This window comes from Bos taurus, chromosome Y (genome assembly GCF_002263795.3).
Source record: "Bos taurus isolate L1 Dominette 01449 registration number 42190680 breed Hereford chromosome Y, ARS-UCD2.0, whole genome shotgun sequence".
Taxonomy (NCBI): Eukaryota; Metazoa; Chordata; class Mammalia; order Artiodactyla; family Bovidae; genus Bos; species Bos taurus.
This window is the reverse complement of record NC_082638.1, coordinates 15,504,124-15,645,489: the sequence shown is the minus strand read 5'-3', so window position 1 is coordinate 15,645,489 and position 141,366 is coordinate 15,504,124.

Sequence of the window (141,366 nt, the reverse complement as noted above, 5' to 3'; positions counted from 1 at the left end):
ACAGGCCCTCCTGAGCGTGCCTCGCGGCCACGGCACGCACCTAGGCTGGGGCCTCCCTTGCTGCACAGCGCCACCCAACGCCCCTGTGCCAACATCTCCTTCCCTGCCCCGGCCAGGGCTCCGGCAAGCAATTGCCGAAGCCACCGGCAAATGCGCCTGTGCCCGCCCCTCGGGCGCTGCACTGAACCAGTCGAGGTTCTGCCCTTGGGAGCTACCTCAACACGTCCTCCTGAGGCCTCCTCTCGCACTCTGCCCTGAAGCCGTGCGCGTCCTGCCCACGATCAGACCTCGAGAAACCCTCCTGAGGGAGCATCTCGGTCCCCGCACAGAGACAGGGTGGGCCGTGCCCTCGTTCAGTCACCCGGGAAACGCTGCTGAGCCCGCATCTTGATCCCCGCGCTAAACCTGGCCGGGGTCCTACCCCCAGGAAATACTCCTGAAGCAGCATCTCTGTCCCTGCCCTGAACCGGTCTAGGTCTGGCCCTTGTTCGATTCACTCAGCACAGACTCCTGAGCCCCCATCTCTGTGTCTGCCCTGAAGGAGGCTGGGTCCTGCCCATGCCCGGCGCCGACAGACACTCCTGAGACCACCGCCCGGGGCCTGCCCTGAACCAGGCTGGTCCCTGCCCTCGGGCAATACCCTGACAAACACTCCTGAGCCCACCGCCCGGTGCCTGCTCTAAACCAGGCTGGCTCCTGCCCTCGGGCAATACCATGACAAACACTCCTGGGCCCCCCGCCCGGTGTCTGCACTGATCCAGGCTGGCTCCTGCCCTCGGTCAAGACCCTGGCAAACACTCCAGAGCCCACTCCGGATCCCTGCACCGAAGCAGGCTGGCTCCTGCCTTCGTTCAAGCACCTGGCAAAGTAACCACCGGGAGACTCCAGCTCGCTCCCTGCCCGTCCACTTCGCTGTGTCCTGCATTTGGTCCCTCTCCGGGACAAAGCTGTGATCCCGCAGCTCACTCCCGGCACTGAAGCCACCTCTGGGGCTTGGCCTGCTTCAAGACCCCGAGAAATACATCTCGGTCGGCGCACTGAAGAAGCAGTCTAGGGCCTGCCTTCTTCGATTCCCGCGACACACACTCCTGAGCCCACAGCTGCGTGCCCGCCCGGAACTCGGATGGATGCTGCCCTTGCGCACACCCCCCCACACACCCCCCCACCCCCCCCACACACACACTAAACACGCCTGAGCGTTCATCTTGGTCCCTGAGCTCAACCACGGTGGTTTCTGCCTCTGGCCAAGGCCCCCGACAAACAGTCCTGAGCCCAAACTTGGCCCCCTGGCCCCGAACGACGGTGAGTCCTCTCCTTGTTTAAACCCCCCGGAATCATTGCTGCACCCTCATCTCACGTGCTGCACCAAACCAGGCAGGGTCGTGCCCTTCCAGAAGTGCCCTTCTAAACTCCTGAGCCCCGTCTCGGTCACTGATCTGAAACAGTCGAGGTCCTGCCCTTGTGCGAGCGCCTAGTACAGACTCCCGACCCCACCTCTTGGTCCCTGCAGTCCAGAACGTGTTCGTTGGATTTTCCATGTTCAAGTCCCTGGAACATAATCCTGAGAGCGCATCTGAGTCCATGCCCCGAAGCAGGCTGTGTCCTTCCCATGTTCAAACCCCGTGAAGCACTCCTGAGCCCACATCGGGTTCCCTGCCTTCAATCAGGCTAGGTCCTGCCCTTGGCCCGACCCCCGGCAAACACTCCTGAGCCTGCATCGGTCGCTGCCCTCAACAGGGCGATGCACGGCGCTTCTTCCGAACCCTGACAAACACTCCGGAGCCAACACCTGGGTCCCTGCACTGGACGAGGCTGGGTCCCGCCCGGCGACAGTCCGCCGACAGACCCTCCTGAGCCTGCCTCGCAGCCATGGCTTGCACCGAGGCTGGGGCCTCCCTTTGTGCACGGCTCCCTGCAACGCCCCCGAGCCCACATCTCCTTCCCTGCACCGGCCGCGGCTACTGCAAGCACTTGCTGAAGACACCGGCAGATGCGCCTGTGCCCACCCCTCGGGCGCTGCGCTGAACCAGTCGAGATCCTGCCCTTGGGAGCTACCTCAACACGTCCTCCTGAGGTCACATCTAGCTCTCTAACCTGAAGCCGAGCGCGTCCTGCCCACTTTTCGACCTCGAGAAACCCTTCAGAGGGCGCATCTCGGTCCCTGCACAGAGACAGGGTGGGCCGTGCCCTCGTTCAATTAGCCGGGAAACACTGCTGAGCCCGCATCTCGGTCCCTGCGCTGAACCTGGCCGGGCTCCTACCGCCTGGAAATCCTCCTGAAGCTGCATCTCGGTCCCTGCGCTCAACCGGTTTAGGTCTGGCCCTTGTTCGATTCGCCCAGCACAGACTCCTGAGCCCCCATCTCTGTGCCTGCCCTGAAGGAGGCTGGGTCCCGCCCATGGCCCGGCCCCGACAAACACAACTGAGCCCACCGCCCGGTGCCTGCACTGAACCAGGCTGGCTCCAGCCCTCGGGCAAGACCCTGACAAACACTCCTGAGCCAACCGCCCGGTGCCTGCTCTGAACCAGGCTGGCTCCTGCCCTCGGGCAAGACCCTGACAAACACTCCTGAGCCAGCCGCCCGGTGCCTGCACTGGCCCAGGCTGGCTCCTGCCCTCAGGCAAGACCCTGACAAACACTCCTGAGCCAACCGCCCGGTGCCTGCTCTGAACCAGGCTGGCTCCTGCCCTCGGGCAAGACCCTGACAAACACTCCTGAGACCACCCCGGGTCCCTGCACTGAAGTAGGCTGGCTCCTGCCTTCCTTCAAGCACCTGGCAAAGAAACCACGGGAGACTTCAGATCGCTCCCTTCCGTCCACTTCGCTGTGTCCTGCCCTTGGTCCCTCGCCGGGACAAAGCCCTGATCCCGCAACTCACTCCCGGCACTGAACCCGCCTCGGGGGCTTGGACTGCTTCAAGACCCCGAGAAATACATCTCGGTCGGCGCACTGAAGAAGCAGTTTAGGGCCTGCCCTTCTTCGATTCTCGTGACACACACTCCTGAGCCCACAGCTGCGTGCCCGCCCTGAACTCGGATGGATGCTGCCCTTGAGCAACACCCCCTCCCCGCACACACACACACAAAACACTCCTGAGCGTTCATCTCGGTCCCTGAGCTCAACCACGGAGGTTTCTGCGTCTGGCCAAGGCCCCCGACAAACAATCCTGAGCCCAAACCTGGCCCCCTGGCCCCGAACGACGGTGAGGCCTCCCCTTGTTCAAACCCCTCAGAATCACTGCTGCGCCCTCATCTCACGCGCTGCACCAAACCAGGCTGGGTTCCGCCCTTCCTGAAGTGCACGTCTAATCTCCCGAGCCCCGTCTCTGTCACTGAACTGAACCAGTCGAGGTCCTGCCCTTGTGCGGGACCTTAGCACAGACTCCCGACCCCACCTCTCGGTCCCTGCAGTCAAGCAGGCGTTTGTTGGACTTTGCATATTCGTGTCCCGGACACATAATCCTGAGCGCGCATCTCAGTCCCTGCCCCGAAGCAGGCTGGGTCCTTCCCATGTTCAAGCCCCGAGAAGCATTCCTGAGCCCACATCGGGTAGCCTGCCCTCAATCAGGCTAGGTCCTGCCCTTGGCCCGACCCCCGGCAAACACTCCTGAGCTTGCATCGGTCGCTGCCCTCAACTGGGCGGTGCCCGGCACTTCTTCCCGACCCTGACAAACACTCCTGACCCAACACCTCGGTCCCTGCTCGGGACGAGGCTGGGTCCCGCCCAGTGTCAGTCCCCCGACAGGCCCTCCTGAGCGTGCCTCGCGGCCACGGCACGCACCTAGGCTGGGGCCTCCCTTGCTGCACAGCGCCACCCAACGCCCCTGTGCCAACATCTCCTTCCCTGCCCCGGCCAGGGCTCCGGCAAGCAATTGCCGAAGCCACCGGCAAATGCGCCTGTGCCCGCCCCTCGGGCGCTGCACTGAACCAGTCGAGGTTCTGCCCTTGGGAGCTACCTCAACACGTCCTCCTGAGGCCTCCTCTCGCACTCTGCCCTGAAGCCGTGCGCGTCCTGCCCACGATCAGACCTCGAGAAACCCTCCTGAGGGAGCATCTCGGTCCCCGCACAGAGACAGGGTGGGCCGTGCCCTCGTTCAGTCACCCGGGAAACGCTGCTGAGCCCGCATCTTGATCCCCGCGCTAAACCTGGCCGGGGTCCTACCCCCAGGAAATACTCCTGAAGCAGCATCTCTGTCCCTGCCCTGAACCGGTCTAGGTCTGGCCCTTGTTCGATTCACTCAGCACAGACTCCTGAGCCCCCATCTCTGTGTCTGCCCTGAAGGAGGCTGGGTCCTGCCCATGCCCGGCGCCGACAGACACTCCTGAGACCACCGCCCGGGGCCTGCCCTGAACCAGGCTGGTCCCTGCCCTCGGGCAATACCCTGACAAACACTCCTGAGCCCACCGCCCGGTGCCTGCTCTAAACCAGGCTGGCTCCTGCCCTCGGGCAATACCATGACAAACACTCCTGGGCCCCCCGCCCGGTGTCTGCACTGATCCAGGCTGGCTCCTGCCCTCGGTCAAGACCCTGGCAAACACTCCAGAGCCCACTCCGGATCCCTGCACCGAAGCAGGCTGGCTCCTGCCTTCGTTCAAGCACCTGGCAAAGTAACCACCGGGAGACTCCAGCTCGCTCCCTGCCCGTCCACTTCGCTGTGTCCTGCATTTGGTCCCTCTCCGGGACAAAGCTGTGATCCCGCAGCTCACTCCCGGCACTGAAGCCACCTCTGGGGCTTGGCCTGCTTCAAGACCCCGAGAAATACATCTCGGTCGGCGCACTGAAGAAGCAGTCTAGGGCCTGCCTTCTTCGATTCCCGCGACACACACTCCTGAGCCCACAGCTGCGTGCCCGCCCGGAACTCGGATGGATGCTGCCCTTGCGCACACCCCCCCACACACCCCCCCACCCCCCACACACACACACTAAACACGCCTGAGCGTTCATCTTGGTCCCTGAGCTCAACCACGGTGGTTTCTGCCTCTGGCCAAGGCCCCCGACAAACAGTCCTGAGCCCAAACTTGGCCCCCTGGCCCCGAACGACGGTGAGTCCTCTCCTTGTTTAAACCCCCCGGAATCATTGCTGCACCCTCATCTCACGTGCTGCACCAAACCAGGCAGGGTCGTGCCCTTCCAGAAGTGCCCTTCTAAACTCCTGAGCCCCGTCTCGGTCACTGATCTGAAACAGTCGAGGTCCTGCCCTTGTGCGAGCGCCTAGTACAGACTCCCGACCCCACCTCTTGGTCCCTGCAGTCCAGAACGTGTTCGTTGGATTTTCCATGTTCAAGTCCCTGGAACATAATCCTGAGAGCGCATCTGAGTCCATGCCCCGAAGCAGGCTGTGTCCTTCCCATGTTCAAACCCCGTGAAGCACTCCTGAGCCCACATCGGGTTCCCTGCCTTCAATCAGGCTAGGTCCTGCCCTTGGCCCGACCCCCGGCAAACACTCCTGAGCCTGCATCGGTCGCTGCCCTCAACAGGGCGATGCACGGCGCTTCTTCCGAACCCTGACAAACACTCCGGAGCCAACACCTGGGTCCCTGCACTGGACGAGGCTGGGTCCCGCCCGGCGACAGTCCGCCGACAGACCCTCCTGAGCCTGCCTCGCAGCCATGGCTTGCACCGAGGCTGGGGCCTCCCTTTGTGCACGGCTCCCTGCAACGCCCCCGAGCCCACATCTCCTTCCCTGCACCGGCCGCGGCTACTGCAAGCACTTGCTGAAGACACCGGCAGATGCGCCTGTGCCCACCCCTCGGGCGCTGCGCTGAACCAGTCGAGATCCTGCCCTTGGGAGCTACCTCAACACGTCCTCCTGAGGTCACATCTAGCTCTCTAACCTGAAGCCGAGCGCGTCCTGCCCACTTTTCGACCTCGAGAAACCCTTCAGAGGGCGCATCTCGGTCCCTGCACAGAGACAGGGTGGGCCGTGCCCTCGTTCAATTAGCCGGGAAACACTGCTGAGCCCGCATCTCGGTCCCTGCGCTGAACCTGGCCGGGCTCCTACCGCCTGGAAATCCTCCTGAAGCTGCATCTCGGTCCCTGCGCTCAACCGGTTTAGGTCTGGCCCTTGTTCGATTCGCCCAGCACAGACTCCTGAGCCCCCATCTCTGTGCCTGCCCTGAAGGAGGCTGGGTCCCGCCCATGGCCCGGCCCCGACAAACACAACTGAGCCCACCGCCCGGTGCCTGCACTGAACCAGGCTGGCTCCAGCCCTCGGGCAAGACCCTGACAAACACTCCTGAGCCAACCGCCCGGTGCCTGCTCTGAACCAGGCTGGCTCCTGCCCTCGGGCAAGACCCTGACAAACACTCCTGAGCCAGCCGCCCGGTGCCTGCACTGGCCCAGGCTGGCTCCTGCCCTCAGGCAAGACCCTGACAAACACTCCTGAGCCAACCGCCCGGTGCCTGCTCTGAACCAGGCTGGCTCCTGCCCTCGGGCAAGACCCTGACAAACACTCCTGAGACCACCCCGGGTCCCTGCACTGAAGTAGGCTGGCTCCTGCCTTCCTTCAAGCACCTGGCAAAGAAACCACGGGAGACTTCAGATCGCTCCCTTCCGTCCACTTCGCTGTGTCCTGCCCTTGGTCCCTCGCCGGGACAAAGCCCTGATCCCGCAACTCACTCCCGGCACTGAACCCGCCTCGGGGGCTTGGACTGCTTCAAGACCCCGAGAAATACATCTCGGTCGGCGCACTGAAGAAGCAGTTTAGGGCCTGCCCTTCTTCGATTCTCGTGACACACACTCCTGAGCCCACAGCTGCGTGCCCGCCCTGAACTCGGATGGATGCTGCCCTTGAGCAACACCCCCTCCCCGCACACACACACACAAAACACTCCTGAGCGTTCATCTCGGTCCCTGAGCTCAACCACGGAGGTTTCTGCGTCTGGCCAAGGCCCCCGACAAACAATCCTGAGCCCAAACCTGGCCCCCTGGCCCCGAACGACGGTGAGGCCTCCCCTTGTTCAAACCCCTCAGAATCACTGCTGCGCCCTCATCTCACGCGCTGCACCAAACCAGGCTGGGTTCCGCCCTTCCTGAAGTGCACGTCTAATCTCCCGAGCCCCGTCTCTGTCACTGAACTGAACCAGTCGAGGTCCTGCCCTTGTGCGGGACCTTAGCACAGACTCCCGACCCCACCTCTCGGTCCCTGCAGTCAAGCAGGCGTTTGTTGGACTTTGCATATTCGTGTCCCGGACACATAATCCTGAGCGCGCATCTCAGTCCCTGCCCCGAAGCAGGCTGGGTCCTTCCCATGTTCAAGCCCCGAGAAGCATTCCTGAGCCCACATCGGGTAGCCTGCCCTCAATCAGGCTAGGTCCTGCCCTTGGCCCGACCCCCGGCAAACACTCCTGAGCTTGCATCGGTCGCTGCCCTCAACGGGGCGGTGCCCGGCACTTCTTCCCGACCCTGACAAACACTCCTGACCCAACACCTCGGTCCCTGCTCGGGACGAGGCTGGGTCCCGCCCAGTGTCAGTCCCCCGACAGGCCCTCCTGAGCGTGCCTCGCGGCCACGGCACGCACCTAGGCTGGGGCCTCCCTTGCTGCACAGCGCCACCCAACGCCCCTGTGCCAACATCTCCTTCCCTGCCCCGGCCAGGGCTCCGGCAAGCAATTGCCGAAGCCACCGGCAAATGCGCCTGTGCCCGCCCCTCGGGCGCTGCACTGAACCAGTCGAGGTTCTGCCCTTGGGAGCTACCTCAACACGTCCTCCTGAGGCCTCCTCTCGCACTCTGCCCTGAAGCCGTGCGCGTCCTGCCCACGATCAGACCTCGAGAAACCCTCCTGAGGGAGCATCTCGGTCCCCGCACAGAGACAGGGTGGGCCGTGCCCTCGTTCAGTCACCCGGGAAACGCTGCTGAGCCCGCATCTTGATCCCCGCGCTAAACCTGGCCGGGGTCCTACCCCCAGGAAATACTCCTGAAGCAGCATCTCTGTCCCTGCCCTGAACCGGTCTAGGTCTGGCCCTTGTTCGATTCACTCAGCACAGACTCCTGAGCCCCCATCTCTGTGTCTGCCCTGAAGGAGGCTGGGTCCTGCCCATGCCCGGCGCCGACAGACACTCCTGAGACCACCGCCCGGGGCCTGCCCTGAACCAGGCTGGTCCCTGCCCTCGGGCAATACCCTGACAAACACTCCTGAGCCCACCGCCCGGTGCCTGCTCTAAACCAGGCTGGCTCCTGCCCTCGGGCAATACCATGACAAACACTCCTGGGCCCCCCGCCCGGTGTCTGCACTGATCCAGGCTGGCTCCTGCCCTCGGTCAAGACCCTGGCAAACACTCCAGAGCCCACTCCGGATCCCTGCACCGAAGCAGGCTGGCTCCTGCCTTCGTTCAAGCACCTGGCAAAGTAACCACCGGGAGACTCCAGCTCGCTCCCTGCCCGTCCACTTCGCTGTGTCCTGCATTTGGTCCCTCTCCGGGACAAAGCTGTGATCCCGCAGCTCACTCCCGGCACTGAAGCCACCTCTGGGGCTTGGCCTGCTTCAAGACCCCGAGAAATACATCTCGGTCGGCGCACTGAAGAAGCAGTCTAGGGCCTGCCTTCTTCGATTCCCGCGACACACACTCCTGAGCCCACAGCTGCGTGCCCGCCCGGAACTCGGATGGATGCTGCCCTTGCGCACACCCCCCCACACACCCCCCCACCCCCCACACACACACACTAAACACGCCTGAGCGTTCATCTTGGTCCCTGAGCTCAACCACGGTGGTTTCTGCCTCTGGCCAAGGCCCCCGACAAACAGTCCTGAGCCCAAACTTGGCCCCCTGGCCCCGAACGACGGTGAGTCCTCTCCTTGTTTAAACCCCCCGGAATCATTGCTGCACCCTCATCTCACGTGCTGCACCAAACCAGGCAGGGTCGTGCCCTTCCAGAAGTGCCCTTCTAAACTCCTGAGCCCCGTCTCGGTCACTGATCTGAAACAGTCGAGGTCCTGCCCTTGTGCGAGCGCCTAGTACAGACTCCCGACCCCACCTCTTGGTCCCTGCAGTCCAGAACGTGTTCGTTGGATTTTCCATGTTCAAGTCCCTGGAACATAATCCTGAGAGCGCATCTGAGTCCATGCCCCGAAGCAGGCTGTGTCCTTCCCATGTTCAAACCCCGTGAAGCACTCCTGAGCCCACATCGGGTTCCCTGCCTTCAATCAGGCTAGGTCCTGCCCTTGGCCCGACCCCCGGCAAACACTCCTGAGCCTGCATCGGTCGCTGCCCTCAACAGGGCGATGCACGGCGCTTCTTCCGAACCCTGACAAACACTCCGGAGCCAACACCTGGGTCCCTGCACTGGACGAGGCTGGGTCCCGCCCGGCGACAGTCCGCCGACAGACCCTCCTGAGCCTGCCTCGCAGCCATGGCTTGCACCGAGGCTGGGGCCTCCCTTTGTGCACGGCTCCCTGCAACGCCCCCGAGCCCACATCTCCTTCCCTGCACCGGCCGCGGCTACTGCAAGCACTTGCTGAAGACACCGGCAGATGCGCCTGTGCCCACCCCTCGGGCGCTGCGCTGAACCAGTCGAGATCCTGCCCTTGGGAGCTACCTCAACACGTCCTCCTGAGGTCACATCTAGCTCTCTAACCTGAAGCCGAGCGCGTCCTGCCCACTTTTCGACCTCGAGAAACCCTTCAGAGGGCGCATCTCGGTCCCTGCACAGAGACAGGGTGGGCCGTGCCCTCGTTCAATTAGCCGGGAAACACTGCTGAGCCCGCATCTCGGTCCCTGCGCTGAACCTGGCCGGGCTCCTACCGCCTGGAAATCCTCCTGAAGCTGCATCTCGGTCCCTGCGCTCAACCGGTTTAGGTCTGGCCCTTGTTCGATTCGCCCAGCACAGACTCCTGAGCCCCCATCTCTGTGCCTGCCCTGAAGGAGGCTGGGTCCCGCCCATGGCCCGGCCCCGACAAACACAACTGAGCCCACCGCCCGGTGCCTGCACTGAACCAGGCTGGCTCCAGCCCTCGGGCAAGACCCTGACAAACACTCCTGAGCCAACCGCCCGGTGCCTGCTCTGAACCAGGCTGGCTCCTGCCCTCGGGCAAGACCCTGACAAACACTCCTGAGCCAGCCGCCCGGTGCCTGCACTGGCCCAGGCTGGCTCCTGCCCTCAGGCAAGACCCTGACAAACACTCCTGAGCCAACCGCCCGGTGCCTGCTCTGAACCAGGCTGGCTCCTGCCCTCGGGCAAGACCCTGACAAACACTCCTGAGACCACCCCGGGTCCCTGCACTGAAGTAGGCTGGCTCCTGCCTTCCTTCAAGCACCTGGCAAAGAAACCACGGGAGACTCCAGCTCGCTCCCTTCCGTCCACTTCGCTGTGTCCTGCCCTTGGTCCCTCGCCGGGACAAAGCCCTGATCCCGCAACTCACTCCCGGCACTGAACCCGCCTCGGGGGCTTGGACTGCTTCAAGACCCCGAGAAATACATCTCGGTCGGCGCACTGAAGAAGCAGTTTAGGGCCTGCCCTTCTTCGATTCCCGTGACACACACTCCTGAGCCCACAGCTGCGTGCCCGCCCTGAATTCGGATGGATGCTGCCCTTGGGCAACACCCCCACCGCCCGCAAACTCACACAAAACACTCCTGAGCGTTCATCTCGGTCCCTGAGCTCAACCACGGTGGTTTCTGCCTCTGGCCAAGGCCCTCGACAATCAATCCTGAGCCCAAACCTGGCCCCCTGGCCCTGAACGACGGTGAGTCCTCCCCTTGTTCAAACGCCCGGAATCATTGCTGCGCCCTCATCTCACGCGCTGCACTAAACCACGCAGAGTTCCGCCCTTCCTGAAGTGCCCGTCTAAAGTCCTGGGCCCCGTCTCGGTCACTGAACTGAACCAGTCGAGGTCCTGCCCTTTGTGCGGGCCCCTAGCACAGACTCCCGACCCAAACCTCTCGGTCCCTGCAGTCAAGCAGGCGTTCTTTGGACTTTCCATGTTCGAGTCCCGGGAACATAATCCTGAGCGCGCGTCTCAGTGCCTGCCCCGAAGCAGGCTGGGTCCTTCCCATGTTCAAGCCCCGAGAAGCACTCTCGAGCCCACATCGGGTTCCCTGCCCTCAATCAGGCTAGGTCCTACCCTTGGACCGACCCCCGGCAAGCACTCCTGAGCCTGCCTCGGTCGCTCCCTCAATTGGGCGGTGCACGGCACTTCTTCCCGACCCTGACAACACTCCTGAGCCAACACCTCGGTCCCTGCACGGGACGAGGCTGGGTCCCACCCGGCGTCAGTCCCCCGACAGACCCGCCTGAGCCTGCCTCGCGGCCACGGCACGCACCTAGGCTGGGGCCTCCCGTTGGGCACTGTGCCGTGCAACGCCCCTGAGTCAACATCTCCTTCCCTGCACCGGCCGCGGCTCCAGCAAGCACTTGCTGAAGCCATTGGCAAATGCGCCTTTACCCGCCCCTCGGGCGCTGCTCTGAACCAGTCGAGGTCCTGCCCTTGGGCGCTACCTCAACACGTCCTCCTGAGGTGACCTCTCGCTCTCTGCCCTGAAGGCGTGCGCGTCCTGCCCACGGTCCGACCTCGAGAAACCCTCCTGAGGGCGCATCTCGGTCCCTGCACAGAGACAGGGTGGGCCGTGCCGTCGTTCAATCACCCGAAAAACACGGTAGAGCCCGCATCTTGGTCCCCGCGGTGAACCTGGCCGGGTTCTTACCCCCAGGAAATACTCCTGAAGCTGCATCTCGGTCCCTGCCCTGAACCGGTCTAGGTCTAGCCCTTGTTCGGGACGCACATCACAGGCTCCTGAGCCCCCATCTCTGTGCCTGCCCTGAAGGAGGCTTGGTCCCGCCCACGGCCCGGCGCCGACAAACACCCCTGAGCCCACCGCCCGGTGCCTGCATTGAACCAGGCTGGCTCCTGCCCTCAGGCAAGACCCGGACAAACACTCCTGAGCCCACCGCCCCGTGCCTGCACTGAACCAGGCTGGCCCCCTCCCTAGGGCAAGACCCTGACAAACACTCCTGTGACCTCCCCGGGTCTCTGCACTGAAGCAGGCTGGCTCCTGCCTTCGTGCAAGCACCTTGCAAAGTAACCACCGGGAGACTCCAGCTCGCTCCGTGCCCGTCCACGTCGCTGTGTCCTGCCTTTGGTCCCTCGCCGGGACAAAGCCCTGACCCCGCAACTCACTCCCGGCACTGAACCCGCAACGGGGGCTTGGCCTGCTTCAACACCCCGAGAAATACATCTCGGTCGGCGCACTGAAGAAGCAGTTTAGGGCCTGCCCTTCTTCGATTCTCGTGACACACACTCCTGAGCCCACAGCTGCGTGCCCGCCCTGAACTCGGATGGATGCTGCCCTTGAGCAACACCCCCTCCCCGCACACACACACACAAAACACTCCTGAGCGTTCATCTCGGTCTCTGAGCTCAACCACGGAGGTTTCTGCGTCTGGCCAAGGCCCCCGACAAACAATCCTGAGCCCAAACCTGGCCCCCTGGCCCCGAACGACGGTGAGGCCTCCCCTTGTTCAAACCCCTCAGAATCACTGCTGCGCCCTCATCTCACGCGCTGCACCAAACCAGGCTGGGTTCCGCCCTTCCTGAAGTGCACGTCTAATCTCCCGAGCCCCGTCTCTGTCACTGAACTGAACCAGTCGAGGTCCTGCCCTTGTGCGGGACCTTAGCACAGACTCCCGACCCCACCTCTCGGTCCCTGCAGTCAAGCAGGCGTTTGTTGGACTTTGCATATTCGTGTCCCGGACACATAATCCTGAGCGCGCATCTCAGTCCCTGCCCCGAAGCAGGCTGGGTCCTTCCCACGTTCAAGCCCCGAGAAGCATTCCTGAGCCCACATCGGGTAGCCTGCCCTCAATCAGGCTAGGTCCTGCCCTTGGCCCGACCCCCGGCAAACACTCCTGAGCTTGCATCGGTCGCTGCCCTCAACTGGGCGGTGCCCGGCACTTCTTCCCGACCCTGACAAACACTCCTGACCCAACACCTCGGTCCCTGCTCGGGACGAGGCTGGGTCCCGCCCAGTGTCAGACCCCCGACAGGCCCTCCTGAGCCTGCCTCGCGGCCACGGCACGCACCTAGGCTGGGGCCTCCCCTGCTGCACAGCGCCACCCAACGCCCCTGGGCCAACATCTCCTTCCCTGCCCCGGCCAGGGCTCCGGCAAGCAATTGCCGAAGCCACCGGCAAATGCGCCTGTGCCCGCCCCTCGGGCGCTGCACTGAACCAGTCGAGGTTCTGCCCTTGGGAGCTACCTCAACACGTCCTCCTGAGGCCTCCTCTCGCACTCTGCCCTGAAGCCGTGCGCGTCCTGCCCACGATCAGACCTCGAGAAACCCTCCTGAGGGAGCATCTCGGTCCCCGCACAGAGACAGGGTGGGCCGTGCCCTCGTTCAGTCACCCGGGATACACTGCTGAGCCCGCATCTTGATCCCCGCGCTAAACCTGGCCGGGGTCCTACCCCCAGGAAATACTCCTGAAGCAGCATCTCTGTCCCTGCCCTGAACCGGTCTAGGTCTGGCCCTTGTTCGATTCACTCAGCACAGACTCCTGAGCCCCCATCTCTGTGTCTGCCCTGAAGGAGGCTGGGTCCTGCCCATGCCCGGCGCCGACAGACACTCCTGAGACCACCGCCCGGGGCCTGCCCTGAACCAGGCTGGTCCCTGCCCTCGGGCAATACCCTGACAAACACTCCTGAGCCCACCGCCCGGTGCCTGCTCTAAACCAGGCTGGCTCCTGCCCTCGGGCAATACCATGACAAACACTCCTGGGCCCCCCGCCCGGTGTCTGCACTGATCCAGGCTGGCTCCTGCCCTCGGTCAAGACCCTGGCAAACACTCCAGAGCCCACTCCGGATCCCTGCACCGAAGCAGGCTGGCTCCTGCCTTCGTTCAAGCACCTGGCAAAGTAACCACCGGGAGACTCCAGCTCGCTCCCTGCCCGTCCACTTCGCTGTGTCCTGCATTTGGTCCCTCTCCGGGACAAAGCTGTGATCCCGCAGCTCACTCCCGGCACTGAAGCCACCTCTGGGGCTTGGCCTGCTTCAAGACCCCGAGAAATACATCTCGGTCGGCGCACTGAAGAAGCAGTCTAGGGCCTGCCTTCTTCGATTCCCGCGACACACACTCCTGAGCCCACAGCTGCGTGCCCGCCCGGAACTCGGATGGATGCTGCCCTTGCGCACACCGCCCCCCCACACCCCCCCACCCCCCACACACACACACTAAACACGCCTGAGCGTTCATCTTGGTCCCTGAGCTCAACCACGGTGGTTTCTGCCTCTGGCCAAGGCCCCCGACAAACAATCCTGAGCCCAAACTTGGCCCCCTGGCCCCGAACGACGGTGAGTCCTCTCCTTGTTTAAACCCCCCGGAATCATTGCTGCACCCTCATCTCACGCGCTGCACCAAACCAGGCAGGGTCGTGCCCTTCCAGAAGTGCCCTTCTAAACTCCTGAGCCCCGTCTCGGTCACTGATCTGAAACAGTCGAGGTCCTGCCCTTGTGCGAGCGCCTAGTACAGACTCCCGACCCCACCTCTTGGTCCCTGCAGTCCAGAACGTGTTCGTTGGATTTTCCATGTTCAAGTCCCTGGAACATAATCCTGAGAGCGCATCTGAGTCCATGCCCCGAAGCAGGCTGTGTCCTTCCCATGTTCAAACCCCGTGAAGCACTCCTGAGCCCACATCGGGTTCCCTGCCTTCAATCAGGCTAGGTCCTGCCCTTGGCCCGACCCCCGGCAAACACTCCTGAGCCTGCATCGGTCGCTGCCCTCAACAGGGCGATGCACGGCGCTTCTTCCGAACCCTGACAAACACTCCGGAGCCAACACCTGGGTCCCTGCACTGGACGAGGCTGGGTCCCGCCCGGCGACAGTCCGCCGACAGACCCTCCTGAGCCTGCCTCGCAGCCATGGCTTGCACCGAGGCTGGGGCCTCCCTTTGTGCACGGCTCCCTGCAACGCCCCCGAGCCCACATCTCCTTCCCTGCACCGGCCGCGGCTACTGCAAGCACTTGCTGAAGACACCGGCAGATGCGCCTGTGCCCACCCCTCGGGCGCTGCGCTGAACCAGTCGAGGTCCGGCCCTTGGGAGCTACCTCAACACGTCCTCCTGAGGTCACATCTAGCTCTCTAACCTGAAGCCGAGCGCGTCCTGCCCACTTTTCGACCTCGAGAAACCCTTCAGAGGGCGCATCTCGGTCCCTGCACAGAGACAGGGTGGGCCGTGCCCTCGTTCAATTAGCCGGGAAACACTGCTGAGCCCGCATCTCGGTCCCTGCGCTGAACCTGGCCGGGCTCCTACCGCCTGGACATCCTCCTGAAGCTGCATCTCGGTCCCTGCGCTCAACCGGTTTAGGTCTGGCCCTTGTTCGATTCGCCCAGCACAGACTCCTGAGCCCCCATCTCTGTGCCTGCCCTGAAGGAGGCTGGGTCCCGCCCATGGCCCGGCCCCGACAAACACAACTGAGCCCACCGCCCGGTGCCTGCACTGAACCAGGCTGGCTCCAGCCCTCGGGCAAGACCCTGACAAACACTCCTGAGCCAACCGCCCGGTGCCTGCTCTGAACCAGGCTGGCTCCTGCCCTCGGGCAAGACCCTGACAAACACTCCTGAGCCAGCCGCCCGGTGCCTGCACTGGCCCAGGCTGGCTCCTGCCCTCAGGCAAGACCCTGACAAACACTCCTGAGCCAACCGCCCGGTGCCTGCTCTGAACCAGGCTGGCTCCTGCCCTCGGGCAAGACCCTGACAAACACTCCTGAGACCACCCCGGGTCCCTGCACTGAAGTAGGCTGGCTCCTGCCTTCCTTCAAGCACCTGGCAAAGAAACCACGGGAGACTCCAGCTCGCTCCCTTCCGTCCACTTCGCTGTGTCCTGCCCTTGGTCCCTCGCCGGGACAAAGCCCTGATCCCGCAACTCACTCCCGGCACTGAACCCGCCTCGGGGGCTTGGACTGCTTCAAGACCCCGAGAAATACATCTCGGTCGGCGCACTGAAGAAGCAGTTTAGGGCCTGCCCTTCTTCGATTCCCGTGACACACACTCCTGAGCCCACAGCTGCGTGCCCGCCCTGAATTCGGATGGATGCTGCCCTTGGGCAACACCCCCACCGCCCGCAAACTCACACAAAACACTCCTGAGCGTTCATCTCGGTCCCTGAGCTCAACCACGGTGGTTTCTGCCTCTGGCCAAGGCCCTCGACAATCAATCCTGAGCCCAAACCTGGCCCCCTGGCCCTGAACGACGGTGAGTCCTCCCCTTGTTCAAACGCCCGGAATCATTGCTGCGCCCTCATCTCACGCGCTGCACTAAACCACGCAGAGTTCCGCCCTTCCTGAAGTGCCCGTCTAAAGTCCTGGGCCCCGTCTCGGTCACTGAACTGAACCAGTCGAGGTCCTGCCCTTTGTGCGGGCCCCTAGCACAGACTCCCGACCCAAACCTCTCGGTCCCTGCAGTCAAGCAGGCGTTCTTTGGACTTTCCATGTTCGAGTCCCGGGAACATAATCCTGAGCGCGCGTCTCAGTGCCTGCCCCGAAGCAGGCTGGGTCCTTCCCATGTTCAAGCCCCGAGAAGCACTCTCGAGCCCACATCGGGTTCCCTGCCCTCAATCAGGCTAGGTCCTACCCTTGGACCGACCCCCGGCAAGCACTCCTGAGCCTGCCTCGGTCGCTCCCTCAATTGGGCGGTGCACGGCACTTCTTCCCGACCCTGACAACACTCCTGAGCCAACACCTCGGTCCCTGCACGGGACGAGGCTGGGTCCCACCCGGCGTCAGTCCCCCGACAGACCCGCCTGAGCCTGCCTCGCGGCCACGGCACGCACCTAGGCTGGGGCCTCCCGTTGGGCACTGTGCCGTGCAACGCCCCTGAGTCAACATCTCCTTCCCTGCACCGGCCGCGGCTCCAGCAAGCACTTGCTGAAGCCATTGGCAAATGCGCCTTTACCCGCCCCTCGGGCGCTGCTCTGAACCAGTCGAGGTCCTGCCCTTGGGCGCTACCTCAACACGTCCTCCTGAGGTGACCTCTCGCTCTCTGCCCTGAAGGCGTGCGCGTCCTGCCCACGGTCCGACCTCGAGAAACCCTCCTGAGGGCGCATCTCGGTCCCTGCACAGAGACAGGGTGGGCCGTGCCGTCGTTCAATCACCCGAAAAACACGGTAGAGCCCGCATCTTGGTCCCCGCGGTGAACCTGGCCGGGTTCTTACCCCCAGGAAATACTCCTGAAGCTGCATCTCGGTCCCTGCCCTGAACCGGTCTAGGTCTAGCCCTTGTTCGGGACGCACATCACAGGCTCCTGAGCCCCCATCTCTGTGCCTGCCCTGAAGGAGGCTTGGTCCCGCCCACGGCCCGGCGCCGACAAACACCCCTGAGCCCACCGCCCGGTGCCTGCATTGAACCAGGCTGGCTCCTGCCCTCAGGCAAGACCCGGACAAACACTCCTGAGCCCACCGCCCCGTGCCTGCACTGAACCAGGCTGGCCCCCTCCCTAGGGCAAGACCCTGACAAACACTCCTGTGACCTCCCCGGGTCTCTGCACTGAAGCAGGCTGGCTCCTGCCTTCGTGCAAGCACCTTGCAAAGTAACCACCGGGAGACTCCAGCTCGCTCCGTGCCCGTCCACGTCGCTGTGTCCTGCCTTTGGTCCCTCGCCGGGACAAAGCCCTGACCCCGCAACTCACTCCCGGCACTGAACCCGCAACGGGGGCTTGGCCTGCTTCAACACCCCGAGAAATACATCTCGGTCGGCGCACTGAAGAAGCAGTTTAGGGCCTGCCCTTCTTCGATTCTCGTGACACACACTCCTGAGCCCACAGCTGCGTGCCCGCCCTGAACTCGGATGGATGCTGCCCTTGAGCAACACCCCCTCCCCGCACACACACACACAAAACACTCCTGAGCGTTCATCTCGGTCCCTGAGCTCAACCACGGAGGTTTCTGCGTCTGGCCAAGGCCCCCGACAAACAATCCTGAGCCCAAACCTGGCCCCCTGGCCCCGAACGACGGTGAGGCCTCCCCTTGTTCAAACCCCTCAGAATCACTGCTGCGCCCTCATCTCACGCGCTGCACCAAACCAGGCTGGGTTCCGCCCTTCCTGAAGTGCACGTCTAATCTCCCGAGCCCCGTCTCTGTCACTGAACTGAACCAGTCGAGGTCCTGCCCTTGTGCGGGACCTTAGCACAGACTCCCGACCCCACCTCTCGGTCCCTGCAGTCAAGCAGGCGTTTGTTGGACTTTGCATATTCGTGTCCCGGACACATAATCCTGAGCGCGCATCTCAGTCCCTGCCCCGAAGCAGGCTGGGTCCTTCCCACGTTCAAGCCCCGAGAAGCATTCCTGAGCCCACATCGGGTAGCCTGCCCTCAATCAGGCTAGGTCCTGCCCTTGGCCCGACCCCCGGCAAACACTCCTGAGCTTGCATCGGTCGCTGCCCTCAACTGGGCGGTGCCCGGCACTTCTTCCCGACCCTGACAAACACTCCTGACCCAACACCTCGGTCCCTGCTCGGGACGAGGCTGGGTCCCGCCCAGTGTCAGACCCCCGACAGGCCCTCCTGAGCCTGCCTCGCGGCCACGGCACGCACCTAGGCTGGGGCCTCCCCTGCTGCACAGCGCCACCCAACGCCCCTGGGCCAACATCTCCTTCCCTGCCCCGGCCAGGGCTCCGGCAAGCAATTGCCGAAGCCACCGGCAAATGCGCCTGTGCCCGCCCCTCGGGCGCTGCACTGAACCAGTCGAGGTTCTGCCCTTGGGAGCTACCTCAACACGTCCTCCTGAGGCCTCCTCTCGCACTCTGCCCTGAAGCCGTGCGCGTCCTGCCCACGATCAGACCTCGAGAAACCCTCCTGAGGGAGCATCTCGGTCCCCGCACAGAGACAGGGTGGGCCGTGCCCTCGTTCAGTCACCCGGGATACACTGCTGAGCCCGCATCTTGATCCCCGCGCTAAACCTGGCCGGGGTCCTACCCCCAGGAAATACTCCTGAAGCAGCATCTCTGTCCCTGCCCTGAACCGGTCTAGGTCTGGCCCTTGTTCGATTCACTCAGCACAGACTCCTGAGCCCCCATCTCTGTGTCTGCCCTGAAGGAGGCTGGGTCCTGCCCATGCCCGGCGCCGACAGACACTCCTGAGACCACCGCCCGGGGCCTGCCCTGAACCAGGCTGGTCCCTGCCCTCGGGCAATACCCTGACAAACACTCCTGAGCCCACCGCCCGGTGCCTGCTCTAAACCAGGCTGGCTCCTGCCCTCGGGCAATACCATGACAAACACTCCTGGGCCCCCCGCCCGGTGTCTGCACTGATCCAGGCTGGCTCCTGCCCTCGGTCAAGACCCTGGCAAACACTCCAGAGCCCACTCCGGATCCCTGCACCGAAGCAGGCTGGCTCCTGCCTTCGTTCAAGCACCTGGCAAAGTAACCACCGGGAGACTCCAGCTCGCTCCCTGCCCGTCCACTTCGCTGTGTCCTGCATTTGGTCCCTCTCCGGGACAAAGCTGTGATCCCGCAGCTCACTCCCGGCACTGAAGCCACCTCTGGGGCTTGGCCTGCTTCAAGACCCCGAGAAATACATCTCGGTCGGCGCACTGAAGAAGCAGTCTAGGGCCTGCCTTCTTCGATTCCCGCGACACACACTCCTGAGCCCACAGCTGCGTGCCCGCCCGGAACTCGGATGGATGCTGCCCTTGCGCACACCGCCCCCCCACACCCCCCCACCCCCCACACACACACACTAAACACGCCTGAGCGTTCATCTTGGTCCCTGAGCTCAACCACGGTGGTTTCTGCCTCTGGCCAAGGCCCCCGACAAACAATCCTGAGCCCAAACTTGGCCCCCTGGCCCCGAACGACGGTGAGTCCTCTCCTTGTTTAAACCCCCCGGAATCATTGCTGCACCCTCATCTCACGCGCTGCACCAAACCAGGCAGGGTCGTGCCCTTCCAGAAGTGCCCTTCTAAACTCCTGAGCCCCGTCTCGGTCACTGATCTGAAACAGTCGAGGTCCTGCCCTTGTGCGAGCGCCTAGTACAGACTCCCGACCCCACCTCTTGGTCCCTGCAGTCCAGAACGTGTTCGTTGGATTTTCCATGTTCAAGTCCCTGGAACATAATCCTGAGAGCGCATCTGAGTCCATGCCCCGAAGCAGGCTGTGTCCTTCCCATGTTCAAACCCCGTGAAGCACTCCTGAGCCCACATCGGGTTCCCTGCCTTCAATCAGGCTAGGTCCTGCCCTTGGCCCGACCCCCGGCAAACACTCCTGAGCCTGCATCGGTCGCTGCCCTCAACAGGGCGATGCACGGCGCTTCTTCCGAACCCTGACAAACACTCCGGAGCCAACACCTGGGTCCCTGCACTGGACGAGGCTGGGTCCCGCCCGGCGACAGTCCGCCGACAGACCCTCCTGAGCCTGCCTCGCAGCCATGGCTTGCACCGAGGCTGGGGCCTCCCTTTGTGCACGGCTCCCTGCAACGCCCCCGAGCCCACATCTCCTTCCCTGCACCGGCCGCGGCTACTGCAAGCACTTGCTGAAGACACCGGCAGATGCGCCTGTGCCCACCCCTCGGGCGCTGCGCTGAACCAGTCGAGGTCCGGCCCTTGGGAGCTACCTCAACACGTCCTCCTGAGGTCACATCTAGCTCTCTAACCTGAAGCCGAGCGCGTCCTGCCCACTTTTCGACCTCGAGAAACCCTTCAGAGGGCGCATCTCGGTCCCTGCACAGAGACAGGGTGGGCCGTGCCCTCGTTCAATTAGCCGGGAAACACTGCTGAGCCCGCATCTCGGTCCCTGCGCTGAACCTGGCCGGGCTCCTACCGCCTGGAAATCCTCCTGAAGCTGCATCTCGGTCCCTGCGCTCAACCGGTTTAGGTCTGGCCCTTGTTCGATTCGCCCAGCACAGACTCCTGAGCCCCCATCTCTGTGCCTGCCCTGAAGGAGGCTGGGTCCCGCCCATGGCCCGGCCCCGACAAACACAACTGAGCCCACCGCCCGGTGCCTGCACTGAACCAGGCTGGCTCCAGCCCTCGGGCAAGACCCTGACAAACACTCCTGAGCCAACCGCCCGGTGCCTGCTCTGAACCAGGCTGGCTCCTGCCCTCGGGCAAGACCCTGACAAACACTCCTGAGCCAGCCGCCCGGTGCCTGCACTGGCCCAGGCTGGCTCCTGCCCTCAGGCAAGACCCTGACAAACACTCCTGAGCCAACCGCCCGGTGCCTGCTCTGAACCAGGCTGGCTCCTGCCCTCGGGCAAGACCCTGACAAACACTCCTGAGACCACCCCGGGTCCCTGCACTGAAGTAGGCTGGCTCCTGCCTTCCTTCAAGCACCTGGCAAAGAAACCACGGGAGACTCCAGCTCGCTCCCTTCCGTCCACTTCGCTGTGTCCTGCCCTTGGTCCCTCGCCGGGACAAAGCCCTGATCCCGCAACTCACTCCCGGCACTGAACCCGCCTCGGGGGCTTGGACTGCTTCAAGACCCCGAGAAATACATCTCGGTCGGCGCACTGAAGAAGCAGTTTAGGGCCTGCCCTTCTTCGATTCCCGTGACACACACTCCTGAGCCCACAGCTGCGTGCCCGCCCTGAATTCGGATGGATGCTGCCCTTGGGCAACACCCCCACCGCCCGCAAACTCACACAAAACACTCCTGAGCGTTCATCTCGGTCCCTGAGCTCAACCACGGTGGTTTCTGCCTCTGGCCAAGGCCCTCGACAATCAATCCTGAGCCCAAACCTGGCCCCCTGGCCCTGAACGACGGTGAGTCCTCCCCTTGTTCAAACGCCCGGAATCATTGCTGCGCCCTCATCTCACGCGCTGCACTAAACCACGCAGAGTTGCGCCCTTCCTGAAGTGCCCGTCTAAAGTCCTGGGCCCCGTCTCGGTCACTGAACTGAACCAGTCGAGGTCCTGCCCTTTGTGCGGGCCCCTAGCACAGACTCCCGACCCAAACCTCTCGGTCCCTGCAGTCAAGCAGGCGTTCTTTGGACTTTCCATGTTCGAGTCCCGGGAACATAATCCTGAGCGCGCGTCTCAGTGCCTGCCCCGAAGCAGGCTGGGTCCTTCCCATGTTCAAGCCCCGAGAAGCACTCTCGAGCCCACATCGGGTTCCCTGCCCTCAATCAGGCTAGGTCCTACCCTTGGACCGACCCCCGGCAAGCACTCCTGAGCCTGCCTCGGTCGCTCCCTCAATTGGGCGGTGCACGGCACTTCTTCCCGACCCTGACAACACTCCTGAGCCAACACCTCGGTCCCTGCACGGGACGAGGCTGGGTCCCACCCGGCGTCAGTCCCCCGACAGACCCGCCTGAGCCTGCCTCGCGGCCACGGCACGCACCTAGGCTGGGGCCTCCCGTTGGGCACTGTGCCGTGCAACGCCCCTGAGTCAACATCTCCTTCCCTGCACCGGCCGCGGCTCCAGCAAGCACTTGCTGAAGCCATTGGCAAATGCGCCTTTACCCGCCCCTCGGGCGCTGCTCTGAACCAGTCGAGGTCCTGCCCTTGGGCGCTACCTCAACACGTCCTCCTGAGGTGACCTCTCGCTCTCTGCCCTGAAGGCGTGCGCGTCCTGCCCACGGTCCGACCTCGAGAAACCCTCCTGAGGGCGCATCTCGGTCCCTGCACAGAGACAGGGTGGGCCGTGCCGTCGTTCAATCACCCGAAAAACACGGTAGAGCCCGCATCTTGGTCCCCGCGGTGAACCTGGCCGGGTTCTTACCCCCAGGAAATACTCCTGAAGCTGCATCTCGGTCCCTGCCCTGAACCGGTCTAGGTCTAGCCCTTGTTCGGGACGCACATCACAGGCTCCTGAGCCCCCATCTCTGTGCCTGCCCTGAAGGAGGCTTGGTCCCGCCCACGGCCCGGCGCCGACAAACACCCCTGAGCCCACCGCCCGGTGCCTGCATTGAACCAGGCTGGCTCCTGCCCTCAGGCAAGACCCGGACAAACACTCCTGAGCCCACCGCCCCGTGCCTGCACTGAACCAGGCTGGCCCCCTCCCTAGGGCAAGACCCTGACAAACACTCCTGTGACCTCCCCGGGTCTCTGCACTGAAGCAGGCTGGCTCCTGCCTTCGTGCAAGCACCTTGCAAAGTAACCACCGGGAGACTCCAGCTCGCTCCGTGCCCGTCCACGTCGCTGTGTCCTGCCTTTGGTCCCTCGCCGGGACAAAGCCCTGACCCCGCAACTCACTCCCGGCACTGAACCCGCAACGGGGGCTTGGCCTGCTTCAACACCCCGAGAAATACATCTCGGTCGGCGCACTGAAGAAGCAGTTTAGGGCCTGCCCTTCTTCGATTCTCGTGACACACACTCCTGAGCCCACAGCTGCGTGCCCGCCCTGAACTCGGATGGATGCTGCCCTTGAGCAACACCCCCTCCCCGCACACACACACACAAAACACTCCTGAGCGTTCATCTCGGTCCCTGAGCTCAACCACGGAGGTTTCTGCGTCTGGCCAAGGCCCCCGACAAACAATCCTGAGCCCAAACCTGGCCCCCTGGCCCCGAACGACGGTGAGGCCTCCCCTTGTTCAAACCCCTCAGAATCACTGCTGCGCCCTCATCTCACGCGCTGCACCAAACCAGGCTGGGTTCCGCCCTTCCTGAAGTGCACGTCTAATCTCCCGAGCCCCGTCTCTGTCACTGAACTGAACCAGTCGAGGTCCTGCCCTTGTGCGGGACCTTAGCACAGACTCCCGACCCCACCTCTCGGTCCCTGCAGTCAAGCAGGCGTTTGTTGGACTTTGCATATTCGTGTCCCGGACACATAATCCTGAGCGCGCATCTCAGTCCCTGCCCCGAAGCAGGCTGGGTCCTTCCCATGTTCAAGCCCCGAGAAGCATTCCTGAGCCCACATCGGGTAGCCTGCCCTCAATCAGGCTAGGTCCTGCCCTTGGCCCGACCCCCGGCAAACACTCCTGAGCTTGCATCGGTCGCTGCCCTCAACGGGGCGGTGCCCGGCACTTCTTCCCGACCCTGACAAACACTCCTGACCCAACACCTCGGTCCCTGCTCGGGACGAGGCTGGGTCCCGCCCAGTGTCAGTCCCCCGACAGGCCCTCCTGAGCGTGCCTCGCGGCCACGGCACGCACCTAGGCTGGGGCCTCCCTTGCTGCACAGCGCCACCCAACGCCCCTGTGCCAACATCTCCTTCCCTGCCCCGGCCAGGGCTCCGGCAAGCAATTGCCGAAGCCACCGGCAAATGCGCCTGTGCCCGCCCCTCGGGCGCTGCACTGAACCAGTCGAGGTTCTGCCCTTGGGAGCTACCTCAACACGTCCTCCTGAGGCCTCCTCTCGCACTCTGCCCTGAAGCCGTGCGCGTCCTGCCCACGATCAGACCTCGAGAAACCCTCCTGAGGGAGCATCTCGGTCCCCGCACAGAGACAGGGTGGGCCGTGCCCTCGTTCAGTCACCCGGGAAACGCTGCTGAGCCCGCATCTTGATCCCCGCGCTAAACCTGGCCGGGGTCCTACCCCCAGGAAATACTCCTGAAGCAGCATCTCTGTCCCTGCCCTGAACCGGTCTAGGTCTGGCCCTTGTTCGATTCACTCAGCACAGACTCCTGAGCCCCCATCTCTGTGTCTGCCCTGAAGGAGGCTGGGTCCTGCCCATGCCCGGCGCCGACAGACACTCCTGAGACCACCGCCCGGGGCCTGCCCTGAACCAGGCTGGTCCCTGCCCTCGGGCAATACCCTGACAAACACTCCTGAGCCCACCGCCCGGTGCCTGCTCTAAACCAGGCTGGCTCCTGCCCTCGGGCAATACCATGACAAACACTCCTGGGCCCCCCGCCCGGTGTCTGCACTGATCCAGGCTGGCTCCTGCCCTCGGTCAAGACCCTGGCAAACACTCCAGAGCCCACTCCGGATCCCTGCACCGAAGCAGGCTGGCTCCTGCCTTCGTTCAAGCACCTGGCAAAGTAACCACCGGGAGACTCCAGCTCGCTCCCTGCCCGTCCACTTCGCTGTGTCCTGCATTTGGTCCCTCTCCGGGACAAAGCTGTGATCCCGCAGCTCACTCCCGGCACTGAAGCCACCTCTGGGGCTTGGCCTGCTTCAAGACCCCGAGAAATACATCTCGGTCGGCGCACTGAAGAAGCAGTCTAGGGCCTGCCTTCTTCGATTCCCGCGACACACACTCCTGAGCCCACAGCTGCGTGCCCGCCCGGAACTCGGATGGATGCTGCCCTTGCGCACACCCCCCCACACACCCCCCCACCCCCCACACACACACACTAAACACGCCTGAGCGTTCATCTTGGTCCCTGAGCTCAACCACGGTGGTTTCTGCCTCTGGCCAAGGCCCCCGACAAACAGTCCTGAGCCCAAACTTGGCCCCCTGGCCCCGAACGACGGTGAGTCCTCTCCTTGTTTAAACCCCCCGGAATCATTGCTGCACCCTCATCTCACGTGCTGCACCAAACCAGGCAGGGTCGTGCCCTTCCAGAAGTGCCCTTCTAAACTCCTGAGCCCCGTCTCGGTCACTGATCTGAAACAGTCGAGGTCCTGCCCTTGTGCGAGCGCCTAGTACAGACTCCCGACCCCACCTCTTGGTCCCTGCAGTCCAGAACGTGTTCGTTGGATTTTCCATGTTCAAGTCCCTGGAACATAATCCTGAGAGCGCATCTGAGTCCATGCCCCGAAGCAGGCTGTGTCCTTCCCATGTTCAAACCCCGTGAAGCACTCCTGAGCCCACATCGGGTTCCCTGCCTTCAATCAGGCTAGGTCCTGCCCTTGGCCCGACCCCCGGCAAACACTCCTGAGCCTGCATCGGTCGCTGCCCTCAACAGGGCGATGCACGGCGCTTCTTCCGAACCCTGACAAACACTCCGGAGCCAACACCTGGGTCCCTGCACTGGACGAGGCTGGGTCCCGCCCGGCGACAGTCCGCCGACAGACCCTCCTGAGCCTGCCTCGCAGCCATGGCTTGCACCGAGGCTGGGGCCTCCCTTTGTGCACGGCTCCCTGCAACGCCCCCGAGCCCACATCTCCTTCCCTGCACCGGCCGCGGCTACTGCAAGCACTTGCTGAAGACACCGGCAGATGCGCCTGTGCCCACCCCTCGGGCGCTGCGCTGAACCAGTCGAGATCCTGCCCTTGGGAGCTACCTCAACACGTCCTCCTGAGGTCACATCTAGCTCTCTAACCTGAAGCCGAGCGCGTCCTGCCCACTTTTCGACCTCGAGAAACCCTTCAGAGGGCGCATCTCGGTCCCTGCACAGAGACAGGGTGGGCCGTGCCCTCGTTCAATTAGCCGGGAAACACTGCTGAGCCCGCATCTCGGTCCCTGCGCTGAACCTGGCCGGGCTCCTACCGCCTGGAAATCCTCCTGAAGCTGCATCTCGGTCCCTGCGCTCAACCGGTTTAGGTCTGGCCCTTGTTCGATTCGCCCAGCACAGACTCCTGAGCCCCCATCTCTGTGCCTGCCCTGAAGGAGGCTGGGTCCCGCCCATGGCCCGGCCCCGACAAACACAACTGAGCCCACCGCCCGGTGCCTGCACTGAACCAGGCTGGCTCCAGCCCTCGGGCAAGACCCTGACAAACACTCCTGAGCCAACCGCCCGGTGCCTGCTCTGAACCAGGCTGGCTCCTGCCCTCGGGCAAGACCCTGACAAACACTCCTGAGCCAGCCGCCCGGTGCCTGCACTGGCCCAGGCTGGCTCCTGCCCTCAGGCAAGACCCTGACAAACACTCCTGAGCCAACCGCCCGGTGCCTGCTCTGAACCAGGCTGGCTCCTGCCCTCGGGCAAGACCCTGACAAACACTCCTGAGACCACCCCGGGTCCCTGCACTGAAGTAGGCTGGCTCCTGCCTTCCTTCAAGCACCTGGCAAAGAAACCACGGGAGACTTCAGATCGCTCCCTTCCGTCCACTTCGCTGTGTCCTGCCCTTGGTCCCTCGCCGGGACAAAGCCCTGATCCCGCAACTCACTCCCGGCACTGAACCCGCCTCGGGGGCTTGGACTGCTTCAAGACCCCGAGAAATACATCTCGGTCGGCGCACTGAAGAAGCAGTTTAGGGCCTGCCCTTCTTCGATTCCCGTGACACACACTCCTGAGCCCACAGCTGCGTGCCCGCCCTGAATTCGGATGGATGCTGCCCTTGGGCAACACCCCCACCGCCCGCAAACTCACACAAAACACTCCTGAGCGTTCATCTCGGTCCCTGAGCTCAACCACGGTGGTTTCTGCCTCTGGCCAAGGCCCTCGACAATCAATCCTGAGCCCAAACCTGGCCCCCTGGCCCTGAACGACGGTGAGTCCTCCCCTTGTTCAAACGCCCGGAATCATTGCTGCGCCCTCATCTCACGCGCTGCACTAAACCACGCAGAGTTCCGCCCTTCCTGAAGTGCCCGTCTAAAGTCCTGGGCCCCGTCTCGGTCACTGAACTGAACCAGTCGAGGTCCTGCCCTTTGTGCGGGCCCCTAGCACAGACTCCCGACCCAAACCTCTCGGTCCCTGCAGTCAAGCAGGCGTTCTTTGGACTTTCCATGTTCGAGTCCCGGGAACATAATCCTGAGCGCGCGTCTCAGTGCCTGCCCCGAAGCAGGCTGGGTCCTTCCCATGTTCAAGCCCCGAGAAGCACTCTCGAGCCCACATCGGGTTCCCTGCCCTCAATCAGGCTAGGTCCTACCCTTGGACCGACCCCCGGCAAGCACTCCTGAGCCTGCCTCGGTCGCTCCCTCAATTGGGCGGTGCACGGCACTTCTTCCCGACCCTGACAACACTCCTGAGCCAACACCTCGGTCCCTGCACGGGACGAGGCTGGGTCCCACCCGGCGTCAGTCCCCCGACAGACCCGCCTGAGCCTGCCTCGCGGCCACGGCACGCACCTAGGCTGGGGCCTCCCGTTGGGCACTGTGCCGTGCAACGCCCCTGAGTCAACATCTCCTTCCCTGCACCGGCCGCGGCTCCAGCAAGCACTTGCTGAAGCCATTGGCAAATGCGCCTTTACCCGCCCCTCGGGCGCTGCTCTGAACCAGTCGAGGTCCTGCCCTTGGGCGCTACCTCAACACGTCCTCCTGAGGTGACCTCTCGCTCTCTGCCCTGAAGGCGTGCGCGTCCTGCCCACGGTCCGACCTCGAGAAACCCTCCTGAGGGCGCATCTCGGTCCCTGCACAGAGACAGGGTGGGCCGTGCCGTCGTTCAATCACCCGAAAAACACGGTAGAGCCCGCATCTTGGTCCCCGCGGTGAACCTGGCCGGGTTCTTACCCCCAGGAAATACTCCTGAAGCTGCATCTCGGTCCCTGCCCTGAACCGGTCTAGGTCTAGCCCTTGTTCGGGACGCACATCACAGGCTCCTGAGCCCCCATCTCTGTGCCTGCCCTGAAGGAGGCTTGGTCCCGCCCACGGCCCGGCGCCGACAAACACCCCTGAGCCCACCGCCCGGTGCCTGCATTGAACCAGGCTGGCTCCTGCCCTCAGGCAAGACCCGGACAAACACTCCTGAGCCCACCGCCCCGTGCCTGCACTGAACCAGGCTGGCCCCCTCCCTAGGGCAAGACCCTGACAAACACTCCTGTGACCTCCCCGGGTCTCTGCACTGAAGCAGGCTGGCTCCTGCCTTCGTGCAAGCACCTTGCAAAGTAACCACCGGGAGACTCCAGCTCGCTCCGTGCCCGTCCACGTCGCTGTGTCCTGCCTTTGGTCCCTCGCCGGGACAAAGCCCTGATCCCGCAACTCACTCCCGGCACTGAACCCGCAACGGGGGCTTGGCCTGCTTCAACACCCCGAGAAATACATCTCGGTCGGCGCACTGAAGAAGCAGTTTAGGGCCTGCCCTTCTTCGATTCTCGTGACACACACTCCTGAGCCCACAGCTGCGTGCCCGCCCTGAACTCGGATGGATGCTGCCCTTGAGCAACACCCCCTCCCCGCACACACACACACAAAACACTCCTGAGCGTTCATCTCGGTCTCTGAGCTCAACCACGGAGGTTTCTGCGTCTGGCCAAGGCCCCCGACAAACAATCCTGAGCCCAAACCTGGCCCCCTGGCCCCGAACGACGGTGAGGCCTCCCCTTGTTCAAACCCCTCAGAATCACTGCTGCGCCCTCATCTCACGCGCTGCACCAAACCAGGCTGGGTTCCGCCCTTCCTGAAGTGCACGTCTAATCTCCCGAGCCCCGTCTCTGTCACTGAACTGAACCAGTCGAGGTCCTGCCCTTGTGCGGGACCTTAGCACAGACTCCCGACCCCACCTCTCGGTCCCTGCAGTCAAGCAGGCGTTTGTTGGACTTTGCATATTCGTGTCCCGGACACATAATCCTGAGCGCGCATCTCAGTCCCTGCCCCGAAGCAGGCTGGGTCCTTCCCACGTTCAAGCCCCGAGAAGCATTCCTGAGCCCACATCGGGTAGCCTGCCCTCAATCAGGCTAGGTCCTGCCCTTGGCCCGACCCCCGGCAAACACTCCTGAGCTTGCATCGGTCGCTGCCCTCAACTGGGCGGTGCCCGGCACTTCTTCCCGACCCTGACAAACACTCCTGACCCAACACCTCGGTCCCTGCTCGGGACGAGGCTGGGTCCCGCCCAGTGTCAGACCCCCGACAGGCCCTCCTGAGCCTGCCTCGCGGCCACGGCACGCACCTAGGCTGGGGCCTCCCCTGCTGCACAGCGCCACCCAACGCCCCTGGGCCAACATCTCCTTCCCTGCCCCGGCCAGGGCTCCGGCAAGCAATTGCCGAAGCCACCGGCAAATGCGCCTGTGCCCGCCCCTCGGGCGCTGCACTGAACCAGTCGAGGTTCTGCCCTTGGGAGCTACCTCAACACGTCCTCCTGAGGCCTCCTCTCGCACTCTGCCCTGAAGCCGTGCGCGTCCTGCCCACGATCAGACCTCGAGAAACCCTCCTGAGGGAGCATCTCGGTCCCCGCACAGAGACAGGGTGGGCCGTGCCCTCGTTCAGTCACCCGGGATACACTGCTGAGCCCGCATCTTGATCCCCGCGCTAAACCTGGCCGGGGTCCTACCCCCAGGAAATACTCCTGAAGCAGCATCTCTGTCCCTGCCCTGAACCGGTCTAGGTCTGGCCCTTGTTCGATTCACTCAGCACAGACTCCTGAGCCCCCATCTCTGTGTCTGCCCTGAAGGAGGCTGGGTCCTGCCCATGCCCGGCGCCGACAGACACTCCTGAGACCACCGCCCGGGGCCTGCCCTGAACCAGGCTGGTCCCTGCCCTCGGGCAATACCCTGACAAACACTCCTGAGCCCACCGCCCGGTGCCTGCTCTAAACCAGGCTGGCTCCTGCCCTCGGGCAATACCATGACAAACACTCCTGGGCCCCCCGCCCGGTGTCTGCACTGATCCAGGCTGGCTCCTGCCCTCGGTCAAGACCCTGGCAAACACTCCAGAGCCCACTCCGGATCCCTGCACCGAAGCAGGCTGGCTCCTGCCTTCGTTCAAGCACCTGGCAAAGTAACCACCGGGAGACTCCAGCTCGCTCCCTGCCCGTCCACTTCGCTGTGTCCTGCATTTGGTCCCTCTCCGGGACAAAGCTGTGATCCCGCAGCTCACTCCCGGCACTGAAGCCACCTCTGGGGCTTGGCCTGCTTCAAGACCCCGAGAAATACATCTCGGTCGGCGCACTGAAGAAGCAGTCTAGGGCCTGCCTTCTTCGATTCCCGCGACACACACTCCTGAGCCCACAGCTGCGTGCCCGCCCGGAACTCGGATGGATGCTGCCCTTGCGCACACCGCCCCCCCACACCCCCCCACCCCCCACACACACACACTAAACACGCCTGAGCGTTCATCTTGGTCCCTGAGCTCAACCACGGTGGTTTCTGCCTCTGGCCAAGGCCCCCGACAAACAATCCTGAGCCCAAACTTGGCCCCCTGGCCCCGAACGACGGTGAGTCCTCTCCTTGTTTAAACCCCCCGGAATCATTGCTGCACCCTCATCTCACGCGCTGCACCAAACCAGGCAGGGTCGTGCCCTTCCAGAAGTGCCCTTCTAAACTCCTGAGCCCCGTCTCGGTCACTGATCTGAAACAGTCGAGGTCCTGCCCTTGTGCGAGCGCCTAGTACAGACTCCCGACCCCACCTCTTGGTCCCTGCAGTCCAGAACGTGTTCGTTGGATTTTCCATGTTCAAGTCCCTGGAACATAATCCTGAGAGCGCATCTGAGTCCATGCCCCGAAGCAGGCTGTGTCCTTCCCATGTTCAAACCCCGTGAAGCACTCCTGAGCCCACATCGGGTTCCCTGCCTTCAATCAGGCTAGGTCCTGCCCTTGGCCCGACCCCCGGCAAACACTCCTGAGCCTGCATCGGTCGCTGCCCTCAACAGGGCGATGCACGGCGCTTCTTCCGAACCCTGACAAACACTCCGGAGCCAACACCTGGGTCCCTGCACTGGACGAGGCTGGGTCCCGCCCGGCGACAGTCCGCCGACAGACCCTCCTGAGCCTGCCTCGCAGCCATGGCTTGCACCGAGGCTGGGGCCTCCCTTTGTGCACGGCTCCCTGCAACGCCCCCGAGCCCACATCTCCTTCCCTGCACCGGCCGCGGCTACTGCAAGCACTTGCTGAAGACACCGGCAGATGCGCCTGTGCCCACCCCTCGGGCGCTGCGCTGAACCAGTCGAGGTCCGGCCCTTGGGAGCTACCTCAACACGTCCTCCTGAGGTCACATCTAGCTCTCTAACCTGAAGCCGAGCGCGTCCTGCCCACTTTTCGACCTCGAGAAACCCTTCAGAGGGCGCATCTCGGTCCCTGCACAGAGACAGGGTGGGCCGTGCCCTCGTTCAATTAGCCGGGAAACACTGCTGAGCCCGCATCTCGGTCCCTGCGCTGAACCTGGCCGGGCTCCTACCGCCTGGAAATCCTCCTGAAGCTGCATCTCGGTCCCTGCGCTCAACCGGTTTAGGTCTGGCCCTTGTTCGATTCGCCCAGCACAGACTCCTGAGCCCCCATCTCTGTGCCTGCCCTGAAGGAGGCTGGGTCCCGCCCATGGCCCGGCCCCGACAAACACAACTGAGCCCACCGCCCGGTGCCTGCACTGAACCAGGCTGGCTCCAGCCCTCGGGCAAGACCCTGACAAACACTCCTGAGCCAACCGCCCGGTGCCTGCTCTGAACCAGGCTGGCTCCTGCCCTCGGGCAAGACCCTGACAAACACTCCTGAGCCAGCCGCCCGGTGCCTGCACTGGCCCAGGCTGGCTCCTGCCCTCAGGCAAGACCCTGACAAACACTCCTGAGCCAACCGCCCGGTGCCTGCTCTGAACCAGGCTGGCTCCTGCCCTCGGGCAAGACCCTGACAAACACTCCTGAGACCACCCCGGGTCCCTGCACTGAAGTAGGCTGGCTCCTGCCTTCCTTCAAGCACCTGGCAAAGAAACCACGGGAGACTCCAGCTCGCTCCCTTCCGTCCACTTCGCTGTGTCCTGCCCTTGGTCCCTCGCCGGGACAAAGCCCTGATCCCGCAACTCACTCCCGGCACTGAACCCGCCTCGGGGGCTTGGACTGCTTCAAGACCCCGAGAAATACATCTCGGTCGGCGCACTGAAGAAGCAGTTTAGGGCCTGCCCTTCTTCGATTCCCGTGACACACACTCCTGAGCCCACAGCTGCGTGCCCGCCCTGAATTCGGATGGATGCTGCCCTTGGGCAACACCCCCACCGCCCGCAAACTCACACAAAACACTCCTGAGCGTTCATCTCGGTCCCTGAGCTCAACCACGGTGGTTTCTGCCTCTGGCCAAGGCCCTCGACAATCAATCCTGAGCCCAAACCTGGCCCCCTGGCCCTGAACGACGGTGAGTCCTCCCCTTGTTCAAACGCCCGGAATCATTGCTGCGCCCTCATCTCACGCGCTGCACTAAACCACGCAGAGTTCCGCCCTTCCTGAAGTGCCCGTCTAAAGTCCTGGGCCCCGTCTCGGTCACTGAACTGAACCAGTCGAGGTCCTGCCCTTTGTGCGGGCCCCTAGCACAGACTCCCGACCCAAACCTCTCGGTCCCTGCAGTCAAGCAGGCGTTCTTTGGACTTTCCATGTTCGAGTCCCGGGAACATAATCCTGAGCGCGCGTCTCAGTGCCTGCCCCGAAGCAGGCTGGGTCCTTCCCATGTTCAAGCCCCGAGAAGCACTCTCGAGCCCACATCGGGTTCCCTGCCCTCAATCAGGCTAGGTCCTACCCTTGGACCGACCCCCGGCAAGCACTCCTGAGCCTGCCTCGGTCGCTCCCTCAATTGGGCGGTGCACGGCACTTCTTCCCGACCCTGACAACACTCCTGAGCCAACACCTCGGTCCCTGCACGGGACGAGGCTGGGTCCCACCCGGCGTCAGTCCCCCGACAGACCCGCCTGAGCCTGCCTCGCGGCCACGGCACGCACCTAGGCTGGGGCCTCCCGTTGGGCACTGTGCCGTGCAACGCCCCTGAGTCAACATCTCCTTCCCTGCACCGGCCGCGGCTCCAGCAAGCACTTGCTGAAGCCATTGGCAAATGCGCCTTTACCCGCCCCTCGGGCGCTGCTCTGAACCAGTCGAGGTCCTGCCCTTGGGCGCTACCTCAACACGTCCTCCTGAGGTGACCTCTCGCTCTCTGCCCTGAAGGCGTGCGCGTCCTGCCCACGGTCCGACCTCGAGAAACCCTCCTGAGGGCGCATCTCGGTCCCTGCACAGAGACAGGGTGGGCCGTGCCGTCGTTCAATCACCCGAAAAACACGGTAGAGCCCGCATCTTGGTCCCCGCGGTGAACCTGGCCGGGTTCTTACCCCCAGGAAATACTCCTGAAGCTGCATCTCGGTCCCTGCCCTGAACCGGTCTAGGTCTAGCCCTTGTTCGGGACGCACATCACAGGCTCCTGAGCCCCCATCTCTGTGCCTGCCCTGAAGGAGGCTTGGTCCCGCCCACGGCCCGGCGCCGACAAACACCCCTGAGCCCACCGCCCGGTGCCTGCATTGAACCAGGCTGGCTCCTGCCCTCAGGCAAGACCCGGACAAACACTCCTGAGCCCACCGCCCCGTGCCTGCACTGAACCAGGCTGGCCCCCTCCCTAGGGCAAGACCCTGACAAACACTCCTGTGACCTCCCCGGGTCTCTGCACTGAAGCAGGCTGGCTCCTGCCTTCGTGCAAGCACCTTGCAAAGTAACCACCGGGAGACTCCAGCTCGCTCCGTGCCCGTCCACGTCGCTGTGTCCTGCCTTTGGTCCCTCGCCGGGACAAAGCCCTGACCCCGCAACTCACTCCCGGCACTGAACCCGCAACGGGGGCTTGGCCTGCTTCAACACCCCGAGAAATACATCTCGGTCGGCGCACTGAAGAAGCAGTTTAGGGCCTGCCCTTCTTCGATTCTCGTGACACACACTCCTGAGCCCACAGCTGCGTGCCCGCCCTGAACTCGGATGGATGCTGCCCTTGAGCAACACCCCCTCCCCGCACACACACACACAAAACACTCCTGAGCGTTCATCTCGGTCCCTGAGCTCAACCACGGAGGTTTCTGCGTCTGGCCAAGGCCCCCGACAAACAATCCTGAGCCCAAACCTGGCCCCCTGGCCCCGAACGACGGTGAGGCCTCCCCTTGTTCAAACCCCTCAGAATCACTGCTGCGCCCTCATCTCACGCGCTGCACCAAACCAGGCTGGGTTCCGCCCTTCCTGAAGTGCACGTCTAATCTCCCGAGCCCCGTCTCTGTCACTGAACTGAACCAGTCGAGGTCCTGCCCTTGTGCGGGACCTTAGCACAGACTCCCGACCCCACCTCTCGGTCCCTGCAGTCAAGCAGGCGTTTGTTGGACTTTGCATATTCGTGTCCCGGACACATAATCCTGAGCGCGCATCTCAGTCCCTGCCCCGAAGCAGGCTGGGTCCTTCCCATGTTCAAGCCCCGAGAAGCATTCCTGAGCCCACATCGGGTAGCCTGCCCTCAATCAGGCTAGGTCCTGCCCTTGGCCCGACCCCCGGCAAACACTCCTGAGCTTGCATCGGTCGCTGCCCTCAACGGGGCGGTGCCCGGCACTTCTTCCCGACCCTGACAAACACTCCTGACCCAACACCTCGGTCCCTGCTCGGGACGAGGCTGGGTCCCGCCCAGTGTCAGTCCCCCGACAGGCCCTCCTGAGCGTGCCTCGCGGCCACGGCACGCACCTAGGCTGGGGCCTCCCTTGCTGCACAGCGCCACCCAACGCCCCTGTGCCAACATCTCCTTCCCTGCCCCGGCCAGGGCTCCGGCAAGCAATTGCCGAAGCCACCGGCAAATGCGCCTGTGCCCGCCCCTCGGGCGCTGCACTGAACCAGTCGAGGTTCTGCCCTTGGGAGCTACCTCAACACGTCCTCCTGAGGCCTCCTCTCGCACTCTGCCCTGAAGCCGTGCGCGTCCTGCCCACGATCAGACCTCGAGAAACCCTCCTGAGGGAGCATCTCGGTCCCCGCACAGAGACAGGGTGGGCCGTGCCCTCGTTCAGTCACCCGGGAAACGCTGCTGAGCCCGCATCTTGATCCCCGCGCTAAACCTGGCCGGGGTCCTACCCCCAGGAAATACTCCTGAAGCAGCATCTCTGTCCCTGCCCTGAACCGGTCTAGGTCTGGCCCTTGTTCGATTCACTCAGCACAGACTCCTGAGCCCCCATCTCTGTGTCTGCCCTGAAGGAGGCTGGGTCCTGCCCATGCCCGGCGCCGACAGACACTCCTGAGACCACCGCCCGGGGCCTGCCCTGAACCAGGCTGGTCCCTGCCCTCGGGCAATACCCTGACAAACACTCCTGAGCCCACCGCCCGGTGCCTGCTCTAAACCAGGCTGGCTCCTGCCCTCGGGCAATACCATGACAAACACTCCTGGGCCCCCCGCCCGGTGTCTGCACTGATCCAGGCTGGCTCCTGCCCTCGGTCAAGACCCTGGCAAACACTCCAGAGCCCACTCCGGATCCCTGCACCGAAGCAGGCTGGCTCCTGCCTTCGTTCAAGCACCTGGCAAAGTAACCACCGGGAGACTCCAGCTCGCTCCCTGCCCGTCCACTTCGCTGTGTCCTGCATTTGGTCCCTCTCCGGGACAAAGCTGTGATCCCGCAGCTCACTCCCGGCACTGAAGCCACCTCTGGGGCTTGGCCTGCTTCAAGACCCCGAGAAATACATCTCGGTCGGCGCACTGAAGAAGCAGTCTAGGGCCTGCCTTCTTCGATTCCCGCGACACACACTCCTGAGCCCACAGCTGCGTGCCCGCCCGGAACTCGGATGGATGCTGCCCTTGCGCACACCCCCCCACACACCCCCCCACCCCCCCCACACACACACTAAACACGCCTGAGCGTTCATCTTGGTCCCTGAGCTCAACCACGGTGGTTTCTGCCTCTGGCCAAGGCCCCCGACAAACAGTCCTGAGCCCAAACTTGGCCCCCTGGCCCCGAACGACGGTGAGTCCTCTCCTTGTTTAAACCCCCCGGAATCATTGCTGCACCCTCATCTCACGTGCTGCACCAAACCAGGCAGGGTCGTGCCCTTCCAGAAGTGCCCTTCTAAACTCCTGAGCCCCGTCTCGGTCACTGATCTGAAACAGTCGAGGTCCTGCCCTTGTGCGAGCGCCTAGTACAGACTCCCGACCCCACCTCTTGGTCCCTGCAGTCCAGAACGTGTTCGTTGGATTTTCCATGTTCAAGTCCCTGGAACATAATCCTGAGAGCGCATCTGAGTCCATGCCCCGAAGCAGGCTGTGTCCTTCCCATGTTCAAACCCCGTGAAGCACTCCTGAGCCCACATCGGGTTCCCTGCCTTCAATCAGGCTAGGTCCTGCCCTTGGCCCGACCCCCGGCAAACACTCCTGAGCCTGCATCGGTCGCTGCCCTCAACAGGGCGATGCACGGCGCTTCTTCCGAACCCTGACAAACACTCCGGAGCCAACACCTGGGTCCCTGCACTGGACGAGGCTGGGTCCCGCCCGGCGACAGTCCGCCGACAGACCCTCCTGAGCCTGCCTCGCAGCCATGGCTTGCACCGAGGCTGGGGCCTCCCTTTGTGCACGGCTCCCTGCAACGCCCCCGAGCCCACATCTCCTTCCCTGCACCGGCCGCGGCTACTGCAAGCACTTGCTGAAGACACCGGCAGATGCGCCTGTGCCCACCCCTCGGGCGCTGCGCTGAACCAGTCGAGATCCTGCCCTTGGGAGCTACCTCAACACGTCCTCCTGAGGTCACATCTAGCTCTCTAACCTGAAGCCGAGCGCGTCCTGCCCACTTTTCGACCTCGAGAAACCCTTCAGAGGGCGCATCTCGGTCCCTGCACAGAGACAGGGTGGGCCGTGCCCTCGTTCAATTAGCCGGGAAACACTGCTGAGCCCGCATCTCGGTCCCTGCGCTGAACCTGGCCGGGCTCCTACCGCCTGGAAATCCTCCTGAAGCTGCATCTCGGTCCCTGCGCTCAACCGGTTTAGGTCTGGCCCTTGTTCGATTCGCCCAGCACAGACTCCTGAGCCCCCATCTCTGTGCCTGCCCTGAAGGAGGCTGGGTCCCGCCCATGGCCCGGCCCCGACAAACACAACTGAGCCCACCGCCCGGTGCCTGCACTGAACCAGGCTGGCTCCAGCCCTCGGGCAAGACCCTGACAAACACTCCTGAGCCAACCGCCCGGTGCCTGCTCTGAACCAGGCTGGCTCCTGCCCTCGGGCAAGACCCTGACAAACACTCCTGAGCCAGCCGCCCGGTGCCTGCACTGGCCCAGGCTGGCTCCTGCCCTCAGGCAAGACCCTGACAAACACTCCTGAGCCAACCGCCCGGTGCCTGCTCTGAACCAGGCTGGCTCCTGCCCTCGGGCAAGACCCTGACAAACACTCCTGAGACCACCCCGGGTCCCTGCACTGAAGTAGGCTGGCTCCTGCCTTCCTTCAAGCACCTGGCAAAGAAACCACGGGAGACTTCAGATCGCTCCCTTCCGTCCACTTCGCTGTGTCCTGCCCTTGGTCCCTCGCCGGGACAAAGCCCTGATCCCGCAACTCACTCCCGGCACTGAACCCGCCTCGGGGGCTTGGACTGCTTCAAGACCCCGAGAAATACATCTCGGTCGGCGCACTGAAGAAGCAGTTTAGGGCCTGCCCTTCTTCGATTCCCGTGACACACACTCCTGAGCCCACAGCTGCGTGCCCGCCCTGAATTCGGATGGATGCTGCCCTTGGGCAACACCCCCACCGCCCGCAAACTCACACAAAACACTCCTGAGCGTTCATCTCGGTCCCTGAGCTCAACCACGGTGGTTTCTGCCTCTGGCCAAGGCCCTCGACAATCAATCCTGAGCCCAAACCTGGCCCCCTGGCCCTGAACGACGGTGAGTCCTCCCCTTGTTCAAACGCCCGGAATCATTGCTGCGCCCTCATCTCACGCGCTGCACTAAACCACGCAGAGTTCCGCCCTTCCTGAAGTGCCCGTCTAAAGTCCTGGGCCCCGTCTCGGTCACTGAACTGAACCAGTCGAGGTCCTGCCCTTTGTGCGGGCCCCTAGCACAGACTCCCGACCCAAACCTCTCGGTCCCTGCAGTCAAGCAGGCGTTCTTTGGACTTTCCATGTTCGAGTCCCGGGAACATAATCCTGAGCGCGCGTCTCAGTGCCTGCCCCGAAGCAGGCTGGGTCCTTCCCATGTTCAAGCCCCGAGAAGCACTCTCGAGCCCACATCGGGTTCCCTGCCCTCAATCAGGCTAGGTCCTACCCTTGGACCGACCCCCGGCAAGCACTCCTGAGCCTGCCTCGGTCGCTCCCTCAATTGGGCGGTGCACGGCACTTCTTCCCGACCCTGACAACACTCCTGAGCCAACACCTCGGTCCCTGCACGGGACGAGGCTGGGTCCCACCCGGCGTCAGTCCCCCGACAGACCCGCCTGAGCCTGCCTCGCGGCCACGGCACGCACCTAGGCTGGGGCCTCCCGTTGGGCACTGTGCCGTGCAACGCCCCTGAGTCAACATCTCCTTCCCTGCACCGGCCGCGGCTCCAGCAAGCACTTGCTGAAGCCATTGGCAAATGCGCCTTTACCCGCCCCTCGGGCGCTGCTCTGAACCAGTCGAGGTCCTGCCCTTGGGCGCTACCTCAACACGTCCTCCTGAGGTGACCTCTCGCTCTCTGCCCTGAAGGCGTGCGCGTCCTGCCCACGGTCCGACCTCGAGAAACCCTCCTGAGGGCGCATCTCGGTCCCTGCACAGAGACAGGGTGGGCCGTGCCGTCGTTCAATCACCCGAAAAACACGGTAGAGCCCGCATCTTGGTCCCCGCGGTGAACCTGGCCGGGTTCTTACCCCCAGGAAATACTCCTGAAGCTGCATCTCGGTCCCTGCCCTGAACCGGTCTAGGTCTAGCCCTTGTTCGGGACGCACATCACAGGCTCCTGAGCCCCCATCTCTGTGCCTGCCCTGAAGGAGGCTTGGTCCCGCCCACGGCCCGGCGCCGACAAACACCCCTGAGCCCACCGCCCGGTGCCTGCATTGAACCAGGCTGGCTCCTGCCCTCAGGCAAGACCCGGACAAACACTCCTGAGCCCACCGCCCCGTGCCTGCACTGAACCAGGCTGGCCCCCTCCCTAGGGCAAGACCCTGACAAACACTCCTGTGACCTCCCCGGGTCTCTGCACTGAAGCAGGCTGGCTCCTGCCTTCGTGCAAGCACCTTGCAAAGTAACCACCGGGAGACTCCAGCTCGCTCCGTGCCCGTCCACGTCGCTGTGTCCTGCCTTTGGTCCCTCGCCGGGACAAAGCCCTGACCCCGCAACTCACTCCCGGCACTGAACCCGCAACGGGGGCTTGGCCTGCTTCAACACCCCGAGAAATACATCTCGGTCGGCGCACTGAAGAAGCAGTTTAGGGCCTGCCCTTCTTCGATTCTCGTGACACACACTCCTGAGCCCACAGCTGCGTGCCCGCCCTGAACTCGGATGGATGCTGCCCTTGAGCAACACCCCCTCCCCGCACACACACACACAAAACACTCCTGAGCGTTCATCTCGGTCTCTGAGCTCAACCACGGAGGTTTCTGCGTCTGGCCAAGGCCCCCGACAAACAATCCTGAGCCCAAACCTGGCCCCCTGGCCCCGAACGACGGTGAGGCCTCCCCTTGTTCAAACCCCTCAGAATCACTGCTGCGCCCTCATCTCACGCGCTGCACCAAACCAGGCTGGGTTCCGCCCTTCCTGAAGTGCACGTCTAATCTCCCGAGCCCCGTCTCTGTCACTGAACTGAACCAGTCGAGGTCCTGCCCTTGTGCGGGACCTTAGCACAGACTCCCGACCCCACCTCTCGGTCCCTGCAGTCAAGCAGGCGTTTGTTGGACTTTGCATATTCGTGTCCCGGACACATAATCCTGAGCGCGCATCTCAGTCCCTGCCCCGAAGCAGGCTGGGTCCTTCCCACGTTCAAGCCCCGAGAAGCATTCCTGAGCCCACATCGGGTAGCCTGCCCTCAATCAGGCTAGGTCCTGCCCTTGGCCCGACCCCCGGCAAACACTCCTGAGCTTGCATCGGTCGCTGCCCTCAACTGGGCGGTGCCCGGCACTTCTTCCCGACCCTGACAAACACTCCTGACCCAACACCTCGGTCCCTGCTCGGGACGAGGCTGGGTCCCGCCCAGTGTCAGACCCCCGACAGGCCCTCCTGAGCCTGCCTCGCGGCCACGGCACGCACCTAGGCTGGGGCCTCCCCTGCTGCACAGCGCCACCCAACGCCCCTGGGCCAACATCTCCTTCCCTGCCCCGGCCAGGGCTCCGGCAAGCAATTGCCGAAGCCACCGGCAAATGCGCCTGTGCCCGCCCCTCGGGCGCTGCACTGAACCAGTCGAGGTTCTGCCCTTGGGAGCTACCTCAACACGTCCTCCTGAGGCCTCCTCTCGCACTCTGCCCTGAAGCCGTGCGCGTCCTGCCCACGATCAGACCTCGAGAAACCCTCCTGAGGGAGCATCTCGGTCCCCGCACAGAGACAGGGTGGGCCGTGCCCTCGTTCAGTCACCCGGGATACACTGCTGAGCCCGCATCTTGATCCCCGCGCTAAACCTGGCCGGGGTCCTACCCCCAGGAAATACTCCTGAAGCAGCATCTCTGTCCCTGCCCTGAACCGGTCTAGGTCTGGCCCTTGTTCGATTCACTCAGCACAGACTCCTGAGCCCCCATCTCTGTGTCTGCCCTGAAGGAGGCTGGGTCCTGCCCATGCCCGGCGCCGACAGACACTCCTGAGACCACCGCCCGGGGCCTGCCCTGAACCAGGCTGGTCCCTGCCCTCGGGCAATACCCTGACAAACACTCCTGAGCCCACCGCCCGGTGCCTGCTCTAAACCAGGCTGGCTCCTGCCCTCGGGCAATACCATGACAAACACTCCTGGGCCCCCCGCCCGGTGTCTGCACTGATCCAGGCTGGCTCCTGCCCTCGGTCAAGACCCTGGCAAACACTCCAGAGCCCACTCCGGATCCCTGCACCGAAGCAGGCTGGCTCCTGCCTTCGTTCAAGCACCTGGCAAAGTAACCACCGGGAGACTCCAGCTCGCTCCCTGCCCGTCCACTTCGCTGTGTCCTGCATTTGGTCCCTCTCCGGGACAAAGCTGTGATCCCGCAGCTCACTCCCGGCACTGAAGCCACCTCTGGGGCTTGGCCTGCTTCAAGACCCCGAGAAATACATCTCGGTCGGCGCACTGAAGAAGCAGTCTAGGGCCTGCCTTCTTCGATTCCCGCGACACACACTCCTGAGCCCACAGCTGCGTGCCCGCCCGGAACTCGGATGGATGCTGCCCTTGCGCACACCGCCCCCCCACACCCCCCCACCCCCCACACACACACACTAAACACGCCTGAGCGTTCATCTTGGTCCCTGAGCTCAACCACGGTGGTTTCTGCCTCTGGCCAAGGCCCCCGACAAACAATCCTGAGCCCAAACTTGGCCCCCTGGCCCCGAACGACGGTGAGTCCTCTCCTTGTTTAAACCCCCCGGAATCATTGCTGCACCCTCATCTCACGCGCTGCACCAAACCAGGCAGGGTCGTGCCCTTCCAGAAGTGCCCTTCTAAACTCCTGAGCCCCGTCTCGGTCACTGATCTGAAACAGTCGAGGTCCTGCCCTTGTGCGAGCGCCTAGTACAGACTCCCGACCCCACCTCTTGGTCCCTGCAGTCCAGAACGTGTTCGTTGGATTTTCCATGTTCAAGTCCCTGGAACATAATCCTGAGAGCGCATCTGAGTCCATGCCCCGAAGCAGGCTGTGTCCTTCCCATGTTCAAACCCCGTGAAGCACTCCTGAGCCCACATCGGGTTCCCTGCCTTCAATCAGGCTAGGTCCTGCCCTTGGCCCGACCCCCGGCAAACACTCCTGAGCCTGCATCGGTCGCTGCCCTCAACAGGGCGATGCACGGCGCTTCTTCCGAACCCTGACAAACACTCCGGAGCCAACACCTGGGTCCCTGCACTGGACGAGGCTGGGTCCCGCCCGGCGACAGTCCGCCGACAGACCCTCCTGAGCCTGCCTCGCAGCCATGGCTTGCACCGAGGCTGGGGCCTCCCTTTGTGCACGGCTCCCTGCAACGCCCCCGAGCCCACATCTCCTTCCCTGCACCGGCCGCGGCTACTGCAAGCACTTGCTGAAGACACCGGCAGATGCGCCTGTGCCCACCCCTCGGGCGCTGCGCTGAACCAGTCGAGGTCCGGCCCTTGGGAGCTACCTCAACACGTCCTCCTGAGGTCACATCTAGCTCTCTAACCTGAAGCCGAGCGCGTCCTGCCCACTTTTCGACCTCGAGAAACCCTTCAGAGGGCGCATCTCGGTCCCTGCACAGAGACAGGGTGGGCCGTGCCCTCGTTCAATTAGCCGGGAAACACTGCTGAGCCCGCATCTCGGTCCCTGCGCTGAACCTGGCCGGGCTCCTACCGCCTGGAAATCCTCCTGAAGCTGCATCTCGGTCCCTGCGCTCAACCGGTTTAGGTCTGGCCCTTGTTCGATTCGCCCAGCACAGACTCCTGAGCCCCCATCTCTGTGCCTGCCCTGAAGGAGGCTGGGTCCCGCCCATGGCCCGGCCCCGACAAACACAACTGAGCCCACCGCCCGGTGCCTGCACTGAACCAGGCTGGCTCCAGCCCTCGGGCAAGACCCTGACAAACACTCCTGAGCCAACCGCCCGGTGCCTGCTCTGAACCAGGCTGGCTCCTGCCCTCGGGCAAGACCCTGACAAACACTCCTGAGCCAGCCGCCCGGTGCCTGCACTGGCCCAGGCTGGCTCCTGCCCTCAGGCAAGACCCTGACAAACACTCCTGAGCCAACCGCCCGGTGCCTGCTCTGAACCAGGCTGGCTCCTGCCCTCGGGCAAGACCCTGACAAACACTCCTGAGACCACCCCGGGTCCCTGCACTGAAGTAGGCTGGCTCCTGCCTTCCTTCAAGCACCTGGCAAAGAAACCACGGGAGACTCCAGCTCGCTCCCTTCCGTCCACTTCGCTGTGTCCTGCCCTTGGTCCCTCGCCGGGACAAAGCCCTGATCCCGCAACTCACTCCCGGCACTGAACCCGCCTCGGGGGCTTGGACTGCTTCAAGACCCCGAGAAATACATCTCGGTCGGCGCACTGAAGAAGCAGTTTAGGGCCTGCCCTTCTTCGATTCCCGTGACACACACTCCTGAGCCCACAGCTGCGTGCCCGCCCTGAATTCGGATGGATGCTGCCCTTGGGCAACACCCCCACCGCCCGCAAACTCACACAAAACACTCCTGAGCGTTCATCTCGGTCCCTGAGCTCAACCACGGTGGTTTCTGCCTCTGGCCAAGGCCCTCGACAATCAATCCTGAGCCCAAACCTGGCCCCCTGGCCCTGAACGACGGTGAGTCCTCCCCTTGTTCAAACGCCCGGAATCATTGCTGCGCCCTCATCTCACGCGCTGCACTAAACCACGCAGAGTTCCGCCCTTCCTGAAGTGCCCGTCTAAAGTCCTGGGCCCCGTCTCGGTCACTGAACTGAACCAGTCGAGGTCCTGCCCTTTGTGCGGGCCCCTAGCACAGACTCCCGACCCAAACCTCTCGGTCCCTGCAGTCAAGCAGGCGTTCTTTGGACTTTCCATGTTCGAGTCCCGGGAACATAATCCTGAGCGCGCGTCTCAGTGCCTGCCCCGAAGCAGGCTGGGTCCTTCCCATGTTCAAGCCCCGAGAAGCACTCTCGAGCCCACATCGGGTTCCCTGCCCTCAATCAGGCTAGGTCCTACCCTTGGACCGACCCCCGGCAAGCACTCCTGAGCCTGCCTCGGTCGCTCCCTCAATTGGGCGGTGCACGGCACTTCTTCCCGACCCTGACAACACTCCTGAGCCAACACCTCGGTCCCTGCACGGGACGAGGCTGGGTCCCACCCGGCGTCAGTCCCCCGACAGACCCGCCTGAGCCTGCCTCGCGGCCACGGCACGCACCTAGGCTGGGGCCTCCCGTTGGGCACTGTGCCGTGCAACGCCCCTGAGTCAACATCTCCTTCCCTGCACCGGCCGCGGCTCCAGCAAGCACTTGCTGAAGCCATTGGCAAATGCGCCTTTACCCGCCCCTCGGGCGCTGCTCTGAACCAGTCGAGGTCCTGCCCTTGGGCGCTACCTCAACACGTCCTCCTGAGGTGACCTCTCGCTCTCTGCCCTGAAGGCGTGCGCGTCCTGCCCACGGTCCGACCTCGAGAAACCCTCCTGAGGGCGCATCTCGGTCCCTGCACAGAGACAGGGTGGGCCGTGCCGTCGTTCAATCACCCGAAAAACACGGTAGAGCCCGCATCTTGGTCCCCGCGGTGAACCTGGCCGGGTTCTTACCCCCAGGAAATACTCCTGAAGCTGCATCTCGGTCCCTGCCCTGAACCGGTCTAGGTCTAGCCCTTGTTCGGGACGCACATCACAGGCTCCTGAGCCCCCATCTCTGTGCCTGCCCTGAAGGAGGCTTGGTCCCGCCCACGGCCCGGCGCCGACAAACACCCCTGAGCCCACCGCCCGGTGCCTGCATTGAACCAGGCTGGCTCCTGCCCTCAGGCAAGACCCGGACAAACACTCCTGAGCCCACCGCCCCGTGCCTGCACTGAACCAGGCTGGCCCCCTCCCTAGGGCAAGACCCTGACAAACACTCCTGTGACCTCCCCGGGTCTCTGCACTGAAGCAGGCTGGCTCCTGCCTTCGTGCAAGCACCTTGCAAAGTAACCACCGGGAGACTCCAGCTCGCTCCGTGCCCGTCCACGTCGCTGTGTCCTGCCTTTGGTCCCTCGCCGGGACAAAGCCCTGACCCCGCAACTCACTCCCGGCACTGAACCCGCAACGGGGGCTTGGCCTGCTTCAACACCCCGAGAAATACATCTCGGTCGGCGCACTGAAGAAGCAGTTTAGGGCCTGCCCTTCTTCGATTCTCGTGACACACACTCCTGAGCCCACAGCTGCGTGCCCGCCCTGAACTCGGATGGATGCTGCCCTTGAGCAACACCCCCTCCCCGCACACACACACACAAAACACTCCTGAGCGTTCATCTCGGTCCCTGAGCTCAACCACGGAGGTTTCTGCGTCTGGCCAAGGCCCCCGACAAACAATCCTGAGCCCAAACCTGGCCCCCTGGCCCCGAACGACGGTGAGGCCTCCCCTTGTTCAAACCCCTCAGAATCACTGCTGCGCCCTCATCTCACGCGCTGCACCAAACCAGGCTGGGTTCCGCCCTTCCTGAAGTGCACGTCTAATCTCCCGAGCCCCGTCTCTGTCACTGAACTGAACCAGTCGAGGTCCTGCCCTTGTGCGGGACCTTAGCACAGACTCCCGACCCCACCTCTCGGTCCCTGCAGTCAAGCAGGCGTTTGTTGGACTTTGCATATTCGTGTCCCGGACACATAATCCTGAGCGCGCATCTCAGTCCCTGCCCCGAAGCAGGCTGGGTCCTTCCCATGTTCAAGCCCCGAGAAGCATTCCTGAGCCCACATCGGGTAGCCTGCCCTCAATCAGGCTAGGTCCTGCCCTTGGCCCGACCCCCGGCAAACACTCCTGAGCTTGCATCGGTCGCTGCCCTCAACGGGGCGGTGCCCGGCACTTCTTCCCGACCCTGACAAACACTCCTGACCCAACACCTCGGTCCCTGCTCGGGACGAGGCTGGGTCCCGCCCAGTGTCAGTCCCCCGACAGGCCCTCCTGAGCGTGCCTCGCGGCCACGGCACGCACCTAGGCTGGGGCCTCCCTTGCTGCACAGCGCCACCCAACGCCCCTGTGCCAACATCTCCTTCCCTGCCCCGGCCAGGGCTCCGGCAAGCAATTGCCGAAGCCACCGGCAAATGCGCCTGTGCCCGCCCCTCGGGCGCTGCACTGAACCAGTCGAGGTTCTGCCCTTGGGAGCTACCTCAACACGTCCTCCTGAGGCCTCCTCTCGCACTCTGCCCTGAAGCCGTGCGCGTCCTGCCCACGATCAGACCTCGAGAAACCCTCCTGAGGGAGCATCTCGGTCCCCGCACAGAGACAGGGTGGGCCGTGCCCTCGTTCAGTCACCCGGGAAACGCTGCTGAGCCCGCATCTTGATCCCCGCGCTAAACCTGGCCGGGGTCCTACCCCCAGGAAATACTCCTGAAGCAGCATCTCTGTCCCTGCCCTGAACCGGTCTAGGTCTGGCCCTTGTTCGATTCACTCAGCACAGACTCCTGAGCCCCCATCTCTGTGTCTGCCCTGAAGGAGGCTGGGTCCTGCCCATGCCCGGCGCCGACAGACACTCCTGAGACCACCGCCCGGGGCCTGCCCTGAACCAGGCTGGTCCCTGCCCTCGGGCAATACCCTGACAAACACTCCTGAGCCCACCGCCCGGTGCCTGCTCTAAACCAGGCTGGCTCCTGCCCTCGGGCAATACCATGACAAACACTCCTGGGCCCCCCGCCCGGTGTCTGCACTGATCCAGGCTGGCTCCTGCCCTCGGTCAAGACCCTGGCAAACACTCCAGAGCCCACTCCGGATCCCTGCACCGAAGCAGGCTGGCTCCTGCCTTCGTTCAAGCACCTGGCAAAGTAACCACCGGGAGACTCCAGCTCGCTCCCTGCCCGTCCACTTCGCTGTGTCCTGCATTTGGTCCCTCTCCGGGACAAAGCTGTGATCCCGCAGCTCACTCCCGGCACTGAAGCCACCTCTGGGGCTTGGCCTGCTTCAAGACCCCGAGAAATACATCTCGGTCGGCGCACTGAAGAAGCAGTCTAGGGCCTGCCTTCTTCGATTCCCGCGACACACACTCCTGAGCCCACAGCTGCGTGCCCGCCCGGAACTCGGATGGATGCTGCCCTTGCGCACACCCCCCCACACACCCCCCCACCCCCCCCACACACACACTAAACACGCCTGAGCGTTCATCTTGGTCCCTGAGCTCAACCACGGTGGTTTCTGCCTCTGGCCAAGGCCCCCGACAAACAGTCCTGAGCCCAAACTTGGCCCCCTGGCCCCGAACGACGGTGAGTCCTCTCCTTGTTTAAACCCCCCGGAATCATTGCTGCACCCTCATCTCACGTGCTGCACCAAACCAGGCAGGGTCGTGCCCTTCCAGAAGTGCCCTTCTAAACTCCTGAGCCCCGTCTCGGTCACTGATCTGAAACAGTCGAGGTCCTGCCCTTGTGCGAGCGCCTAGTACAGACTCCCGACCCCACCTCTTGGTCCCTGCAGTCCAGAACGTGTTCGTTGGATTTTCCATGTTCAAGTCCCTGGAACATAATCCTGAGAGCGCATCTGAGTCCATGCCCCGAAGCAGGCTGTGTCCTTCCCATGTTCAAACCCCGTGAAGCACTCCTGAGCCCACATCGGGTTCCCTGCCTTCAATCAGGCTAGGTCCTGCCCTTGGCCCGACCCCCGGCAAACACTCCTGAGCCTGCATCGGTCGCTGCCCTCAACAGGGCGATGCACGGCGCTTCTTCCGAACCCTGACAAACACTCCGGAGCCAACACCTGGGTCCCTGCACTGGACGAGGCTGGGTCCCGCCCGGCGACAGTCCGCCGACAGACCCTCCTGAGCCTGCCTCGCAGCCATGGCTTGCACCGAGGCTGGGGCCTCCCTTTGTGCACGGCTCCCTGCAACGCCCCCGAGCCCACATCTCCTTCCCTGCACCGGCCGCGGCTACTGCAAGCACTTGCTGAAGACACCGGCAGATGCGCCTGTGCCCACCCCTCGGGCGCTGCGCTGAACCAGTCGAGATCCTGCCCTTGGGAGCTACCTCAACACGTCCTCCTGAGGTCACATCTAGCTCTCTAACCTGAAGCCGAGCGCGTCCTGCCCACTTTTCGACCTCGAGAAACCCTTCAGAGGGCGCATCTCGGTCCCTGCACAGAGACAGGGTGGGCCGTGCCCTCGTTCAATTAGCCGGGAAACACTGCTGAGCCCGCATCTCGGTCCCTGCGCTGAACCTGGCCGGGCTCCTACCGCCTGGAAATCCTCCTGAAGCTGCATCTCGGTCCCTGCGCTCAACCGGTTTAGGTCTGGCCCTTGTTCGATTCGCCCAGCACAGACTCCTGAGCCCCCATCTCTGTGCCTGCCCTGAAGGAGGCTGGGTCCCGCCCATGGCCCGGCCCCGACAAACACAACTGAGCCCACCGCCCGGTGCCTGCACTGAACCAGGCTGGCTCCAGCCCTCGGGCAAGACCCTGACAAACACTCCTGAGCCAACCGCCCGGTGCCTGCTCTGAACCAGGCTGGCTCCTGCCCTCGGGCAAGACCCTGACAAACACTCCTGAGCCAGCCGCCCGGTGCCTGCACTGGCCCAGGCTGGCTCCTGCCCTCAGGCAAGACCCTGACAAACACTCCTGAGCCAACCGCCCGGTGCCTGCTCTGAACCAGGCTGGCTCCTGCCCTCGGGCAAGACCCTGACAAACACTCCTGAGACCACCCCGGGTCCCTGCACTGAAGTAGGCTGGCTCCTGCCTTCCTTCAAGCACCTGGCAAAGAAACCACGGGAGACTTCAGATCGCTCCCTTCCGTCCACTTCGCTGTGTCCTGCCCTTGGTCCCTCGCCGGGACAAAGCCCTGATCCCGCAACTCACTCCCGGCACTGAACCCGCCTCGGGGGCTTGGACTGCTTCAAGACCCCGAGAAATACATCTCGGTCGGCGCACTGAAGAAGCAGTTTAGGGCCTGCCCTTCTTCGATTCCCGTGACACACACTCCTGAGCCCACAGCTGCGTGCCCGCCCTGAATTCGGATGGATGCTGCCCTTGGGCAACACCCCCACCGCCCGCAAACTCACACAAAACACTCCTGAGCGTTCATCTCGGTCCCTGAGCTCAACCACGGTGGTTTCTGCCTCTGGCCAAGGCCCTCGACAATCAATCCTGAGCCCAAACCTGGCCCCCTGGCCCTGAACGACGGTGAGTCCTCCCCTTGTTCAAACGCCCGGAATCATTGCTGCGCCCTCATCTCACGCGCTGCACTAAACCACGCAGAGTTCCGCCCTTCCTGAAGTGCCCGTCTAAAGTCCTGGGCCCCGTCTCGGTCACTGAACTGAACCAGTCGAGGTCCTGCCCTTTGTGCGGGCCCCTAGCACAGACTCCCGACCCAAACCTCTCGGTCCCTGCAGTCAAGCAGGCGTTCTTTGGACTTTCCATGTTCGAGTCCCGGGAACATAATCCTGAGCGCGCGTCTCAGTGCCTGCCCCGAAGCAGGCTGGGTCCTTCCCATGTTCAAGCCCCGAGAAGCACTCTCGAGCCCACATCGGGTTCCCTGCCCTCAATCAGGCTAGGTCCTACCCTTGGACCGACCCCCGGCAAGCACTCCTGAGCCTGCCTCGGTCGCTCCCTCAATTGGGCGGTGCACGGCACTTCTTCCCGACCCTGACAACACTCCTGAGCCAACACCTCGGTCCCTGCACGGGACGAGGCTGGGTCCCACCCGGCGTCAGTCCCCCGACAGACCCGCCTGAGCCTGCCTCGCGGCCACGGCACGCACCTAGGCTGGGGCCTCCCGTTGGGCACTGTGCCGTGCAACGCCCCTGAGTCAACATCTCCTTCCCTGCACCGGCCGCGGCTCCAGCAAGCACTTGCTGAAGCCATTGGCAAATGCGCCTTTACCCGCCCCTCGGGCGCTGCTCTGAACCAGTCGAGGTCCTGCCCTTGGGCGCTACCTCAACACGTCCTCCTGAGGTGACCTCTCGCTCTCTGCCCTGAAGGCGTGCGCGTCCTGCCCACGGTCCGACCTCGAGAAACCCTCCTGAGGGCGCATCTCGGTCCCTGCACAGAGACAGGGTGGGCCGTGCCGTCGTTCAATCACCCGAAAAACACGGTAGAGCCCGCATCTTGGTCCCCGCGGTGAACCTGGCCGGGTTCTTACCCCCAGGAAATACTCCTGAAGCTGCATCTCGGTCCCTGCCCTGAACCGGTCTAGGTCTAGCCCTTGTTCGGGACGCACATCACAGGCTCCTGAGCCCCCATCTCTGTGCCTGCCCTGAAGGAGGCTTGGTCCCGCCCACGGCCCGGCGCCGACAAACACCCCTGAGCCCACCGCCCGGTGCCTGCATTGAACCAGGCTGGCTCCTGCCCTCAGGCAAGACCCGGACAAACACTCCTGAGCCCACCGCCCCGTGCCTGCACTGAACCAGGCTGGCCCCCTCCCTAGGGCAAGACCCTGACAAACACTCCTGTGACCTCCCCGGGTCTCTGCACTGAAGCAGGCTGGCTCCTGCCTTCGTGCAAGCACCTTGCAAAGTAACCACCGGGAGACTCCAGCTCGCTCCGTGCCCGTCCACGTCGCTGTGTCCTGCCTTTGGTCCCTCGCCGGGACAAAGCCCTGACCCCGCAACTCACTCCCGGCACTGAACCCGCAACGGGGGCTTGGCCTGCTTCAACACCCCGAGAAATACATCTCGGTCGGCGCACTGAAGAAGCAGTTTAGGGCCTGCCCTTCTTCGATTCTCGTGACACACACTCCTGAGCCCACAGCTGCGTGCCCGCCCTGAACTCGGATGGATGCTGCCCTTGAGCAACACCCCCTCCCCGCACACACACACACAAAACACTCCTGAGCGTTCATCTCGGTCTCTGAGCTCAACCACGGAGGTTTCTGCGTCTGGCCAAGGCCCCCGACAAACAATCCTGAGCCCAAACCTGGCCCCCTGGCCCCGAACGACGGTGAGGCCTCCCCTTGTTCAAACCCCTCAGAATCACTGCTGCGCCCTCATCTCACGCGCTGCACCAAACCAGGCTGGGTTCCGCCCTTCCTGAAGTGCACGTCTAATCTCCCGAGCCCCGTCTCTGTCACTGAACTGAACCAGTCGAGGTCCTGCCCTTGTGCGGGACCTTAGCACAGACTCCCGACCCCACCTCTCGGTCCCTGCAGTCAAGCAGGCGTTTGTTGGACTTTGCATATTCGTGTCCCGGACACATAATCCTGAGCGCGCATCTCAGTCCCTGCCCCGAAGCAGGCTGGGTCCTTCCCACGTTCAAGCCCCGAGAAGCATTCCTGAGCCCACATCGGGTAGCCTGCCCTCAATCAGGCTAGGTCCTGCCCTTGGCCCGACCCCCGGCAAACACTCCTGAGCTTGCATCGGTCGCTGCCCTCAACTGGGCGGTGCCCGGCACTTCTTCCCGACCCTGACAAACACTCCTGACCCAACACCTCGGTCCCTGCTCGGGACGAGGCTGGGTCCCGCCCAGTGTCAGACCCCCGACAGGCCCTCCTGAGCCTGCCTCGCGGCCACGGCACGCACCTAGGCTGGGGCCTCCCCTGCTGCACAGCGCCACCCAACGCCCCTGGGCCAACATCTCCTTCCCTGCCCCGGCCAGGGCTCCGGCAAGCAATTGCCGAAGCCACCGGCAAATGCGCCTGTGCCCGCCCCTCGGGCGCTGCACTGAACCAGTCGAGGTTCTGCCCTTGGGAGCTACCTCAACACGTCCTCCTGAGGCCTCCTCTCGCACTCTGCCCTGAAGCCGTGCGCGTCCTGCCCACGATCAGACCTCGAGAAACCCTCCTGAGGGAGCATCTCGGTCCCCGCACAGAGACAGGGTGGGCCGTGCCCTCGTTCAGTCACCCGGGATACACTGCTGAGCCCGCATCTTGATCCCCGCGCTAAACCTGGCCGGGGTCCTACCCCCAGGAAATACTCCTGAAGCAGCATCTCTGTCCCTGCCCTGAACCGGTCTAGGTCTGGCCCTTGTTCGATTCACTCAGCACAGACTCCTGAGCCCCCATCTCTGTGTCTGCCCTGAAGGAGGCTGGGTCCTGCCCATGCCCGGCGCCGACAGACACTCCTGAGACCACCGCCCGGGGCCTGCCCTGAACCAGGCTGGTCCCTGCCCTCGGGCAATACCCTGACAAACACTCCTGAGCCCACCGCCCGGTGCCTGCTCTAAACCAGGCTGGCTCCTGCCCTCGGGCAATACCATGACAAACACTCCTGGGCCCCCCGCCCGGTGTCTGCACTGATCCAGGCTGGCTCCTGCCCTCGGTCAAGACCCTGGCAAACACTCCAGAGCCCACTCCGGATCCCTGCACCGAAGCAGGCTGGCTCCTGCCTTCGTTCAAGCACCTGGCAAAGTAACCACCGGGAGACTCCAGCTCGCTCCCTGCCCGTCCACTTCGCTGTGTCCTGCATTTGGTCCCTCTCCGGGACAAAGCTGTGATCCCGCAGCTCACTCCCGGCACTGAAGCCACCTCTGGGGCTTGGCCTGCTTCAAGACCCCGAGAAATACATCTCGGTCGGCGCACTGAAGAAGCAGTCTAGGGCCTGCCTTCTTCGATTCCCGCGACACACACTCCTGAGCCCACAGCTGCGTGCCCGCCCGGAACTCGGATGGATGCTGCCCTTGCGCACACCGCCCCCCCACACCCCCCCACCCCCCACACACACACACTAAACACGCCTGAGCGTTCATCTTGGTCCCTGAGCTCAACCACGGTGGTTTCTGCCTCTGGCCAAGGCCCCCGACAAACAATCCTGAGCCCAAACTTGGCCCCCTGGCCCCGAACGACGGTGAGTCCTCTCCTTGTTTAAACCCCCCGGAATCATTGCTGCACCCTCATCTCACGCGCTGCACCAAACCAGGCAGGGTCGTGCCCTTCCAGAAGTGCCCTTCTAAACTCCTGAGCCCCGTCTCGGTCACTGATCTGAAACAGTCGAGGTCCTGCCCTTGTGCGAGCGCCTAGTACAGACTCCCGACCCCACCTCTTGGTCCCTGCAGTCCAGAACGTGTTCGTTGGATTTTCCATGTTCAAGTCCCTGGAACATAATCCTGAGAGCGCATCTGAGTCCATGCCCCGAAGCAGGCTGTGTCCTTCCCATGTTCAAACCCCGTGAAGCACTCCTGAGCCCACATCGGGTTCCCTGCCTTCAATCAGGCTAGGTCCTGCCCTTGGCCCGACCCCCGGCAAACACTCCTGAGCCTGCATCGGTCGCTGCCCTCAACAGGGCGATGCACGGCGCTTCTTCCGAACCCTGACAAACACTCCGGAGCCAACACCTGGGTCCCTGCACTGGACGAGGCTGGGTCCCGCCCGGCGACAGTCCGCCGACAGACCCTCCTGAGCCTGCCTCGCAGCCATGGCTTGCACCGAGGCTGGGGCCTCCCTTTGTGCACGGCTCCCTGCAACGCCCCCGAGCCCACATCTCCTTCCCTGCACCGGCCGCGGCTACTGCAAGCACTTGCTGAAGACACCGGCAGATGCGCCTGTGCCCACCCCTCGGGCGCTGCGCTGAACCAGTCGAGGTCCGGCCCTTGGGAGCTACCTCAACACGTCCTCCTGAGGTCACATCTAGCTCTCTAACCTGAAGCCGAGCGCGTCCTGCCCACTTTTCGACCTCGAGAAACCCTTCAGAGGGCGCATCTCGGTCCCTGCACAGAGACAGGGTGGGCCGTGCCCTCGTTCAATTAGCCGGGAAACACTGCTGAGCCCGCATCTCGGTCCCTGCGCTGAACCTGGCCGGGCTCCTACCGCCTGGAAATCCTCCTGAAGCTGCATCTCGGTCCCTGCGCTCAACCGGTTTAGGTCTGGCCCTTGTTCGATTCGCCCAGCACAGACTCCTGAGCCCCCATCTCTGTGCCTGCCCTGAAGGAGGCTGGGTCCCGCCCATGGCCCGGCCCCGACAAACACAACTGAGCCCACCGCCCGGTGCCTGCACTGAACCAGGCTGGCTCCAGCCCTCGGGCAAGACCCTGACAAACACTCCTGAGCCAACCGCCCGGTGCCTGCTCTGAACCAGGCTGGCTCCTGCCCTCGGGCAAGACCCTGACAAACACTCCTGAGCCAGCCGCCCGGTGCCTGCACTGGCCCAGGCTGGCTCCTGCCCTCAGGCAAGACCCTGACAAACACTCCTGAGCCAACCGCCCGGTGCCTGCTCTGAACCAGGCTGGCTCCTGCCCTCGGGCAAGACCCTGACAAACACTCCTGAGACCACCCCGGGTCCCTGCACTGAAGTAGGCTGGCTCCTGCCTTCCTTCAAGCACCTGGCAAAGAAACCACGGGAGACTCCAGCTCGCTCCCTTCCGTCCACTTCGCTGTGTCCTGCCCATGGTCCCTCGCCGGGACAAAGCCCTGATCCCGCAACTCACTCCCGGCACTGAACCCGCCTCGGGGGCTTGGACTGCTTCAAGACCCCGAGAAATACATCTCGGTCGGCGCACTGAAGAAGCAGTTTAGGGCCTGCCCTTCTTCGATTCCCGTGACACACACTCCTGAGCCCACAGCTGCGTGCCCGCCCTGAATTCGGATGGATGCTGCCCTTGGGCAACACCCCCACCGCCCGCAAACTCACACAAAACACTCCTGAGCGTTCATCTCGGTCCCTGAGCTCAACCACGGTGGTTTCTGCCTCTGGCCAAGGCCCTCGACAATCAATCCTGAGCCCAAACCTGGCCCCCTGGCCCTGAACGACGGTGAGTCCTCCCCTTGTTCAAACGCCCGGAATCATTGCTGCGCCCTCATCTCACGCGCTGCACTAAACCACGCAGAGTTCCGCCCTTCCTGAAGTGCCCGTCTAAAGTCCTGGGCCCCGTCTCGGTCACTGAACTGAACCAGTCGAGGTCCTGCCCTTTGTGCGGGCCCCTAGCACAGACTCCCGACCCAAACCTCTCGGTCCCTGCAGTCAAGCAGGCGTTCTTTGGACTTTCCATGTTCGAGTCCCGGGAACATAATCCTGAGCGCGCGTCTCAGTGCCTGCCCCGAAGCAGGCTGGGTCCTTCCCATGTTCAAGCCCCGAGAAGCACTCTCGAGCCCACATCGGGTTCCCTGCCCTCAATCAGGCTAGGTCCTACCCTTGGACCGACCCCCGGCAAGCACTCCTGAGCCTGCCTCGGTCGCTCCCTCAATTGGGCGGTGCACGGCACTTCTTCCCGACCCTGACAACACTCCTGAGCCAACACCTCGGTCCCTGCACGGGACGAGGCTGGGTCCCACCCGGCGTCAGTCCCCCGACAGACCCGCCTGAGCCTGCCTCGCGGCCACGGCACGCACCTAGGCTGGGGCCTCCCGTTGGGCACTGTGCCGTGCAACGCCCCTGAGTCAACATCTCCTTCCCTGCACCGGCCGCGGCTCCAGCAAGCACTTGCTGAAGCCATTGGCAAATGCGCCTTTACCCGCCCCTCGGGCGCTGCTCTGAACCAGTCGAGGTCCTGCCCTTGGGCGCTACCTCAACACGTCCTCCTGAGGTGACCTCTCGCTCTCTGCCCTGAAGGCGTGCGCGTCCTGCCCACGGTCCGACCTCGAGAAACCCTCCTGAGGGCGCATCTCGGTCCCTGCACAGAGACAGGGTGGGCCGTGCCGTCGTTCAATCACCCGAAAAACACGGTAGAGCCCGCATCTTGGTCCCCGCGGTGAACCTGGCCGGGTTCTTACCCCCAGGAAATACTCCTGAAGCTGCATCTCGGTCCCTGCCCTGAACCGGTCTAGGTCTAGCCCTTGTTCGGGACGCACATCACAGGCTCCTGAGCCCCCATCTCTGTGCCTGCCCTGAAGGAGGCTTGGTCCCGCCCACGGCCCGGCGCCGACAAACACCCCTGAGCCCACCGCCCGGTGCCTGCATTGAACCAGGCTGGCTCCTGCCCTCAGGCAAGACCCGGACAAACACTCCTGAGCCCACCGCCCCGTGCCTGCACTGAACCAGGCTGGCCCCCTCCCTAGGGCAAGACCCTGACAAACACTCCTGTGACCTCCCCGGGTCTCTGCACTGAAGCAGGCTGGCTCCTGCCTTCGTGCAAGCACCTTGCAAAGTAACCACCGGGAGACTCCAGCTCGCTCCGTGCCCGTCCACGTCGCTGTGTCCTGCCTTTGGTCCCTCGCCGGGACAAAGCCCTGACCCCGCAACTCACTCCCGGCACTGAACCCGCAACGGGGGCTTGGCCTGCTTCAACACCCCGAGAAATACATCTCGGTCGGCGCACTGAAGAAGCAGTTTAGGGCCTGCCCTTCTTCGATTCTCGTGACACACACTCCTGAGCCCACAGCTGCGTGCCCGCCCTGAACTCGGATGGATGCTGCCCTTGAGCAACACCCCCTCCCCGCACACACACACACAAAACACTCCTGAGCGTTCATCTCGGTCCCTGAGCTCAACCACGGAGGTTTCTGCGTCTGGCCAAGGCCCCCGACAAACAATCCTGAGCCCAAACCTGGCCCCCTGGCCCCGAACGACGGTGAGGCCTCCCCTTGTTCAAACCCCTCAGAATCACTGCTGCGCCCTCATCTCACGCGCTGCACCAAACCAGGCTGGGTTCCGCCCTTCCTGAAGTGCACGTCTAATCTCCCGAGCCCCGTCTCTGTCACTGAACTGAACCAGTCGAGGTCCTGCCCTTGTGCGGGACCTTAGCACAGACTCCCGACCCCACCTCTCGGTCCCTGCAGTCAAGCAGGCGTTTGTTGGACTTTGCATATTCGTGTCCCGGACACATAATCCTGAGCGCGCATCTCAGTCCCTGCCCCGAAGCAGGCTGGGTCCTTCCCACGTTCAAGCCCCGAGAAGCATTCCTGAGCCCACATCGGGTAGCCTGCCCTCAATCAGGCTAGGTCCTGCCCTTGGCCCGACCCCCGGCAAACACTCCTGAGCTTGCATCGGTCGCTGCCCTCAACTGGGCGGTGCCCGGCACTTCTTCCCGACCCTGACAAACACTCCTGACCCAACACCTCGGTCCCTGCTCGGGACGAGGCTGGGTCCCGCCCAGTGTCAGTCCCCCGACAGGCCCTCCTGAGCCTGCCTCGCGGCCACGGCACGCACCTAGGCTGGGGCCTCCCCTGCTGCACAGCGCCACCCAACGCCCCTGGGCCAACATCTCCTTCCCTGCCCCGGCCAGGGCTCCGGCAAGCAATTGCCGAAGCCACCGGCAAATGCGCCTGTGCCCGCCCCTCGGGCGCTGCACTGAACCAGTCGAGGTTCTGCCCTTGGGAGCTACCTCAACACGTCCTCCTGAGGCCTCCTCTCGCACTCTGCCCTGAAGCCGTGCGCGTCCTGCCCACGATCAGACCTCGAGAAACCCTCCTGAGGGAGCATCTCGGTCCCCGCACAGAGACAGGGTGGGCCGTGCCCTCGTTCAGTCACCCGGGATACACTGCTGAGCCCGCATCTTGATCCCCGCGCTAAACCTGGCCGGGGTCCTACCCCCAGGAAATACTCCTGAAGCAGCATCTCTGTCCCTGCCCTGAACCGGTCTAGGTCTGGCCCTTGTTCGATTCACTCAGCACAGACTCCTGAGCCCCCATCTCTGTGTCTGCCCTGAAGGAGGCTGGGTCCTGCCCATGCCCGGCGCCGACAGACACTCCTGAGACCACCGCCCGGGGCCTGCCCTGAACCAGGCTGGTCCCTGCCCTCGGGCAATACCCTGACAAACACTCCTGAGCCCACCGCCCGGTGCCTGCTCTAAACCAGGCTGGCTCCTGCCCTCGGGCAATACCATGACAAACACTCCTGGGCCCCCCGCCCGGTGTCTGCACTGATCCAGGCTGGCTCCTGCCCTCGGTCAAGACCCTGGCAAACACTCCAGAGCCCACTCCGGATCCCTGCACCGAAGCAGGCTGGCTCCTGCCTTCGTTCAAGCACCTGGCAAAGTAACCACCGGGAGACTCCAGCTCGCTCCCTGCCCGTCCACTTCGCTGTGTCCTGCATTTGGTCCCTCTCCGGGACAAAGCTGTGATCCCGCAGCTCACTCCCGGCACTGAAGCCACCTCTGGGGCTTGGCCTGCTTCAAGACCCCGAGAAATACATCTCGGTCGGCGCACTGAAGAAGCAGTCTAGGGCCTGCCTTCTTCGATTCCCGCGACACACACTCCTGAGCCCACAGCTGCGTGCCCGCCCGGAACTCGGATGGATGCTGCCCTTGCGCACACCGCCCCCCCACACCCCCCCAACCCCCACACACACACACTAAACACGCCTGAGCGTTCATCTTGATCCCTGAGCTCAACCACGGTGGTTTCTGCCTCTGGCCAAGGCCCCCGACAAACAATCCTGAGCCCAAACTTGGCCCCCTGGCCCCGAACGACGGTGAGTCCTCTCCTTGTTTAAACCCCCCGGAATCATTGCTGCACCCTCATCTCACGCGCTGCACCAAACCAGGCAGGGTCGTGCCCTTCCAGAAGTGCCCTTCTAAACTCCTGAGCCCCGTCTCGGTCACTGATCTGAAACAGTCGAGGTCCTGCCCTTGTGCGAGCGCCTAGTACAGACTCCCGACCCCACCTCTTGGTCCCTGCAGTCCAGAACGTGTTCGTTGGATTTTCCATGTTCAAGTCCCTGGAACATAATCCTGAGAGCGCATCTGAGTCCATGCCCCGAAGCAGGCTGTGTCCTTCCCATGTTCAAACCCCGTGAAGCACTCCTGAGCCCACATCGGGTTCCCTGCCTTCAATCAGGCTAGGTCCTGCCCTTGGCCCGACCCCCGGCAAACACTCCTGAGCCTGCATCGGTCGCTGCCCTCAACAGGGCGATGCACGGCGCTTCTTCCGAACCCTGACAAACACTCCGGAGCCAACACCTGGGTCCCTGCACTGGACGAGGCTGGGTCCCGCCCGGCGACAGTCCGCCGACAGACCCTCCTGAGCCTGCCTCGCAGCCATGGCTTGCACCGAGGCTGGGGCCTCCCTTTGTGCACGGCTCCCTGCAACGCCCCCGAGCCCACATCTCCTTCCCTGCACCGGCCGCGGCTACTGCAAGCACTTGCTGAAGACACCGGCAGATGCGCCTGTGCCCACCCCTCGGGCGCTGCGCTGAACCAGTCGAGGTCCGGCCCTTGGGAGCTACCTCAACACGTCCTCCTGAGGTCACATCTAGCTCTCTAACCTGAAGCCGAGCGCGTCCTGCCCACTTTTCGACCTCGAGAAACCCTTCAGAGGGCGCATCTCGGTCCCTGCACAGAGACAGGGTGGGCCGTGCCCTCGTTCAATTAGCCGGGAAACACTGCTGAGCCCGCATCTCGGTCCCTGCGCTGAACCTGGCCGGGCTCCTACCGCCTGGAAATCCTCCTGAAGCTGCATCTCGGTCCCTGCGCTCAACCGGTTTAGGTCTGGCCCTTGTTCGATTCGCCCAGCACAGACTCCTGAGCCCCCATCTCTGTGCCTGCCCTGAAGGAGGCTGGGTCCCGCCCATGGCCCGGCCCCGACAAACACAACTGAGCCCACCGCCCGGTGCCTGCACTGAACCAGGCTGGCTCCAGCCCTCGGGCAAGACCCTGACAAACACTCCTGAGCCAACCGCCCGGTGCCTGCTCTGAACCAGGCTGGCTCCTGCCCTCGGGCAAGACCCTGACAAACACTCCTGAGCCAGCCGCCCGGTGCCTGCACTGGCCCAGGCTGGCTCCTGCCCTCAGGCAAGACCCTGACAAACACTCCTGAGCCAACCGCCCGGTGCCTGCTCTGAACCAGGCTGGCTCCTGCCCTCGGGCAAGACCCTGACAAACACTCCTGAGACCACCCCGGGTCCCTGCACTGAAGTAGGCTGGCTCCTGCCTTCCTTCAAGCACCTGGCAAAGAAACCACGGGAGACTCCAGCTCGCTCCCTTCCGTCCACTTCGCTGTGTCCTGCCCTTGGTCCCTCGCCGGGACAAAGCCCTGATCCCGCAACTCACTCCCGGCACTGAACCCGCCTCGGGGGCTTGGACTGCTTCAAGACCCCGAGAAATACATCTCGGTCGGCGCACTGAAGAAGCAGTTTAGGGCCTGCCCTTCTTCGATTCCCGTGACACACACTCCTGAGCCCACAGCTGCGTGCCCGCCCTGAATTCGGATGGATGCTGCCCTTGGGCAACACCCCCACCGCCCGCAAACTCACACAAAACACTCCTGAGCGTTCATCTCGGTCCCTGAGCTCAACCACGGTGGTTTCTGCCTCTGGCCAAGGCCCTCGACAATCAATCCTGAGCCCAAACCTGGCCCCCTGGCCCTGAACGACGGTGAGTCCTCCCCTTGTTCAAACGCCCGGAATCATTGCTGCGCCCTCATCTCACGCGCTGCACTAAACCACGCAGAGTTCCGCCCTTCCTGAAGTGCCCGTCTAAAGTCCTGGGCCCCGTCTCGGTCACTGAACTGAACCAGTCGAGGTCCTGCCCTTTGTGCGGGCCCCTAGCACAGACTCCCGACCCAAACCTCTCGGTCCCTGCAGTCAAGCAGGCGTTCTTTGGACTTTCCATGTTCGAGTCCCGGGAACATAATCCTGAGCGCGCGTCTCAGTGCCTGCCCCGAAGCAGGCTGGGTCCTTCCCATGTTCAAGCCCCGAGAAGCACTCTCGAGCCCACATCGGGTTCCCTGCCCTCAATCAGGCTAGGTCCTACCCTTGGACCGACCCCCGGCAAGCACTCCTGAGCCTGCCTCGGTCGCTCCCTCAATTGGGCGGTGCACGGCACTTCTTCCCGACCCTGACAACACTCCTGAGCCAACACCTCGGTCCCTGCACGGGACGAGGCTGGGTCCCACCCGGCGTCAGTCCCCCGACAGACCCGCCTGAGCCTGCCTCGCGGCCACGGCACGCACCTAGGCTGGGGCCTCCCGTTGGGCACTGTGCCGTGCAACGCCCCTGAGTCAACATCTCCTTCCCTGCACCGGCCGCGGCTCCAGCAAGCACTTGCTGAAGCCATTGGCAAATGCGCCTTTACCCGCCCCTCGGGCGCTGCTCTGAACCAGTCGAGGTCCTGCCCTTGGGCGCTACCTCAACACGTCCTCCTGAGGTGACCTCTCGCTCTCTGCCCTGAAGGCGTGCGCGTCCTGCCCACGGTCCGACCTCGAGAAACCCTCCTGAGGGCGCATCTCGGTCCCTGCACAGAGACAGGGTGGGCCGTGCCGTCGTTCAATCACCCGAAAAACACGGTAGAGCCCGCATCTTGGTCCCCGCGGTGAACCTGGCCGGGTTCTTACCCCCAGGAAATACTCCTGAAGCTGCATCTCGGTCCCTGCCCTGAACCGGTCTAGGTCTAGCCCTTGTTCGGGACGCACATCACAGGCTCCTGAGCCCCCATCTCTGTGCCTGCCCTGAAGGAGGCTTGGTCCCGCCCACGGCCCGGCGCCGACAAACACCCCTGAGCCCACCGCCCGGTGCCTGCATTGAACCAGGCTGGCTCCTGCCCTCAGGCAAGACCCGGACAAACACTCCTGAGCCCACCGCCCCGTGCCTGCACTGAACCAGGCTGGCCCCCTCCCTAGGGCAAGACCCTGACAAACACTCCTGTGACCTCCCCGGGTCTCTGCACTGAAGCAGGCTGGCTCCTGCCTTCGTGCAAGCACCTGGCAAAGTAACCACCGGGAGACTCCAGCTCGCTCCGTGCCCGTCCACGTCGCTGTGTCCTGCCTTTGGTCCCTCGCCGGGACAAAGCCCTGACCCCGCAACTCACTCCCGGCACTGAACCCGCAACGGGGGCTTGGCCTGCTTCAACACCCCGAGAAATACATCTCGGTCGGCGCACTGAAGAAGCAGTTTAGGGCCTGCCCTTCTTCGATTCTCGTGACACACGCTCCTGAGCCCACAGCTGCGTGCCCGCCCTGAACTCGGATGGATGCTGCCCTTGAGCAACACCCCCTCCCCGCACACACACACACAAAACACTCCTGAGCGTTCATCTCGGTCTCTGAGCTCAACCACGGAGGTTTCTGCGTCTGGCCAAGGCCCCCGACAAACAATCCTGAGCCCAAACCTGGCCCCCTGGCCCCGAACGACGGTGAGGCCTCCCCTTGTTCAAACCCCTCAGAATCACTGCTGCGCCCTCATCTCACGCGCTGCACCAAACCAGGCTGGGTTCCGCCCTTCCTGAAGTGCACGTCTAATCTCCCGAGCCCCGTCTCTGTCACTGAACTGAACCAGTCGAGGTCCTGCCCTTGTGCGGGACCTTAGCACAGACTCCCGACCCCACCTCTCGGTCCCTGCAGTCAAGCAGGCGTTTGTTGGACTTTGCATATTCGTGTCCCGGACACATAATCCTGAGCGCGCATCTCAGTCCCTGCCCCGAAGCAGGCTGGGTCCTTCCCACGTTCAAGCCCCGAGAAGCATTCCTGAGCCCACATCGGGTAGCCTGCCCTCAATCAGGCTAGGTCCTGCCCTTGGCCCGACCCCCGGCAAACACTCCTGAGCTTGCATCGGTCGCTGCCCTCAACTGGGCGGTGCCCGGCACTTCTTCCCGACCCTGACAAACACTCCTGACCCAACACCTCGGTCCCTGCTCGGGACGAGGCTGGGTCCCGCCCAGTGTCAGTCCCCCGACAGGCCCTCCTGAGCCTGCCTCGCGGCCACGGCACGCACCTAGGCTGGGGCCTCCCCTGCTGCACAGCGCCACCCAACGCCCCTGGGCCAACATCTCCTTCCCTGCCCCGGCCAGGGCTCCGGCAAGCAATTGCCGAAGCCACCGGCAAATGCGCCTGTGCCCGCCCCTCGGGCGCTGCACTGAACCAGTCGAGGTTCTGCCCTTGGGAGCTACCTCAACACGTCCTCCTGAGGCCTCCTCTCGCACTCTGCCCTGAAGCCGTGCGCGTCCTGCCCACGATCAGACCTCGAGAAACCCTCCTGAGGGAGCATCTCGGTCCCCGCACAGAGACAGGGTGGGCCGTGCCCTCGTTCAGTCACCCGGGATACACTGCTGAGCCCGCATCTTGATCCCCGCGCTAAACCTGGCCGGGGTCCTACCCCCAGGAAATACTCCTGAAGCAGCATCTCTGTCCCTGCCCTGAACCGGTCTAGGTCTGGCCCTTGTTCGATTCACTCAGCACAGACTCCTGAGCCCCCATCTCTGTGTCTGCCCTGAAGGAGGCTGGGTCCTGCCCATGCCCGGCGCCGACAGACACTCCTGAGACCACCGCCCGGGGCCTGCCCTGAACCAGGCTGGTCCCTGCCCTCGGGCAATACCCTGACAAACACTCCTGAGCCCACCGCCCGGTGCCTGCTCTAAACCAGGCTGGCTCCTGCCCTCGGGCAATACCATGACAAACACTCCTGGGCCCCCCGCCCGGTGTCTGCACTGATCCAGGCTGGCTCCTGCCCTCGGTCAAGACCCTGGCAAACACTCCAGAGCCCACTCCGGATCCCTGCACCGAAGCAGGCTGGCTCCTGCCTTCGTTCAAGCACCTGGCAAAGTAACCACCGGGAGACTCCAGCTCGCTCCCTGCCCGTCCACTTCGCTGTGTCCTGCATTTGGTCCCTCTCCGGGACAAAGCTGTGATCCCGCAGCTCACTCCCGGCACTGAAGCCACCTCTGGGGCTTGGCCTGCTTCAAGACCCCGAGAAATACATCTCGGTCGGCGCACTGAAGAAGCAGTCTAGGGCCTGCCTTCTTCGATTCCCGCGACACACACTCCTGAGCCCACAGCTGCGTGCCCGCCCGGAACTCGGATGGATGCTGCCCTTGCGCACACCGCCCCCCCACACCCCCCCACCCCCCACACACACACACTAAACACGCCTGAGCGTTCATCTTGGTCCCTGAGCTCAACCACGGTGGTTTCTGCCTCTGGCCAAGGCCCCCGACAAACAATCCTGAGCCCAAACTTGGCCCCCTGGCCCCGAACGACGGTGAGTCCTCTCCTTGTTTAAACCCCCCGGAATCATTGCTGCACCCTCATCTCACGCGCTGCACCAAACCAGGCAGGGTCGTGCCCTTCCAGAAGTGCCCTTCTAAACTCCTGAGCCCCGTCTCGGTCACTGATCTGAAACAGTCGAGGTCCTGCCCTTGTGCGAGCGCCTAGTACAGACTCCCGACCCCACCTCTTGGTCCCTGCAGTCCAGAACGTGTTCGTTGGATTTTCCATGTTCAAGTCCCTGGAACATAATCCTGAGAGCGCATCTGAGTCCATGCCCCGAAGCAGGCTGTGTCCTTCCCATGTTCAAACCCCGTGAAGCACTCCTGAGCCCACATCGGGTTCCCTGCCTTCAATCAGGCTAGGTCCTGCCCTTGGCCCGACCCCCGGCAAACACTCCTGAGCCTGCATCGGTCGCTGCCCTCAACAGGGCGATGCACGGCGCTTCTTCCGAACCCTGACAAACACTCCGGAGCCAACACCTGGGTCCCTGCACTGGACGAGGCTGGGTCCCGCCCGGCGACAGTCCGCCGACAGACCCTCCTGAGCCTGCCTCGCAGCCATGGCTTGCACCGAGGCTGGGGCCTCCCTTTGTGCACGGCTCCCTGCAACGCCCCCGAGCCCACATCTCCTTCCCTGCACCGGCCGCGGCTACTGCAAGCACTTGCTGAAGACACCGGCAGATGCGCCTGTGCCCACCCCTCGGGCGCTGCGCTGAACCAGTCGAGGTCCGGCCCTTGGGAGCTACCTCAACACGTCCTCCTGAGGTCACATCTAGCTCTCTAACCTGAAGCCGAGCGCGTCCTGCCCACTTTTCGACCTCGAGAAACCCTTCAGAGGGCGCATCTCGGTCCCTGCACAGAGACAGGGTGGGCCGTGCCCTCGTTCAATTAGCCGGGAAACACTGCTGAGCCCGCATCTCGGTCCCTGCGCTGAACCTGGCCGGGCTCCTACCGCCTGGAAATCCTCCTGAAGCTGCATCTCGGTCCCTGCGCTCAACCGGTTTAGGTCTGGCCCTTGTTCGATTCGCCCAGCACAGACTCCTGAGCCCCCATCTCTGTGCCTGCCCTGAAGGAGGCTGGGTCCCGCCCATGGCCCGGCCCCGACAAACACAACTGAGCCCACCGCCCGGTGCCTGCACTGAACCAGGCTGGCTCCAGCCCTCGGGCAAGACCCTGACAAACACTCCTGAGCCAACCGCCCGGTGCCTGCTCTGAACCAGGCTGGCTCCTGCCCTCGGGCAAGACCCTGACAAACACTCCTGAGCCAGCCGCCCGGTGCCTGCACTGGCCCAGGCTGGCTCCTGCCCTCAGGCAAGACCCTGACAAACACTCCTGAGCCAACCGCCCGGTGCCTGCTCTGAACCAGGCTGGCTCCTGCCCTCGGGCAAGACCCTGACAAACACTCCTGAGACCACCCCGGGTCCATGCACTGAAGTAGGCTGGCTCCTGCCTTCCTTCAAGCACCTGGCAAAGAAACCACGGGAGACTCCAGCTCGCTCCCTTCCGTCCACTTCGCTGTGTCCTGCCCTTGGTCCCTCGCCGGGACAAAGCCCTGATCCCGCAACTCACTCCCGGCACTGAACCCGCCTCGGGGGCTTGGACTGCTTCAAGACCCCGAGAAATACATCTCGGTCGGCGCACTGAAGAAGCAGTTTAGGGCCTGCCCTTCTTCGATTCCCGTGACACACACTCCTGAGCCCACAGCTGCGTGCCCGCCCTGAATTCGGATGGATGCTGCCCTTGGGCAACACCCCCACCGCCCGCAAACTCACACAAAACACTCCTGAGCGTTCATCTCGGTCCCTGAGCTCAACCACGGTGGTTTCTGCCTCTGGCCAAGGCCCTCGACAATCAATCCTGAGCCCAAACCTGGCCCCCTGGCCCTGAACGACGGTGAGTCCTCCCCTTGTTCAAACGCCCGGAATCATTGCTGCGCCCTCATCTCACGCGCTGCACTAAACCACGCAGAGTTCCGCCCTTCCTGAAGTGCCCGTCTAAAGTCCTGGGCCCCGTCTCGGTCACTGAACTGAACCAGTCGAGGTCCTGCCCTTTGTGCGGGCCCCTAGCACAGACTCCCGACCCAAACCTCTCGGTCCCTGCAGTCAAGCAGGCGTTCTTTGGACTTTCCATGTTCGAGTCCCGGGAACATAATCCTGAGCGCGCGTCTCAGTGCCTGCCCCGAAGCAGGCTGGGTCCTTCCCATGTTCAAGCCCCGAGAAGCACTCTCGAGCCCACATCGGGTTCCCTGCCCTCAATCAGGCTAGGTCCTACCCTTGGACCGACCCCCGGCAAGCACTCCTGAGCCTGCCTCGGTCGCTCCCTCAATTGGGCGGTGCACGGCACTTCTTCCCGACCCTGACAACACTCCTGAGCCAACACCTCGGTCCCTGCACGGGACGAGGCTGGGTCCCACCCGGCGTCAGTCCCCCGACAGACCCGCCTGAGCCTGCCTCGCGGCCACGGCACGCACCTAGGCTGGGGCCTCCCGTTGGGCACTGTGCCGTGCAACGCCCCTGAGTCAACATCTCCTTCCCTGCACCGGCCGCGGCTCCAGCAAGCACTTGCTGAAGCCATTGGCAAATGCGCCTTTACCCGCCCCTCGGGCGCTGCTCTGAACCAGTCGAGGTCCTGCCCTTGGGCGCTACCTCAACACGTCCTCCTGAGGTGACCTCTCGCTCTCTGCCCTGAAGGCGTGCGCGTCCTGCCCACGGTCCGACCTCGAGAAACCCTCCTGAGGGCGCATCTCGGTCCCTGCACAGAGACAGGGTGGGCCGTGCCGTCGTTCAATCACCCGAAAAACACGGTAGAGCCCGCATCTTGGTCCCCGCGGTGAACCTGGCCGGGTTCTTACCCCCAGGAAATACTCCTGAAGCTGCATCTCGGTCCCTGCCCTGCACCGGTCTAGGTCTAGCCCTTGTTCGGGACGCACATCACAGGCTCCTGAGCCCCCATCTCTGTGCCTGCCCTGAAGGAGGCTTGGTCCCGCCCACGGCCCGGCGCCGACAAACACCCCTGAGCCCACCGCCCGGTGCCTGCATTGAACCAGGCTGGCTCCTGCCCTCAGGCAAGACCCGGACAAACACTCCTGAGCCCACCGCCCCGTGCCTGCACTGAACCAGGCTGGCCCCCTCCCTAGGGCAAGACCCTGACAAACACTCCTGTGACCTCCCCGGGTCTCTGCACTGAAGCAGGCTGGCTCCTGCCTTCGTGCAAGCACCTGGCAAAGTAACCACCGGGAGACTCCAGCTCGCTCCGTGCCCGTCCACGTCGCTGTGTCCTGCCTTTGGTCCCTCGCCGGGACAAACCCCTGACCCCGCAACTCACTCCCGGCACTGAACCCGCAACGGGGGCTTGGCCTGCTTCAACACCCCGAGAAATACATCTCGGTCGGCGCACTGAAGAAGCAGTTTAGGGCCTGCCCTTCTTCGATTCTCGTGACACACACTCCTGAGCCCACAGCTGCGTGCCCGCCCTGAACTCGGATGGATGCTGCCCTTGAGCAACACCCCCTCCCCGCACACACACACACAAAACACTCCTGAGCGTTCATCTCGGTCCCTGAGCTCAACCACGGAGGTTTCTGCGTCTGGCCAAGGCCCCCGACAAACAATCCTGAGCCCAAACCTGGCCCCCTGGCCCCGAACGACGGTGAGGCCTCCCCTTGTTCAAACCCCTCAGAATCACTGCTGCGCCCTCATCTCACGCGCTGCACCAAACCAGGCTGGGTTCCGCCCTTCCTGAAGTGCACGTCTAATCTCCCGAGCCCCGTCTCTGTCACTGAACTGAACCAGTCGAGGTCCTGCCCTTGTGCGGGACCTTAGCACAGACTCCCGACCCCACCTCTCGGTCCCTGCAGTCAAGCAGGCGTTTGTTGGACTTTGCATATTCGTGTCCCGGACACATAATCCTGAGCGCGCATCTCAGTCCCTGCCCCGAAGCAGGCTGGGTCCTTCCCATGTTCAAGCCCCGAGAAGCATTCCTGAGCCCACATCGGGTAGCCTGCCCTCAATCAGGCTAGGTCCTGCCCTTGGCCCGACCCCCGGCAAACACTCCTGAGCTTGCATCGGTCGCTGCCCTCAACTGGGCGGTGCCCGGCACTTCTTCCCGACCCTGACAAACACTCCTGACCCAACACCTCGGTCCCTGCTCGGGACGAGGCTGGGTCCCGCCCAGTGTCAGTCCCCCGACAGGCCCTCCTGAGCCTGCCTCGCGGCCACGGCACGCACCTAGGCTGGGGCCTCCCCTGCTGCACAGCGCCACCCAACGCCCCTGGGCCAACATCTCCTTCCCTGCCCCGGCCAGGGCTCCGGCAAGCAATTGCCGAAGCCACCGGCAAATGCGCCTGTGCCCGCCCCTCGGGCGCTGCACTGAACCAGTCGAGGTTCTGCCCTTGGGAGCTACCTCAACACGTCCTCCTGAGGCCTCCTCTCGCACTCTGCCCTGAAGCCGTGCGCGTCCTGCCCACGATCAGACCTCGAGAAACCCTCCTGAGGGAGCATCTCGGTCCCCGCACAGAGACAGGGTGGGCCGTGCCCTCGTTCAGTCACCCGGGATACACTGCTGAGCCCGCATCTTGATCCCCGCGCTAAACCTGGCCGGGGTCCTACCCCCAGGAAATACTCCTGAAGCAGCATCTCTGTCCCTGCCCTGAACCGGTCTAGGTCTGGCCCTTGTTCGATTCACTCAGCACAGACTCCTGAGCCCCCATCTCTGTGTCTGCCCTGAAGGAGGCTGGGTCCTGCCCATGCCCGGCGCCGACAGACACTCCTGAGACCACCGCCCGGGGCCTGCCCTGAACCAGGCTGGTCCCTGCCCTCGGGCAATACCCTGACAAACACTCCTGAGCCCACCGCCCGGTGCCTGCTCTAAACCAGGCTGGCTCCTGCCCTCGGGCAATACCATGACAAACACTCCTGGGCCCCCCGCCCGGTGTCTGCACTGATCCAGGCTGGCTCCTGCCCTCGGTCAAGACCCTGGCAAACACTCCAGAGCCCACTCCGGATCCCTGCACCGAAGCAGGCTGGCTCCTGCCTTCGTTCAAGCACCTGGCAAAGTAACCACCGGGAGACTCCAGCTCGCTCCCTGCCCGTCCACTTCGCTGTGTCCTGCATTTGGTCCCTCTCCGGGACAAAGCTGTGATCCCGCAGCTCACTCCCGGCACTGAAGCCACCTCTGGGGCTTGGCCTGCTTCAAGACCCCGAGAAATACATCTCGGTCGGCGCACTGAAGAAGCAGTCTAGGGCCTGCCTTCTTCGATTCCCGCGACACACACTCCTGAGCCCACAGCTGCGTGCCCGCCCGGAACTCGGATGGATGCTGCCCTTGCGCACACCGCCCCCCCACACCCCCCCACCCCCCACACACACACACTAAACACGCCTGAGCGTTCATCTTGGTCCCTGAGCTCAACCACGGTGGTTTCTGCCTCTGGCCAAGGCCCCCGACAAACAATCCTGAGCCCAAACTTGGCCCCCTGGCCCCGAACGACGGTGAGTCCTCTCCTTGTTTAAACCCCCCGGAATCATTGCTGCACCCTCATCTCACGCGCTGCACCAAACCAGGCAGGGTCGTGCCCTTCCAGAAGTGCCCTTCTAAACTCCTGAGCCCCGTCTCGGTCACTGATCTGAAACAGTCGAGGTCCTGCCCTTGTGCGAGCGCCTAGTACAGACTCCCGACCCCACCTCTTGGTCCCTGCAGTCCAGAACGTGTTCGTTGGATTTTCCATGTTCAAGTCCCTGGAACATAATCCTGAGAGCGCATCTGAGTCCATGCCCCGAATCAGGCTGTGTCCTTCCCATGTTCAAACCCCGTGAAGCACTCCTGAGCCCACATCGGGTTCCCTGCCTTCAATCAGGCTAGGTCCTGCCCTTGGCCCGACCCCCGGCAAACACTCCTGAGCCTGCATCGGTCGCTGCCCTCAACAGGGCGATGCACGGCGCTTCTTCCGAACCCTGACAAACACTCCGGAGCCAACACCTGGGTCCCTGCACTGGACGAGGCTGGGTCCCGCCCGGCGACAGTCCGCCGACAGACCCTCCTGAGCCTGCCTCGCAGCCATGGCTTGCACCGAGGCTGGGGCCTCCCTTTGTGCACGGCTCCCTGCAACGCCCCCGAGCCCACATCTCCTTCCCTGCACCGGCCGCGGCTACTGCAAGCACTTGCTGAAGACACCGGCAGATGCGCCTGTGCCCACCCCTCGGGCGCTGCGCTGAACCAGTCGAGGTCCGGCCCTTGGGAGCTACCTCAACACGTCCTCCTGAGGTCACATCTAGCTCTCTAACCTGAAGCCGAGCGCGTCCTGCCCACTTTTCGACCTCGAGAAACCCTTCAGAGGGCGCATCTCGGTCCCTGCACAGAGACAGGGTGGGCCGTGCCCTCGTTCAATTAGCCGGGAAACACTGCTGAGCCCGCATCTCGGTCCCTGCGCTGAACCTGGCCGGGCTCCTACCGCCTGGAAATCCTCCTGAAGCTGCATCTCGGTCCCTGCGCTCAACCGGTTTAGGTCTGGCCCTTGTTCGATTCGCCCAGCACAGACTCCTGAGCCCCCATCTCTGTGCCTGCCCTGAAGGAGGCTGGGTCCCGCCCATGGCCCGGCCCCGACAAACACAACTGAGCCCACCGCCCGGTGCCTGCACTGAACCAGGCTGGCTCCAGCCCTCGGGCAAGACCCTGACAAACACTCCTGAGCCAACCGCCCGGTGCCTGCTCTGAACCAGGCTGGCTCCTGCCCTCGGGCAAGACCCTGACAAACACTCCTGAGCCAGCCGCCCGGTGCCTGCACTGGCCCAGGCTGGCTCCTGCCCTCAGGCAAGACCCTGACAAACACTCCTGAGCCAACCGCCCGGTGCCTGCTCTGAACCAGGCTGGCTCCTGCCCTCGGGCAAGACCCTGACAAACACTCCTGAGACCACCCCGGGTCCCTGCACTGAAGTAGGCTGGCTCCTGCCTTCCTTCAAGCACCTGGCAAAGAAACCACGGGAGACTTCAGCTCGCTCCCTTCCGTCCACTTCGCTGTGTCCTGCCCTTGGTCCCTCGCCGGGACAAAGCCCTGATCCCGCAACTCACTCCCGGCACTGAACCCGCCTCGGGGGCTTGGACTGCTTCAAGACCCCGAGAAATACATCTCGGTCGGCGCACTGAAGAAGCAGTTTAGGGCCTGCCCTTCTTCGATTCCCGTGACACACACTCCTGAGCCCACAGCTGCGTGCCCGCCCTGAATTCGGATGGATGCTGCCCTTGGGCAACACCCCCACCGCCCGCAAACTCACACAAAACACTCCTGAGCGTTCATCTCGGTCCCTGAGCTCAACCACGGTGGTTTCTGCCTCTGGCCAAGGCCCTCGACAATCAATCCTGAGCCCAAACCTGGCCCCCTGGCCCTGAACGACGGTGAGTCCTCCCCTTGTTCAAACGCCCGGAATCATTGCTGCGCCCTCATCTCACGCGCTGCACTAAACCACGCAGAGTTCCGCCCTTCCTGAAGTGCCCGTCTAAAGTCCTGGGCCCCGTCTCGGTCACTGAACTGAACCAGTCGAGGTCCTGCCCTTTGTGCGGGCCCCTAGCACAGACTCCCGACCCAAACCTCTCGGTCCCTGCAGTCAAGCAGGCGTTCTTTGGACTTTCCATGTTCGAGTCCCGGGAACATAATCCTGAGCGCGCGTCTCAGTGCCTGCCCCGAAGCAGGCTGGGTCCTTCCCATGTTCAAGCCCCGAGAAGCACTCTCGAGCCCACATCGGGTTCCCTGCCCTCAATCAGGCTAGGTCCTACCCTTGGACCGACCCCCGGCAAGCACTCCTGAGCCTGCCTCGGTCGCTCCCTCAATTGGGCGGTGCACGGCACTTCTTCCCGACCCTGACAACACTCCTGAGCCAACACCTCGGTCCCTGCACGGGACGAGGCTGGGTCCCACCCGGCGTCAGTCCCCCGACAGACCCGCCTGAGCCTGCCTCGCGGCCACGGCACGCACCTAGGCTGGGGCCTCCCGTTGGGCACTGTGCCGTGCAACGCCCCTGAGTCAACATCTCCTTCCCTGCACCGGCCGCGGCTCCAGCAAGCACTTGCTGAAGCCATTGGCAAATGCGCCTTTACCCGCCCCTCGGGCGCTGCTCTGAACCAGTCGAGGTCCTGCCCTTGGGCGCTACCTCAACACGTCCTCCTGAGGTGACCTCTCGCTCTCTGCCCTGAAGGCGTGCGCGTCCTGCCCACGGTCCGACCTCGAGAAACCCTCCTGAGGGCGCATCTCGGTCCCTGCACAGAGACAGGGTGGGCCGTGCCGTCGTTCAATCACCCGAAAAACACGGTAGAGCCCGCATCTTGGTCCCCGCGGTGAACCTGGCCGGGTTCTTACCCCCAGGAAATACTCCTGAAGCTGCATCTCGGTCCCTGCCCTGAACCGGTCTAGGTCTAGCCCTTGTTCGGGACGCACATCACAGGCTCCTGAGCCCCCATCTCTGTGCCTGCCCTGAAGGAGGCTTGGTCCCGCCCACGGCCCGGCGCCGACAAACACCCCTGAGCCCACCGCCCGGTGCCTGCATTGAACCAGGCTGGCTCCTGCCCTCAGGCAAGACCCGGACAAACACTCCTGAGCCCACCGCCCCGTGCCTGCACTGAACCAGGCTGGCCCCCTCCCTAGGGCCAGACCCTGACAAACACTCCTGTGACCTCCCCGGGTCTCTGCACTGAAGCAGGCTGGCTCCTGCCTTCGTGCAAGCACCTGGCAAAGTAACCACCGGGAGATTCCAGCTCGCTCCGTGCCCGTCCACGTCGCTGTGTCCTGCCTTTGGTCCCTCGCCGGGACAAACCCCTGACCCCGCAACTCACTCCCGGCACTGAACCCGCAACGGGGGCTTGGCCTGCTTCAACACCCCGAGAAATACATCTCGGTCGGCGCACTGAAGAAGCAGTTTAGGGCCTGCCCTTCTTCGATTCTCGTGACACACACTCCTGAGCCCACAGCTGCGTGCCCGCCCTGAACTCGGATGGATGCTGCCCTTGAGCAACACCCCCTCCCCGCACACACACACACAAAACACTCCTGAGCGTTCATCTCGGTCTCTGAGCTCAACCACGGAGGTTTCTGCGTCTGGCCAAGGCCCCCGACAAACAATCCTGAGCCCAAACCTGGCCCCCTGGCCCCGAACGACGGTGAGGCCTCCCCTTGTTCAAACCCCTCAGAATCACTGCTGCGCCCTCATCTCACGCGCTGCACCAAACCAGGCTGGGTTCCGCCCTTCCTGAAGTGCACGTCTAATCTCCCGAGCCCCGTCTCTGTCACTGAACTGAACCAGTCGAGGTCCTGCCCTTGTGCGGGACCTTAGCACAGACTCCCGACCCCACCTCTCGGTCCCTGCAGTCAAGCAGGCGTTTGTTGGACTTTGCATATTCGTGTCCCGGACACATAATCCTGAGCGCGCATCTCAGTCCCTGCCCCGAAGCAGGCTGGGTCCTTCCCACGTTCAAGCCCCGAGAAGCATTCCTGAGCCCACATCGGGTAGCCTGCCCTCAATCAGGCTAGGTCCTGCCCTTGGCCCGACCCCCGGCAAACACTCCTGAGCTTGCATCGGTCGCTGCCCTCAACTGGGCGGTGCCCGGCACTTCTTCCCGACCCTGACAAACACTCCTGACCCAACACCTCGGTCCCTGCTCGGGACGAGGCTGGGTCCCGCCCAGTGTCAGTCCCCCGACAGGCCCTCCTGAGCCTGCCTCGCGGCCACGGCACGCACCTAGGCTGGGGCCTCCCCTGCTGCACAGCGCCACCCAACGCCCCTGGGCCAACATCTCCTTCCCTGCCCCGGCCAGGGCTCCGGCAAGCAATTGCCGAAGCCACCGGCAAATGCGCCTCGGGACGAGGCTGGGTCCCGCCCAGTGTCAGTCCCCCGACAGGCCCTCCTGAGCCTGCCTCGCGACCACGGCACGCACCTAGGCTGGGGCCTCCCCTGCTGCACAGCGCCACCCAACGCCCCTGGGCCAACATCTCCTTCCCTGCCCCGGCCAGGGCTCCGGCAAGCAATTGCCGAAGCCACCGGCAAATGCGCCTGTGCCCGCCCCTCGGGCGCTGCACTGAACCAGTCGAGGTTCTGCCCTTGGGAGCTACCTCAACACGTCCTCCTGAGGCCTCCTCTCGCACTCTGCCCTGAAGCCGTGCGCGTCCTGCCCACGATCAGACCTCGAGAAACCCTCCTGAGGGAGCATCTCGGTCCCCGCACAGAGACAGGGTGGGCCGTGCCCTCGTTCAGTCACCCGGGATACACTGCTGAGCCCGCATCTTGATCCCCGCGCTAAACCTGGCCGGGGTCCTACCCCCAGGAAATACTCCTGAAGCAGCATCTCTGTCCCTGCCCTGAACCGGTCTAGGTCTGGCCCTTGTTCGATTCACTCAGCACAGACTCCTGAGCCCCCATCTCTGTGTCTGCCCTGAAGGAGGCTGGGTCCTGCCCATGCCCGGCGCCGACAGACACTCCTGAGACCACCGCCCGGGGCCTGCCCTGAACCAGGCTGGTCCCTGCCCTCGGGCAATACCCTGACAAACACTCCTGAGCCCACCGCCCGGTGCCTGCTCTAAACCAGGCTGGCTCCTGCCCTCGGGCAATACCATGACAAACACTCCTGGGCCCCCCGCCCGGTGTCTGCACTGATCCAGGCTGGCTCCTGCCCTCGGTCAAGACCCTGGCAAACACTCCAGAGCCCACTCCGGATCCCTGCACCGAAGCAGGCTGGCTCCTGCCTTCGTTCAAGCACCTGGCAAAGTAACCACCGGGAGACTCCAGCTCGCTCCCTGCCCGTCCACTTCGCTGTGTCCTGCATTTGGTCCCTCTCCGGGACAAAGCTGTGATCCCGCAGCTCACTCCCGGCACTGAAGCCACCTCTGGGGCTTGGCCTGCTTCAAGACCCCGAGAAATACATCTCGGTCGGCGCACTGAAGAAGCAGTCTAGGGCCTGCCTTCTTCGATTCCCGCGACACACACTCCTGAGCCCACAGCTGCGTGCCCGCCCGGAACTCGGATGGATGCTGCCCTTGCGCACACCGCCCCCCCACACCCCCCCACCCCCCACACACACACACTAAACACGCCTGAGCGTTCATCTTGGTCCCTGAGCTCAACCACGGTGGTTTCTGCCTCTGGCCAAGGCCCCCGACAAACAATCCTGAGCCCAAACTTGGCCCCCTGGCCCCGAACGACGGTGAGTCCTCTCCTTGTTTAAACCCCCCGGAATCATTGCTGCACCCTCATCTCACGCGCTGCACCAAACCAGGCAGGGTCGTGCCCTTCCAGAAGTGCCCTTCTAAACTCCTGAGCCCCGTCTCGGTCACTGATCTGAAACAGTCGAGGTCCTGCCCTTGTGCGAGCGCCTAGTACAGACTCCCGACCCCACCTCTTGGTCCCTGCAGTCCAGAACGTGTTCGTTGGATTTTCCATGTTCAAGTCCCTGGAACATAATCCTGAGAGCGCATCTGAGTCCATGCCCCGAAGCAGGCTGTGTCCTTCCCATGTTCAAACCCCGTGAAGCACTCCTGAGCCCACATCGGGTTCCCTGCCTTCAATCAGGCTAGGTCCTGCCCTTGGCCCGACCCCCGGCAAACACTCCTGAGCCTGCATCGGTCGCTGCCCTCAACAGGGCGATGCACGGCGCTTCTTCCGAACCCTGACAAACACTCCGGAGCCAACACCTGGGTCCCTGCACTGGACGAGGCTGGGTCCCGCCCGGCGACAGTCCGCCGACAGACCCTCCTGAGCCTGCCTCGCAGCCATGGCTTGCACCGAGGCTGGGGCCTCCCTTTGTGCACGGCTCCCTGCAACGCCCCCGAGCCCACATCTCCTTCCCTGCACCGGCCGCGGCTACTGCAAGCACTTGCTGAAGACACCGGCAGATGCGCCTGTGCCCACCCCTCGGGCGCTGCGCTGAACCAGTCGAGGTCCGGCCCTTGGGAGCTACCTCAACACGTCCTCCTGAGGTCACATCTAGCTCTCTAACCTGAAGCCGAGCGCGTCCTGCCCACTTTTCGACCTCGAGAAACCCTTCAGAGGGCGCATCTCGGTCCCTGCACAGAGACAGGGTGGGCCGTGCCCTCGTTCAATTAGCCGGGAAACACTGCTGAGCCCGCATCTCGGTCCCTGCGCTGAACCTGGCCGGGCTCCTACCGCCTGGAAATCCTCCTGAAGCTGCATCTCGGTCCCTGCGCTCAACCGGTTTAGGTCTGGCCCTTGTTCGATTCGCCCAGCACAGACTCCTGAGCCCCCATCTCTGTGCCTGCCCTGAAGGAGGCTGGGTCCCGCCCATGGCCCGGCCCCGACAAACACAACTGAGCCCACCGCCCGGTGCCTGCACTGAACCAGGCTGGCTCCAGCCCTCGGGCAAGACCCTGACAAACACTCCTGAGCCAACCGCCCGGTGCCTGCTCTGAACCAGGCTGGCTCCTGCCCTCGGGCAAGACCCTGACAAACACTCCTGAGCCAGCCGCCCGGTGCCTGCACTGGCCCAGGCTGGCTCCTGCCCTCAGGCAAGACCCTGACAAACACTCCTGAGCCAACCGCCCGGTGCCTGCTCTGAACCAGGCTGGCTCCTGCCCTCGGGCAAGACCCTGACAAACACTCCTGAGACCACCCCGGGTCCCTGCACTGAAGTAGGCTGGCTCCTGCCTTCCTTCAAGCACCTGGCAAAGAAACCACGGGAGACTCCAGCTCGCTCCCTTCCGTCCACTTCGCTGTGTCCTGCCCTTGGTCCCTCGCCGGGACAAAGCCCTGATCCCGCAACTCACTCCCGGCACTGAACCCGCCTCGGGGGCTTGGACTGCTTCAAGACCCCGAGAAATACATCTCGGTCGGCGCACTGAAGAAGCAGTTTAGGGCCTGCCCTTCTTCGATTCCCGTGACACACACTCCTGAGCCCACAGCTGCGTGCCCGCCCTGAATTCGGATGGATGCTGCCCTTGGGCAACACCCCCACCGCCCGCAAACTCACACAAAACACTCCTGAGCGTTCATCTCGGTCCCTGAGCTCAACCACGGTGGTTTCTGCCTCTGGCCAAGGCCCTCGACAATCAATCCTGAGCCCAAACCTGGCCCCCTGGCCCTGAACGACGGTGAGTCCTCCCCTTGTTCAAACGCCCGGAATCATTGCTGCGCCCTCATCTCACGCGCTGCACTAAACCACGCAGAGTTCCGCCCTTCCTGAAGTGCCCGTCTAAAGTCCTGGGCCCCGTCTCGGTCACTGAACTGAACCAGTCGAGGTCCTGCCCTTTGTGCGGGCCCCTAGCACAGACTCCCGACCCAAACCTCTCGGTCCCTGCAGTCAAGCAGGCGTTCTTTGGACTTTCCATGTTCGAGTCCCGGGAACATAATCCTGAGCGCGCGTCTCAGTGCCTGCCCCGAAGCAGGCTGGGTCCTTCCCATGTTCAAGCCCCGAGAAGCACTCTCGAGCCCACATCGGGTTCCCTGCCCTCAATCAGGCTAGGTCCTACCCTTGGACCGACCCCCGGCAAGCACTCCTGAGCCTGCCTCGGTCGCTCCCTCAATTGGGCGGTGCACGGCACTTCTTCCCGACCCTGACAACACTCCTGAGCCAACACCTCGGTCCCTGCACGGGACGAGGCTGGGTCCCACCCGGCGTCAGTCCCCCGACAGACCCGCCTGAGCCTGCCTCGCGGCCACGGCACGCACCTAGGCTGGGGCCTCCCGTTGGGCACTGTGCCGTGCAACGCCCCTGAGTCAACATCTCCTTCCCTGCACCGGCCGCGGCTCCAGCAAGCACTTGCTGAAGCCATTGGCAAATGCGCCTTTACCCGCCCCTCGGGCGCTGCTCTGAACCAGTCGAGGTCCTGCCCTTGGGCGCTACCTCAACACGTCCTCCTGAGGTGACCTCTCGCTCTCTGCCCTGAAGGCGTGCGCGTCCTGCCCACGGTCCGACCTCGAGAAACCCTCCTGAGGGCGCATCTCGGTCCCTGCACAGAGACAGGGTGGGCCGTGCCGTCGTTCAATCACCCGAAAAACACGGTAGAGCCCGCATCTTGGTCCCCGCGGTGAACCTGGCCGGGTTCTTACCCCCAGGAAATACTCCTGAAGCTGCATCTCGGTCCCTGCCCTGAACCGGTCTAGGTCTAGCCCTTGTTCGGGACGCACATCACAGGCTCCTGAGCCCCCATCTCTGTGCCTGCCCTGAAGGAGGCTTGGTCCCGCCCACGGCCCGGCGCCGACAAACACCCCTGAGCCCACCGCCCGGTGCCTGCATTGAACCAGGCTGGCTCCTGCCCTCAGGCAAGACCCGGACAAACACTCCTGAGCCCACCGCCCCGTGCCTGCACTGAACCAGGCTGGCCCCCTCCCTAGGGCAAGACCCTGACAAACACTCCTGTGACCTCCCCGGGTCTCTGCACTGAAGCAGGCTGGCTCCTGCCTTCGTGCAAGCACCTGGCAAAGTAACCACCGGGAGACTCCAGCTCGCTCCGTGCCCGTCCACGTCGCTGTGTCCTGCCTTTGGTCCCTCGCCGGGACAAAGCCCTGACCCCGCAACTCACTCCCGGCACTGAACCCGCAACGGGGGCTTGGCCTGCTTCAACACCCCGAGAAATACATCTCGGTCGGCGCACTGAAGAAGCAGTTTAGGGCCTGCCCTTCTTCGATTCTCGTGACACACGCTCCTGAGCCCACAGCTGCGTGCCCGCCCTGAACTCGGATGGATGCTGCCCTTGAGCAACACCCCCTCCCCGCACACACACACACAAAACACTCCTGAGCGTTCATCTCGGTCTCTGAGCTCAACCACGGAGGTTTCTGCGTCTGGCCAAGGCCCCCGACAAACAATCCTGAGCCCAAACCTGGCCCCCTGGCCCCGAACGACGGTGAGGCCTCCCCTTGTTCAAACCCCTCAGAATCACTGCTGCGCCCTCATCTCACGCGCTGCACCAAACCAGGCTGGGTTCCGCCCTTCCTGAAGTGCACGTCTAATCTCCCGAGCCCCGTCTCTGTCACTGAACTGAACCAGTCGAGGTCCTGCCCTTGTGCGGGACCTTAGCACAGACTCCCGACCCCACCTCTCGGTCCCTGCAGTCAAGCAGGCGTTTGTTGGACTTTGCATATTCGTGTCCCGGACACATAATCCTGAGCGCGCATCTCAGTCCCTGCCCCGAAGCAGGCTGGGTCCTTCCCACGTTCAAGCCCCGAGAAGCATTCCTGAGCCCACATCGGGTAGCCTGCCCTCAATCAGGCTAGGTCCTGCCCTTGGCCCGACCCCCGGCAAACACTCCTGAGCTTGCATCGGTCGCTGCCCTCAACTGGGCGGTGCCCGGCACTTCTTCCCGACCCTGACAAACACTCCTGACCCAACACCTCGGTCCCTGCTCGGGACGAGGCTGGGTCCCGCCCAGTGTCAGACCCCCGACAGGCCCTCCTGAGCCTGCCTCGCGGCCACGGCACGCACCTAGGCTGGGGCCTCCCCTGCTGCACAGCGCCACCCAACGCCCCTGGGCCAACATCTCCTTCCCTGCCCCGGCCAGGGCTCCGGCAAGCAATTGCCGAAGCCACCGGCAAATGCGCCTGTGCCCGCCCCTCGGGCGCTGCACTGAACCAGTCGAGGTTCTGCCCTTGGGAGCTACCTCAACACGTCCTCCTGAGGCCTCCTCTCGCACTCTGCCCTGAAGCCGTGCGCGTCCTGCCCACGATCAGACCTCGAGAAACCCTCCTGAGGGAGCATCTCGGTCCCCGCACAGAGACAGGGTGGGCCGTGCCCTCGTTCAGTCACCCGGGATACACTGCTGAGCCCGCATCTTGATCCCCGCGCTAAACCTGGCCGGGGTCCTACCCCCAGGAAATACTCCTGAAGCAGCATCTCTGTCCCTGCCCTGAACCGGTCTAGGTCTGGCCCTTGTTCGATTCACTCAGCACAGACTCCTGAGCCCCCATCTCTGTGTCTGCCCTGAAGGAGGCTGGGTCCTGCCCATGCCCGGCGCCGACAGACACTCCTGAGACCACCGCCCGGGGCCTGCCCTGAACCAGGCTGGTCCCTGCCCTCGGGCAATACCCTGACAAACACTCCTGAGCCCACCGCCCGGTGCCTGCTCTAAACCAGGCTGGCTCCTGCCCTCGGGCAATACCATGACAAACACTCCTGGGCCCCCCGCCCGGTGTCTGCACTGATCCAGGCTGGCTCCTGCCCTCGGTCAAGACCCTGGCAAACACTCCAGAGCCCACTCCGGATCCCTGCACCGAAGCAGGCTGGCTCCTGCCTTCGTTCAAGCACCTGGCAAAGTAACCACCGGGAGACTCCAGCTCGCTCCCTGCCCGTCCACTTCGCTGTGTCCTGCATTTGGTCCCTCTCCGGGACAAAGCTGTGATCCCGCAGCTCACTCCCGGCACTGAAGCCACCTCTGGGGCTTGGCCTGCTTCAAGACCCCGAGAAATACATCTCGGTCGGCGCACTGAAGAAGCAGTCTAGGGCCTGCCTTCTTCGATTCCCGCGACACACACTCCTGAGCCCACAGCTGCGTGCCCGCCCGGAACTCGGATGGATGCTGCCCTTGCGCACACCGCCCCCCCACACCCCCCCACCCCCCACACACACACACTAAACACGCCTGAGCGTTCATCTTGGTCCCTGAGCTCAACCACGGTGGTTTCTGCCTCTGGCCAAGGCCCCCGACAAACAATCCTGAGCCCAAACTTGGCCCCCTGGCCCCGAACGACGGTGAGTCCTCTCCTTGTTTAAACCCCCCGGAATCATTGCTGCACCCTCATCTCACGCGCTGCACCAAACCAGGCAGGGTCGTGCCCTTCCAGAAGTGCCCTTCTAAACTCCTGAGCCCCGTCTCGGTCACTGATCTGAAACAGTCGAGGTCCTGCCCTTGTGCGAGCGCCTAGTACAGACTCCCGACCCCACCTCTTGGTCCCTGCAGTCCAGAACGTGTTCGTTGGATTTTCCATGTTCAAGTCCCTGGAACATAATCCTGAGAGCGCATCTGAGTCCATGCCCCGAAGCAGGCTGTGTCCTTCCCATGTTCAAACCCCGTGAAGCACTCCTGAGCCCACATCGGGTTCCCTGCCTTCAATCAGGCTAGGTCCTGCCCTTGGCCCGACCCCCGGCAAACACTCCTGAGCCTGCATCGGTCGCTGCCCTCAACAGGGCGATGCACGGCGCTTCTTCCGAACCCTGACAAACACTCCGGAGCCAACACCTGGGTCCCTGCACTGGACGAGGCTGGGTCCCGCCCGGCGACAGTCCGCCGACAGACCCTCCTGAGCCTGCCTCGCAGCCATGGCTTGCACCGAGGCTGGGGCCTCCCTTTGTGCACGGCTCCCTGCAACGCCCCCGAGCCCACATCTCCTTCCCTGCACCGGCCGCGGCTACTGCAAGCACTTGCTGAAGACACCGGCAGATGCGCCTGTGCCCACCCCTCGGGCGCTGCGCTGAACCAGTCGAGGTCCGGCCCTTGGGAGCTACCTCAACACGTCCTCCTGAGGTCACATCTAGCTCTCTAACCTGAAGCCGAGCGCGTCCTGCCCACTTTTCGACCTCGAGAAACCCTTCAGAGGGCGCATCTCGGTCCCTGCACAGAGACAGGGTGGGCCGTGCCCTCGTTCAATTAGCCGGGAAACACTGCTGAGCCCGCATCTCGGTCCCTGCGCTGAACCTGGCCGGGCTCCTACCGCCTGGAAATCCTCCTGAAGCTGCATCTCGGTCCCTGCGCTCAACCGGTTTAGGTCTGGCCCTTGTTCGATTCGCCCAGCACAGACTCCTGAGCCCCCATCTCTGTGCCTGCCCTGAAGGAGGCTGGGTCCCGCCCATGGCCCGGCCCCGACAAACACAACTGAGCCCACCGCCCGGTGCCTGCACTGAACCAGGCTGGCTCCAGCCCTCGGGCAAGACCCTGACAAACACTCCTGAGCCAACCGCCCGGTGCCTGCTCTGAACCAGGCTGGCTCCTGCCCTCGGGCAAGACCCTGACAAACACTCCTGAGCCAGCCGCCCGGTGCCTGCACTGGCCCAGGCTGGCTCCTGCCCTCAGGCAAGACCCTGACAAACACTCCTGAGCCAACCGCCCGGTGCCTGCTCTGAACCAGGCTGGCTCCTGCCCTCGGGCAAGACCCTGACAAACACTCCTGAGACCACCCCGGGTCCCTGCACTGAAGTAGGCTGGCTCCTGCCTTCCTTCAAGCACCTGGCAAAGAAACCACGGGAGACTCCAGCTCGCTCCCTTCCGTCCACTTCGCTGTGTCCTGCCCTTGGTCCCTCGCCGGGACAAAGCCCTGATCCCGCAACTCACTCCCGGCACTGAACCCGCCTCGGGGGCTTGGACTGCTTCAAGACCCCGAGAAATACATCTCGGTCGGCGCACTGAAGAAGCAGTTTAGGGCCTGCCCTTCTTCGATTCCCGTGACACACACTCCTGAGCCCACAGCTGCGTGCCCGCCCTGAATTCGGATGGATGCTGCCCTTGGGCAACACCCCCACCGCCCGCAAACTCACACAAAACACTCCTGAGCGTTCATCTCGGTCCCTGAGCTCAACCACGGTGGTTTCTGCCTCTGGCCAAGGCCCTCGACAATCAATCCTGAGCCCAAACCTGGCCCCCTGGCCCTGAACGACGGTGAGTCCTCCCCTTGTTCAAACGCCCGGAATCATTGCTGCGCCCTCATCTCACGCGCTGCACTAAACCACGCAGAGTTCCGCCCTTCCTGAAGTGCCCGTCTAAAGTCCTGGGCCCCGTCTCGGTCACTGAACTGAACCAGTCGAGGTCCTGCCCTTTGTGCGGGCCCCTAGCACAGACTCCCGACCCAAACCTCTCGGTCCCTGCAGTCAAGCAGGCGTTCTTTGGACTTTCCATGTTCGAGTCCCGGGAACATAATCCTGAGCGCGCGTCTCAGTGCCTGCCCCGAAGCAGGCTGGGTCCTTCCCATGTTCAAGCCCCGAGAAGCACTCTCGAGCCCACATCGGGTTCCCTGCCCTCAATCAGGCTAGGTCCTACCCTTGGACCGACCCCCGGCAAGCACTCCTGAGCCTGCCTCGGTCGCTCCCTCAATTGGGCGGTGCACGGCACTTCTTCCCGACCCTGACAACACTCCTGAGCCAACACCTCGGTCCCTGCACGGGACGAGGCTGGGTCCCACCCGGCGTCAGTCCCCCGACAGACCCGCCTGAGCCTGCCTCGCGGCCACGGCACGCACCTAGGCTGGGGCCTCCCGTTGGGCACTGTGCCGTGCAACGCCCCTGAGTCAACATCTCCTTCCCTGCACCGGCCGCGGCTCCAGCAAGCACTTGCTGAAGCCATTGGCAAATGCGCCTTTACCCGCCCCTCGGGCGCTGCTCTGAACCAGTCGAGGTCCTGCCCTTGGGCGCTACCTCAACACGTCCTCCTGAGGTGACCTCTCGCTCTCTGCCCTGAAGGCGTGCGCGTCCTGCCCACGGTCCGACCTCGAGAAACCCTCCTGAGGGCGCATCTCGGTCCCTGCACAGAGACAGGGTGGGCCGTGCCGTCGTTCAATCACCCGAAAAACACGGTAGAGCCCGCATCTTGGTCCCCGCGGTGAACCTGGCCGGGTTCTTACCCCCAGGAAATACTCCTGAAGCTGCATCTCGGTCCCTGCCCTGCACCGGTCTAGGTCTAGCCCTTGTTCGGGACGCACATCACAGGCTCCTGAGCCCCCATCTCTGTGCCTGCCCTGAAGGAGGCTTGGTCCCGCCCACGGCCCGGCGCCGACAAACACCCCTGAGCCCACCGCCCGGTGCCTGCATTGAACCAGGCTGGCTCCTGCCCTCAGGCAAGACCCGGACAAACACTCCTGAGCCCACCGCCCCGTGCCTGCACTGAACCAGGCTGGCCCCCTCCCTAGGGCAAGACCCTGACAAACACTCCTGTGACCTCCCCGGGTCTCTGCACTGAAGCAGGCTGGCTCCTGCCTTCGTGCAAGCACCTGGCAAAGTAACCACCGGGAGACTCCAGCTCGCTCCGTGCCCGTCCACGTCGCTGTGTCCTGCCTTTGGTCCCTCGCCGGGACAAACCCCTGACCCCGCAACTCACTCCCGGCACTGAACCCGCAACGGGGGCTTGGCCTGCTTCAACACCCCGAGAAATACATCTCGGTCGGCGCACTGAAGAAGCAGTTTAGGGCCTGCCCTTCTTCGATTCTCGTGACACACACTCCTGAGCCCACAGCTGCGTGCCCGCCCTGAACTCGGATGGATGCTGCCCTTGAGCAACACCCCCTCCCCGCACACACACACACAAAACACTCCTGAGCGTTCATCTCGGTCCCTGAGCTCAACCACGGAGGTTTCTGCGTCTGGCCAAGGCCCCCGACAAACAATCCTGAGCCCAAACCTGGCCCCCTGGCCCCGAACGACGGTGAGGCCTCCCCTTGTTCAAACCCCTCAGAATCACTGCTGCGCCCTCATCTCACGCGCTGCACCAAACCAGGCTGGGTTCCGCCCTTCCTGAAGTGCACGTCTAATCTCCCGAGCCCCGTCTCTGTCACTGAACTGAACCAGTCGAGGTCCTGCCCTTGTGCGGGACCTTAGCACAGACTCCCGACCCCACCTCTCGGTCCCTGCAGTCAAGCAGGCGTTTGTTGGACTTTGCATATTCGTGTCCCGGACACATAATCCTGAGCGCGCATCTCAGTCCCTGCCCCGAAGCAGGCTGGGTCCTTCCCATGTTCAAGCCCCGAGAAGCATTCCTGAGCCCACATCGGGTAGCCTGCCCTCAATCAGGCTAGGTCCTGCCCTTGGCCCGACCCCCGGCAAACACTCCTGAGCTTGCATCGGTCGCTGCCCTCAACTGGGCGGTGCCCGGCACTTCTTCCCGACCCTGACAAACACTCCTGACCCAACACCTCGGTCCCTGCTCGGGACGAGGCTGGGTCCCGCCCAGTGTCAGTCCCCCGACAGGCCCTCCTGAGCCTGCCTCGCGGCCACGGCACGCACCTAGGCTGGGGCCTCCCCTGCTGCACAGCGCCACCCAACGCCCCTGGGCCAACATCTCCTTCCCTGCCCCGGCCAGGGCTCCGGCAAGCAATTGCCGAAGCCACCGGCAAATGCGCCTGTGCCCGCCCCTCGGGCGCTGCACTGAACCAGTCGAGGTTCTGCCCTTGGGAGCTACCTCAACACGTCCTCCTGAGGCCTCCTCTCGCACTCTGCCCTGAAGCCGTGCGCGTCCTGCCCACGATCAGACCTCGAGAAACCCTCCTGAGGGAGCATCTCGGTCCCCGCACAGAGACAGGGTGGGCCGTGCCCTCGTTCAGTCACCCGGGATACACTGCTGAGCCCGCATCTTGATCCCCGCGCTAAACCTGGCCGGGGTCCTACCCCCAGGAAATACTCCTGAAGCAGCATCTCTGTCCCTGCCCTGAACCGGTCTAGGTCTGGCCCTTGTTCGATTCACTCAGCACAGACTCCTGAGCCCCCATCTCTGTGTCTGCCCTGAAGGAGGCTGGGTCCTGCCCATGCCCGGCGCCGACAGACACTCCTGAGACCACCGCCCGGGGCCTGCCCTGAACCAGGCTGGTCCCTGCCCTCGGGCAATACCCTGACAAACACTCCTGAGCCCACCGCCCGGTGCCTGCTCTAAACCAGGCTGGCTCCTGCCCTCGGGCAATACCATGACAAACACTCCTGGGCCCCCCGCCCGGTGTCTGCACTGATCCAGGCTGGCTCCTGCCCTCGGTCAAGACCCTGGCAAACACTCCAGAGCCCACTCCGGATCCCTGCACCGAAGCAGGCTGGCTCCTGCCTTCGTTCAAGCACCTGGCAAAGTAACCACCGGGAGACTCCAGCTCGCTCCCTGCCCGTCCACTTCGCTGTGTCCTGCATTTGGTCCCTCTCCGGGACAAAGCTGTGATCCCGCAGCTCACTCCCGGCACTGAAGCCACCTCTGGGGCTTGGCCTGCTTCAAGACCCCGAGAAATACATCTCGGTCGGCGCACTGAAGAAGCAGTCTAGGGCCTGCCTTCTTCGATTCCCGCGACACACACTCCTGAGCCCACAGCTGCGTGCCCGCCCGGAACTCGGATGGATGCTGCCCTTGCGCACACCGCCCCCCCACACCCCCCCACCCCCCACACACACACACTAAACACGCCTGAGCGTTCATCTTGGTCCCTGAGCTCAACCACGGTGGTTTCTGCCTCTGGCCAAGGCCCCCGACAAACAATCCTGAGCCCAAACTTGGCCCCCTGGCCCCGAACGACGGTGAGTCCTCTCCTTGTTTAAACCCCCCGGAATCATTGCTGCACCCTCATCTCACGCGCTGCACCAAACCAGGCAGGGTCGTGCCCTTCCAGAAGTGCCCTTCTAAACTCCTGAGCCCCGTCTCGGTCACTGATCTGAAACAGTCGAGGTCCTGCCCTTGTGCGAGCGCCTAGTACAGACTCCCGACCCCACCTCTTGGTCCCTGCAGTCCAGAACGTGTTCGTTGGATTTTCCATGTTCAAGTCCCTGGAACATAATCCTGAGAGCGCATCTGAGTCCATGCCCCGAATCAGGCTGTGTCCTTCCCATGTTCAAACCCCGTGAAGCACTCCTGAGCCCACATCGGGTTCCCTGCCTTCAATCAGGCTAGGTCCTGCCCTTGGCCCGACCCCCGGCAAACACTCCTGAGCCTGCATCGGTCGCTGCCCTCAACAGGGCGATGCACGGCGCTTCTTCCGAACCCTGACAAACACTCCGGAGCCAACACCTGGGTCCCTGCACTGGACGAGGCTGGGTCCCGCCCGGCGACAGTCCGCCGACAGACCCTCCTGAGCCTGCCTCGCAGCCATGGCTTGCACCGAGGCTGGGGCCTCCCTTTGTGCACGGCTCCCTGCAACGCCCCCGAGCCCACATCTCCTTCCCTGCACCGGCCGCGGCTACTGCAAGCACTTGCTGAAGACACCGGCAGATGCGCCTGTGCCCACCCCTCGGGCGCTGCGCTGAACCAGTCGAGGTCCGGCCCTTGGGAGCTACCTCAACACGTCCTCCTGAGGTCACATCTAGCTCTCTAACCTGAAGCCGAGCGCGTCCTGCCCACTTTTCGACCTCGAGAAACCCTTCAGAGGGCGCATCTCGGTCCCTGCACAGAGACAGGGTGGGCCGTGCCCTCGTTCAATTAGCCGGGAAACACTGCTGAGCCCGCATCTCGGTCCCTGCGCTGAACCTGGCCGGGCTCCTACCGCCTGGAAATCCTCCTGAAGCTGCATCTCGGTCCCTGCGCTCAACCGGTTTAGGTCTGGCCCTTGTTCGATTCGCCCAGCACAGACTCCTGAGCCCCCATCTCTGTGCCTGCCCTGAAGGAGGCTGGGTCCCGCCCATGGCCCGGCCCCGACAAACACAACTGAGCCCACCGCCCGGTGCCTGCACTGAACCAGGCTGGCTCCAGCCCTCGGGCAAGACCCTGACAAACACTCCTGAGCCAACCGCCCGGTGCCTGCTCTGAACCAGGCTGGCTCCTGCCCTCGGGCAAGACCCTGACAAACACTGCTGAGCCAGCCGCCCGGTGCCTGCACTGGCCCAGGCTGGCTCCTGCCCTCAGGCAAGACCCTGACAAACACTCCTGAGCCAACCGCCCGGTGCCTGCTCTGAACCAGGCTGGCTCCTGCCCTCGGGCAAGACCCTGACAAACACTCCTGAGACCACCCCGGGTCCCTGCACTGAAGTAGGCTGGCTCCTGCCTTCCTTCAAGCACCTGGCAAAGAAACCACGGGAGACTTCAGCTCGCTCCCTTCCGTCCACTTCGCTGTGTCCTGCCCTTGGTCCCTCGCCGGGACAAAGCCCTGATCCCGCAACTCACTCCCGGCACTGAACCCGCCTCGGGGGCTTGGACTGCTTCAAGACCCCGAGAAATACATCTCGGTCGGCGCACTGAAGAAGCAGTTTAGGGCCTGCCCTTCTTCGATTCCCGTGACACACACTCCTGAGCCCACAGCTGCGTGCCCGCCCTGAATTCGGATGGATGCTGCCCTTGGGCAACACCCCCACCGCCCGCAAACTCACACAAAACACTCCTGAGCGTTCATCTCGGTCCCTGAGCTCAACCACGGTGGTTTCTGCCTCTGGCCAAGGCCCTCGACAATCAATCCTGAGCCCAAACCTGGCCCCCTGGCCCTGAACGACGGTGAGTCCTCCCCTTGTTCAAACGCCCGGAATCATTGCTGCGCCCTCATCTCACGCGCTGCACTAAACCACGCAGAGTTCCGCCCTTCCTGAAGTGCCCGTCTAAAGTCCTGGGCCCCGTCTCGGTCACTGAACTGAACCAGTCGAGGTCCTGCCCTTTGTGCGGGCCCCTAGCACAGACTCCCGACCCAAACCTCTCGGTCCCTGCAGTCAAGCAGGCGTTCTTTGGACTTTCCATGTTCGAGTCCCGGGAACATAATCCTGAGCGCGCGTCTCAGTGCCTGCCCCGAAGCAGGCTGGGTCCTTCCCATGTTCAAGCCCCGAGAAGCACTCTCGAGCCCACATCGGGTTCCCTGCCCTCAATCAGGCTAGGTCCTACCCTTGGACCGACCCCCGGCAAGCACTCCTGAGCCTGCCTCGGTCGCTCCCTCAATTGGGCGGTGCACGGCACTTCTTCCCGACCCTGACAACACTCCTGAGCCAACACCTCGGTCCCTGCACGGGACGAGGCTGGGTCCCACCCGGCGTCAGTCCCCCGACAGACCCGCCTGAGCCTGCCTCGCGGCCACGGCACGCACCTAGGCTGGGGCCTCCCGTTGGGCACTGTGCCGTGCAACGCCCCTGAGTCAACATCTCCTTCCCTGCACCGGCCGCGGCTCCAGCAAGCACTTGCTGAAGCCATTGGCAAATGCGCCTTTACCCGCCCCTCGGGCGCTGCTCTGAACCAGTCGAGGTCCTGCCCTTGGGCGCTACCTCAACACGTCCTCCTGAGGTGACCTCTCGCTCTCTGCCCTGAAGGCGTGCGCGTCCTGCCCACGGTCCGACCTCGAGAAACCCTCCTGAGGGCGCATCTCGGTCCCTGCACAGAGACAGGGTGGGCCGTGCCGTCGTTCAATCACCCGAAAAACACGGTAGAGCCCGCATCTTGGTCCCCGCGGTGAACCTGGCCGGGTTCTTACCCCCAGGAAATACTCCTGAAGCTGCATCTCGGTCCCTGCCCTGCACCGGTCTAGGTCTAGCCCTTGTTCGGGACGCACATCACAGGCTCCTGAGCCCCCATCTCTGTGCCTGCCCTGAAGGAGGCTTGGTCCCGCCCACGGCCCGGCGCCGACAAACACCCCTGAGCCCACCGCCCGGTGCCTGCATTGAACCAGGCTGGCTCCTGCCCTCAGGCAAGACCCGGACAAACACTCCTGAGCCCACCGCCCCGTGCCTGCACTGAACCAGGCTGGCCCCCTCCCTAGGGCAAGACCCTGACAAACACTCCTGTGACCTCCCCGGGTCTCTGCACTGAAGCAGGCTGGCTCCTGCCTTCGTGCAAGCACCTGGCAAAGTAACCACCGGGAGATTCCAGCTCGCTCCGTGCCCGTCCACGTCGCTGTGTCCTGCCTTTGGTCCCTCGCCGGGACAAACCCCTGACCCCGCAACTCACTCCCGGCACTGAACCCGCAACGGGGGCTTGGCCTGCTTCAACACCCCGAGAAATACATCTCGGTCGGCGCACTGAAGAAGCAGTTTAGGGCCTGCCCTTCTTCGATTCTCGTGACACACACTCCTGAGCCCACAGCTGCGTGCCCGCCCTGAACTCGGATGGATGCTGCCCTTGAGCAACACCCCCTCCCCGCACACACACACACAAAACACTCCTGAGCGTTCATCTCGGTCTCTGAGCTCAACCACGGAGGTTTCTGCGTCTGGCCAAGGCCCCCGACAAACAATCCTGAGCCCAAACCTGGCCCCCTGGCCCCGAACGACGGTGAGGCCTCCCCTTGTTCAAACCCCTCAGAATCACTGCTGCGCCCTCATCTCACGCGCTGCACCAAACCAGGCTGGGTTCCGCCCTTCCTGAAGTGCACGTCTAATCTCCCGAGCCCCGTCTCTGTCACTGAACTGAACCAGTCGAGGTCCTGCCCTTGTGCGGGACCTTAGCACAGACTCCCGACCCCACCTCTCGGTCCCTGCAGTCAAGCAGGCGTTTGTTGGACTTTGCATATTCGTGTCCCGGACACATAATCCTGAGCGCGCATCTCAGTCCCTGCCCCGAAGCAGGCTGGGTCCTTCCCACGTTCAAGCCCCGAGAAGCATTCCTGAGCCCACATCGGGTAGCCTGCCCTCAATCAGGCTAGGTCCTGCCCTTGGCCCGACCCCCGGCAAACACTCCTGAGCTTGCATCGGTCGCTGCCCTCAACTGGGCGGTGCCCGGCACTTCTTCCCGACCCTGACAAACACTCCTGACCCAACACCTCGGTCCCTGCTCGGGACGAGGCTGGGTCCCGCCCAGTGTCAGTCCCCCGACAGGCCCTCCTGAGCCTGCCTCGCGGCCACGGCACGCACCTAGGCTGGGGCCTCCCCTGCTGCACAGCGCCACCCAACGCCCCTGGGCCAACATCTCCTTCCCTGCCCCGGCCAGGGCTCCGGCAAGCAATTGCCGAAGCCACCGGCAAATGCGCCTCGGGACGAGGCTGGGTCCCGCCCAGTGTCAGTCCCCCGACAGGCCCTCCTGAGCCTGCCTCGCGACCACGGCACGCACCTAGGCTGGGGCCTCCCCTGCTGCACAGCGCCACCCAACGCCCCTGGGCCAACATCTCCTTCCCTGCCCCGGCCAGGGCTCCGGCAAGCAATTGCCGAAGCCACCGGCAAATGCGCCTGTGCCCGCCCCTCGGGCGCTGCACTGAACCAGTCGAGGTTCTGCCCTTGGGAGCTACCTCAACACGTCCTCCTGAGGCCTCCTCTCGCACTCTGCCCTGAAGCCGTGTGCGTCCTGCCCACGATCAGACCTCGAGAAACCCTCCTGAGGGAGCATCTCGGTCCCCGCACAGAGACAGGGTGGGCCGTGCCCTCGTTCAGTCACCCGGGATACACTGCTGAGCCCGCATCTTGATCCCCGCGCTAAACCTGGCCGGGGTCCTACCCCCAGGAAATACTCCTGAAGCAGCATCTCTGTCCCTGCCCTGAACCGGTCTAGGTCTGGCCCTTGTTCGATTCACTCAGCACAGACTCCTGAGCCCCCATCTCTGTGTCTGCCCTGAAGGAGGCTGGGTCCTGCCCATGCCCGGCGCCGACAGACACTCCTGAGACCACCGCCCGGGGCCTGCCCTGAACCAGGCTGGTCCCTGCCCTCGGGCAATACCCTGACAAACACTCCTGAGCCCACCGCCCGGTGCCTGCTCTAAACCAGGCTGGCTCCTGCCCTCGGGCAATACCATGACAAACACTCCTGGGCCCCCCGCCCGGTGTCTGCACTGATCCAGGCTGGCTCCTGCCCTCGGTCAAGACCCTGGCAAACACTCCAGAGCCCACTCCGGATCCCTGCACCGAAGCAGGCTGGCTCCTGCCTTCGTTCAAGCACCTGGCAAAGTAACCACCGGGAGACTCCAGCTCGCTCCCTGCCCGTCCACTTCGCTGTGTCCTGCATTTGGTCCCTCTCCGGGACAAAGCTGTGATCCCGCAGCTCACTCCCGGCACTGAAGCCACCTCTGGGGCTTGGCCTGCTTCAAGACCCCGAGAAATACATCTCGGTCGGCGCACTGAAGAAGCAGTCTAGGGCCTGCCTTCTTCGATTCCCGCGACACACACTCCTGAGCCCACAGCTGCGTGCCCGCCCGGAACTCGGATGGATGCTGCCCTTGCGCACACCGCCCCCCCACACCCCCCCACCCCCCACACACACACACTAAACACGCCTGAGCGTTCATCTTGGTCCCTGAGCTCAACCACGGTGGTTTCTGCCTCTGGCCAAGGCCCCCGACAAACAATCCTGAGCCCAAACTTGGCCCCCTGGCCCCGAACGACGGTGAGTCCTCTCCTTGTTTAAACCCCCCGGAATCATTGCTGCACCCTCATCTCACGCGCTGCACCAAACCAGGCAGGGTCGTGCCCTTCCAGAAGTGCCCTTCTAAACTCCTGAGCCCCGTCTCGGTCACTGATCTGAAACAGTCGAGGTCCTGCCCTTGTGCGAGCGCCTAGTACAGACTCCCGACCCCACCTCTTGGTCCCTGCAGTCCAGAACGTGTTCGTTGGATTTTCCATGTTCAAGTCCCTGGAACATAATCCTGAGAGCGCATCTGAGTCCATGCCCCGAAGCAGGCTGTGTCCTTCCCATGTTCAAACCCCGTGAAGCACTCCTGAGCCCACATCGGGTTCCCTGCCTTCAATCAGGCTAGGTCCTGCCCTTGGCCCGACCCCCGGCAAACACTCCTGAGCCTGCATCGGTCGCTGCCCTCAACAGGGCGATGCACGGCGCTTCTTCCGAACCCTGACAAACACTCCGGAGCCAACACCTGGGTCCCTGCACTGGACGAGGCTGGGTCCCGCCCGGCGACAGTCCGCCGACAGACCCTCCTGAGCCTGCCTCGCAGCCATGGCTTGCACCGAGGCTGGGGCCTCCCTTTGTGCACGGCTCCCTGCAACGCCCCCGAGCCCACATCTCCTTCCCTGCACCGGCCGCGGCTACTGCAAGCACTTGCTGAAGACACCGGCAGATGCGCCTGTGCCCACCCCTCGGGCGCTGCGCTGAACCAGTCGAGGTCCGGCCCTTGGGAGCTACCTCAACACGTCCTCCTGAGGTCACATCTAGCTCTCTAACCTGAAGCCGAGCGCGTCCTGCCCACTTTTCGACCTCGAGAAACCCTTCAGAGGGCGCATCTCGGTCCCTGCACAGAGACAGGGTGGGCCGTGCCCTCGTTCAATTAGCCGGGAAACACTGCTGAGCCCGCATCTCGGTCCCTGCGCTGAACCTGGCCGGGCTCCTACCGCCTGGAAATCCTCCTGAAGCTGCATCTCGGTCCCTGCGCTCAACCGGTTTAGGTCTGGCCCTTGTTCGATTCGCCCAGCACAGACTCCTGAGCCCCCATCTCTGTGCCTGCCCTGAAGGAGGCTGGGTCCCGCCCATGGCCCGGCCCCGACAAACACAACTGAGCCCACCGCCCGGTGCCTGCACTGAACCAGGCTGGCTCCAGCCCTCGGGCAAGACCCTGACAAACACTCCTGAGCCAACCGCCCGGTGCCTGCTCTGAACCAGGCTGGCTCCTGCCCTCGGGCAAGACCCTGACAAACACTCCTGAGCCAGCCGCCCGGTGCCTGCACTGGCCCAGGCTGGCTCCTGCCCTCAGGCAAGACCCTGACAAACACTCCTGAGCCAACCGCCCGGTGCCTGCTCTGAACCAGGCTGGCTCCTGCCCTCGGGCAAGACCCTGACAAACACTCCTGAGACCACCCCGGGTCCCTGCACTGAAGTAGGCTGGCTCCTGCCTTCCTTCAAGCACCTGGCAAAGAAACCACGGGAGACTCCAGCTCGCTCCCTTCCGTCCACTTCGCTGTGTCCTGCCCTTGGTCCCTCGCCGGGACAAAGCCCTGATCCCGCAACTCACTCCCGGCACTGAACCCGCCTCGGGGGCTTGGACTGCTTCAAGACCCCGAGAAATACATCTCGGTCGGCGCACTGAAGAAGCAGTTTAGGGCCTGCCCTTCTTCGATTCCCGTGACACACACTCCTGAGCCCACAGCTGCGTGCCCGCCCTGAATTCGGATGGATGCTGCCCTTGGGCAACACCCCCACCGCCCGCAAACTCACACAAAACACTCCTGAGCGTTCATCTCGGTCCCTGAGCTCAACCACGGTGGTTTCTGCCTCTGGCCAAGGCCCTCGACAATCAATCCTGAGCCCAAACCTGGCCCCCTGGCCCTGAACGACGGTGAGTCCTCCCCTTGTTCAAACGCCCGGAATCATTGCTGCGCCCTCATCTCACGCGCTGCACTAAACCACGCAGAGTTCCGCCCTTCCTGAAGTGCCCGTCTAAAGTCCTGGGCCCCGTCTCGGTCACTGAACTGAACCAGTCGAGGTCCTGCCCTTTGTGCGGGCCCCTAGCACAGACTCCCGACCCAAACCTCTCGGTCCCTGCAGTCAAGCAGGCGTTCTTTGGACTTTCCATGTTCGAGTCCCGGGAACATAATCCTGAGCGCGCGTCTCAGTGCCTGCCCCGAAGCAGGCTGGGTCCTTCCCATGTTCAAGCCCCGAGAAGCACTCTCGAGCCCACATCGGGTTCCCTGCCCTCAATCAGGCTAGGTCCTACCCTTGGACCGACCCCCGGCAAGCACTCCTGAGCCTGCCTCGGTCGCTCCCTCAATTGGGCGGTGCACGGCACTTCTTCCCGACCCTGACAACACTCCTGAGCCAACACCTCGGTCCCTGCACGGGACGAGGCTGGGTCCCACCCGGCGTCAGTCCCCCGACAGACCCGCCTGAGCCTGCCTCGCGGCCACGGCACGCACCTAGGCTGGGGCCTCCCGTTGGGCACTGTGCCGTGCAACGCCCCTGAGTCAACATCTCCTTCCCTGCACCGGCCGCGGCTCCAGCAAGCACTTGCTGAAGCCATTGGCAAATGCGCCTTTACCCGCCCCTCGGGCGCTGCTCTGAACCAGTCGAGGTCCTGCCCTTGGGCGCTACCTCAACACGTCCTCCTGAGGTGACCTCTCGCTCTCTGCCCTGAAGGCGTGCGCGTCCTGCCCACGGTCCGACCTCGAGAAACCCTCCTGAGGGCGCATCTCGGTCCCTGCACAGAGACAGGGTGGGCCGTGCCGTCGTTCAATCACCCGAAAAACACGGTAGAGCCCGCATCTTGGTCCCCGCGGTGAACCTGGCCGGGTTCTTACCCCCAGGAAATACTCCTGAAGCTGCATCTCGGTCCCTGCCCTGCACCGGTCTAGGTCTAGCCCTTGTTCGGGACGCACATCACAGGCTCCTGAGCCCCCATCTCTGTGCCTGCCCTGAAGGAGGCTTGGTCCCGCCCACGGCCCGGCGCCGACAAACACCCCTGAGCCCACCGCCCGGTGCCTGCATTGAACCAGGCTGGCTCCTGCCCTCAGGCAAGACCCGGACAAACACTCCTGAGCCCACCGCCCCGTGCCTGCACTGAACCAGGCTGGCCCCCTCCCTAGGGCAAGACCCTGACAAACACTCCTGTGACCTCCCCGGGTCTCTGCACTGAAGCAGGCTGGCTCCTGCCTTCGTGCAAGCACCTGGCAAAGTAACCACCGGGAGACTCCAGCTCGCTCCGTGCCCGTCCACGTCGCTGTGTCCTGCCTTTGGTCCCTCGCCGGGACAAAGCCCTGACCCCGCAACTCACTCCCGGCACTGAACCCGCAACGGGGGCTTGGCCTGCTTCAACACCCCGAGAAATACATCTCGGTCGGCGCACTGAAGAAGCAGTTTAGGGCCTGCCCTTCTTCGATTCTCGTGACACACGCTCCTGAGCCCACAGCTGCGTGCCCGCCCTGAACTCGGATGGATGCTGCCCTTGAGCAACACCCCCTCCCCGCACACACACACACAAAACACTCCTGAGCGTTCATCTCGGTCTCTGAGCTCAACCACGGAGGTTTCTGCGTCTGGCCAAGGCCCCCGACAAACAATCCTGAGCCCAAACCTGGCCCCCTGGCCCCGAACGACGGTGAGGCCTCCCCTTGTTCAAACCCCTCAGAATCACTGCTGCGCCCTCATCTCACGCGCTGCACCAAACCAGGCTGGGTTCCGCCCTTCCTGAAGTGCACGTCTAATCTCCCGAGCCCCGTCTCTGTCACTGAACTGAACCAGTCGAGGTCCTGCCCTTGTGCGGGACCTTAGCACAGACTCCCGACCCCACCTCTCGGTCCCTGCAGTCAAGCAGGCGTTTGTTGGACTTTGCATATTCGTGTCCCGGACACATAATCCTGAGCGCGCATCTCAGTCCCTGCCCCGAAGCAGGCTGGGTCCTTCCCACGTTCAAGCCCCGAGAAGCATTCCTGAGCCCACATCGGGTAGCCTGCCCTCAATCAGGCTAGGTCCTGCCCTTGGCCCGACCCCCGGCAAACACTCCTGAGCTTGCATCGGTCGCTGCCCTCAACTGGGCGGTGCCCGGCACTTCTTCCCGACCCTGACAAACACTCCTGACCCAACACCTCGGTCCCTGCTCGGGACGAGGCTGGGTCCCGCCCAGTGTCAGACCCCCGACAGGCCCTCCTGAGCCTGCCTCGCGGCCACGGCACGCACCTAGGCTGGGGCCTCCCCTGCTGCACAGCGCCACCCAACGCCCCTGGGCCAACATCTCCTTCCCTGCCCCGGCCAGGGCTCCGGCAAGCAATTGCCGAAGCCACCGGCAAATGCGCCTGTGCCCGCCCCTCGGGCGCTGCACTGAACCAGTCGAGGTTCTGCCCTTGGGAGCTACCTCAACACGTCCTCCTGAGGCCTCCTCTCGCACTCTGCCCTGAAGCCGTGCGCGTCCTGCCCACGATCAGACCTCGAGAAACCCTCCTGAGGGAGCATCTCGGTCCCCGCACAGAGACAGGGTGGGCCGTGCCCTCGTTCAGTCACCCGGGATACACTGCTGAGCCCGCATCTTGATCCCCGCGCTAAACCTGGCCGGGGTCCTACCCCCAGGAAATACTCCTGAAGCAGCATCTCTGTCCCTGCCCTGAACCGGTCTAGGTCTGGCCCTTGTTCGATTCACTCAGCACAGACTCCTGAGCCCCCATCTCTGTGTCTGCCCTGAAGGAGGCTGGGTCCTGCCCATGCCCGGCGCCGACAGACACTCCTGAGACCACCGCCCGGGGCCTGCCCTGAACCAGGCTGGTCCCTGCCCTCGGGCAATACCCTGACAAACACTCCTGAGCCCACCGCCCGGTGCCTGCTCTAAACCAGGCTGGCTCCTGCCCTCGGGCAATACCATGACAAACACTCCTGGGCCCCCCGCCCGGTGTCTGCACTGATCCAGGCTGGCTCCTGCCCTCGGTCAAGACCCTGGCAAACACTCCAGAGCCCACTCCGGATCCCTGCACCGAAGCAGGCTGGCTCCTGCCTTCGTTCAAGCACCTGGCAAAGTAACCACCGGGAGACTCCAGCTCGCTCCCTGCCCGTCCACTTCGCTGTGTCCTGCATTTGGTCCCTCTCCGGGACAAAGCTGTGATCCCGCAGCTCACTCCCGGCACTGAAGCCACCTCTGGGGCTTGGCCTGCTTCAAGACCCCGAGAAATACATCTCGGTCGGCGCACTGAAGAAGCAGTCTAGGGCCTGCCTTCTTCGATTCCCGCGACACACACTCCTGAGCCCACAGCTGCGTGCCCGCCCGGAACTCGGATGGATGCTGCCCTTGCGCACACCGCCCCCCCACACCCCCCCACCCCCCACACACACACACTAAACACGCCTGAGCGTTCATCTTGGTCCCTGAGCTCAACCACGGTGGTTTCTGCCTCTGGCCAAGGCCCCCGACAAACAATCCTGAGCCCAAACTTGGCCCCCTGGCCCCGAACGACGGTGAGTCCTCTCCTTGTTTAAACCCCCCGGAATCATTGCTGCACCCTCATCTCACGCGCTGCACCAAACCAGGCAGGGTCGTGCCCTTCCAGAAGTGCCCTTCTAAACTCCTGAGCCCCGTCTCGGTCACTGATCTGAAACAGTCGAGGTCCTGCCCTTGTGCGAGCGCCTAGTACAGACTCCCGACCCCACCTCTTGGTCCCTGCAGTCCAGAACGTGTTCGTTGGATTTTCCATGTTCAAGTCCCTGGAACATAATCCTGAGAGCGCATCTGAGTCCATGCCCCGAAGCAGGCTGTGTCCTTCCCATGTTCAAACCCCGTGAAGCACTCCTGAGCCCACATCGGGTTCCCTGCCTTCAATCAGGCTAGGTCCTGCCCTTGGCCCGACCCCCGGCAAACACTCCTGAGCCTGCATCGGTCGCTGCCCTCAACAGGGCGATGCACGGCGCTTCTTCCGAACCCTGACAAACACTCCGGAGCCAACACCTGGGTCCCTGCACTGGACGAGGCTGGGTCCCGCCCGGCGACAGTCCGCCGACAGACCCTCCTGAGCCTGCCTCGCAGCCATGGCTTGCACCGAGGCTGGGGCCTCCCTTTGTGCACGGCTCCCTGCAACGCCCCCGAGCCCACATCTCCTTCCCTGCACCGGCCGCGGCTACTGCAAGCACTTGCTGAAGACACCGGCAGATGCGCCTGTGCCCACCCCTCGGGCGCTGCGCTGAACCAGTCGAGGTCCGGCCCTTGGGAGCTACCTCAACACGTCCTCCTGAGGTCACATCTAGCTCTCTAACCTGAAGCCGAGCGCGTCCTGCCCACTTTTCGACCTCGAGAAACCCTTCAGAGGGCGCATCTCGGTCCCTGCACAGAGACAGGGTGGGCCGTGCCCTCGTTCAATTAGCCGGGAAACACTGCTGAGCCCGCATCTCGGTCCCTGCGCTGAACCTGGCCGGGCTCCTACCGCCTGGAAATCCTCCTGAAGCTGCATCTCGGTCCCTGCGCTCAACCGGTTTAGGTCTGGCCCTTGTTCGATTCGCCCAGCACAGACTCCTGAGCCCCCATCTCTGTGCCTGCCCTGAAGGAGGCTGGGTCCCGCCCATGGCCCGGCCCCGACAAACACAACTGAGCCCACCGCCCGGTGCCTGCACTGAACCAGGCTGGCTCCAGCCCTCGGGCAAGACCCTGACAAACACTCCTGAGCCAACCGCCCGGTGCCTGCTCTGAACCAGGCTGGCTCCTGCCCTCGGGCAAGACCCTGACAAACACTCCTGAGCCAGCCGCCCGGTGCCTGCACTGGCCCAGGCTGGCTCCTGCCCTCAGGCAAGACCCTGACAAACACTCCTGAGCCAACCGCCCGGTGCCTGCTCTGAACCAGGCTGGCTCCTGCCCTCGGGCAAGACCCTGACAAACACTCCTGAGACCACCCCGGGTCCCTGCACTGAAGTAGGCTGGCTCCTGCCTTCCTTCAAGCACCTGGCAAAGAAACCACGGGAGACTCCAGCTCGCTCCCTTCCGTCCACTTCGCTGTGTCCTGCCCTTGGTCCCTCGCCGGGACAAAGCCCTGATCCCGCAACTCACTCCCGGCACTGAACCCGCCTCGGGGGCTTGGACTGCTTCAAGACCCCGAGAAATACATCTCGGTCGGCGCACTGAAGAAGCAGTTTAGGGCCTGCCCTTCTTCGATTCCCGTGACACACACTCCTGAGCCCACAGCTGCGTGCCCGCCCTGAATTCGGATGGATGCTGCCCTTGGGCAACACCCCCACCGCCCGCAAACTCACACAAAACACTCCTGAGCGTTCATCTCGGTCCCTGAGCTCAACCACGGTGGTTTCTGCCTCTGGCCAAGGCCCTCGACAATCAATCCTGAGCCCAAACCTGGCCCCCTGGCCCTGAACGACGGTGAGTCCTCCCCTTGTTCAAACGCCCGGAATCATTGCTGCGCCCTCATCTCACGCGCTGCACTAAACCACGCAGAGTTCCGCCCTTCCTGAAGTGCCCGTCTAAAGTCCTGGGCCCCGTCTCGGTCACTGAACTGAACCAGTCGAGGTCCTGCCCTTTGTGCGGGCCCCTAGCACAGACTCCCGACCCAAACCTCTCGGTCCCTGCAGTCAAGCAGGCGTTCTTTGGACTTTCCATGTTCGAGTCCCGGGAACATAATCCTGAGCGCGCGTCTCAGTGCCTGCCCCGAAGCAGGCTGGGTCCTTCCCATGTTCAAGCCCCGAGAAGCACTCTCGAGCCCACATCGGGTTCCCTGCCCTCAATCAGGCTAGGTCCTACCCTTGGACCGACCCCCGGCAAGCACTCCTGAGCCTGCCTCGGTCGCTCCCTCAATTGGGCGGTGCACGGCACTTCTTCCCGACCCTGACAACACTCCTGAGCCAACACCTCGGTCCCTGCACGGGACGAGGCTGGGTCCCACCCGGCGTCAGTCCCCCGACAGACCCGCCTGAGCCTGCCTCGCGGCCACGGCACGCACCTAGGCTGGGGCCTCCCGTTGGGCACTGTGCCGTGCAACGCCCCTGAGTCAACATCTCCTTCCCTGCACCGGCCGCGGCTCCAGCAAGCACTTGCTGAAGCCATTGGCAAATGCGCCTTTACCCGCCCCTCGGGCGCTGCTCTGAACCAGTCGAGGTCCTGCCCTTGGGCGCTACCTCAACACGTCCTCCTGAGGTGACCTCTCGCTCTCTGCCCTGAAGGCGTGCGCGTCCTGCCCACGGTCCGACCTCGAGAAACCCTCCTGAGGGCGCATCTCGGTCCCTGCACAGAGACAGGGTGGGCCGTGCCGTCGTTCAATCACCCGAAAAACACGGTAGAGCCCGCATCTTGGTCCCCGCGGTGAACCTGGCCGGGTTCTTACCCCCAGGAAATACTCCTGAAGCTGCATCTCGGTCCCTGCCCTGCACCGGTCTAGGTCTAGCCCTTGTTCGGGACGCACATCACAGGCTCCTGAGCCCCCATCTCTGTGCCTGCCCTGAAGGAGGCTTGGTCCCGCCCACGGCCCGGCGCCGACAAACACCCCTGAGCCCACCGCCCGGTGCCTGCATTGAACCAGGCTGGCTCCTGCCCTCAGGCAAGACCCGGACAAACACTCCTGAGCCCACCGCCCCGTGCCTGCACTGAACCAGGCTGGCCCCCTCCCTAGGGCAAGACCCTGACAAACACTCCTGTGACCTCCCCGGGTCTCTGCACTGAAGCAGGCTGGCTCCTGCCTTCGTGCAAGCACCTGGCAAAGTAACCACCGGGAGACTCCAGCTCGCTCCGTGCCCGTCCACGTCGCTGTGTCCTGCCTTTGGTCCCTCGCCGGGACAAAGCCCTGACCCCGCAACTCACTCCCGGCACTGAACCCGCAACGGGGGCTTGGCCTGCTTCAACACCCCGAGAAATACATCTCGGTCGGCGCACTGAAGAAGCAGTTTAGGGCCTGCCCTTCTTCGATTCTCGTGACACACGCTCCTGAGCCCACAGCTGCGTGCCCGCCCTGAACTCGGATGGATGCTGCCCTTGAGCAACACCCCCTCCCCGCACACACACACACAAAACACTCCTGAGCGTTCATCTCGGTCTCTGAGCTCAACCACGGAGGTTTCTGCGTCTGGCCAAGGCCCCCGACAAACAATCCTGAGCCCAAACCTGGCCCCCTGGCCCCGAACGACGGTGAGGCCTCCCCTTGTTCAAACCCCTCAGAATCACTGCTGCGCCCTCATCTCACGCGCTGCACCAAACCAGGCTGGGTTCCGCCCTTCCTGAAGTGCACGTCTAATCTCCCGAGCCCCGTCTCTGTCACTGAACTGAACCAGTCGAGGTCCTGCCCTTGTGCGGGACCTTAGCACAGACTCCCGACCCCACCTCTCGGTCCCTGCAGTCAAGCAGGCGTTTGTTGGACTTTGCATATTCGTGTCCCGGACACATAATCCTGAGCGCGCATCTCAGTCCCTGCCCCGAAGCAGGCTGGGTCCTTCCCACGTTCAAGCCCCGAGAAGCATTCCTGAGCCCACATCGGGTAGCCTGCCCTCAATCAGGCTAGGTCCTGCCCTTGGCCCGACCCCCGGCAAACACTCCTGAGCTTGCATCGGTCGCTGCCCTCAACTGGGCGGTGCCCGGCACTTCTTCCCGACCCTGACAAACACTCCTGACCCAACACCTCGGTCCCTGCTCGGGACGAGGCTGGGTCCCGCCCAGTGTCAGACCCCCGACAGGCCCTCCTGAGCCTGCCTCGCGGCCACGGCACGCACCTAGGCTGGGGCCTCCCCTGCTGCACAGCGCCACCCAACGCCCCTGGGCCAACATCTCCTTCCCTGCCCCGGCCAGGGCTCCGGCAAGCAATTGCCGAAGCCACCGGCAAATGCGCCTGTGCCCGCCCCTCGGGCGCTGCACTGAACCAGTCGAGGTTCTGCCCTTGGGAGCTACCTCAACACGTCCTCCTGAGGCCTCCTCTCGCACTCTGCCCTGAAGCCGTGCGCGTCCTGCCCACGATCAGACCTCGAGAAACCCTCCTGAGGGAGCATCTCGGTCCCCGCACAGAGACAGGGTGGGCCGTGCCCTCGTTCAGTCACCCGGGATACACTGCTGAGCCCGCATCTTGATCCCCGCGCTAAACCTGGCCGGGGTCCTACCCCCAGGAAATACTCCTGAAGCAGCATCTCTGTCCCTGCCCTGAACCGGTCTAGGTCTGGCCCTTGTTCGATTCACTCAGCACAGACTCCTGAGCCCCCATCTCTGTGTCTGCCCTGAAGGAGGCTGGGTCCTGCCCATGCCCGGCGCCGACAGACACTCCTGAGACCACCGCCCGGGGCCTGCCCTGAACCAGGCTGGTCCCTGCCCTCGGGCAATACCCTGACAAACACTCCTGAGCCCACCGCCCGGTGCCTGCTCTAAACCAGGCTGGCTCCTGCCCTCGGGCAATACCATGACAAACACTCCTGGGCCCCCCGCCCGGTGTCTGCACTGATCCAGGCTGGCTCCTGCCCTCGGTCAAGACCCTGGCAAACACTCCAGAGCCCACTCCGGATCCCTGCACCGAAGCAGGCTGGCTCCTGCCTTCGTTCAAGCACCTGGCAAAGTAACCACCGGGAGACTCCAGCTCGCTCCCTGCCCGTCCACTTCGCTGTGTCCTGCATTTGGTCCCTCTCCGGGACAAAGCTGTGATCCCGCAGCTCACTCCCGGCACTGAAGCCACCTCTGGGGCTTGGCCTGCTTCAAGACCCCGAGAAATACATCTCGGTCGGCGCACTGAAGAAGCAGTCTAGGGCCTGCCTTCTTCGATTCCCGCGACACACACTCCTGAGCCCACAGCTGCGTGCCCGCCCGGAACTCGGATGGATGCTGCCCTTGCGCACACCGCCCCCCCACACCCCCCCACCCCCCACACACACACACTAAACACGCCTGAGCGTTCATCTTGGTCCCTGAGCTCAACCACGGTGGTTTCTGCCTCTGGCCAAGGCCCCCGACAAACAATCCTGAGCCCAAACTTGGCCCCCTGGCCCCGAACGACGGTGAGTCCTCTCCTTGTTTAAACCCCCCGGAATCATTGCTGCACCCTCATCTCACGCGCTGCACCAAACCAGGCAGGGTCGTGCCCTTCCAGAAGTGCCCTTCTAAACTCCTGAGCCCCGTCTCGGTCACTGATCTGAAACAGTCGAGGTCCTGCCCTTGTGCGAGCGCCTAGTACAGACTCCCGACCCCACCTCTTGGTCCCTGCAGTCCAGAACGTGTTCGTTGGATTTTCCATGTTCAAGTCCCTGGAACATAATCCTGAGAGCGCATCTGAGTCCATGCCCCGAAGCAGGCTGTGTCCTTCCCATGTTCAAACCCCGTGAAGCACTCCTGAGCCCACATCGGGTTCCCTGCCTTCAATCAGGCTAGGTCCTGCCCTTGGCCCGACCCCCGGCAAACACTCCTGAGCCTGCATCGGTCGCTGCCCTCAACAGGGCGATGCACGGCGCTTCTTCCGAACCCTGACAAACACTCCGGAGCCAACACCTGGGTCCCTGCACTGGACGAGGCTGGGTCCCGCCCGGCGACAGTCCGCCGACAGACCCTCCTGAGCCTGCCTCGCAGCCATGGCTTGCACCGAGGCTGGGGCCTCCCTTTGTGCACGGCTCCCTGCAACGCCCCCGAGCCCACATCTCCTTCCCTGCACCGGCCGCGGCTACTGCAAGCACTTGCTGAAGACACCGGCAGATGCGCCTGTGCCCACCCCTCGGGCGCTGCGCTGAACCAGTCGAGGTCCGGCCCTTGGGAGCTACCTCAACACGTCCTCCTGAGGTCACATCTAGCTCTCTAACCTGAAGCCGAGCGCGTCCTGCCCACTTTTCGACCTCGAGAAACCCTTCAGAGGGCGCATCTCGGTCCCTGCACAGAGACAGGGTGGGCCGTGCCCTCGTTCAATTAGCCGGGAAACACTGCTGAGCCCGCATCTCGGTCCCTGCGCTGAACCTGGCCGGGCTCCTACCGCCTGGAAATCCTCCTGAAGCTGCATCTCGGTCCCTGCGCTCAACCGGTTTAGGTCTGGCCCTTGTTCGATTCGCCCAGCACAGACTCCTGAGCCCCCATCTCTGTGCCTGCCCTGAAGGAGGCTGGGTCCCGCCCATGGCCCGGCCCCGACAAACACAACTGAGCCCACCGCCCGGTGCCTGCACTGAACCAGGCTGGCTCCAGCCCTCGGGCAAGACCCTGACAAACACTCCTGAGCCAACCGCCCGGTGCCTGCTCTGAACCAGGCTGGCTCCTGCCCTCGGGCAAGACCCTGACAAACACTCCTGAGCCAGCCGCCCGGTGCCTGCACTGGCCCAGGCTGGCTCCTGCCCTCAGGCAAGACCCTGACAAACACTCCTGAGCCAACCGCCCGGTGCCTGCTCTGAACCAGGCTGGCTCCTGCCCTCGGGCAAGACCCTGACAAACACTCCTGAGACCACCCCGGGTCCCTGCACTGAAGTAGGCTGGCTCCTGCCTTCCTTCAAGCACCTGGCAAAGAAACCACGGGAGACTCCAGCTCGCTCCCTTCCGTCCACTTCGCTGTGTCCTGCCCTTGGTCCCTCGCCGGGACAAAGCCCTGATCCCGCAACTCACTCCCGGCACTGAACCCGCCTCGGGGGCTTGGACTGCTTCAAGACCCCGAGAAATACATCTCGGTCGGCGCACTGAAGAAGCAGTTTAGGGCCTGCCCTTCTTCGATTCCCGTGACACACACTCCTGAGCCCACAGCTGCGTGCCCGCCCTGAATTCGGATGGATGCTGCCCTTGGGCAACACCCCCACCGCCCGCAAACTCACACAAAACACTCCTGAGCGTTCATCTCGGTCCCTGAGCTCAACCACGGTGGTTTCTGCCTCTGGCCAAGGCCCTCGACAATCAATCCTGAGCCCAAACCTGGCCCCCTGGCCCTGAACGACGGTGAGTCCTCCCCTTGTTCAAACGCCCGGAATCATTGCTGCGCCCTCATCTCACGCGCTGCACTAAACCACGCAGAGTTCCGCCCTTCCTGAAGTGCCCGTCTAAAGTCCTGGGCCCCGTCTCGGTCACTGAACTGAACCAGTCGAGGTCCTGCCCTTTGTGCGGGCCCCTAGCACAGACTCCCGACCCAAACCTCTCGGTCCCTGCAGTCAAGCAGGCGTTCTTTGGACTTTCCATGTTCGAGTCCCGGGAACATAATCCTGAGCGCGCGTCTCAGTGCCTGCCCCGAAGCAGGCTGGGTCCTTCCCATGTTCAAGCCCCGAGAAGCACTCTCGAGCCCACATCGGGTTCCCTGCCCTCAATCAGGCTAGGTCCTACCCTTGGACCGACCCCCGGCAAGCACTCCTGAGCCTGCCTCGGTCGCTCCCTCAATTGGGCGGTGCACGGCACTTCTTCCCGACCCTGACAACACTCCTGAGCCAACACCTCGGTCCCTGCACGGGACGAGGCTGGGTCCCACCCGGCGTCAGTCCCCCGACAGACCCGCCTGAGCCTGCCTCGCGGCCACGGCACGCACCTAGGCTGGGGCCTCCCGTTGGGCACTGTGCCGTGCAACGCCCCTGAGTCAACATCTCCTTCCCTGCACCGGCCGCGGCTCCAGCAAGCACTTGCTGAAGCCATTGGCAAATGCGCCTTTACCCGCCCCTCGGGCGCTGCTCTGAACCAGTCGAGGTCCTGCCCTTGGGCGCTACCTCAACACGTCCTCCTGAGGTGACCTCTCGCTCTCTGCCCTGAAGGCGTGCGCGTCCTGCCCACGGTCCGACCTCGAGAAACCCTCCTGAGGGCGCATCTCGGTCCCTGCACAGAGACAGGGTGGGCCGTGCCGTCGTTCAATCACCCGAAAAACACGGTAGAGCCCGCATCTTGGTCCCCGCGGTGAACCTGGCCGGGTTCTTACCCCCAGGAAATACTCCTGAAGCTGCATCTCGGTCCCTGCCCTGCACCGGTCTAGGTCTAGCCCTTGTTCGGGACGCACATCACAGGCTCCTGAGCCCCCATCTCTGTGCCTGCCCTGAAGGAGGCTTGGTCCCGCCCACGGCCCGGCGCCGACAAACACCCCTGAGCCCACCGCCCGGTGCCTGCATTGAACCAGGCTGGCTCCTGCCCTCAGGCAAGACCCGGACAAACACTCCTGAGCCCACCGCCCCGTGCCTGCACTGAACCAGGCTGGCCCCCTCCCTAGGGCAAGACCCTGACAAACACTCCTGTGACCTCCCCGGGTCTCTGCACTGAAGCAGGCTGGCTCCTGCCTTCGTGCAAGCACCTGGCAAAGTAACCACCGGGAGACTCCAGCTCGCTCCGTGCCCGTCCACGTCGCTGTGTCCTGCCTTTGGTCCCTCGCCGGGACAAAGCCCTGATCCCGCAACTCACTCCCGGCACTGAACCCGCAACGGGGGCTTGGCCTGCTTCAACACCCCGAGAAATACATCTCGGTCGGCGCACTGAAGAAGCAGTTTAGGGCCTGCCCTTCTTCGATTCTCGTGACACACACTCCTGAGCCCACAGCTGCGTGCCCGCCCTGAACTCGGATGGATGCTGCCCTTGAGCAACACCCCCTCCCCGCACACACACACACAAAACACTCCTGAGCGTTCATCTCGGTCCCTGAGCTCAACCACGGAGGTTTCTGCGTCTGGCCAAGGCCCCCGACAAACAATCCTGAGCCCAAACCTGGCCCCCTGGCCCCGAACGACGGTGAGGCCTCCCCTTGTTCAAACCCCTCAGAATCACTGCTGCGCCCTCATCTCACGCGCTGCACCAAACCAGGCTGGGTTCCGCCCTTCCTGAAGTGCACGTCTAATCTCCCGAGCCCCGTCTCTGTCACTGAACTGAACCAGTCGAGGTCCTGCCCTTGTGCGGGACCTTAGCACAGACTCCCGACCCCACCTCTCGGTCCCTGCAGTCAAGCAGGCGTTTGTTGGACTTTGCATATTCGTGTCCCGGACACATAATCCTGAGCGCGCATCTCAGTCCCTGCCCCGAAGCAGGCTGGGTCCTTCCCACGTTCAAGCCCCGAGAAGCATTCCTGAGCCCACATCGGGTAGCCTGCCCTCAATCAGGCTAGGTCCTGCCCTTGGCCCGACCCCCGGCAAACACTCCTGAGCTTGCATCGGTCGCTGCCCTCAACTGGGCGGTGCCCGGCACTTCTTCCCGACCCTGACAAACACTCCTGACCCAACACCTCGGTCCCTGCTCGGGACGAGGCTGGGTCCCGCCCAGTGTCAGACCCCCGACAGGCCCTCCTGAGCCTGCCTCGCGGCCACGGCACGCACCTAGGCTGGGGCCTCCCCTGCTGCACAGCGCCACCCAACGCCCCTGGGCCAACATCTCCTTCCCTGCCCCGGCCAGGGCTCCGGCAAGCAATTGCCGAAGCCACCGGCAAATGCGCCTGTGCCCGCCCCTCGGGCGCTGCACTGAACCAGTCGAGGTTCTGCCCTTGGGAGCTACCTCAACACGTCCTCCTGAGGCCTCCTCTCGCACTCTGCCCTGAAGCCGTGCGCGTCCTGCCCACGATCAGACCTCGAGAAACCCTCCTGAGGGAGCATCTCGGTCCCCGCACAGAGACAGGGTGGGCCGTGCCCTCGTTCAGTCACCCGGGATACACTGCTGAGCCCGCATCTTGATCCCCGCGCTAAACCTGGCCGGGGTCCTACCCCCAGGAAATACTCCTGAAGCAGCATCTCTGTCCCTGCCCTGAACCGGTCTAGGTCTGGCCCTTGTTCGATTCACTCAGCACAGACTCCTGAGCCCCCATCTCTGTGTCTGCCCTGAAGGAGGCTGGGTCCTGCCCATGCCCGGCGCCGACAGACACTCCTGAGACCACCGCCCGGGGCCTGCCCTGAACCAGGCTGGTCCCTGCCCTCGGGCAATACCCTGACAAACACTCCTGAGCCCACCGCCCGGTGCCTGCTCTAAACCAGGCTGGCTCCTGCCCTCGGGCAATACCATGACAAACACTCCTGGGCCCCCCGCCCGGTGTCTGCACTGATCCAGGCTGGCTCCTGCCCTCGGTCAAGACCCTGGCAAACACTCCAGAGCCCACTCCGGATCCCTGCACCGAAGCAGGCTGGCTCCTGCCTTCGTTCAAGCACCTGGCAAAGTAACCACCGGGAGACTCCAGCTCGCTCCCTGCCCGTCCACTTCGCTGTGTCCTGCATTTGGTCCCTCTCCGGGACAAAGCTGTGATCCCGCAGCTCACTCCCGGCACTGAAGCCACCTCTGGGGCTTGGCCTGCTTCAAGACCCCGAGAAATACATCTCGGTCGGCGCACTGAAGAAGCAGTCTAGGGCCTGCCTTCTTCGATTCCCGCGACACACACTCCTGAGCCCACAGCTGCGTGCCCGCCCGGAACTCGGATGGATGCTGCCCTTGCGCACACCGCCCCCCCACACCCCCCCACCCCCCACACACACACACTAAACACGCCTGAGCGTTCATCTTGGTCCCTGAGCTCAACCACGGTGGTTTCTGCCTCTGGCCAAGGCCCCCGACAAACAATCCTGAGCCCAAACTTGGCCCCCTGGCCCCGAACGACGGTGAGTCCTCTCCTTGTTTAAACCCCCCGGAATCATTGCTGCACCCTCATCTCACGCGCTGCACCAAACCAGGCAGGGTCGTGCCCTTCCAGAAGTGCCCTTCTAAACTCCTGAGCCCCGTCTCGGTCACTGATCTGAAACAGTCGAGGTCCTGCCCTTGTGCGAGCGCCTAGTACAGACTCCCGACCCCACCTCTTGGTCCCTGCAGTCCAGAACGTGTTCGTTGGATTTTCCATGTTCAAGTCCCTGGAACATAATCCTGAGAGCGCATCTGAGTCCATGCCCCGAAGCAGGCTGTGTCCTTCCCATGTTCAAACCCCGTGAAGCACTCCTGAGCCCACATCGGGTTCCCTGCCTTCAATCAGGCTAGGTCCTGCCCTTGGCCCGACCCCCGGCAAACACTCCTGAGCCTGCATCGGTCGCTGCCCTCAACAGGGCGATGCACGGCGCTTCTTCCGAACCCTGACAAACACTCCGGAGCCAACACCTGGGTCCCTGCACTGGACGAGGCTGGGTCCCGCCCGGCGACAGTCCGCCGACAGACCCTCCTGAGCCTGCCTCGCAGCCATGGCTTGCACCGAGGCTGGGGCCTCCCTTTGTGCACGGCTCCCTGCAACGCCCCCGAGCCCACATCTCCTTCCCTGCACCGGCCGCGGCTACTGCAAGCACTTGCTGAAGACACCGGCAGATGCGCCTGTGCCCACCCCTCGGGCGCTGCGCTGAACCAGTCGAGGTCCGGCCCTTGGGAGCTACCTCAACACGTCCTCCTGAGGTCACATCTAGCTCTCTAACCTGAAGCCGAGCGCGTCCTGCCCACTTTTCGACCTCGAGAAACCCTTCAGAGGGCGCATCTCGGTCCCTGCACAGAGACAGGGTGGGCCGTGCCCTCGTTCAATTAGCCGGGAAACACTGCTGAGCCCGCATCTCGGTCCCTGCGCTGAACCTGGCCGGGCTCCTACCGCCTGGAAATCCTCCTGAAGCTGCATCTCGGTCCCTGCGCTCAACCGGTTTAGGTCTGGCCCTTGTTCGATTCGCCCAGCACAGACTCCTGAGCCCCCATCTCTGTGCCTGCCCTGAAGGAGGCTGGGTCCCGCCCATGGCCCGGCCCCGACAAACACAACTGAGCCCACCGCCCGGTGCCTGCACTGAACCAGGCTGGCTCCAGCCCTCGGGCAAGACCCTGACAAACACTCCTGAGCCAACCGCCCGGTGCCTGCTCTGAACCAGGCTGGCTCCTGCCCTCGGGCAAGACCCTGACAAACACTCCTGAGCCAGCCGCCCGGTGCCTGCACTGGCCCAGGCTGGCTCCTGCCCTCAGGCAAGACCCTGACAAACACTCCTGAGCCAACCGCCCGGTGCCTGCTCTGAACCAGGCTGGCTCCTGCCCTCGGGCAAGACCCTGACAAACACTCCTGAGACCACCCCGGGTCCCTGCACTGAAGCAGGCTGGCTCCTGCCTTCTTTCAAGCACCTGGCAAAGAAACCACGGGAGACTCCAGCTCGCTCCCTTCCGTCCACTTCGCTGTGTCCTGCCCTTGGTCCCTCGCCGGGACAAAGCCCTGATCCCGCAACTCACTCCCGGCACTGAACCCGCCTCGGGGGCTTGGACTGCTTCAAGACCCCGAGAAATACATCTCGGTCGGCGCACTGAAGAAGCAGTTTAGGGCCTGCCCTTCTTCGATTCCCGTGACACACACTCCTGAGCCCACAGCTGCGTGCCCGCCCTGAATTCGGATGGATGCTGCCCTTGGGCAACACCCCCACCGCCCGCAAACTCACACAAAACACTCCTGAGCGTTCATCTCGGTCCCTGAGCTCAACCACGGTGGTTTCTGCCTCTGGCCAAGGCCCTCGACAATCAATCCTGAGCCCAAACCTGGCCCCCTGGCCCTGAACGACGGTGAGTCCTCCCCTTGTTCAAACGCCCGGAATCATTGCTGCGCCCTCATCTCACGCGCTGCACTAAACCACGCAGAGTTCCGCCCTTCCTGAAGTGCCCGTCTAAAGTCCTGGGCCCCGTCTCGGTCACTGAACTGAACCAGTCGAGGTCCTGCCCTTTGTGCGGGCCCCTAGCACAGACTCCCGACCCAAACCTCTCGGTCCCTGCAGTCAAGCAGGCGTTCTTTGGACTTTCCATGTTCGAGTCCCGGGAACATAATCCTGAGCGCGCGTCTCAGTGCCTGCCCCGAAGCAGGCTGGGTCCTTCCCATGTTCAAGCCCCGAGAAGCACTCTCGAGCCCACATCGGGTTCCCTGCCCTCAATCAGGCTAGGTCCTACCCTTGGACCGACCCCCGGCAAGCACTCCTGAGCCTGCCTCGGTCGCTCCCTCAATTGGGCGGTGCACGGCACTTCTTCCCGACCCTGACAACACTCCTGAGCCAACACCTCGGTCCCTGCACGGGACGAGGCTGGGTCCCACCCGGCGTCAGTCCCCCGACAGACCCGCCTGAGCCTGCCTCGCGGCCACGGCACGCACCTAGGCTGGGGCCTCCCGTTGGGCACTGTGCCGTGCAACGCCCCTGAGTCAACATCTCCTTCCCTGCACCGGCCGCGGCTCCAGCAAGCACTTGCTGAAGCCATTGGCAAATGCGCCTTTACCCGCCCCTCGGGCGCTGCTCTGAACCAGTCGAGGTCCTGCCCTTGGGCGCTACCTCAACACGTCCTCCTGAGGTGACCTCTCGCTCTCTGCCCTGAAGGCGTGCGCGTCCTGCCCACGGTCCGACCTCGAGAAACCCTCCTGAGGGCGCATCTCGGTCCCTGCACAGAGACAGGGTGGGCCGTGCCGTCGTTCAATCACCCGAAAAACACGGTAGAGCCCGCATCTTGGTCCCCGCGGTGAACCTGGCCGGGTTCTTACCCCCAGGAAATACTCCTGAAGCTGCATCTCGGTCCCTGCCCTGAACCGGTCTAGGTCTAGCCCTTGTTCGGGACGCACATCACAGGCTCCTGAGCCCCCATCTCTGTGCCTGCCCTGAAGGAGGCTTGGTCCCGCCCACGGCCCGGCGCCGACAAACACCCCTGAGCCCACCGCCCGGTGCCTGCATTGAACCAGGCTGGCTCCTGCCCTCAGGCAAGACCCGGACAAACACTCCTGAGCCCACCGCCCCGTGCCTGCACTGAACCAGGCTGGCCCCCTCCCTAGGGCAAGACCCTGACAAACACTCCTGTGACCTCCCCGGGTCTCTGCACTGAAGCAGGCTGGCTCCTGCCTTCGTGCAAGCACCTGGCAAAGTAACCACCGGGAGACTCCAGCTCGCTCCGTGCCCGTCCACGTCGCTGTGTCCTGCCTTTGGTCCCTCGCCGGGACAAAGCCCTGATCCCGCAACTCACTCCCGGCACTGAACCCGCAACGGGGGCTTGGCCTGCTTCAACACCCCGAGAAATACATCTCGGTCGGCGCACTGAAGAAGCAGTTTAGGGCCTGCCCTTCTTCGATTCTCGTGACACACACTCCTGAGCCCACAGCTGCGTGCCCGCCCTGAACTCGGATGGATGCTGCCCTTGAGCAACACCCCCTCCCCGCACACACACACACAAAACACTCCTGAGCGTTCATCTCGGTCCCTGAGCTCAACCACGGAGGTTTCTGCGTCTGGCCAAGGCCCCCGACAAACAATCCTGAGCCCAAACCTGGCCCCCTGGCCCCGAACGACGGTGAGGCCTCCCCTTGTTCAAACCCCTCAGAATCACTGCTGCGCCCTCATCTCACGCGCTGCACCAAACCAGGCTGGGTTCCGCCCTTCCTGAAGTGCACGTCTAATCTCCCGAGCCCCGTCTCTGTCACTGAACTGAACCAGTCGAGGTCCTGCCCTTGTGCGGGACCTTAGCACAGACTCCCGACCCCACCTCTCGGTCCCTGCAGTCAAGCAGGCGTTTGTTGGACTTTGCATATTCGTGTCCCGGACACATAATCCTGAGCGCGCATCTCAGTCCCTGCCCCGAAGCAGGCTGGGTCCTTCCCACGTTCAAGCCCCGAGAAGCATTCCTGAGCCCACATCGGGTAGCCTGCCCTCAATCAGGCTAGGTCCTGCCCTTGGCCCGACCCCCGGCAAACACTCCTGAGCTTGCATCGGTCGCTGCCCTCAACTGGGCGGTGCCCGGCACTTCTTCCCGACCCTGACAAACACTCCTGACCCAACACCTCGGTCCCTGCTCGGGACGAGGCTGGGTCCCGCCCAGTGTCAGTCCCCCGACAGGCCCTCCTGAGCCTGCCTCGCGGCCACGGCACGCACCTAGGCTGGGGCCTCCCCTGCTGCACAGCGCCACCCAACGCCCCTGGGCCAACATCTCCTTCCCTGCCCCGGCCAGGGCTCCGGCAAGCAATTGCCGAAGCCACCGGCAAATGCGCCTGTGCCCGCCCCTCGGGCGCTGCACTGAACCAGTCGAGGTTCTGCCCTTGGGAGCTACCTCAACACGTCCTCCTGAGGCCTCCTCTCGCACTCTGCCCTGAAGCCGTGCGCGTCCTGCCCACGATCAGACCTCGAGAAACCCTCCTGAGGGAGCATCTCGGTCCCCGCACAGAGACAGGGTGGGCCGTGCCCTCGTTCAGTCACCCGGGATACACTGCTGAGCCCGCATCTTGATCCCCGCGCTAAACCTGGCCGGGGTCCTACCCCCAGGAAATACTCCTGAAGCAGCATCTCTGTCCCTGCCCTGAACCGGTCTAGGTCTGGCCCTTGTTCGATTCACTCAGCACAGACTCCTGAGCCCCCATCTCTGTGTCTGCCCTGAAGGAGGCTGGGTCCTGCCCATGCCCGGCGCCGACAGACACTCCTGAGACCACCGCCCGGGGCCTGCCCTGAACCAGGCTGGTCCCTGCCCTCGGGCAATACCCTGACAAACACTCCTGAGCCCACCGCCCGGTGCCTGCTCTAAACCAGGCTGGCTCCTGCCCTCGGGCAATACCATGACAAACACTCCTGGGCCCCCCGCCCGGTGTCTGCACTGATCCAGGCTGGCTCCTGCCCTCGGTCAAGACCCTGGCAAACACTCCAGAGCCCACTCCGGATCCCTGCACCGAAGCAGGCTGGCTCCTGCCTTCGTTCAAGCACCTGGCAAAGTAACCACCGGGAGACTCCAGCTCGCTCCCTGCCCGTCCACTTCGCTGTGTCCTGCATTTGGTCCCTCTCCGGGACAAAGCTGTGATCCCGCAGCTCACTCCCGGCACTGAAGCCACCTCTGGGGCTTGGCCTGCTTCAAGACCCCGAGAAATACATCTCGGTCGGCGCACTGAAGAAGCAGTCTAGGGCCTGCCTTCTTCGATTCCCGCGACACACACTCCTGAGCCCACAGCTGCGTGCCCGCCCGGAACTCGGATGGATGCTGCCCTTGCGCACACCGCCCCCCCACACCCCCCCAACCCCCACACACACACACTAAACACGCCTGAGCGTTCATCTTGATCCCTGAGCTCAACCACGGTGGTTTCTGCCTCTGGCCAAGGCCCCCGACAAACAATCCTGAGCCCAAACTTGGCCCCCTGGCCCCGAACGACGGTGAGTCCTCTCCTTGTTTAAACCCCCCGGAATCATTGCTGCACCCTCATCTCACGCGCTGCACCAAACCAGGCAGGGTCGTGCCCTTCCAGAAGTGCCCTTCTAAACTCCTGAGCCCCGTCTCGGTCACTGATCTGAAACAGTCGAGGTCCTGCCCTTGTGCGAGCGCCTAGTACAGACTCCCGACCCCACCTCTTGGTCCCTGCAGTCCAGAACGTGTTCGTTGGATTTTCCATGTTCAAGTCCCTGGAACATAATCCTGAGAGCGCATCTGAGTCCATGCCCCGAAGCAGGCTGTGTCCTTCCCATGTTCAAACCCCGTGAAGCACTCCTGAGCCCACATCGGGTTCCCTGCCTTCAATCAGGCTAGGTCCTGCCCTTGGCCCGACCCCCGGCAAACACTCCTGAGCCTGCATCGGTCGCTGCCCTCAACAGGGCGATGCACGGCGCTTCTTCCGAACCCTGACAAACACTCCGGAGCCAACACCTGGGTCCCTGCACTGGACGAGGCTGGGTCCCGCCCGGCGACAGTCCGCCGACAGACCCTCCTGAGCCTGCCTCGCAGCCATGGCTTGCACCGAGGCTGGGGCCTCCCTTTGTGCACGGCTCCCTGCAACGCCCCCGAGCCCACATCTCCTTCCCTGCACCGGCCGCGGCTACTGCAAGCACTTGCTGAAGACACCGGCAGATGCGCCTGTGCCCACCCCTCGGGCGCTGCGCTGAACCAGTCGAGGTCCGGCCCTTGGGAGCTACCTCAACACGTCCTCCTGAGGTCACATCTAGCTCTCTAACCTGAAGCCGAGCGCGTCCTGCCCACTTTTCGACCTCGAGAAACCCTTCAGAGGGCGCATCTCGGTCCCTGCACAGAGACAGGGTGGGCCGTGCCCTCGTTCAATTAGCCGGGAAACACTGCTGAGCCCGCATCTCGGTCCCTGCGCTGAACCTGGCCGGGCTCCTACCGCCTGGAAATCCTCCTGAAGCTGCATCTCGGTCCCTGCGCTCAACCGGTTTAGGTCTGGCCCTTGTTCGATTCGCCCAGCACAGACTCCTGAGCCCCCATCTCTGTGCCTGCCCTGAAGGAGGCTGGGTCCCGCCCATGGCCCGGCCCCGACAAACACAACTGAGCCCACCGCCCGGTGCCTGCACTGAACCAGGCTGGCTCCAGCCCTCGGGCAAGACCCTGACAAACACTCCTGAGCCAACCGCCCGGTGCCTGCTCTGAACCAGGCTGGCTCCTGCCCTCGGGCAAGACCCTGACAAACACTCCTGAGCCAGCCGCCCGGTGCCTGCACTGGCCCAGGCTGGCTCCTGCCCTCAGGCAAGACCCTGACAAACACTCCTGAGCCAACCGCCCGGTGCCTGCTCTGAACCAGGCTGGCTCCTGCCCTCGGGCAAGACCCTGACAAACACTCCTGAGACCACCCCGGGTCCCTGCACTGAAGTAGGCTGGCTCCTGCCTTCCTTCAAGCACCTGGCAAAGAAACCACGGGAGACTCCAGCTCGCTCCCTTCCGTCCACTTCGCTGTGTCCTGCCCTTGGTCCCTCGCCGGGACAAAGCCCTGATCCCGCAACTCACTCCCGGCACTGAACCCGCCTCGGGGGCTTGGACTGCTTCAAGACCCCGAGAAATACATCTCGGTCGGCGCACTGAAGAAGCAGTTTAGGGCCTGCCCTTCTTCGATTCCCGTGACACACACTCCTGAGCCCACAGCTGCGTGCCCGCCCTGAATTCGGATGGATGCTGCCCTTGGGCAACACCCCCACCGCCCCCAAACTCACAAAAAACACTCCTGAGCGTTCATCTCGGTCCCTGAGCTCAACCACGGTGGTTTCTGCCTCTGGCCAAGGCCCTCGACAATCAATCCTGAGCCCAAACCTGGCCCCCTGGCCCTGAACGACGGTGAGTCCTCCCCTTGTTCAAACGCCCGGAATCATTGCTGCGCCCTCATCTCACGCGCTGCACTAAACCACGCAGAGTTCCGCCCTTCCTGAAGTGCCCGTCTAAAGTCCTGGGCCCCGTCTCGGTCACTGAACTGAACCAGTCGAGGTCCTGCCCTTTGTGCGGGCCCCTAGCACAGACTCCCGACCCAAACCTCTCGGTCCCTGCAGTCAAGCAGGCGTTCTTTGGACTTTCCATGTTCGAGTCCCGGGAACATAATCCTGAGCGCGCGTCTCAGTGCCTGCCCCGAAGCAGGCTGGGTCCTTCCCATGTTCAAGCCCCGAGAAGCACTCTCGAGCCCACATCGGGTTCCCTGCCCTCAATCAGGCTAGGTCCTACCCTTGGACCGACCCCCGGCAAGCACTCCTGAGCCTGCCTCGGTCGCTCCCTCAATTGGGCGGTGCACGGCACTTCTTCCCGACCCTGACAACACTCCTGAGCCAACACCTCGGTCCCTGCACGGGACGAGGCTGGGTCCCACCCGGCGTCAGTCCCCCGACAGACCCGCCTGAGCCTGCCTCGCGGCCACGGCACGCACCTAGGCTGGGGCCTCCCGTTGGGCACTGTGCCGTGCAACGCCCCTGAGTCAACATCTCCTTCCCTGCACCGGCCGCGGCTCCAGCAAGCACTTGCTGAAGCCATTGGCAAATGCGCCTTTACCCGCCCCTCGGGCGCTGCTCTGAACCAGTCGAGGTCCTGCCCTTGGGCGCTACCTCAACACGTCCTCCTGAGGTGACCTCTCGCTCTCTGCCCTGAAGGCGTGCGCGTCCTGCCCACGGTCCGACCTCGAGAAACCCTCCTGAGGGCGCATCTCGGTCCCTGCACAGAGACAGGGTGGGCCGTGCCGTCGTTCAATCACCCGAAAAACACGGTAGAGCCCGCATCTTGGTCCCCGCGGTGAACCTGGCCGGGTTCTTACCCCCAGGAAATACTCCTGAAGCTGCATCTCGGTCCCTGCCCTGAACCGGTCTAGGTCTAGCCCTTGTTCAGGACGCACATCACAGGCTCCTGAGCCCCCATCTCTGTGCCTGCCCTGAAGGAGGCTTGGTCCCGCCCACGGCCCGGCGCCGACAAACACCCCTGAGCCCACCGCCCGGTGCCTGCATTGAACCAGGCTGGCTCCTGCCCTCAGGCAAGACCCGGACAAACACTCCTGAGCCCACCGCCCCGTGCCTGCACTGAACCAGGCTGGCCCCCTCCCTAGGGCAAGACCCTGACAAACACTCCTGTGACCTCCCCGGGTCTCTGCACTGAAGCAGGCTGGCTCCTGCCTTCGTGCAAGCACCTGGCAAAGTAACCACCGGGAGACTCCAGCTCGCTCCGTGCCCGTCCACGTCGCTGTGTCCTGCCTTTGGTCCCTCGCCGGGACAAAGCCCTGACCCCGCAACTCACTCCCGGCACTGAACCCGCAACGGGGGCTTGGCCTGCTTCAACACCCCGAGAAATACATCTCGGTCGGCGCACTGAAGAAGCAGTTTAGGGCCTGCCCTTCTTCGATTCTCGTGACACACGCTCCTGAGCCCACAGCTGCGTGCCCGCCCTGAACTCGGATGGATGCTGCCCTTGAGCAACACCCCCTCCCCGCACACACACACACAAAACACTCCTGAGCGTTCATCTCGGTCTCTGAGCTCAACCACGGAGGTTTCTGCGTCTGGCCAAGGCCCCCGACAAACAATCCTGAGCCCAAACCTGGCCCCCTGGCCCCGAACGACGGTGAGGCCTCCCCTTGTTCAAACCCCTCAGAATCACTGCTGCGCCCTCATCTCACGCGCTGCACCAAACCAGGCTGGGTTCCGCCCTTCCTGAAGTGCACGTCTAATCTCCCGAGCCCCGTCTCTGTCACTGAACTGAACCAGTCGAGGTCCTGCCCTTGTGCGGGACCTTAGCACAGACTCCCGACCCCACCTCTCGGTCCCTGCAGTCAAGCAGGCGTTTGTTGGACTTTGCATATTCGTGTCCCGGACACATAATCCTGAGCGCGCATCTCAGTCCCTGCCCCGAAGCAGGCTGGGTCCTTCCCACGTTCAAGCCCCGAGAAGCATTCCTGAGCCCACATCGGGTAGCCTGCCCTCAATCAGGCTAGGTCCTGCCCTTGGCCCGACCCCCGGCAAACACTCCTGAGCTTGCATCGGTCGCTGCCCTCAACTGGGCGGTGCCCGGCACTTCTTCCCGACCCTGACAAACACTCCTGACCCAACACCTCGGTCCCTGCTCGGGACGAGGCTGGGTCCCGCCCAGTGTCAGTCCCCCGACAGGCCCTCCTGAGCCTGCCTCGCGGCCACGGCACGCACCTAGGCTGGGGCCTCCCCTGCTGCACAGCGCCACCCAACGCCCCTGGGCCAACATCTCCTTCCCTGCCCCGGCCAGGGCTCCGGCAAGCAATTGCCGAAGCCACCGGCAAATGCGCCTGTGCCCGCCCCTCGGGCGCTGCACTGAACCAGTCGAGGTTCTGCCCTTGGGAGCTACCTCAACACGTCCTCCTGAGGCCTCCTCTCGCACTCTGCCCTGAAGCCGTGCGCGTCCTGCCCACGATCAGACCTCGAGAAACCCTCCTGAGGGAGCATCTCGGTCCCCGCACAGAGACAGGGTGGGCCGTGCCCTCGTTCAGTCACCCGGGATACACTGCTGAGCCCGCATCTTGATCCCCGCGCTAAACCTGGCCGGGGTCCTACCCCCAGGAAATACTCCTGAAGCAGCATCTCTGTCCCTGCCCTGAACCGGTCTAGGTCTGGCCCTTGTTCGATTCACTCAGCACAGACTCCTGAGCCCCCATCTCTGTGTCTGCCCTGAAGGAGGCTGGGTCCTGCCCATGCCCGGCGCCGACAGACACTCCTGAGACCACCGCCCGGGGCCTGCCCTGAACCAGGCTGGTCCCTGCCCTCGGGCAATACCCTGACAAACACTCCTGAGCCCACCGCCCGGTGCCTGCTCTAAACCAGGCTGGCTCCTGCCCTCGGGCAATACCATGACAAACACTCCTGGGCCCCCCGCCCGGTGTCTGCACTGATCCAGGCTGGCTCCTGCCCTCGGTCAAGACCCTGGCAAACACTCCAGAGCCCACTCCGGATCCCTGCACCGAAGCAGGCTGGCTCCTGCCTTCGTTCAAGCACCTGGCAAAGTAACCACCGGGAGACTCCAGCTCGCTCCCTGCCCGTCCACTTCGCTGTGTCCTGCATTTGGTCCCTCTCCGGGACAAAGCTGTGATCCCGCAGCTCACTCCCGGCACTGAAGCCACCTCTGGGGCTTGGCCTGCTTCAAGACCCCGAGAAATACATCTCGGTCGGCGCACTGAAGAAGCAGTCTAGGGCCTGCCTTCTTCGATTCCCGCGACACACACTCCTGAGCCCACAGCTGCGTGCCCGCCCGGAACTCGGATGGATGCTGCCCTTGCGCACACCGCCCCCCCACACCCCCCCACCCCCCACACACACACACTAAACACGCCTGAGCGTTCATCTTGGTCCCTGAGCTCAACCACGGTGGTTTCTGCCTCTGGCCAAGGCCCCCGACAAACAATCCTGAGCCCAAACTTGGCCCCCTGGCCCCGAACGACGGTGAGTCCTCTCCTTGTTTAAACCCCCCGGAATCATTGCTGCACCCTCATCTCACGCGCTGCACCAAACCAGGCAGGGTCGTGCCCTTCCAGAAGTGCCCTTCTAAACTCCTGAGCCCCGTCTCGGTCACTGATCTGAAACAGTCGAGGTCCTGCCCTTGTGCGAGCGCCTAGTACAGACTCCCGACCCCACCTCTTGGTCCCTGCAGTCCAGAACGTGTTCGTTGGATTTTCCATGTTCAAGTCCCTGGAACATAATCCTGAGAGCGCATCTGAGTCCATGCCCCGAAGCAGGCTGTGTCCTTCCCATGTTCAAACCCCGTGAAGCACTCCTGAGCCCACATCGGGTTCCCTGCCTTCAATCAGGCTAGGTCCTGCCCTTGGCCCGACCCCCGGCAAACACTCCTGAGCCTGCATCGGTCGCTGCCCTCAACAGGGCGATGCACGGCGCTTCTTCCGAACCCTGACAAACACTCCGGAGCCAACACCTGGGTCCCTGCACTGGACGAGGCTGGGTCCCGCCCGGCGACAGTCCGCCGACAGACCCTCCTGAGCCTGCCTCGCAGCCATGGCTTGCACCGAGGCTGGGGCCTCCCTTTGTGCACGGCTCCCTGCAACGCCCCCGAGCCCACATCTCCTTCCCTGCACCGGCCGCGGCTACTGCAAGCACTTGCTGAAGACACCGGCAGATGCGCCTGTGCCCACCCCTCGGGCGCTGCGCTGAACCAGTCGAGGTCCGGCCCTTGGGAGCTACCTCAACACGTCCTCCTGAGGTCACATCTAGCTCTCTAACCTGAAGCCGAGCGCGTCCTGCCCACTTTTCGACCTCGAGAAACCCTTCAGAGGGCGCATCTCGGTCCCTGCACAGAGACAGGGTGGGCCGTGCCCTCGTTCAATTAGCCGGGAAACACTGCTGAGCCCGCATCTCGGTCCCTGCGCTGAACCTGGCCGGGCTCCTACCGCCTGGAAATCCTCCTGAAGCTGCATCTCGGTCCCTGCGCTCAACCGGTTTAGGTCTGGCCCTTGTTCGATTCGCCCAGCACAGACTCCTGAGCCCCCATCTCTGTGCCTGCCCTGAAGGAGGCTGGGTCCCGCCCATGGCCCGGCCCCGACAAACACAACTGAGCCCACCGCCCGGTGCCTGCACTGAACCAGGCTGGCTCCAGCCCTCGGGCAAGACCCTGACAAACACTCCTGAGCCAACCGCCCGGTGCCTGCTCTGAACCAGGCTGGCTCCTGCCCTCGGGCAAGACCCTGACAAACACTCCTGAGCCAGCCGCCCGGTGCCTGCACTGGCCCAGGCTGGCTCCTGCCCTCAGGCAAGACCCTGACAAACACTCCTGAGCCAACCGCCCGGTGCCTGCTCTGAACCAGGCTGGCTCCTGCCCTCGGGCAAGACCCTGACAAACACTCCTGAGACCACCCCGGGTCCCTGCACTGAAGTAGGCTGGCTCCTGCCTTCCTTCAAGCACCTGGCAAAGAAACCACGGGAGACTCCAGCTCGCTCCCTTCCGTCCACTTCGCTGTGTCCTGCCCTTGGTCCCTCGCCGGGACAAAGCCCTGATCCCGCAACTCACTCCCGGCACTGAACCCGCCTCGGGGGCTTGGACTGCTTCAAGACCCCGAGAAATACATCTCGGTCGGCGCACTGAAGAAGCAGTTTAGGGCCTGCCCTTCTTCGATTCCCGTGACACACACTCCTGAGCCCACAGCTGCGTGCCCGCCCTGAATTCGGATGGATGCTGCCCTTGGGCAACACCCCCACCGCCCGCAAACTCACACAAAACACTCCTGAGCGTTCATCTCGGTCCCTGAGCTCAACCACGGTGGTTTCTGCCTCTGGCCAAGGCCCTCGACAATCAATCCTGAGCCCAAACCTGGCCCCCTGGCCCTGAACGACGGTGAGTCCTCCCCTTGTTCAAACGCCCGGAATCATTGCTGCGCCCTCATCTCACGCGCTGCACTAAACCACGCAGAGTTCCGCCCTTCCTGAAGTGCCCGTCTAAAGTCCTGGGCCCCGTCTCGGTCACTGAACTGAACCAGTCGAGGTCCTGCCCTTTGTGCGGGCCCCTAGCACAGACTCCCGACCCAAACCTCTCGGTCCCTGCAGTCAAGCAGGCGTTCTTTGGACTTTCCATGTTCGAGTCCCGGGAACATAATCCTGAGCGCGCGTCTCAGTGCCTGCCCCGAAGCAGGCTGGGTCCTTCCCATGTTCAAGCCCCGAGAAGCACTCTCGAGCCCACATCGGGTTCCCTGCCCTCAATCAGGCTAGGTCCTACCCTTGGACCGACCCCCGGCAAGCACTCCTGAGCCTGCCTCGGTCGCTCCCTCAATTGGGCGGTGCACGGCACTTCTTCCCGACCCTGACAACACTCCTGAGCCAACACCTCGGTCCCTGCACGGGACGAGGCTGGGTCCCACCCGGCGTCAGTCCCCCGACAGACCCGCCTGAGCCTGCCTCGCGGCCACGGCACGCACCTAGGCTGGGGCCTCCCGTTGGGCACTGTGCCGTGCAACGCCCCTGAGTCAACATCTCCTTCCCTGCACCGGCCGCGGCTCCAGCAAGCACTTGCTGAAGCCATTGGCAAATGCGCCTTTACCCGCCCCTCGGGCGCTGCTCTGAACCAGTCGAGGTCCTGCCCTTGGGCGCTACCTCAACACGTCCTCCTGAGGTGACCTCTCGCTCTCTGCCCTGAAGGCGTGCGCGTCCTGCCCACGGTCCGACCTCGAGAAACCCTCCTGAGGGCGCATCTCGGTCCCTGCACAGAGACAGGGTGGGCCGTGCCGTCGTTCAATCACCCGAAAAACACGGTAGAGCCCGCATCTTGGTCCCCGCGGTGAACCTGGCCGGGTTCTTACCCCCAGGAAATACTCCTGAAGCTGCATCTCGGTCCCTGCCCTGCACCGGTCTAGGTCTAGCCCTTGTTCGGGACGCACATCACAGGCTCCTGAGCCCCCATCTCTGTGCCTGCCCTGAAGGAGGCTTGGTCCCGCCCACGGCCCGGCGCCGACAAACACCCCTGAGCCCACCGCCCGGTGCCTGCATTGAACCAGGCTGGCTCCTGCCCTCAGGCAAGACCCGGACAAACACTCCTGAGCCCACCGCCCCGTGCCTGCACTGAACCAGGCTGGCCCCCTCCCTAGGGCAAGACCCTGACAAACACTCCTGTGACCTCCCCGGGTCTCTGCACTGAAGCAGGCTGGCTCCTGCCTTCGTGCAAGCACCTGGCAAAGTAACCACCGGGAGACTCCAGCTCGCTCCGTGCCCGTCCACGTCGCTGTGTCCTGCCTTTGGTCCCTCGCCGGGACAAAGCCCTGACCCCGCAACTCACTCCCGGCACTGAACCCGCAACGGGGGCTTGGCCTGCTTCAACACCCCGAGAAATACATCTCGGTCGGCGCACTGAAGAAGCAGTTTAGGGCCTGCCCTTCTTCGATTCTCGTGACACACGCTCCTGAGCCCACAGCTGCGTGCCCGCCCTGAACTCGGATGGATGCTGCCCTTGAGCAACACCCCCTCCCCGCACACACACACACAAAACACTCCTGAGCGTTCATCTCGGTCTCTGAGCTCAACCACGGAGGTTTCTGCGTCTGGCCAAGGCCCCCGACAAACAATCCTGAGCCCAAACCTGGCCCCCTGGCCCCGAACGACGGTGAGGCCTCCCCTTGTTCAAACCCCTCAGAATCACTGCTGCGCCCTCATCTCACGCGCTGCACCAAACCAGGCTGGGTTCCGCCCTTCCTGAAGTGCACGTCTAATCTCCCGAGCCCCGTCTCTGTCACTGAACTGAACCAGTCGAGGTCCTGCCCTTGTGCGGGACCTTAGCACAGACTCCCGACCCCACCTCTCGGTCCCTGCAGTCAAGCAGGCGTTTGTTGGACTTTGCATATTCGTGTCCCGGACACATAATCCTGAGCGCGCATCTCAGTCCCTGCCCCGAAGCAGGCTGGGTCCTTCCCACGTTCAAGCCCCGAGAAGCATTCCTGAGCCCACATCGGGTAGCCTGCCCTCAATCAGGCTAGGTCCTGCCCTTGGCCCGACCCCCGGCAAACACTCCTGAGCTTGCATCGGTCGCTGCCCTCAACTGGGCGGTGCCCGGCACTTCTTCCCGACCCTGACAAACACTCCTGACCCAACACCTCGGTCCCTGCTCGGGACGAGGCTGGGTCCCGCCCAGTGTCAGTCCCCCGACAGGCCCTCCTGAGCCTGCCTCGCGGCCACGGCACGCACCTAGGCTGGGGCCTCCCCTGCTGCACAGCGCCACCCAACGCCCCTGGGCCAACATCTCCTTCCCTGCCCCGGCCAGGGCTCCGGCAAGCAATTGCCGAAGCCACCGGCAAATGCGCCTGTGCCCGCCCCTCGGGCGCTGCACTGAACCAGTCGAGGTTCTGCCCTTGGGAGCTACCTCAACACGTCCTCCTGAGGCCTCCTCTCGCACTCTGCCCTGAAGCCGTGCGCGTCCTGCCCACGATCAGACCTCGAGAAACCCTCCTGAGGGAGCATCTCGGTCCCCGCACAGAGACAGGGTGGGCCGTGCCCTCGTTCAGTCACCCGGGATACACTGCTGAGCCCGCATCTTGATCCCCGCGCTAAACCTGGCCGGGGTCCTACCCCCAGGAAATACTCCTGAAGCAGCATCTCTGTCCCTGCCCTGAACCGGTCTAGGTCTGGCCCTTGTTCGATTCACTCAGCACAGACTCCTGAGCCCCCATCTCTGTGTCTGCCCTGAAGGAGGCTGGGTCCTGCCCATGCCCGGCGCCGACAGACACTCCTGAGACCACCGCCCGGGGCCTGCCCTGAACCAGGCTGGTCCCTGCCCTCGGGCAATACCCTGACAAACACTCCTGAGCCCACCGCCCGGTGCCTGCTCTAAACCAGGCTGGCTCCTGCCCTCGGGCAATACCATGACAAACACTCCTGGGCCCCCCGCCCGGTGTCTGCACTGATCCAGGCTGGCTCCTGCCCTCGGTCAAGACCCTGGCAAACACTCCAGAGCCCACTCCGGATCCCTGCACCGAAGCAGGCTGGCTCCTGCCTTCGTTCAAGCACCTGGCAAAGTAACCACCGGGAGACTCCAGCTCGCTCCCTGCCCGTCCACTTCGCTGTGTCCTGCATTTGGTCCCTCTCCGGGACAAAGCTGTGATCCCGCAGCTCACTCCCGGCACTGAAGCCACCTCTGGGGCTTGGCCTGCTTCAAGACCCCGAGAAATACATCTCGGTCGGCGCACTGAAGAAGCAGTCTAGGGCCTGCCTTCTTCGATTCCCGCGACACACACTCCTGAGCCCACAGCTGCGTGCCCGCCCGGAACTCGGATGGATGCTGCCCTTGCGCACACCGCCCCCCCACACCCCCCCACCCCCCACACACACACACTAAACACGCCTGAGCGTTCATCTTGGTCCCTGAGCTCAACCACGGTGGTTTCTGCCTCTGGCCAAGGCCCCCGACAAACAATCCTGAGCCCAAACTTGGCCCCCTGGCCCCGAACGACGGTGAGTCCTCTCCTTGTTTAAACCCCCCGGAATCATTGCTGCACCCTCATCTCACGCGCTGCACCAAACCAGGCAGGGTCGTGCCCTTCCAGAAGTGCCCTTCTAAACTCCTGAGCCCCGTCTCGGTCACTGATCTGAAACAGTCGAGGTCCTGCCCTTGTGCGAGCGCCTAGTACAGACTCCCGACCCCACCTCTTGGTCCCTGCAGTCCAGAACGTGTTCGTTGGATTTTCCATGTTCAAGTCCCTGGAACATAATCCTGAGAGCGCATCTGAGTCCATGCCCCGAAGCAGGCTGTGTCCTTCCCATGTTCAAACCCCGTGAAGCACTCCTGAGCCCACATCGGGTTCCCTGCCTTCAATCAGGCTAGGTCCTGCCCTTGGCCCGACCCCCGGCAAACACTCCTGAGCCTGCATCGGTCGCTGCCCTCAACAGGGCGATGCACGGCGCTTCTTCCGAACCCTGACAAACACTCCGGAGCCAACACCTGGGTCCCTGCACTGGACGAGGCTGGGTCCCGCCCGGCGACAGTCCGCCGACAGACCCTCCTGAGCCTGCCTCGCAGCCATGGCTTGCACCGAGGCTGGGGCCTCCCTTTGTGCACGGCTCCCTGCAACGCCCCCGAGCCCACATCTCCTTCCCTGCACCGGCCGCGGCTACTGCAAGCACTTGCTGAAGACACCGGCAGATGCGCCTGTGCCCACCCCTCGGGCGCTGCGCTGAACCAGTCGAGGTCCGGCCCTTGGGAGCTACCTCAACACGTCCTCCTGAGGTCACATCTAGCTCTCTAACCTGAAGCCGAGCGCGTCCTGCCCACTTTTCGACCTCGAGAAACCCTTCAGAGGGCGCATCTCGGTCCCTGCACAGAGACAGGGTGGGCCGTGCCCTCGTTCAATTAGCCGGGAAACACTGCTGAGCCCGCATCTCGGTCCCTGCGCTGAACCTGGCCGGGCTCCTACCGCCTGGAAATCCTCCTGAAGCTGCATCTCGGTCCCTGCGCTCAACCGGTTTAGGTCTGGCCCTTGTTCGATTCGCCCAGCACAGACTCCTGAGCCCCCATCTCTGTGCCTGCCCTGAAGGAGGCTGGGTCCCGCCCATGGCCCGGCCCCGACAAACACAACTGAGCCCACCGCCCGGTGCCTGCACTGAACCAGGCTGGCTCCAGCCCTCGGGCAAGACCCTGACAAACACTCCTGAGCCAACCGCCCGGTGCCTGCTCTGAACCAGGCTGGCTCCTGCCCTCGGGCAAGACCCTGACAAACACTCCTGAGCCAGCCGCCCGGTGCCTGCACTGGCCCAGGCTGGCTCCTGCCCTCAGGCAAGACCCTGACAAACACTCCTGAGCCAACCGCCCGGTGCCTGCTCTGAACCAGGCTGGCTCCTGCCCTCGGGCAAGACCCTGACAAACACTCCTGAGACCACCCCGGGTCCCTGCACTGAAGTAGGCTGGCTCCTGCCTTCCTTCAAGCACCTGGCAAAGAAACCACGGGAGACTCCAGCTCGCTCCCTTCCGTCCACTTCGCTGTGTCCTGCCCTTGGTCCCTCGCCGGGACAAAGCCCTGATCCCGCAACTCACTCCCGGCACTGAACCCGCCTCGGGGGCTTGGACTGCTTCAAGACCCCGAGAAATACATCTCGGTCGGCGCACTGAAGAAGCAGTTTAGGGCCTGCCCTTCTTCGATTCCCGTGACACACACTCCTGAGCCCACAGCTGCGTGCCCGCCCTGAATTCGGATGGATGCTGCCCTTGGGCAACACCCCCACCGCCCGCAAACTCACACAAAACACTCCTGAGCGTTCATCTCGGTCCCTGAGCTCAACCACGGTGGTTTCTGCCTCTGGCCAAGGCCCTCGACAATCAATCCTGAGCCCAAACCTGGCCCCCTGGCCCTGAACGACGGTGAGTCCTCCCCTTGTTCAAACGCCCGGAATCATTGCTGCGCCCTCATCTCACGCGCTGCACTAAACCACGCAGAGTTCCGCCCTTCCTGAAGTGCCCGTCTAAAGTCCTGGGCCCCGTCTCGGTCACTGAACTGAACCAGTCGAGGTCCTGCCCTTTGTGCGGGCCCCTAGCACAGACTCCCGACCCAAACCTCTCGGTCCCTGCAGTCAAGCAGGCGTTCTTTGGACTTTCCATGTTCGAGTCCCGGGAACATAATCCTGAGCGCGCGTCTCAGTGCCTGCCCCGAAGCAGGCTGGGTCCTTCCCATGTTCAAGCCCCGAGAAGCACTCTCGAGCCCACATCGGGTTCCCTGCCCTCAATCAGGCTAGGTCCTACCCTTGGACCGACCCCCGGCAAGCACTCCTGAGCCTGCCTCGGTCGCTCCCTCAATTGGGCGGTGCACGGCACTTCTTCCCGACCCTGACAACACTCCTGAGCCAACACCTCGGTCCCTGCACGGGACGAGGCTGGGTCCCACCCGGCGTCAGTCCCCCGACAGACCCGCCTGAGCCTGCCTCGCGGCCACGGCACGCACCTAGGCTGGGGCCTCCCGTTGGGCACTGTGCCGTGCAACGCCCCTGAGTCAACATCTCCTTCCCTGCACCGGCCGCGGCTCCAGCAAGCACTTGCTGAAGCCATTGGCAAATGCGCCTTTACCCGCCCCTCGGGCGCTGCTCTGAACCAGTCGAGGTCCTGCCCTTGGGCGCTACCTCAACACGTCCTCCTGAGGTGACCTCTCGCTCTCTGCCCTGAAGGCGTGCGCGTCCTGCCCACGGTCCGACCTCGAGAAACCCTCCTGAGGGCGCATCTCGGTCCCTGCACAGAGACAGGGTGGGCCGTGCCGTCGTTCAATCACCCGAAAAACACGGTAGAGCCCGCATCTTGGTCCCCGCGGTGAACCTGGCCGGGTTCTTACCCCCAGGAAATACTCCTGAAGCTGCATCTCGGTCCCTGCCCTGAACCGGTCTAGGTCTAGCCCTTGTTCGGGACGCACATCACAGGCTCCTGAGCCCCCATCTCTGTGCCTGCCCTGAAGGAGGCTTGGTCCCGCCCACGGCCCGGCGCCGACAAACACCCCTGAGCCCACCGCCCGGTGCCTGCATTGAACCAGGCTGGCTCCTGCCCTCAGGCAAGACCCGGACAAACACTCCTGAGCCCACCGCCCCGTGCCTGCACTGAACCAGGCTGGCCCCCTCCCTAGGGCAAGACCCTGACAAACACTCCTGTGACCTCCCCGGGTCTCTGCACTGAAGCAGGCTGGCTCCTGCCTTCGTGCAAGCACCTGGCAAAGTAACCACCGGGAGACTCCAGCTCGCTCCGTGCCCGTCCACGTCGCTGTGTCCTGCCTTTGGTCCCTCGCCGGGACAAAGCCCTGACCCCGCAACTCACTCCCGGCACTGAACCCGCAACGGGGGCTTGGCCTGCTTCAACACCCCGAGAAATACATCTCGGTCGGCGCACTGAAGAAGCAGTTTAGGGCCTGCCCTTCTTCGATTCTCGTGACACACGCTCCTGAGCCCACAGCTGCGTGCCCGCCCTGAACTCGGATGGATGCTGCCCTTGAGCAACACCCCCTCCCCGCACACACACACACAAAACACTCCTGAGCGTTCATCTCGGTCTCTGAGCTCAACCACGGAGGTTTCTGCGTCTGGCCAAGGCCCCCGACAAACAATCCTGAGCCCAAACCTGGCCCCCTGGCCCCGAACGACGGTGAGGCCTCCCCTTGTTCAAACCCCTCAGAATCACTGCTGCGCCCTCATCTCACGCGCTGCACCAAACCAGGCTGGGTTCCGCCCTTCCTGAAGTGCACGTCTAATCTCCCGAGCCCCGTCTCTGTCACTGAACTGAACCAGTCGAGGTCCTGCCCTTGTGCGGGACCTTAGCACAGACTCCCGACCCCACCTCTCGGTCCCTGCAGTCAAGCAGGCGTTTGTTGGACTTTGCATATTCGTGTCCCGGACACATAATCCTGAGCGCGCATCTCAGTCCCTGCCCCGAAGCAGGCTGGGTCCTTCCCACGTTCAAGCCCCGAGAAGCATTCCTGAGCCCACATCGGGTAGCCTGCCCTCAATCAGGCTAGGTCCTGCCCTTGGCCCGACCCCCGGCAAACACTCCTGAGCTTGCATCGGTCGCTGCCCTCAACTGGGCGGTGCCCGGCACTTCTTCCCGACCCTGACAAACACTCCTGACCCAACACCTCGGTCCCTGCTCGGGACGAGGCTGGGTCCCGCCCAGTGTCAGTCCCCCGACAGGCCCTCCTGAGCCTGCCTCGCGGCCACGGCACGCACCTAGGCTGGGGCCTCCCCTGCTGCACAGCGCCACCCAACGCCCCTGGGCCAACATCTCCTTCCCTGCCCCGGCCAGGGCTCCGGCAAGCAATTGCCGAAGCCACCGGCAAATGCGCCTGTGCCCGCCCCTCGGGCGCTGCACTGAACCAGTCGAGGTTCTGCCCTTGGGAGCTACCTCAACACGTCCTCCTGAGGCCTCCTCTCGCACTCTGCCCTGAAGCCGTGCGCGTCCTGCCCACGATCAGACCTCGAGAAACCCTCCTGAGGGAGCATCTCGGTCCCCGCACAGAGACAGGGTGGGCCGTGCCCTCGTTCAGTCACCCGGGATACACTGCTGAGCCCGCATCTTGATCCCCGCGCTAAACCTGGCCGGGGTCCTACCCCCAGGAAATACTCCTGAAGCAGCATCTCTGTCCCTGCCCTGAACCGGTCTAGGTCTGGCCCTTGTTCGATTCACTCAGCACAGACTCCTGAGCCCCCATCTCTGTGTCTGCCCTGAAGGAGGCTGGGTCCTGCCCATGCCCGGCGCCGACAGACACTCCTGAGACCACCGCCCGGGGCCTGCCCTGAACCAGGCTGGTCCCTGCCCTCGGGCAATACCCTGACAAACACTCCTGAGCCCACCGCCCGGTGCCTGCTCTAAACCAGGCTGGCTCCTGCCCTCGGGCAATACCATGACAAACACTCCTGGGCCCCCCGCCCGGTGTCTGCACTGATCCAGGCTGGCTCCTGCCCTCGGTCAAGACCCTGGCAAACACTCCAGAGCCCACTCCGGATCCCTGCACCGAAGCAGGCTGGCTCCTGCCTTCGTTCAAGCACCTGGCAAAGTAACCACCGGGAGACTCCAGCTCGCTCCCTGCCCGTCCACTTCGCTGTGTCCTGCATTTGGTCCCTCTCCGGGACAAAGCTGTGATCCCGCAGCTCACTCCCGGCACTGAAGCCACCTCTGGGGCTTGGCCTGCTTCAAGACCCCGAGAAATACATCTCGGTCGGCGCACTGAAGAAGCAGTCTAGGGCCTGCCTTCTTCGATTCCCGCGACACACACTCCTGAGCCCACAGCTGCGTGCCCGCCCGGAACTCGGATGGATGCTGCCCTTGCGCACACCGCCCCCCCACACCCCCCCACCCCCCACACACACACACTAAACACGCCTGAGCGTTCATCTTGGTCCCTGAGCTCAACCACGGTGGTTTCTGCCTCTGGCCAAGGCCCCCGACAAACAATCCTGAGCCCAAACTTGGCCCCCTGGCCCCGAACGACGGTGAGTCCTCTCCTTGTTTAAACCCCCCGGAATCATTGCTGCACCCTCATCTCACGCGCTGCACCAAACCAGGCAGGGTCGTGCCCTTCCAGAAGTGCCCTTCTAAACTCCTGAGCCCCGTCTCGGTCACTGATCTGAAACAGTCGAGGTCCTGCCCTTGTGCGAGCGCCTAGTACAGACTCCCGACCCCACCTCTTGGTCCCTGCAGTCCAGAACGTGTTCGTTGGATTTTCCATGTTCAAGTCCCTGGAACATAATCCTGAGAGCGCATCTGAGTCCATGCCCCGAAGCAGGCTGTGTCCTTCCCATGTTCAAACCCCGTGAAGCACTCCTGAGCCCACATCGGGTTCCCTGCCTTCAATCAGGCTAGGTCCTGCCCTTGGCCCGACCCCCGGCAAACACTCCTGAGCCTGCATCGGTCGCTGCCCTCAACAGGGCGATGCACGGCGCTTCTTCCGAACCCTGACAAACACTCCGGAGCCAACACCTGGGTCCCTGCACTGGACGAGGCTGGGTCCCGCCCGGCGACAGTCCGCCGACAGACCCTCCTGAGCCTGCCTCGCAGCCATGGCTTGCACCGAGGCTGGGGCCTCCCTTTGTGCACGGCTCCCTGCAACGCCCCCGAGCCCACATCTCCTTCCCTGCACCGGCCGCGGCTACTGCAAGCACTTGCTGAAGACACCGGCAGATGCGCCTGTGCCCACCCCTCGGGCGCTGCGCTGAACCAGTCGAGGTCCGGCCCTTGGGAGCTACCTCAACACGTCCTCCTGAGGTCACATCTAGCTCTCTAACCTGAAGCCGAGCGCGTCCTGCCCACTTTTCGACCTCGAGAAACCCTTCAGAGGGCGCATCTCGGTCCCTGCACAGAGACAGGGTGGGCCGTGCCCTCGTTCAATTAGCCGGGAAACACTGCTGAGCCCGCATCTCGGTCCCTGCGCTGAACCTGGCCGGGCTCCTACCGCCTGGAAATCCTCCTGAAGCTGCATCTCGGTCCCTGCGCTCAACCGGTTTAGGTCTGGCCCTTGTTCGATTCGCCCAGCACAGACTCCTGAGCCCCCATCTCTGTGCCTGCCCTGAAGGAGGCTGGGTCCCGCCCATGGCCCGGCCCCGACAAACACAACTGAGCCCACCGCCCGGTGCCTGCACTGAACCAGGCTGGCTCCAGCCCTCGGGCAAGACCCTGACAAACACTCCTGAGCCAACCGCCCGGTGCCTGCTCTGAACCAGGCTGGCTCCTGCCCTCGGGCAAGACCCTGACAAACACTCCTGAGCCAGCCGCCCGGTGCCTGCACTGGCCCAGGCTGGCTCCTGCCCTCAGGCAAGACCCTGACAAACACTCCTGAGCCAACCGCCCGGTGCCTGCTCTGAACCAGGCTGGCTCCTGCCCTCGGGCAAGACCCTGACAAACACTCCTGAGACCACCCCGGGTCCCTGCACTGAAGTAGGCTGGCTCCTGCCTTCCTTCAAGCACCTGGCAAAGAAACCACGGGAGACTCCAGCTCGCTCCCTTCCGTCCACTTCGCTGTGTCCTGCCCTTGGTCCCTCGCCGGGACAAAGCCCTGATCCCGCAACTCACTCCCGGCACTGAACCCGCCTCGGGGGCTTGGACTGCTTCAAGACCCCGAGAAATACATCTCGGTCGGCGCACTGAAGAAGCAGTTTAGGGCCTGCCCTTCTTCGATTCCCGTGACACACACTCCTGAGCCCACAGCTGCGTGCCCGCCCTGAATTCGGATGGATGCTGCCCTTGGGCAACACCCCCACCGCCCGCAAACTCACACAAAACACTCCTGAGCGTTCATCTCGGTCCCTGAGCTCAACCACGGTGGTTTCTGCCTCTGGCCAAGGCCCTCGACAATCAATCCTGAGCCCAAACCTGGCCCCCTGGCCCTGAACGACGGTGAGTCCTCCCCTTGTTCAAACGCCCGGAATCATTGCTGCGCCCTCATCTCACGCGCTGCACTAAACCACGCAGAGTTCCGCCCTTCCTGAAGTGCCCGTCTAAAGTCCTGGGCCCCGTCTCGGTCACTGAACTGAACCAGTCGAGGTCCTGCCCTTTGTGCGGGCCCCTAGCACAGACTCCCGACCCAAACCTCTCGGTCCCTGCAGTCAAGCAGGCGTTCTTTGGACTTTCCATGTTCGAGTCCCGGGAACATAATCCTGAGCGCGCGTCTCAGTGCCTGCCCCGAAGCAGGCTGGGTCCTTCCCATGTTCAAGCCCCGAGAAGCACTCTCGAGCCCACATCGGGTTCCCTGCCCTCAATCAGGCTAGGTCCTACCCTTGGACCGACCCCCGGCAAGCACTCCTGAGCCTGCCTCGGTCGCTCCCTCAATTGGGCGGTGCACGGCACTTCTTCCCGACCCTGACAACACTCCTGAGCCAACACCTCGGTCCCTGCACGGGACGAGGCTGGGTCCCACCCGGCGTCAGTCCCCCGACAGACCCGCCTGAGCCTGCCTCGCGGCCACGGCACGCACCTAGGCTGGGGCCTCCCGTTGGGCACTGTGCCGTGCAACGCCCCTGAGTCAACATCTCCTTCCCTGCACCGGCCGCGGCTCCAGCAAGCACTTGCTGAAGCCATTGGCAAATGCGCCTTTACCCGCCCCTCGGGCGCTGCTCTGAACCAGTCGAGGTCCTGCCCTTGGGCGCTACCTCAACACGTCCTCCTGAGGTGACCTCTCGCTCTCTGCCCTGAAGGCGTGCGCGTCCTGCCCACGGTCCGACCTCGAGAAACCCTCCTGAGGGCGCATCTCGGTCCCTGCACAGAGACAGGGTGGGCCGTGCCGTCGTTCAATCACCCGAAAAACACGGTAGAGCCCGCATCTTGGTCCCCGCGGTGAACCTGGCCGGGTTCTTACCCCCAGGAAATACTCCTGAAGCTGCATCTCGGTCCCTGCCCTGAACCGGTCTAGGTCTAGCCCTTGTTCGGGACGCACATCACAGGCTCCTGAGCCCCCATCTCTGTGCCTGCCCTGAAGGAGGCTTGGTCCCGCCCACGGCCCGGCGCCGACAAACACCCCTGAGCCCACCGCCCGGTGCCTGCATTGAACCAGGCTGGCTCCTGCCCTCAGGCAAGACCCGGACAAACACTCCTGAGCCCACCGCCCCGTGCCTGCACTGAACCAGGCTGGCCCCCTCCCTAGGGCAAGACCCTGACAAACACTCCTGTGACCTCCCCGGGTCTCTGCACTGAAGCAGGCTGGCTCCTGCCTTCGTGCAAGCACCTGGCAAAGTAACCACCGGGAGACTCCAGCTCGCTCCGTGCCCGTCCACGTCGCTGTGTCCTGCCTTTGGTCCCTCGCCGGGACAAAGCCCTGACCCCGCAACTCACTCCCGGCACTGAACCCGCAACGGGGGCTTGGCCTGCTTCAACACCCCGAGAAATACATCTCGGTCGGCGCACTGAAGAAGCAGTTTAGGGCCTGCCCTTCTTCGATTCTCGTGACACACGCTCCTGAGCCCACAGCTGCGTGCCCGCCCTGAACTCGGATGGATGCTGCCCTTGAGCAACACCCCCTCCCCGCACACACACACACAAAACACTCCTGAGCGTTCATCTCGGTCTCTGAGCTCAACCACGGAGGTTTCTGCGTCTGGCCAAGGCCCCCGACAAACAATCCTGAGCCCAAACCTGGCCCCCTGGCCCCGAACGACGGTGAGGCCTCCCCTTGTTCAAACCCCTCAGAATCACTGCTGCGCCCTCATCTCACGCGCTGCACCAAACCAGGCTGGGTTCCGCCCTTCCTGAAGTGCACGTCTAATCTCCCGAGCCCCGTCTCTGTCACTGAACTGAACCAGTCGAGGTCCTGCCCTTGTGCGGGACCTTAGCACAGACTCCCGACCCCACCTCTCGGTCCCTGCAGTCAAGCAGGCGTTTGTTGGACTTTGCATATTCGTGTCCCGGACACATAATCCTGAGCGCGCATCTCAGTCCCTGCCCCGAAGCAGGCTGGGTCCTTCCCACGTTCAAGCCCCGAGAAGCATTCCTGAGCCCACATCGGGTAGCCTGCCCTCAATCAGGCTAGGTCCTGCCCTTGGCCCGACCCCCGGCAAACACTCCTGAGCTTGCATCGGTCGCTGCCCTCAACTGGGCGGTGCCCGGCACTTCTTCCCGACCCTGACAAACACTCCTGACCCAACACCTCGGTCCCTGCTCGGGACGAGGCTGGGTCCCGCCCAGTGTCAGTCCCCCGACAGGCCCTCCTGAGCCTGCCTCGCGGCCACGGCACGCACCTAGGCTGGGGCCTCCCCTGCTGCACAGCGCCACCCAACGCCCCTGGGCCAACATCTCCTTCCCTGCCCCGGCCAGGGCTCCGGCAAGCAATTGCCGAAGCCACCGGCAAATGCGCCTGTGCCCGCCCCTCGGGCGCTGCACTGAACCAGTCGAGGTTCTGCCCTTGGGAGCTACCTCAACACGTCCTCCTGAGGCCTCCTCTCGCACTCTGCCCTGAAGCCGTGCGCGTCCTGCCCACGATCAGACCTCGAGAAACCCTCCTGAGGGAGCATCTCGGTCCCCGCACAGAGACAGGGTGGGCCGTGCCCTCGTTCAGTCACCCGGGATACACTGCTGAGCCCGCATCTTGATCCCCGCGCTAAACCTGGCCGGGGTCCTACCCCCAGGAAATACTCCTGAAGCAGCATCTCTGTCCCTGCCCTGAACCGGTCTAGGTCTGGCCCTTGTTCGATTCACTCAGCACAGACTCCTGAGCCCCCATCTCTGTGTCTGCCCTGAAGGAGGCTGGGTCCTGCCCATGCCCGGCGCCGACAGACACTCCTGAGACCACCGCCCGGGGCCTGCCCTGAACCAGGCTGGTCCCTGCCCTCGGGCAATACCCTGACAAACACTCCTGAGCCCACCGCCCGGTGCCTGCTCTAAACCAGGCTGGCTCCTGCCCTCGGGCAATACCATGACAAACACTCCTGGGCCCCCCGCCCGGTGTCTGCACTGATCCAGGCTGGCTCCTGCCCTCGGTCAAGACCCTGGCAAACACTCCAGAGCCCACTCCGGATCCCTGCACCGAAGCAGGCTGGCTCCTGCCTTCGTTCAAGCACCTGGCAAAGTAACCACCGGGAGACTCCAGCTCGCTCCCTGCCCGTCCACTTCGCTGTGTCCTGCATTTGGTCCCTCTCCGGGACAAAGCTGTGATCCCGCAGCTCACTCCCGGCACTGAAGCCACCTCTGGGGCTTGGCCTGCTTCAAGACCCCGAGAAATACATCTCGGTCGGCGCACTGAAGAAGCAGTCTAGGGCCTGCCTTCTTCGATTCCCGCGACACACACTCCTGAGCCCACAGCTGCGTGCCCGCCCGGAACTCGGATGGATGCTGCCCTTGCGCACACCGCCCCCCCACACCCCCCCACCCCCCACACACACACACTAAACACGCCTGAGCGTTCATCTTGGTCCCTGAGCTCAACCACGGTGGTTTCTGCCTCTGGCCAAGGCCCCCGACAAACAATCCTGAGCCCAAACTTGGCCCCCTGGCCCCGAACGACGGTGAGTCCTCTCCTTGTTTAAACCCCCCGGAATCATTGCTGCACCCTCATCTCACGCGCTGCACCAAACCAGGCAGGGTCGTGCCCTTCCAGAAGTGCCCTTCTAAACTCCTGAGCCCCGTCTCGGTCACTGATCTGAAACAGTCGAGGTCCTGCCCTTGTGCGAGCGCCTAGTACAGACTCCCGACCCCACCTCTTGGTCCCTGCAGTCCAGAACGTGTTCGTTGGATTTTCCATGTTCAAGTCCCTGGAACATAATCCTGAGAGCGCATCTGAGTCCATGCCCCGAAGCAGGCTGTGTCCTTCCCATGTTCAAACCCCGTGAAGCACTCCTGAGCCCACATCGGGTTCCCTGCCTTCAATCAGGCTAGGTCCTGCCCTTGGCCCGACCCCCGGCAAACACTCCTGAGCCTGCATCGGTCGCTGCCCTCAACAGGGCGATGCACGGCGCTTCTTCCGAACCCTGACAAACACTCCGGAGCCAACACCTGGGTCCCTGCACTGGACGAGGCTGGGTCCCGCCCGGCGACAGTCCGCCGACAGACCCTCCTGAGCCTGCCTCGCAGCCATGGCTTGCACCGAGGCTGGGGCCTCCCTTTGTGCACGGCTCCCTGCAACGCCCCCGAGCCCACATCTCCTTCCCTGCACCGGCCGCGGCTACTGCAAGCACTTGCTGAAGACACCGGCAGATGCGCCTGTGCCCACCCCTCGGGCGCTGCGCTGAACCAGTCGAGGTCCGGCCCTTGGGAGCTACCTCAACACGTCCTCCTGAGGTCACATCTAGCTCTCTAACCTGAAGCCGAGCGCGTCCTGCCCACTTTTCGACCTCGAGAAACCCTTCAGAGGGCGCATCTCGGTCCCTGCACAGAGACAGGGTGGGCCGTGCCCTCGTTCAATTAGCCGGGAAACACTGCTGAGCCCGCATCTCGGTCCCTGCGCTGAACCTGGCCGGGCTCCTACCGCCTGGAAATCCTCCTGAAGCTGCATCTCGGTCCCTGCGCTCAACCGGTTTAGGTCTGGCCCTTGTTCGATTCGCCCAGCACAGACTCCTGAGCCCCCATCTCTGTGCCTGCCCTGAAGGAGGCTGGGTCCCGCCCATGGCCCGGCCCCGACAAACACAACTGAGCCCACCGCCCGGTGCCTGCACTGAACCAGGCTGGCTCCAGCCCTCGGGCAAGACCCTGACAAACACTCCTGAGCCAACCGCCCGGTGCCTGCTCTGAACCAGGCTGGCTCCTGCCCTCGGGCAAGACCCTGACAAACACTCCTGAGCCAGCCGCCCGGTGCCTGCACTGGCCCAGGCTGGCTCCTGCCCTCAGGCAAGACCCTGACAAACACTCCTGAGCCAACCGCCCGGTGCCTGCTCTGAACCAGGCTGGCTCCTGCCCTCGGGCAAGACCCTGACAAACACTCCTGAGACCACCCCGGGTCCCTGCACTGAAGTAGGCTGGCTCCTGCCTTCCTTCAAGCACCTGGCAAAGAAACCACGGGAGACTCCAGCTCGCTCCCTTCCGTCCACTTCGCTGTGTCCTGCCCTTGGTCCCTCGCCGGGACAAAGCCCTGATCCCGCAACTCACTCCCGGCACTGAACCCGCCTCGGGGGCTTGGACTGCTTCAAGACCCCGAGAAATACATCTCGGTCGGCGCACTGAAGAAGCAGTTTAGGGCCTGCCCTTCTTCGATTCCCGTGACACACACTCCTGAGCCCACAGCTGCGTGCCCGCCCTGAATTCGGATGGATGCTGCCCTTGGGCAACACCCCCACCGCCCGCAAACTCACACAAAACACTCCTGAGCGTTCATCTCGGTCCCTGAGCTCAACCACGGTGGTTTCTGCCTCTGGCCAAGGCCCTCGACAATCAATCCTGAGCCCAAACCTGGCCCCCTGGCCCTGAACGACGGTGAGTCCTCCCCTTGTTCAAACGCCCGGAATCATTGCTGCGCCCTCATCTCACGCGCTGCACTAAACCACGCAGAGTTCCGCCCTTCCTGAAGTGCCCGTCTAAAGTCCTGGGCCCCGTCTCGGTCACTGAACTGAACCAGTCGAGGTCCTGCCCTTTGTGCGGGCCCCTAGCACAGACTCCCGACCCAAACCTCTCGGTCCCTGCAGTCAAGCAGGCGTTCTTTGGACTTTCCATGTTCGAGTCCCGGGAACATAATCCTGAGCGCGCGTCTCAGTGCCTGCCCCGAAGCAGGCTGGGTCCTTCCCATGTTCAAGCCCCGAGAAGCACTCTCGAGCCCACATCGGGTTCCCTGCCCTCAATCAGGCTAGGTCCTACCCTTGGACCGACCCCCGGCAAGCACTCCTGAGCCTGCCTCGGTCGCTCCCTCAATTGGGCGGTGCACGGCACTTCTTCCCGACCCTGACAACACTCCTGAGCCAACACCTCGGTCCCTGCACGGGATGAGGCTGGGTCCCACCCGGCGTCAGTCCCCCGACAGACCCGCCTGAGCCTGCCTCGCGGCCACGGCACGCACCTAGGCTGGGGCCTCCCGTTGGGCACTGTGCCGTGCAACGCCCCTGAGTCAACATCTCCTTCCCTGCACCGGCCGCGGCTCCAGCAAGCACTTGCTGAAGCCATTGGCAAATGCGCCTTTACCCGCCCCTCGGGCGCTGCTCTGAACCAGTCGAGGTCCTGCCCTTGGGCGCTACCTCAACACGTCCTCCTGAGGTGACCTCTCGCTCTCTGCCCTGAAGGCGTGCGCGTCCTGCCCACGGTCCGACCTCGAGAAACCCTCCTGAGGGCGCATCTCGGTCCCTGCACAGAGACAGGGTGGGCCGTGCCGTCGTTCAATCACCCGAAAAACACGGTAGAGCCCGCATCTTGGTCCCCACGGTGAACCTGGCCGGGTTCTTACCCGCAGGAAATACTCCTGAAGCTGCATCTCGGTCCCTGCCCTGAACCGGTCTAGGTCTAGCCCTTGTTCGGGACGCACATCACAGGCTCCTGAGCCCCCATCTCTGTGCCTGCCCTGAAGGAGGCTTGGTCCCGCCCACGGCCCGGCGCCGACAAACACCCCTGAGCCCACCGCCCGGTGCCTGCATTGAACCAGGCTGGCTCCTGCCCTCAGGCAAGACCCGGACAAACACTCCTGAGCCCACCGCCCCGTGCCTGCACTGAACCAGGCTGGCCCCCTCCCTAGGGCAAGACCCTGACAAACACTCCTGTGACCTCCCCGGGTCTCTGCACTGAAGCAGGCTGGCTCCTGCCTTCGTGCAAGCACCTGGCAAAGTAACCACCGGGAGACTCCAGCTCGCTCCGTGCCCGTCCACGTCGCTGTGTCCTGCCTTTGGTCCCTCGCCGGGACAAAGCCCTGACCCCGCAACTCACTCCCGGCACTGAACCCGCAACGGGGGCTTGGCCTGCTTCAACACCCCGAGAAATACATCTCGGTCGGCGCACTGAAGAAGCAGTTTAGGGCCTGCCCTTCTTCGATTCTCGTGACACACGCTCCTGAGCCCACAGCTGCGTGCCCGCCCTGAACTCGGATGGATGCTGCCCTTGAGCAACACCCCCTCCCCGCACACACACACACAAAACACTCCTGAGCGTTCATCTCGGTCCCTGAGCTCAACCACGGAGGTTTCTGCGTCTGGCCAAGGCCCCCGACAAACAATCCTGAGCCCAAACCTGGCCCCCTGGCCCCGAACGACGGTGAGGCCTCCCCTTGTTCAAACCCCTCAGAATCACTGCTGCGCCCTCATCTCACGCGCTGCACCAAACCAGGCTGGGTTCCGCCCTTCCTGAAGTGCACGTCTAATCTCCCGAGCCCCGTCTCTGTCACTGAACTGAACCAGTCGAGGTCCTGCCCTTGTGCGGGACCTTAGCACAGACTCCCGACCCCACCTCTCGGTCCCTGCAGTCAAGCAGGCGTTTGTTGGACTTTGCATATTCGTGTCCCGGACACATAATCCTGAGCGCGCATCTCAGTCCCTGCCCCGAAGCAGGCTGGGTCCTTCCCACGTTCAAGCCCCGAGAAGCATTCCTGAGCCCACATCGGGTAGCCTGCCCTCAATCAGGCTAGGTCCTGCCCTTGGCCCGACCCCCGGCAAACACTCCTGAGCTTGCATCGGTCGCTGCCCTCAACTGGGCGGTGCCCGGCACTTCTTCCCGACCCTGACAAACACTCCTGACCCAACACCTCGGTCCCTGCTCGGGACGAGGCTGGGTCCCGCCCAGTGTCAGTCCCCCGACAGGCCCTCCTGAGCCTGCCTCGCGGCCACGGCACGCACCTAGGCTGGGGCCTCCCCTGCTGCACAGCGCCACCCAACGCCCCTGGGCCAACATCTCCTTCCCTGCCCCGGCCAGGGCTCCGGCAAGCAATTGCCGAAGCCACCGGCAAATGCGCCTGTGCCCGCCCCTCGGGCGCTGCACTGAACCAGTCGAGGTTCTGCCCTTGGGAGCTACCTCAACACGTCCTCCTGAGGCCTCCTCTCGCACTCTGCCCTGAAGCCGTGCGCGTCCTGCCCACGATCAGACCTCGAGAAACCCTCCTGAGGGAGCATCTCGGTCCCCGCACAGAGACAGGGTGGGCCGTGCCCTCGTTCAGTCACCCGGGATACACTGCTGAGCCCGCATCTTGATCCCCGCGCTAAACCTGGCCGGGGTCCTACCCCCAGGAAATACTCCTGAAGCAGCATCTCTGTCCCTGCCCTGAACCAGTCTAGGTCTGGCCCTTGTTCGATTCACTCAGCACAGACTCCTGAGCCCCCATCTCTGTGTCTGCCCTGAAGGAGGCTGGGTCCTGCCCATGCCCGGCGCCGACAGACACTCCTGAGACCACCGCCCGGGGCCTGCCCTGAACCAGGCTGGTCCCTGCCCTCGGGCAATACCCTGACAAACACTCCTGAGCCCACCGCCCGGTGCCTGCTCTAAACCAGGCTGGCTCCTGCCCTCGGGCAATACCATGACAAACACTCCTGGGCCCCCCGCCCGGTGTCTGCACTGATCCAGGCTGGCTCCTGCCCTCGGTCAAGACCCTGGCAAACACTCCAGAGCCCACTCCGGATCCCTGCACCGAAGCAGGCTGGCTCCTGCCTTCGTTCAAGCACCTGGCAAAGTAACCACCGGGAGACTCCAGCTCGCTCCCTGCCCGTCCACTTCGCTGTGTCCTGCATTTGGTCCCTCTCCGGGACAAAGCTGTGATCCCGCAGCTCACTCCCGGCACTGAAGCCACCTCTGGGGCTTGGCCTGCTTCAAGACCCCGAGAAATACATCTCGGTCGGCGCACTGAAGAAGCAGTCTAGGGCCTGCCTTCTTCGATTCCCGCGACACACACTCCTGAGCCCACAGCTGCGTGCCCGCCCGGAACTCGGATGGATGCTGCCCTTGCGCACACCGCCCCCCCACACCCCCCCACCCCCCCCACACACACACTAAACACGCCTGAGCGTTCATCTTGGTCCCTGAGCTCAACCACGGTGGTTTCTGCCTCTGGCCAAGGCCCCCGACAAACAATCCTGAGCCCAAACTTGGCCCCCTGGCCCCGAACGACGGTGAGTCCTCTCCTTGTTTAAACCCCCCGGAATCATTGCTGCACCCTCATCTCACGCGCTGCACCAAACCAGGCAGGGTCGTGCCCTTCCAGAAGTGCCCTTCTAAACTCCTGAGCCCCGTCTCGGTCACTGATCTGAAACAGTCGAGGTCCTGCCCTTGTGCGAGCGCCTAGTACAGACTCCCGACCCCACCTCTTGGTCCCTGCAGTCCAGAACGTGTTCGTTGGATTTTCCATGTTCAAGTCCCTGGAACATAATCCTGAGAGCGCATCTGAGTCCATGCCCCGAAGC